The following is a 144179-nucleotide window of genomic DNA, read 5'->3' on the forward strand; positions in this document are numbered from 1 at the left end:
GGGGAAAACAATCCTGATCCTTGTTTAAAACAAAACCACAACACAAGCGTCCCAAGCCAGACACAGTAACTGCTGACTCACAGGCCCTGACAGTCAACTCATGCCCAAGAAGCCTGAAGGTTGGCAGAGACACAAGTATGAGCGAGAAACTCCCGAGAGCTGGCTGGCCCCGTGACTCGCTGACCTCTGGCTCCAGACTATTGCTCAGTTACATGCACACCCGGCTGCGGCGTGGGCAGCCGTGCTGCCTCCAGCAGTTGCCTGGCACAGCAGCCTCTGTCTTTGGCACACACACTCTCCCTGTACTTTTTTTATTCATAGCCATGTCCTGAGGTTGGCTTCCCAAAATCATTTGCAATTTAGGCAGCATCAGGGGAAAAGCAAAGGAAGGGCTAGCCTCAGGAAAAAGGCAGACAGCATACTAGGTGGCTGCAGGTCATATTTACTGCTAAAAGTCTCAACCCTCTTTTAACTCTTTTTAACATAAGGTAGGGCCAGCCCTGTTGTGCCCCAGTGGCACTGATAAGCATTAGTTTGTGACCTGCCTTTCATCCCTATCCTGCGCCCCCCCCCCCCCCTTCCAGTCCCCCTCTCTTTCCAGGCCCAGGGACACAATTTTGCCCTGGGCAGGCCTGGGTGTATGCACAATTTTGCTTGCAGCCCTGACCAGGCTCCCTGGGCATCACCTCAGGGCCACTGAAAGACCGCACCACTCCTTCTGGCTCAGTGCCCCCTGCCACCCTGGGGCAGCCTTGCTTCTGCTGCACCCTCAGGAGAGGTCACTGCTGCTTTCTGTGCCTTCTGCCAGGCCACCGCACCAGCAGCAGACCACCAGTGGAAGGGGAGACAGCTACTGTTAGACTTACTACTTTGGGAAGCCCATCTCACTGTCTGGAGCATCACACCATAACAGAGATATCTTATTCATCTGGCTGAAATGGGCAACCTACCTATGCTAACGTACTTCTTACTCCACTGTCACGTGAGCCACAATCGATTTTATTCTCAGCACATGGCTTTGTTCTGCTTCCAAAATGTTCCCAACCGCCTGTCATTTCACTCTTCTGCCTTCATCTTCCTCATCCTCCCTATTATTTCTTTTGCATCTGATGCCTTGTCTTCTTTCTCTGTGAAGTACAGCCCAATTACATAAGCCTATTGCATAAATCCCAACTGCAAACACCCCAAGATGTCTGTCATGATGTCTCATTTCTGGTATTCCTTGTCTTCACCACCCCCTCAGCCACTGCCAGCCCCCAAAATTCTCTAGATTTCCAAGTCTTCAGACAAGAGCTATCTTACTATCATTTTTGCTGTGATGGAATGCCAAAGGACAACTACCTTGCTGGGTTATTAATGACAATTATTACAATAACAAATTCAAGAAGAATTACTTTGGAACTAAATTAAACATCTAAAGTAAGAACAAGTAAGAGCAAGAGTAAGTGATGAATGCCTGAGAGCTGTCAAATCTCTGCAATTAGTACCCTATTCAGAGCTAAATGAAAATCCTCTGAAGCAGCACTGAATTCTAGATATTTTTTATTATTATTATTACTATTTTTCATTGTGGAATTGCAGAGAGGAAATATTACACAAGAATGACTGATTCCAAGGCTTCTGTGTGCATTCATTACCCAAAATCTGAAACTTAAGAAAACCCACAACACCCTACTTGCAGATTTACTGACTACATTAAAAAACAACAGCCAGTTTTCATTTCCATTTTGGTCAATTTGTGGAAAGAATCAAAGCAATAACCCCACACAACTCTGCTGCAATCACACCTACTTTATTTTTCCCATCTTCTGTTTCTTTCACCATGTTTAAAGCAAGAACAAAAGGCTTTCAGCCAAGGCTTCAGCAGGCATGCCCAACCACAAACAACAAACCCCTTCTTTTATCAGCAATGTATTGATGAGTAGACAAAACTAGTGTTTTATTTCCCCTGATTAGGTGAACTTAAAACAACATATTCATCAGAACTGCATACAGCCTCCAAACTGGCCGGGAAGTGGGATCAAAACAAGAAGCAAACATGACTCCCCTTCTTATGACATTTCTTCAAATGTGCTTTTCTCCCCTCTCCTCCATACAGGACTTTGTAACGATGTGTTTCAGAGGCTGCACCTTCAGCAAAGACTAACAAGACATGTAAACTGAGGAACCAGAAAACTCCACAGGCAAAGTCATTCCTGCTCAGCAACCTTTACTCTCCTGTTCCACAGCCAAGGCTGTGAGGCTGCACCAGATGGGATGGAAATTTCCCCCCTGGGATTAGAGACATTTGTTCACCAAATGTTTATGCCAGCACAGAGGAAGCTGTGCCAAGGGAAGACACCATGAGCATTTGATTCTAGCTGCAGTGTTTGTCTCAAGTACAGGCTGCATTTCTTTACCCTCCTGTAAGTGCTGTTTCAGCAGCACTGTAAGGGCTTGCAAATTAGGCAGATACTTGCTGTTAAAGGAATTAATTTTCACCTCCATCTTTCTGAGCTGGAATCCTAAGCAGTGGAAAAGCATTTAAGCAGCAGAGCTGGGGGCCCCGCTTTTAAGCCTCGTCCTTGTTAGTGACCTTTCCATATAGAAAATCAAATCATGGAATATCCCGAGTTGGAAGGGATCCGTAAGGATCACCACGTACAGCTACATTTGATATCTCCATTTGATAGACTCAAATCCATTAGCTGATACATGTGTTGGTGTACAAAGAGTTAAGCACATAGTAAAATAGACTATCTAAATGATTTTCAGTCTGCAGGGAACTCCTCTGGCTAGCCAGTGTGGGCTGGAGTCGGGAAATCCACTTGCCAGGAAGAAACTAAACAAGAGTATTTAATTAAAAGCGATCCTGAAAGCATAGCTTTTATAATTAAGGTATTATAAAGGAAACCCACATCCTTCAGAGATATCAGAAATACTGAAAACTCCAGTGCTGTTTGTCTGCCAGTCAAGTCTCAACAGAGAGAATTTTCCTGTTGGCCAGCTTTAAAGGCTCAGGCTCCAGACAAAATGATTGCTCTCAAAAAGAATATCAGTTACATCAGAACTTTTTGCTGTGTGCTGAGCTTTGACAAGCCGGAGAACGATGTCCCCTGCGGAGCCAAACCACGTGTAAGCACAAAGCCCATACGGCTCAGTCGCATTGTTCTCTCCCTCTCATGCTACAAGCAAAGCCTCCTTTTCTCTCATGTCTCTCAACGGATAATTTCTGAGCTCAAATTTGCTAAGATATTCGAGCTATAATCCATCACTAAGCAGAAAGAAACCCTGTAAAACATGCCACCTCCAGCCTTAGTGCAAGTTCCTTCTACTCATAAACAGCAAATTGATACCTGGACTCAAAAGACATCTTTCAGGTCACATCTTTCTAAGGAAAACGTGGCCTTCTGCAAAAATTATTACCTCCATTTCACACTTTTCATCTGGTTATTATTCAGGCTGTAGGCTTGTTAGCATGAGGGCTTCCTACAGGCTTTTATTGTCTGCTAAAACTCCCAGTATTCGTCACAGCCTTCACATATTAGAGCTGCATAATACTATTACTAACAGAACATGGAAGGGTAATTTACTGACAAATGACTGTAATTGAACACAATCTACTAACAATGTTCTAACAGAAAAATACATTATATATAACACAGAAATATCATATCAAATTTTAAGAAGGGACTGAAGGCAGCAAGGCAGAGTTAACACCACCTATCAATTATAGCTGTTCCAGACAGCCTCCTTCCTGGCTTGTTTTCTTAACTTTCATTAATGTAGACTCCACAGCTGTACCACTGCATGCCACTTTAGTTGATGTTTTCTTGTCTTTAGCAAGCTTCGCTGAAGTCCATCCTGAATCTCCTGTGTCGCAGTAAATGCTCCCACTTATCCACCAAGGACATGAAGAAAAAAAAAAATATATATCTCTTTATATGGCAACGTCCTTTTACGTATTTGAAGACTACCATTACACTCCCTGGCAGTCTACTCTTTGAGGCGCCTGTGGGTGACCCAGAGTTTTCCAGACCTTGTCCTCTCCTTTTGCTTCTCGAAGCTCCCTCTGATTGAGCCTTCTCTTCCTGAAAGAGTGATGCGCAAATCTGGATAGACTTTTTGTTGCAGATCTTGTGGCAGAGTAAACAGAGAGGTGAGCTAACATTAAAAAAAATAAATATCTTTATAGATAAATACTTCTGCTTACACTATTGAGTATTGCACCTTTGTTGCAACTAGCGCAAGTGAAGACACAACAGTCCGGCACAACCCGAAATCAGATCTCACACTCTATAGAGTTAGATCAAAAAGGTCTTATTTCATGTTTTAAAAGGACTTTCAGTTTTTTAGCAAGCTGATTCATTAATGCTATCTCTTAGTGTTGGAGAAAGGTGACTTCCAATGGTAAAGACTTCCCACATTTTGTTCCCACTGGTTGTCACGCTATTGGGATGGAGCTTTAAGATGTACATACAATTTTTTAATACTGTGTTCAGCAGCTATTTTGAAAGGAAATCTGTGTGTTCAAGCATATCTCCGATATAACACGTCCCCTGAGGTCTCCAAGAATCATGACTATTGCTTATTTGGCATCTTTATCTTCAGAAAATGAGGTGGGAAAGAGGAGCAGCCACAGAGCTGCTAAGCAAAGCGGATTCTTTTACACCACCACAACAGTATTAGCAGGAGGCACAGCAACTGAACTGTGGATAACCAAACCACCCGTGTGTCACAGACAAAAGGAACAAATCAAAAAAAATGGACAAAAAGCAAAACAGCTACCTCACATGTGGTATCATACGTCCCATGATCCAGCTTCTCAGCAGAAGGCCAGGAGGTTTAAACGTATCAAAGCCACTTTTATAAAGAATGAAGGCAGCATTTCTGTTAACCTATTCCCACCCACCCTTTAATTAGAGCTTCCTCTGGCTTCTTCCCAAATCTGCTGCTGAGCTCCAACAGATGACACAGCTTCACAGTGATTGCACTGGCACAGTGTGCCAGTTTCCCTCTGTCCCCTCACCAATGTGCCCAGTAACTGTCATCTGCTGGAATTGGAAGCCAAGGGTCATCCACATACTGGAATGCACTTCATTTCATGTCTTTCAAAACATCATTATAACATCATCACCCATCATATCCAAATAAATCAACAATGGCTCCGAGGCTGACGACTTAATGCTATACTTTATGCCTAACCACCTCCCTCTAAAACACTCTCTCCAAGAACCTCTCTGCAGAAGGAATATATACCTGTGTCAGACCAGCCTCCAAGTAGTACTGAGTTCATTTATTCCTGCTAAATTTTCCTTCATATTTTTCATAAGTCATTCTCCCCTTACTTGAATTCACTAGACAGATTATTACAACTCAAAGTTTTAAGGTGTAAACCCCAAAATCATTATGAGACTCTGTACTGACTTACTGCTTTGGAGTACAGGCGTGTTTTTTGTTTCTCGGTTTTTACGTTTGTTTCAACCATTCATCTCATCTGGGTACAGAAGAATCATTCAGTGTCTACCTATACATTCTAAAAAATCTGTGAATAATTCATGCAGTGGAGGAGATCAAATTACCACCTACCTGCACCTGTGGACGCCAAGGGATTAATAATCATTTGTAACCTCCCTTTTCTCTTAAACTGCATTCCTGTAGCACCAAACAGCACACTCGATCAGCATAGCTGTCAACTTTGGGAAGCTAAACAGATGCATCACTGGAAGGCAGAAGTTCTTTTCTAGATTAAAGAAAATCCATGAGGAGGCCACTCTGCAGATCAGCTCACCCCAGAGTTTGAGGTTGGCACCTCATTTTGTAGGAGAAGAGCAGCACACACTTACCTCACAGCTTCAACCTGAGAGCCCATCTCTGCCATAAGGGACCCCCCCCCCCCCCCAACCCCACCCAAACAAACTAAAAATACAGCCCCCCATGTCATGGAGCTCGGTGCAAGGTAAAAGGAAATCAGTATTTTCTTTTTTTGCTACCTGCTGGTGAGGCAGGTCTGTCTGACCCCGTTCCGCACACACCATACAAAGATTTTTGCTGTGCAGCACAAGGAAGTACCAGCTCCTGCTGCTAGATCAGATCAATTCCTTCGCGCCTCAGCTAACTGCCTGCTTTGTAGGAAAAGAGGAAAATTTTGTATCCTAGCAGCCCTCCTGCCCTGGGAGCGGAGCCTGAAGCATGTGCCTGCGGTGCCCCGGTCAGTCCGGCATGCCGGGCGCGGAGCTGTATCACAGCACAGGGGCCTTCATCAGGGTTTGGTGCTAAACGCCGTTATTCCCATATGCCCCAGCAATGCAAATGCTGTATTTGATCCGGAGTTGCTCCCTTTGGCAGTCTCAGCATTCCAAAGCACACTGGGATGCCGCCACCCTGCCGTGGGGACACTGGCACCCCCATCCTGGGGTCTCCCTGCCCTGCCCCAAGCTCGGGGCTGCCACTGCAGCCAGAAGGGGGGCTCAGCCCTGCTCCCACCAGCTCCCCAGTGAGACAGGCCCAGCTCAGTGCCTGGAGCTGCTGGTGCACCAGTGCCTCCTCCCCACATCTCCTCCTTCCTCCATGCTAAAGGCTCCTGGCTCAAGACTGTGCCATGGGAAAGCCCTGGGACACATCCTGCATCACCTCCCACACATCCTGAGAACAAGGCGCTGCTCTCTGGGCTGCTCCCAGCTGCCCATGGTGCTTGTCCAAGGGTACTCGGCCATACCCTGCCAGATGCCCTGCTCAAGGAGCGAGGGCTGCCATCCCGAGCACGAGCCTGCCAGGCTGGCACCACGGTAAGGTCTGAAGCAATGCTCATGGAGAATGCGATCCCCACCCGCTCCCTCCACACCGGCATGCTGTGGAAAAGCCATGGGAGTTTTCTGTGCTGTTTCCAACCTGGTTTCTCCTCTCGCTTGGCAGCTGGGTCCCAGCGTGCTGCTGTGCCTCTGGCACTGCTAGCCTGTAGGGAAAGCTGGGAGCTGGGACTGGCGCTGCACTGCTGTGTGCCTGCTCCATGCTGGCAACGTGGGCAGCACTGTCCTGGGGGCCAACACAGAAAACGCAGGTTTGAACAGATCGAATCATTTAACACTCTTCCCCCCGAAAAAATTGTTTCAAAAGAAACTGAACTTATTACACACACACACACACAAGCTTTCTTCCTCCATATCTCCTTAAGGAAGGAAGGAAGAAAGAAAGAAAGAAGGAAAAGAATTTTAGTTTAACTTTTTTTAGAGACAATATGAAATACAGTTAACTACGAACAGCAAGGATGTGTCCAAGTGTTTATGCAAGTTTCAGTCCCGAAATTACCTTTTCCACTTACCAGCAAATACATTCTCATTAGTCTTCAAAAGTCTTACTTTCGCCCTCTTGGGTTTTTGTTTGTTTGGGGTTTTTGGTTGGGTGGTTTTGGGTGGTTGTTTTTTTTTTTTTTTTTTTTTTTTTTTTTTTTGTGTGTGTTAGTTTGTGTTGTTTATTTTCATAAAGTTTAAACCCTATGGATAAAACACTCCCCAAGCTCAAGATCAGATATTGAGAATATAAGGAATAATTAGTTTCCACATATTTGCAAGGCAAACAAGCAACCTTTCACCCCCTTATGGCCTTAATTGACAATCTCCAGTTTCCATTAAGTGTCTCCGTGAAAGCCAGTAAAGTTTTAAAGCGTAAAACCAGCATCTCCGAGAAGCCTCAGGCATCACATCACATCCAAGTAACACAACAGGCTTTGATCGCTGCTTAGGAATCATCACAACACGTAGCTGTAAGTTGTTTGACTTTGTTCAGTAGTTTCAGGTGCCAGTGCCCGGTAAAGACAGATGTGTATGACCTAAATCATCCGAAAACACCACAGCTGCCAGGAGCTGCGCACAATAGTATTTTCATGATAAAGATGTACAGTCTGGGGTTGGAATACTTCTCCAGGAGATCAGAATCATCCTGGACTGAGTCTCCTTCACATCTCCTCACTGTCTTATTACAGTGTTGTACCTCATCTGTCAGTTGGCGTCGATTAAATTTGTAGCTGGCTCTAGTCAATGCCAACTTCATGGCAATTTCCCAATTCCATCACAACGCTGAACTTGCCCAGCTGGAAAAAAAAAAACCCACAACTTACCAAGAATATACTGGGAACATTAAAGAAACAGACCTTTAGTGCTTCCCCTCCCTGCAAATGGTATGAAGCAAATCAACTGTGAACCAAACTAAGAGCAGAAATTGTCATGAATTATGCAAGCTATCTCATCTGAACATGCCCCCCCCCCCCCCCATCATATCCCAATCCCAACTTTACCTAAGCACAAAAATTCTTTCAGACAGCTGTTATTTTTTTTTGGCTTCTTTCATACATCACCGGGAACACCTCCCACTGGGTTTCTCAGGAGATTGCTAAAATAACATAAGTAATACAGTGCAAGTGTTCTATCATTAGTCATCGGGATGAAGACCATTCTGGCTTTGTCTGCTTCTCCCCATGATTTCTTGCAGTGCACCAGCACAGTCCTTTGTTTATTCTCTATGAACACAGTCATCATTCTTCAATCCTGGTAATACTTACATGACAAGTTATTACACTCAAAGCCTTATTACGGGCAAAAGGGGAAACGCTTCATTTAGGAAGCGAAGAATTTATTGTTAGACTAATTAAAATCTTAACAGCCTAACTAAAATACAATAAACTATTATAGTGCAGTTACAATGATACCAACCTTCAGAGTCCCAATTTTCTAAACAATACAACGCGCAGCTGAGTAATAGAGTAAAAAATTGCTATACAAAAGCTTTCTCTGGTGTTATGATCCCACTCACCCTGCCCCTCCGGCTCTCAAGTGTGACAGTAAGTCAGCCTCGAGAATCAGCTGGGGGCCCGGGGCTGTACCATGCTGTCAGCATCCCCAGTCCTTTGCTAGAAGGAGCATCATGCTCGTGATAGTTTCCTCCACTCCTTTGCTGAGGAGCATGCTGTCAATGTTTTCTTCCTTCTCCCTCCAGGGCCCACATTTGAGTATTTTTATACACTTTCAAGAACAATTTTACACTTCAATCTTTCTTCACTGATGTGCAACTTGAGATTACATCCAGATTTGCTACAGGTAGGAAACTTTCTGTCTCTGTAAGTCAGGTACCTGCTACTTTTCTCCTTGTTACAACTCTAAGTGGTTTTGTCCAGATCTGCAGTTCTTTAACTGAGCATGGCTGTGTTGTCAATAGCCCCAAGTTCTCCAGTAATGTCCTCTGCCCCTTCCATCATCACCCTGTGCCTCTACTCTACACTGCACCCTATGACTTTGTTGGTGGCCTCTACTGCCCTATCTTGCCTGCATTACCCCACATTACGTTATGCTATGGCCATAAATGTTTCATTCTAATCACTACTTGTTACAATTGCCTATATAAAATTATGGTGATTCCATATGCTTATACAAGATGAAGCAAGAGCAAAACAAATTAGGCAATAGCATGCTTGTCATAAAAAACAAAAATAAATAAATGTTGCAGCTAAACAAACAAAACTAAAGCTCTAGGCTGGTTAAGACAAGATCAGGCAAAGCCTAGAGAGTCCTGAGGCTTTAGGAAGTGATTAAGCTTACAAGGTAAGCAGGTTACAGGGCTATAATGACCCAGAGACCCCACTCCTTCCCCAAGTATCAAAACACAAGTGTCCTCAAGCTTTGTGTGCAGTTGCAGCCATTGAAAAGCAGAGTGCACTTCTCTGTGTTGCTTCCAACCCCTTCAAGCTAATTATGTCCCTTCATAGGCAAAACAAATGCTTGGGAGGTAATTAAAAGATGATTTAAGAAAAAAACCACCACAACCAACCACCCACCCCAGATCCAGCTATAAATGGATGCGAATGCACCAGGTTCTTTAAGTAGCAACCTTTGCTCCACAAAATCACTGGATTACTTTTTTTTTCTACAAACGTAGATCAGATTGAAAGTGATGGAGATCATGAGTTTAGCAGCTGGAAACTGCGAAATTGTGTGATTCCCAAAAGTAGGTGTTCTGGAAAAACCAAGTACAAGTCAGTCAGACGTCTGCTGCTCCTGGCTGCGCACTTACTGCACTTGTTAGTCAGCCAAATAAGTGTGTGTGTACATATATGTATTTTGCTGATGGCTGGATTCTGGCACTTGAAAGTTTATCAGTGCAGTTACCATTTGTGCTCATTATGACCAGGTTTCATAGACATGACTTCTATCACCTTGTTGCAGCCTCACTTCACACGTTTGATGCCAAATTTCAGTAAATTTTTTCAATGAGTCTGCTGAAATATACCATGAAAAACTGAGCGGTAGCTTTAGCAGAGCACAAAACAAGCCTATGCCACTTTTTAAGCATCCCCTCCATGTCCATCTCTGAGCACGAGTAGGAGGGGAAGCTGCTGGTCCTCTTTCCTCTCCTGAATGCAATGCTTCATGGGCAGTATCTGAAGTCTGGAAAGTACTTGCAGGGTTTTCTCTTTTGCCTAGACTAACTGGCCTTCACAGAGACTAAATATAGTGGATCTTAATCTACTAGGGCTGTGAAAAAGTCAGTCAAGTCCTGACAGCATAAACCAAATGAAATAGGCTTTTTTTTTCAAGTATAATGTACTTTAGAAAAGCAGATGTTACCACCTTCTGGCAGAGAAAAAAAGCCACATTTTCATGCAAAACAACCCCTTAATACATACTGAAGAGCTTGCAGAGCAATACATTTGGTGTGATCCAGAAAAGTCCAATTTGTGAAAGCAAGTAATTGCCTACAGCTATCTTTTGAGGCCTCCCAGGAAAGCAGAAAGCCACTGAAGAACCCACCCTTCTATGGCCAGCAGGGTCTGCGGTGCTACATCCTCATTACACCAAGCACCACGCAGAGTGCAGCTTGTAGAAGACTGAATATTTTAAGGGCATCCTCTACAGTTACATATATTCACAAAACCAGGACAGCTGGTCTGTTTTGAGCTAAACCTGTTCACTTGAATCCAAATTCTACTTGAATGAAGTTGTCCTCACATTCCATCTTCCATGTCAGACACAACTCATCTCTGTTTTAAAAATTGTTCAGGTGGGAAGGAAACTCTAGAGATCGCCTCGTTCAGGCCCTGTTCAGGCAGGGTCAGTTGGAGCAGGTTGCAAAGGACTGTGTCCAGGCAGGCAGGCTTTAAATATCTGCAAGAATGGTGACTCCACAACCTCTCTGGGGCACTCACGCCGGTGCTCAGTCACCCACATAATAAAAAAAAAAAGTGTTTTCTTATGGAATTAGATGGAATTTTCTTTGTTTCAGTTTGTGCCCACTACGCCTGTTGTCCTTCCACTTAGTACCACTGAAGAATTTGGCACGGTCTTCCTTCGTCCCCGCATCAGATATTTAGAATTGATGAGATTCTCCTAAGCTTTCTTTTCTCCTGGTTGGCAAGTCAGAGCTCTCTTATAGCCTTTCCTCACATGAAGAATCCTCTGGTCCCTTAGCCATGAGTCTCCATGGCCCTTAGATTATCCAGCATGTCCATGTCTCTCTTCCACTGGAAACCCAGCTCCAGACACACTGTTCCAGATGCAGCCTTGCCAGCAGTGTGCAGAGGGGAAGGATCACCTCCCCCAGCCTGCTGGCAACATTCCCCCTAGCACAGCCCAGGATGTCGTTGGCTGCCTTTGCTGTGAGGGTGCATTGCTGGCTCATGGTCATCTTGCTGTCCACCAGGACCCCCAGGTCCTTGTCCGCAAAACTGTTTTCCAGCACTATGTGCTATCTGAGCCTATGGATGCACATCAGGGCAGGAACATGAGTCCTCATTGCTTGCGGTGATCATCTACAGCCAGAAGATGTGCAAGCATCACATCGGGCCAAACACCACAAGACAGCTGGATCGGCAAGTAACTGTACTGCAACCGACATTCACTGGCTGTCCTCGAGGTATTTTGTATACTCTATTTTCCTCCGAAGAATGGCAGGGAGCAGTTGGAAAGCTTCTCAACTAACTGGCTAAGCCACCCTTACACCTGACATACTATTCCCATAGTCTTCTGTATAACTACTGTTTCCAGTGAGTCTGAGAACACCTGGCTGGCTGCATGCTTGGTTTACGTATGACAATGTAACCTCTTGATCCAGCAGCCAAGAACATGTCTTGGAATTTCCAACAGCAATTTACACCACCTTGAACCTCCCTGGGAACCCTCAAGGGGCTGCACAGCCCCAGACTGCCCTGGCTGCTGTGCTCTAATGCCTACACTGGGCTTGTTTTCTGTGCTTCAGACTCAGATGCAACAGCAGGCTGACAGCATCCCTTGCTGCCGAAGGACAACAAACAGGATTAGTCAATTTGAACATCCACTTCCAACCATTCTTCAACCTTGAGAGCCTTTGAGTACTTGCCAAGTTAACTCTCTTAACTTTTATACAAGTCTTTGCTGATTCACAGAGGCAGAAGAAAGTAATGATGGAAACACATGTAATACTAAAGAAGAGATCTTTGTATAAACAGCCCAGCTGGATAAAACAAACGACAGAAACCTTATGAAACAGTTTTATCCTCAGCTTCCACTCAAGCTGTGTGGCTTCTCCCACACACAGCCAACTCTCACCCCTCCAGGACTGCTTGCGACCAAGCTGCAACCCACCGCATGCCATGAGGTCCCGAGTGCAGCCTGCATGACGCACGTGCACAAAACTCAACAGCAGCCCTTTATTCAGCTTACTGGAGAGAAAAATCTGCGCTTCCTCTGCTTACCAGTTGTGCTGAGCCAGAGATGAGCAAGGCGGAGCATTTCAGAGTGGATTCCTGCTAACGAGCTAACATTTCCAAAGCGGCTCAGGCAGATGCAGCTGTAAAAGTACTGCAATTCCAAATCATCGGCCCCTAGTGGAAATGAAGCAATGAATAAGACAGCTGGCTTAACGGTGATCTAAGAAAGAAAATTATGACTAACATTTGTGTTATTGCTCTAACACCTCCCTTTTTGCTTTATACAAAGGCAAAGTGTGCTGAACATAACATTCAAAGAAAATATTTTAGCACAAATTTGTCTTCCTTCTTACTACAAAGCTAAACATCATCTACCCCAAACAAATACATTTTTGATGTACTGAGGCACGTGGCTATCCAACGAGCATGTCTTCTCTCCCTTCAGTGGAGCTCTGGTGTCGAAATTATGACACTTCCCACCCACAAGTCTTTTGAACATTTGACTTCATATGACATCCAAAGTCATTCCTTCATGGTCTAAACCAGTTTGGTAAAAGTTGTCATCATTCCTCATCTGCCACATATAACGTAGTCATTTGAACAACATGCCATGAAATAGCTACAACAGATCATTGACCCACTTGGCATGTAACCAGTGGGCTGAGCAAGGAACCCTCCCACAGCTTTGGTGCCTAGGGACCTGCTTCACCTGCTGTTCACAGCGAAACACATCAGTAGTCTTCCAACGCATCAGTCATCATCTATGTTGGGACCACAAGTCCTTCAGAGAACCTGCTCTGCCGTTGAGGAGCAGCAACCTCCGAGCACCAGCCAAATCATGCTCCGTGACACCCCTCGAGCACCCACATCCATGTAACCGCACCAAGCTCCTGCGCAGCAGCCTGTGCGCGGAGACACGCTCCTGCCACAGCTGGGCTCACTTCAGACTTCTTATTCATCTGGGATCCTGCCAAGTGCTTCGGCTGCTGCAGCTGAGGGCAGGAAGGCATGCAAATACCCCTCCCCGGCAGTAAAAACGGAGGCTCAGATTCAGGCATGTCCCACTCTCTAAATAAAGCTTACAGGGACGCAACTCTTATAGAGCTAAAAGAACCACTGCTCTGTCAAACGCTTATTTTGGCAGGTTTTCTTAAAGCAGAGGGGCTTCTTCGAGCCCCCTCTGAGACAGGCTGCACAAACCCTGGGCCGATGCTAGAGAACCTGCACTGACACATGCTCACAGCAAAGTTTTTCCACAGCCACATATTTCTCCTGCAACCGTCTAAGCAGAAGCGTGAAGCTACTGTTTGGCAACACTTGTACTTGCCAAGACAGTTTCAGCTATAGACTCTTAAAAGGAACATTAACATATTTTGCAAAGTTTTCAGTATTTGCTCTCCTGTACACTTCTCATGTACTTTTAAAAGCTCTAAATTAATGTGGAAACTAACCTTCTGCATTACTTCACTGTTTTTACAAAGCTGTTAGATACAGGCACCCTCTTCAAGAACTTGAAATACAAGTATTTCTTTTCCAGCCTAAATGATTGTACGATTTACAAGGCTGTGTGCCTTGCAAAATTCACCACAGGTGCAGGGCACTCAGGGTACACCTGACTCTTCCCCCCTTCCCGTTATAACTTACACAACTACCAGGAGAGTAGCTTGCACAAGGAATAAAGGAGGGAACTTGACAGCTGAAGGCATGACTCCAGAACAGAGTGGTAAACCATTTGACATCTTTTGTAGACGAGGATCAAAAGGGGACTCCTAATGCATCAAAACAACAAGATGGAATTACTTGTAGAAAGTGCAGACTCAGGTGAATCAATAAAGAATACCTTATAATCTGAGCAGCTGTGATTTTGTAATTATTATTGCAAGAAGCAGGGTACAACAAGCCCAAAAAAATGCTCATGTTGAAGGCTGGTAGGTCACCAAACAAACCGGAAGCAGATCTTCTCTTGAAAAGAAATAATAATCCCTGAAAATGAGAATTCTTTTCATCATTCATATGCCACCTAGAACATTGTTTCTATTGCAGTGATGCTGAGGGTTCACAGACAATAACAACATCCAAACGAACTGTGCAATTAACTTCAAGGGCCACATATTCACTCTGATTTTCAAAAAGGTTTCCATGTGAAGCCCTTAGCTTTTCTGTAAAAGAAATAAAAGAACTGGCACCAAAAAGCATCATCTGGGTCCACACAACCGCCTCACTTAAATTATCGGTAGATAAAGCAAAGTGGAGACAGCACTTTGGCATGTACTGATTCCCCTGATGTGTGGTCAGGCCAGCAAACAGTAGTTCTGTTAGAGGAAGCTGTGCACATCTGTGTGCCAGCCTCTGGCACCCCCAAGCACACCACTGACACCAGTTATCCTCCTTCCAGGGCACCCACCACCCCCTGCTATACTTACCAGCTGGCCCAGCAGCTCAGCTGCTCCTCCTCTTAACCAGCTCACCTCTGGATGCTGCGTCTTGCAGGCTGCTTGCTTGATTTCTTTCTTCCTCTATAGCTAGAGGCTATCAGGTGGTGTGTGACAGATCCATCAGCAGCCTCTGTCATCCAGCTGTGACCTGCAACAGCCAAGATGTCTGTACAGCTGGGCCTTGTCCCTCTGCCACCCTAGGGAGCTGCTGCCCAGATGCAGCACCCCTTCTGAACATCCAAACCACACCAAAGTCAGCAAGCTCCCCCCCGAATGGCTTGTGGCTCTATGCCAGACACCGTGGTACATGCTCTGAGGTTGGGAAGTCCCAGGAAGGTGGCTTCATGGCCCCTTCGGCTAATGGAAAAGTAAAATAGAAGAGGGGAAGAGAACAACGAATTTTTAAGAATCCAAATCTGACCTTCTGCAGCCAAAATAAAACTTCATGTGCAATAAGCACGCTGGCACTAGTGCGCATTGCATAGGTAAAAGTGTGCTCAAATAAATTTCTCGGTTACCTGTCAGATCAGTCACTGTGAGAGGCAACAGCAGGGTTTTACTGACATTTTCATACTGCAAACAATTTTTATTCTATTCTGCCATGTATTCCAACAGCTGTGCTAGCAATGCCCTTGGTAATAGACGTCAGATTCTCCTGTTTCTTTCTATATGCTATATTTAGATTTGTTGTTCAAACCTCTTTATCTGACTATTGGCAAGACTCATCAATTGTCGGCAGCGTATTATTATAACTAATCAGCATCTTACAATTACATACAACGGCTTCTGAATAATATCAGCTGACTGGAATCCTATTTGAGCCAGTCAGCAGTAGCCACTAGAGAAAAAGCTTTACCATTTCTAATTTTGTGTTATTGATCCAAAAATGCTAGAGATAAAACACTGCTGGAAAACTTCCTGGAGGTTATGTCAATACATGCTGAGTATTAATACAATAGTTTTTAAGAAGCCAGACACAATGATTCATCCCTTTTAGCACGTGCCTGAACTTTGGAATTACCCGTTATGATTTCTGCATCATCATTTAACTGAAAAGCACATCTTTTGCCCAAAAAATGAATTTTAAGGTTTAATGGGAAAATTCATCCCAGCCTGAGCAACAGTTCTCTGAGTAGTTTCTTTAAGTGGCCAGATCTGTGCAAGCACCCAGGCAGCTACACACATGAGCTATGAATTAATACATTTTTGTCACGGTCCCCTACGCTGCAGTTCATTCTCGACGCATCACAACAGAGCTCAGCCAAAGCCATCTCTGGGCTTCGTTGCCTCTGGCCGCCCAGCACAGCCTGTGAGAAGACACGAGTGACACCGGTGGGAGCTGTGGCATCTGGGGAGAGGCAGCAGCCTCCAGCTTCAGGCACACTCCGAACTCTGCTTTGCCAGGAGCCCTGCCTCCTCTTAGAGGTACAACACACTGCTTGTCAGCTCCTGATGGCATTTGCCTCCCAGGGGCAACCTTCCAGCTTCCCCTGTTGTTTACGAGCACGCTTCACCTATAATTTTTTAGCAAGGCACATCATGATCTGGCATACCAAAAAGGTTGCCAAGTCCAGGGAGAAGCTATTTAAAAATGCTTTCATGCCAATATTATTCTTCCTCATTCCTGTTTCTACCAGGGAATAATTTTTAGCACAATGAAAAGAAAAAATATATCACTCTCCTGTCTTTTCAGACTAAGGCTATTCAAATGGGAATTAAAACAGTATCTTTACAAAGAAATCTTTGTTTGCAAGCCCGGCATACCAAGCAGTACCTTTGGAGTGCCAGTGAAGTTTAATCAATGGCATCACCTTTCCCAACAAGGCACGAAACCTTCAAAAAAAGCCATAGGAAATCTGAAACATCTCATCTTTCAACAGTTTGCATTTGACAGTGTTTATTGTTAGCGCCCTCCTTTTAACTCCTACTCACGTAGCAGAATTCACTGGTTGCCGGCTCATACGGCATTAACTGCATCTACAGGCACCCCTGGCGCCCTGCGACACCACGACACGCCAGGGCTGTCAGCCTGCGGATCAACCTCCCCAGACTGCGTCCTGAGCCCACGTGAGTTTTAAATGCCCACAGCGATCAGTCACGCTTAAATAACAGCACAGCAGCAATAAGAACACTGAGCCTGTTGCTTTTTTCCCTTTCTTTTCTCCTCCCACCTCCAAACTACGTCATTTAAGCTCTTTTTTTCACTCAAGCCTCTGACAGTACTATAGAACTCGGTAGCAGGGTGATGAAAAAAAGGTACAGCTCAATCCCAGACTTGCCTTGCTGCAAGGCATGGGAGCAGGGAGCACACCTCACTGCTCATGGATCATCAGGACACCTCCCTGAGGGTCTCACCCTGCCACGTCACTCTGCTGGGAGGCTGAACATCTTCCTATTTTGGGAGACTCTGGGACCTACCTATATGGAAAAGCTGTCCCTCCTTCCCACGTGCTGATTTTGGGGAACAAAACTGAGTGGACATGGTTGATGTGCAGGAGAAATACATCATCTTACTCTTCGCAAAGGGCAGATTCTGGAACAGGCACCTGGTCTGGGAAGACAGTGTTTAAAAGAAGAATGAAAAAAGCAGCCAGAATGGCGGTAAATGGGTTTACAGCTAGTCATAAAGAGGCAGAGAACTAGAAAGTGGGTTCAGGCTTTTATCCAAAAATTGTTGAGACGGCCTCACAGTAAATACAGCCCTAGACAGCAGGATTCACAGCAGCAGCATCCATTTTATCCTGAAAGGTCCTTGCTACCCATGTCCCACCAGTGTCAGTCCGGTCCCAAGCCACGATTTCATGTGGCGCCAGGGTGAGTTCTCACGCATCAGGTTTGATCTTGTACAGATCTTTCCTCCTTGGCATTTCCATGTAACATCATAACCGATTTATGAGAACACTGACACAGGTGGATTTACTGGCGCCTCAGCCCTACACAGGGTCCAACCCTTGTACCGTCACCGAGCCCAAGTCCATCACTTTTCCCACACCATATTTTCTTTTTGCTTTACTCATCCGTTCCAAATCTAAGAGGCCAAAAGAAGTGGAAGGGAGGAAGATCACCTCTTCCAAACAATCCTCTTTCCCAGGAAGAGTAAGCTGCTTTGATATGGACAGTCTGAGCAGTTGCTCAGACTAAACAAAGACAGCTCCCGTGATGAATACATGACAGCGCAGGATTTCAAATGAGCAAGTAAGTGCTGGAAGTGAATAAATAATTCAGTAGGAGAGATGGCAAGCGTGCCATTCAGCTAAGATTTATTATCAAAGAAAAAGACTCACTGGAGATGATGAGAAAACTTTTTGGAGGACAGATTTTCTAGCAGCCGATGATTTGCACAAGGACTACATTGGTTGACTTGTATTTATTTCAGAGGCGTTGACAAGAAGCGGCCGTACGCTCACATCCCTAAACCGCTGCATTGTTGCCATGAGCATTACCCACAGAGTCCGCCACGTCCTGCACCGCAGCAACCACGTACTGGGCTCCCTTGAGTTCAGAGATCATCCTGCTAAGCTCTGGAAGAGTGATAATAACTGTTGCAGATTCAAGCCGAAACAAATCAAGTTAATAGATTTGTTTCCTTGCTAGGGAAGGAGATTTTATATCAGGCATATGCATCTGTGCAGCAGAACACATAACCTTGTGGCACTACTGTCCTCTGAAGAGCTTTTCTGTGGTTCCAGTGAGCTTTTAACATCTTCATGGGGAACAGATCTCAGCCACCACCACACGCTTAGCTCTTCTGCCACTGCCCCCCGTGAGGAAATGAACCAGAACTTCTAAAAGGGTTTGGAGCTGCCCACGGGAACTCCCTTCTTCTGCCCAGTTCATGGTCTTGCTCCCCCAGTCTGTGCCTTGTGTAGTCAGTTCTGATTGCACCTAGCAGAAGGCACTGGATTTCCCAGCCAGATTCTCATCTTGGATGCAGCAGCACAAATCCAAACAAACTATATCAATAAGCTTATTTACTTTGAGAAAGCAGCCTCACTTTTAGCACTCTAAATAATTGCCAAATTATGGAGTATTTTCACATTCTAGCAGAGGCAGAGACTAATTCCTGAAAGCTTAACTAGATTAACTAACTAGATTAACTCTGCAGACATTTATTGCTCAAGCTCACACTCTTTCCTTCAGTAATTACTGGTCTCTCTAGAAGAAAGACTTTGAGGGCCAGTCATTCCAATGAGGGTTAATTAGTCTGTGCCTGGTCTTTGTCAAGAAGCAGCAACGAAGTCTCTAAATTTATCCTATTGAAATCATTTTACTGCTCATATATTGTAATTTTCAGATGAACACAGGCATTAAGTTTCAATGGATAGAGCCTTCAGACTGAACGTGCCCAATGCAGCCAAACAGGATGCTACTGCCCAAGGGCTGGGCTGGCTCCCCCAGGGACACCAACCCCCCAACCACCACCCCCATTCTGTCCTGAATGCTCACACCACCTCCCATCGACGGGGTTGGCTGCAGTGCAAACCTTTGATCCAGCCAAAGAATATCAACCCCCTCAAAATAACCACAAACAGATCGGAGTCAACTCATCTGTCATTTTCCTGACAGCCAGACAAGACGAACTGTTGGACGCAGTGGGAGCAAGCAGCTGAGACACTGGTACGGCCTCCTGCAAATATCAGCTGCTATACAGTTGAATTAAAACTATGGTTTCATACTGGGCTAAGTTATCAAATGGAGAAGAAAAAGAAGCTGTTTCCACCTTGTTGTGGCAACGGATTGAGGCATGGCAGTAGGATCGGTAAAACTATAATCTGATGAAGGAGTTTGCTTGGTTTTTGGCTGGGATAGGGAAGGTGGTAGGGAGGAGGTAGAGCAGGAGGATGAAAGATTCTCTAACAGACTGGTTACCTACAGGGAGAGATGAACACCCTAGCTTTAATTTTAGCCTAAGCCATTTACATGAAGTAAAAACTTTGGAAGATATACCCAAGTCCTGAGTATTCCCATGGCATTGATCACAATAGCACTTGACGTGAGAAATTGGGAAAAGCAGCATTTTTTTAAAACACAAAAAGATCAACCTCTGTAGCCCACTGCCCAATGAGAGGAGGGTATGTTGTCAGAAATATGCAGAATTTAGAAACAGGACAGATGCATTAATGGGTGAGCATCAGAACTCCGAACCCCCCACTGCACCATGGAAACAGACCTCAGTGCTCCAGGGTCCAGCTTAATGACACACCACCCGAGTGTCTCGCTCCTTTACTTGAAGCACCTTTTTTGCTTTTCATGAAAAAGGATGAGAAGTCAATTACACTTGAATTAAAGATGCTACTTGACTATGAAAACTACACCAAGAACCAAAATAAATCATCTCTTTACAGGAGGAGAAAAACCCATCCGCACCTTACCACCTTTGAGCCCTCCTGTACGTGTGAAGAATGGATTTCTGCTAATGGAGCCTGGCCCAAAGCTCTCCTCGGGCGGTCCTGCCTGCTGGTACCAACCCATCACTGCAGAGAACCGCCTCTGCAGAACACACCCGAGGCAGAGCCAGCTCTGGAGCACACTGGAGGGTTTTCAGTTCCCGTGGAAGATTTTTGTGAGCTTGCTAGCTGCCTGGACTGCCCTGAGACATGGTATGCCACAGAGGGGAGGTCTCCAGGAGATCCCTCTGGTGTGCGGAGAGACAGCGATGGACTTGTTGGAGCCTCTGAAAGTCACAGTGGTGCAAACCTCTCAGTCTTACCAGGCAAGACAACAGCAGCGCCTGCTGCCTCCCTTTGTCACTGTATTACCATGTGGCACTGGGTGACCTTTGCGTGCAGCATCTCCATTGCTGGTCTCTGTAAGGAGCTCACCCGGGGCAGCTAATTCCTAGCTTTGAATCCAGCGGAGCTATCCTGGCAGCACAAAGGCTGGGTTAGCCTCTGGGTACGTGCTCCAATGCCATCTTAGTTGGAACTCTGATTTATTTATTTCCCAGTCAGTAAAAACACTCAACCCTACCAATTCAGTTTAGCACAGGTGCAACTTTAGTTTTCTCATTTCCCTGTACCTATTCATTTTCATTTCTATGCTAATTTGACTTTTCACCATTCTTTAACCTCATGCAGCAGCCTCTTGCAGATTTCTTGTTATTTACTCATCTGCACTCAAGTGTTGTCTGTGACCAAAATACCCCCTGAAGAGTTCAATGACTCACTAGCTTTTCCCCTCCTTCCCCAGCATCGTCCTTCTCAGTGCTGTACCAGGAACAGGGGCTCCAATATCAGAGCTCATTGCTACAGAACAGATGCAACAGGATCCCTGAGTAAATGAGCTCCCATCGGCAGCGTTCCCTCCAGCACTGCTGCAACGACCGGGGGAAAAAAAGCAGACAACTAAGAGGCTTCTGCTTCATTTTTTTTTTTTTTTTTTTTTTTAAATTTTCAACATCAAAGCAATTAGAAGTGAGATGACCTACAGATCGGAAGGTCTGCTGCTCTGCAAATGCCAGCTCTCCTCAAGCGTCCCCTTAGCTCTGCTTCACTACAAACCCAGTAGCTTTCCAAGCACTGGTATGGTAAACAGCCTTGAGAAAGCAGCATTTCCCTCACCAGTTCAAACCACTGGCAAATCCAACCCAGTAACTTCCCTGCAACAACAGCCAAGCTGTCCCACTGCAGGTGCCTGCAGAAGCACAAGAGGTTTTGCCCCCTGAAGTCACACCAACCTGCGTGCACTCAGCCCCAGGCTCAGCACCACAGCCTGGCAGCACCCACCCATCGCAGGCTTGCCCTCCCTGCTGGATATTCTTCCCCAAAGCAAGGCACCTGCTAGAGATGTTGAGTCAGGAGAACATTCCCCTCCCTACGATCCAAGGTCTGCCCACAGCACCCTTCTCCATAAAGCTGATAGAAAAATGCCACCCCACAGCACCCAGCTCCCCTTCTGGCACCCCTCCTTGCCTGGCCAGGCAGCCCCCCGCGTGCAGACGGGGGGAGCAGGGATCACAGCCGAGCCCCTCATTAGCACCCAGCTTTCCTTACACCGCCAGGGAGCCGAGACAGGTCAGTGCTGTTGCAAAGCACACAGCTGCAGCTGGGCACGTCTCACCAGGCACTTACAAACGCACCTTTAAATTGCAAATGAAGCTGCAAACCCCACAGCAGCTGCACAAGCCCATCTTTGGCAGGTCTGGGTAAACTCTCGGTTTACCCAGGACTTGGAAGAGCCTTACAAGCGTCTTGCTTAGTACACCATGGCACTGCAAAGGATTTCTTCCAGGCCCTCCAACTAGTTAAAATTTTCTTTATTATTCAGTAATGGATCTAGATGTTTGTGTTCCAGATTCTTCCACACTACCAATCCAGGCTCCGCTGTAACTACAGATGGACCTTTCTTACCAAGGTGCAGGAGCAGAGATGCAGGGGATAGAACCAGGACAAGCACAATACGTGTCACTTCAGATTTATGCCCAGGAAGGACACATCCCTGCATCCTTCTAGAAAAAACCCAGGTCTTCACTTCAAAGGCACTTCTGAGCGTTAAGGAAAGAAATGCTCCCTACCCTTTTCTGCACCGACGGATGAGCTGGCACGTTCCAAGCTGCAGGGAGGACACCGATGTACCAGCCCATAGGCTGCGTGTGGCATCTCCCCTCAGCCACCGCAAGGAAGGCAGGCTGCCCCCCATGCTTAACTGCTTTCCTCAACAGCTAAAAACTTCCTTTTCAAAATGCTGGCAACTTGATCTTGTACCTCTTTCTCCATCCTTTTGAGATTTTTGATGTGCCCTTGGTATGAGACTGATCGGTGCCTTCATGCTAGCAAGATTTAAAGTCCTTAGAATTCACACCGGATATCCAGTTTCCCAAACTAACTTCTTGATGCATTTTGTGGAATATCTATTTTTCAGCACTTCCAGTAATGCTTCTATTTAAATGCTACATGCTGCTCCTTAACAATGCTCTTCAGCAAGCAGCTCAGGACAGGAAGGCAGGGCTGTGGATTTTCCTAGACAAAACCAGGTAGGATAAAGAAGAAAAAAAGGGAGAATAATTACATAGAAACCCCCTGGCAATCAGCAAGTTCCTTTCAGAGTATCATGTTTAGACCAATAATAAAATGGTAAACCACAAAAAAAAAAGTTTTTACATATTATAAATGTTTGTGAAACTAAGCATATGTGTGTTTCTGGGCATAAAAGAACCTTTTCTCCACTTTCCTGTGCCCACGTCTGTACAAAGGCAGAAATTGGATGTGTCTATTCATTTATAAGAAGTTGAGCATCCACATCCTTGGCTACACATCCACCACTGCCTAAACTTGCATGTGTCATAGCTGATCAGCCAGCACTACACTATATCCGAGGAAATACTGCTCCCCTGAAAACGGTGATTTGAATTTTACACTAACTGGTTTATACCCCAGGGGTATTATCAGCATTGCAGTCAGATTTCTACAATTAATTAGTTCATCGTCTGCCCTTGATGATTACGTGGCACTTCTCCATGGCAACACTGATTGGCAGAGTTCACTTTCAGAAGGAGAAGAAACCCACAAACCCTGAGATTTCAGCTCTGCTGGTGACACCGGCAGCGGGAGCGCTCGGGCTGCAAGCCCGACCAGGTGGGAGCTGCTGGGCTGACTTGTGCCGTGCTTCGGCGACCGGCGGGTTTAGCCATGCCCAGGCTCAGCTAGCCCTCTGCCATGGGGCTGGCGGCTCGTTAGTCACGTGTTGACTCATTATTTCAGACATGCTAGAAAACCAGGCAAAAGGAAAGGCACGGGCTTTGTAACACCTCAGGTACCATCCTCACCTCAACGGAGCCGGGATGCTGGGGAGGTGCCCTTTATTCCTTGCCATGTTACAGCAGGAATTGGTTCAAGCTTTCCCTGTTGCCTGGCTCGATCATGCCTCTGACACCTCCTACTTCGTAATACTAGTAGCACCTAGGCTTCAGACTGTTCTCTACGCTGGAAGATCCTGACAGTTTGTATATTTGGTGAAGCACACCCAAGACATCCAACAACTTGCCCAGCAGTGAAATATCGACCCCTCTGAGTTGCAGTGATACCTGCTTAGCAGAAGACACGAAAGCTGCCACAAAGCAGTGAATTACCATAGCAAAATCAGACAGAATTAACCATGACTATACCTGGGCTGGAAAGAGTTAGCAGAAAAGCTCTGAGTTGGCAGTATTTCCTCATTCTTCGATGAATCAGGGACCTACTGCTATTTTGTAAGAAGAAACGAAACCCCAGAATTAACCAGTAAAATGAGGATACTTACCATGGAGCCAGAAAAAAACCAACTCCAAAACCTCCTCTCCAAGCAACTTTTGCCTCCGTTGTACGGGGATGCTTCGATGTGGGAGCTGATGGCTACTCCCATCTTTTCCAGCCCGGCTCCCAGCATCCCCTGCTGAAACTTCTCTGTTTTGAAAAATTAACCAGAGCAGGGACAGAAACATCACTGTCTGCCCACCAGATAGCTTCATAAAGGTATTGGATTTTCTCTCCTCTCTAGCAAACATCTCATTGTTCATATAAAAAAACCAAAGCACACCTCCATCGGGAGAAACCTTCCCATTTCAGAGCAGTCCTTGCCCTCATGCCTCCTGTCCTGCCTCTTCCAGGGTGGCCACAAACCGTGCGGACCCTTCACAGCACAGGTTCACCCCGGCTCTTCGCCCGCTGTACCTCTATTGTGCAAAATGCTGGGTGGGTGGGGGGAGCTCATTTGGTGCTCACGTATCTCATAAAAGTGGAGCTGTCTAATTGAGTTACAGTAAAAAATCCTAGGGTTTCAGTTTCTGCTGCATGCTGTTGAAGCCTCACTCAAAGGCATCACTGCTGTTGCAACCCCCAGCTTCCCATCCCTGGTGTCAGTGAACACCAAGTATCTATTTTGGATGCAAAAAAGCAGCAGGCTTTAAAAGTGGCACAAGTCATTAACGAACCCCCAGGCAGCAGGTTCCTTGCGCAGGCTGCAAGGGGGACGCCGGGTGGGAGCAAAGAGGCAATTACAGCTCCAGCAATGCCTGACTGATTTCAGATGCTCTGTTCCCACTCGCAGCTCACCAGCCAGCAACTTCAGCAGTGCCCCAAGAGCTCAACAGTACTAATTGGTAGGATTTCAACTACACTACAAGTCTACAGCGCTTCCTGGCCGCTCTGATGGAATTAATTTCATCCCAATGCCTCCATGTTCATATTATGCATCCTCCTCCTACAAAAATAGCATTTCTAATAATTAAAGCCGGGTTAATTCTCTGGCAGCCGCTGCGAATGTTTACAATGCCACCACATGTGGCAAAGGAACCACATGCCCCATGCTGTTTCCCATGGATGGGAAAAACCCACCCTTCTTGTACATTTTAATGAATAATGCTACTAAAACACGTATGTTACATATGAGATTGGATGGGGTTATTTGGTAGGAGATTTGAAAGCCTAAATAACAACTGTTCTCGACAAAGGGGGGCAGAGGAGGGCTCAGGAGCTGTCAGTCCCTTGGGTGGTTACATCCCTCAGTCTGGCATTGCCCATGGAGAGCTCTACTTTTTAAATCCAGCCCAGCAAAGGGCAAAGGAGAAAGGCAGCTGCTGCGTACAGATGCACCAGGAGGTAACAACCGCACCACCAAAAAGGAAGAATTCAAACTGAAAACAATACATCTTAAAAGTAAATAGCACGGATTGGCCAAATATACCTGCACACTGGAGATCAGGAGGGCCCCAGCCAGCAGAGCTATCAGGTGTTTGAACAGTCTTTCACAGAACAGCAGCTTTCCAGGGGAAGCAATGCCAGCCTGTGAAAGCAAACAGAAGAGCAACCAGCTGTGGCGGTGGAGAAGCTCACTTTCACAGCCCGAGATATCCCCCATGTCTTATGTTCCAGTTCTGAAGTGCTCCGTATGTCTCAGCAGGGGACATGCCCACCTCCCCCAGGCACCAACCTGAGTCTCAGAGCTCAAGTGTCTGTAAAAACAGGGAAACTGTTCGCCTTCCAGGCTTTTGATCAACTCACCATCCAAACTGGGAAGATGAAAGCATTTCTGTTCCCTGGGAAACATGGACACTACTTGCTTTGGTTTTTCTACAGATAAAATATCCAGGACTACACGAAAAAAATTTCTAAGTTGCAGTAAGGACTTTGTAAGACTCAAGAGGTACATGGTATGAGATCTGTTACACCCAAAGCAACAAGTAGCCTGCGATCTCTCTAATTTCATTTGCAGCTTGGGTAAGGCAGAGCCACACTTTAATCTGCTGCTGTCAGTTCAGACAGCATTTTTCTCCAGGTTCATAAATGTTACCCAAGTGAGTTTCCAACAGAAATCTGCTTGGACATTAAGATGCTTAACTAGCAATACACAACTAATCCTCGTCCCTCTTTCGCTGCTCATCACATCACTGACAAGCCTGTTTGTGCTGTCAGCTTGAGGCAGCCCCAGTGAAGCCCGGGCACAGCCACCTCCCACCGCTGCATCACGGAGGGGACCGAAGGGGCTGCTTCAGACCGAGCCGCGAACCCCCGGCAGCTAACAGCACTTTCAAACCTTCGTGTCCTTTGCTGGTCAAGACTAATTTTCTATTTTCAAGAACTGCAGAGTAGATCAACAACAAAGAATGACAAGCACAGTTTAAAATTAGAGTTCTGAAGCGGACCGTGCCTACCCCTTGACTTCATTTCTGATGCCAAATAATTCACTATTTGTTACCAACCCCTACCATGCTGCTTGTGGGATTGTTTTCAGGGACCGGATATATGTGTGTGTGTGTGTATATATAGCACATTATTTTTTAATTCGACTTGGCACACCCACAGAGGTCCATCAGTCTTTATCCTGACAAAGAGCAAGCCATGTTCCTTCCCACTCATAACCCTTGACCCTCAACATGATTCCATTTCCATAAACACTGAATCTGGGTGCTCCAGTGACTCCGAGAGCAAACCCCACCTTTGCCTTCACCTAAACCAGATCACATTCACGTGCTGCCGATAGGGAAGGATGCCTGCAGGACAGCAGACAGGTCACTGTGCCAGGCTGCTTTGCCTTCCCCCTTTGAGATCCGAACACAACAACAAAGCAGATTCAAGGACAGCAGCGTGAAAAACCGCGTTCTTGCACAACGAGTCTAATACGCCTACTAAGTTAGAGACAGCTTCCTGAAAACTGGGAAAAGTTCTATGAAAAGTCTTAGTTAAAAATTAATTACCCAAAACCTGTGATAAGGGTAAAAGACCGGTTAGGTTCATACGTTGACACAGTTACTAGAAATTATCCTGTTATGAAGTTACACATGACAATAAGCCATGCTGTGTGATCACCTGCTGAAGTGATTCTGTCCATACAACAGGATTTATGAAGAAACAGGGCCATAAAGTGTCACTGCATCATTGATCCCTCCTCTACCCACAAATAATCAGTTTTTTTTTTTTCCTTAATAAACTATTTTAGCTGGAGCAGGTCTCTGGAGATTATGAAGCAGCATTAAAGGCACCATTAAGAGGCTGAGCTCGTCGTGAGCTGCACCTACCGTAGCTGTGCAGTTTGCAAATAACCTTTGGTTCATTACCATGGCAGTGGAGTGAACCATGACCCTGCAGCGTGACAAGTAGACCACAAGCCCACAGCGCAACCAAACACACAAAGCAAACTCTCACTTTATCGGGGAGTCACCATTTTTATCAAGGTCAAATTTCAGTGACCACTACCCACCATCACCTGACGTGCAGTACACAGCTGCACTAAACCAAGCAGCTAGCAGGACGCAGTTCCTCTGTTCCAGAAGCTTTACTTGAGCTGTATGTTCAAAACCAGAGGACCAAAAAGCAGGCAGCAAGTGTTGGGTTCTGCAGAGGAGTACCCGGGGACCCTGGTGTCAGCAGCACCCGGGGTCAGGTCAGCAGCATGCCCTTGCAGCAGCGAGGGCCAGCTGCCTACCGGGCTGTACTGGTAGGAGTGTAGTCAATAGGTCAAGAGAAACTGTTCCTTCCTTCTCTCCACGTTTGTGAAGCCCCACATGGAGTGCTCCATCTAGTCTTGGCCCTCCCAATGCAAGCCAGCATTTGCCATGTCTCTTGTAGTGACCAGGGGGGACAAAAAAAAATAATTCCAGACTTCCAAAACGAAGCAAACAGAGCTGAAGCTGAAGTACAGCACGTTTCCGAAAATCTTCTCCCCATCTGTAAGTTCAGTCCACCCGTGCAGTCTCCAGAGGTTGTTCTGGCACCACATGCAGTTCTGAGAGAGGCATCCTATCAGTCTACCCTGTGTTCACCAAGATGATCTGTGTTCTTTTTTTTAAGCAATTCCTGAAGTACTTGGGGCATTTTTAGTCACTCAGGACCGCAAGCAACGGCAAAAAGCAGTCCTTTAATTACATTCGCACCCCATATGGTTAGCTTCGAAGGCACGGGAGCAGACTGAGGACTGACAGCCCGTCTCCATTTAGCGGGGGTTTATGTGACGAGCGACACGCGTTCAGCATGGCACACACCCTAACCAAACCCCACGCCTGCTACACCGTCACCTTCATCCAGAGACACTGAGTGGCTGTCACAGCTACCGTACCTGTGACGGCCACAGCACACAGACGAGCCTGTTTCAGCGCCCGGCGCCTGCTGCAACACCATTTCCAGCTGCCGAAAGTCTCCCACCGCGATGCAAAAGGCTCGTTTTCTTTGCTCAGTTCACCCTGCTTCCTAAGCTGCACTCACATAAATGAGTGGAGAGAAGCGGCGCTACCAACAAACCAGAGAGATCTGTTCTTTGGCTAGACTTACTTTCATTTATCAGTAAAAAAGCCACTGAAACAAATTCAGAAAAACTTCTGACTTACTACAAAGTATCACAGCTGAATGCCTTTCTGAGATACAGGCATCGAAGGCAAAAAACCCGTGAGGGAGGGAGGACACCGCTGAACACAAATTGAGCGGTATTGAAATAAAAACAAAACTTACTGCCTTCCAGGAGACTTTTTTCCTTGCAATCCGACATGAAGAATTTGCACAACATCCCGAGATGCAACTAGGCTTCAAGTTAACAATAAAACCACGCAGACTGCCCCCCCCCCCCCCAAAAAAAAAAAAAAACCCAAACAAAAAACCAACCCACCTTTATGACTCCATGTGGTTTCATAAGGAAGCTCTTCTAATGCACACCAGGACTGTTTCAGATGGTGCTTGTTGAAGAATGCTGGAGCAGGTCCAAAGCAGCTCCAAACCCATTCAGGGCATCCACTAGCTTGCTAGGACATAAGCACACTCTGGTCTACCGTAGTTTCTTTAAATCAGCATCTCAGGAGCGCACCGACATCAGTTCCTTTTGGACATTAGCATTTAAAAAATATTCCCCAAAACACTGCTAAAAACATCAACAGGGGGCACGGGGGAAGAAACTAGCAAGGGGAGAGGCACAAAAAAGTCCAGAGTTTGGTACCAACTACAATTGCTGATGGCAAGAGAACCTGAACCGCAGCAGAAGCCCTTCTGCTGACGCCACCAGGCAGCCTGGCAGGAGAGGGGCAGCTCGGTAAGAGCTGGAAGCGGAAGGCGCAGTGAGCACCTACAGCATTCAGACATCTTCACCCCCACGGCTTGGTCTTCGGACACAAAAGGCCGATGAATTTTTCAAAGTTCTGCAAAGTTTCAAAGCATCTTCAGGTAGGATCACTTGTATTTTCGCAAAAGGAAGACTTACCTGAGGCTTCCGTCACAAGAAGAACTGATGTCACAACTTGCTGTGGTTATTCGGTTGCACTTTAAGCTGTTTACTTTAAGCTGCCACGTTGTGTTCTGCGATTTTGACAGCAGCATTGCCTCCCCCAGTCTTCTTAAAGAAAACTGATTTTTCTTCATTAATACAAAATTACCGAGTTATTTCCCAAAACAGTAACTGAACTACTTACCGTATAATTACTGCTTTTAGATACAAGCATCCACCAGGCATTGCATTTCACGCGGATATCCACCGAGTCCATTACACTCACTGTACAAATCGTTCACTCGTGCCTGATGAGTGACACCAGAAATTCTATTATCTTTGGCTTTCTAGACAGATCTTTTGATGGACTAGGGAACAGCTACGCAGCTATTTAATCTGTACACAGATTCAATCTTAAAACAGACGGTAAAATTTGGATGTGATTTCACAGTAACACATTTGAAAGTGACAATTCTTAATCTCTCACTTTGTCTCAAAAAAATGTGGCTTTTGCATACCCTGCCGTAACCCACACCAACCAGCTAAGCAGCACCAGCATCCAAACCAACTACATCCCTCCTGCTACTAGGACACATCCGAAACTGAGTGGCTTTCTGGACAGTTTGTTTCTTTAAAATGGTTTCAGAATATTGGTCAGTCACTGCTTGGACAGAGAATAGTATTTTTTTCTTGATTGGTAGCACTATATTATCCTAGAGACAGTCAGCTCATTTCTGCCATCAGATCAAGATATGAACTCCCACTACTGAACATGCTCCTCGCTAGCTGTCCTGCCTCAGGAAGGCAACAGGCAAGCAGCCCAAAGCACAGGGCTGTTTCCTCCGAACTACTGCACTCCATTCCATGCTTACCTTTTTTCTTGCTTACTTTACGTCAGGCATCCCCTGGAAGTAAGGTGATTAACCATTTGCAATGCTGCACCTTCTTCATTTTTTCCAGCTACAAGGAACATAGTTCACGTTGACAAGTTTCCCATTTTCCACTTTGAAAATCTCTCCCAGTTAAACACATACACCCCTTCCACATCCCTTCACAGATGCCATTACAGAGCATAAGAAAAAAAAAAAAAAAAAGAAAAAAGCAACATAATCTCAACCATTTCCATACAGTGAATGTCTACTTTCCATAGAGTCAGAAATTAGTTAACACTCCCAAGAAGGCAGAGCAGAAAGAGAAATAAGGTACAACATAAAACCTGTACTTCATCCTAGAAATGCATTATTTTCTCCTTAATAAAGCCTTAGCTAGGCATATTGGTGGGAAATATTTAGCCAAGAATATAAAGAGAAAAAAAAATCCTCAGGGAGAGACTGCTGCCTATGGATGTAGAAGGAGCAAAGGTGTAAGGAAGGGATAGGAAACAGACAAGCTGCAGAATTAACAGAAACAAAATAGGGTTTAAGGTGTCTGACAGCTTCTTCAATCTGAATTATTTTAATTAATAACCCTGAATAGAACTGAATGAAACAATGTGAATCCGTGGAGCTCCCTTTTAAAGGTGGGAAATGCAGCAGACCCACGTTGCAGGTTCTGGTTTATGCAACCAGTGCACAGCATCGAAGCCCCTGGTGTCCTCCGGCTGAGCAAATGAACACTGGGAGATGCTGGAAAGTCACCTTTCTGTCCAGAGACAAGCCTTGATAGCAGCCATGCCAGCTGTGGAAAATTAAGAGACTGCTCAACTTTGGTGCACGGAGACACACCTGTGCCATACAGCTTAAGGTACCAAGTCCAGCCAGGAAGAATTCCTGATCTCCAGGGCAGGGGGAAGGGTGGGACTTTTAAGATCCAATTTTTTGTTAGCCAAGTTTGAAAGAGCTTGAAGAACAAACACAAACTACATCCCGACGTGTAAGCGCCTTACCCAGTATTTGTTACTAATCCAGGGCTTCTACCAATATTCCTGGCCCCAGGAAAGGCTCCAGCTGACGGTAAGTGACATAGTAAGTCAAGTTCCAAGCATTAGTAACAAACCCCTGCACCCCAAAACCGTGCACATCCTCCTCCAGCAACCTTAAGCCTTTTCCCCATTTGCTTAGCCTACCTGGATGAACCCTTCGACAAGTGACACTATCCAGTCCATCTGGACTTTAAAACCACCTGGATCAATTCAATACAAAAGCATTTTATTTGCCCCTAGCAATTTTCCTTTTTCCTCTCAATTCATGTGAAAGGACGAAAGAACTTTGTTAGTTGCGGGATTAAACTCAGGCAGCTTCAGTTTTTACACTTAATAGCAGCAGTCGCATCAGTAGCTGAAGTCTTCAAATAGCCAATTTAGTCAAACAAAACAGAAAACCAAATGCTCTACGTTTTCATTACCATACTTGACAAGGAATTCAGCTTTTGTCACAGGCAGTACCTAAAAATAATTATTCCACAACCACTACTGCATTTTGGAGAGGTTATGTAGATTTGTGGACTTTCTGATGCGTACCACACAGTGCAGTGACAGGAGGGAGCACACCTCATCTTTTTTAGCAGACGCCCCCCCCCCCCAGCCGAGCAGGGCTCACACACCTTTGCTGGTGCATTGCTGCCCTGCGCCTGACCCAACGCTGCCCATGTCCATAAACCAGCAAGAAAAATTTTACTTTCTGAATTTTTCAGGAGCTGAATGGTGTAAACAAACAAATACCGGCCCAAAATATTTTGTGGTCAACAAAGGAGCTGTTCAAGCACAGAGTATCAAGTCATACAGAGAACTATAAGAAACTTAATAGGACACACAAAATGAAGCATCAGGAAGATTGAAACCGCAGGCACACCATCCCTAAGGATCTAACGCAGCAAGGCCCCTGGGAGCAAGATTTCAGAGATCTAGGAGTAATAAACAAATACAACTGAACACCAAGAAAAGGGCAAGTGGAAAAAAGACAGTTGAAAACTTTACACATCACCTCTTAACCACTTTGCTTACAATCCTTAAATGACGCAGCCAGATTATTATTTTCATATAGATGCAAACCTGAACTTCCCAGCATTCCAACTGAAGTCACACAGCACTGGACTGGAACCAGGGGCAAAAGTAGCAGAGAAGGATTTAGTCAAAGGCACCTAAATTATCGAGTCACATTATGAGCAGTAAGAGTATCTGATATACTGCTACAGGCATCATAAAAACACGGCACCCGCTAGAGTAAGGTTCTGCTGGAACTGGAGCAAATTCAGGTGTGCTGCAACAGCAAATACTTAAAATCTTCCTCTGGTAATCGGCATTATTTCCTGTAAATCTGTGTTCAATTATAATTCTAATTTATCCCAGTGGATGAGCACATTTCAAGTTGGAATATACTAAATCTGGCTGAACTTAGTCAAATTAAAATTACATTTTAAGATATTTACCATACTGTATGCAGTCAGTGTATAACCCTGCATAGTAAATTCAAATTCATCTAAGCTGGTGGCAAGCTGGAGTCCACTTTTCTCCAACTTGGAATGTAGCTTACTATTTTGAAACCAATTGTACAGTCTTGATTACTAGTCACGCAAAGGGTAGAAGAAGCACAGCTTGACTCGTAGGCTCTGAAGTAGAATTTATTTTCTACTGGCAATTCAAGGATCTAGATTTAGATACAGCATAAAAATCAACTCACATGAGATGACAAAAAAGACTAGGAGAAGCTGCCCTGAAGGATTGCCAGTGCACATTAAAATGCCTAACACATCTCTGGTTGGGTTTCACATTGTCTGAATAATTATTACTAAGACTCAGAATCTATTTTTTGTGCATTTTCCTTCTGTTTCATTCAGCTAGAAGTACGAAGCTAATTACCATGCACAATGCCATACTTTTCAATAAATACAAAAACATCAAATCTTTGCTTTCTGTCAGGAACTCTGAGGTTTGCTAGAAGTTTGGGCCAGAACTTTGACAGGTAGGTCCCTTTACAAGCCCAGTTTTTGGGTAAGGATCAAATCATACGCCTGCACGTTTCCAAGCAGCTGGTGATACCAGAAGCAGCGTAATCTAAAAGTTGCCTGAGCTTCTGAAGCCAAAGTCTTTATGGAAAGCACAATGAGGTCCCTTCCCAGGCTGGTTTCTTAGCAAAGTCACGCCTGCCTAGCAGTTTCTCACTGCTTACAAATAGTTTCAGAACAGGTCATCTCAGTTACACAGCAAGACAGAAAACAAAACAAAAAAAGAATGAGGGTTGGTAGGTTTTAATGCCACTGAATTTTCTAAGCCATCTACATCCACAGGGCAAAAACCCAAAACTTTTATTATGTGTTATTCTGCCGAGATTCAACCACTCTTCTGCTTTTGCTTTTTACTGGTTTTCACCACATTTACAGTTTACCATAACTTTTACGTATCTTTTGAGCATTTCATTAGAACAGAACTATCTTGAATCAGCTTCACAAAAACTGGTCAGGTCATTCACATCTTTCCACACCAAGCAGGTTGTTCTCAGTTTCCCAGTAGTCCAGAGCTCTACACCCCCACATACTTAAGATCAGGTAACACAGCTTTGAACCACCACTAAAAATGCAGGCTAGCCTGATTAATCTCAAACTTAACGTCTTGATGACATTGGCAGGATGTCATACATGTAAGCAGCAATGAAGCATTACCTTTGCTACTGGAAAGAAACATGTTTTCAAAAGCCAAACCCAGTCTTCCAATACTGGACACATACCACAAGTGGACAAAAAAACCCCAGGACACCTCCCACTAGGTGTCCACTGTTCTTAACTGAGCAGTTAAGAACAAACAAGGCCATTTTTTTATATTTTTTTGCCTGGAGCTTTAGCTCTCCAAGTCGGTAATCTCTGAAGCGAAATTGTTTTGACAACTTAAGCCACCTGCTCTGTTACTACAGCACTCACACGCAGAGCCTCCAAACACAGCGGTTCACATGAGTAGCTTCAGGTCCGTGGCATCAGAGAAGTTACTATACTATATTTTAAGGACTTACCTATACAAGACAGCATTCTGCACTCAGTTTTGTATCTGAGAAGATACAGAAAAGAATCTCAGAAGACAACAGCAGGAGCACTGCCAGAAAGCAGCTAAAGCCAAGAACTGGAAGGTGAAAACCTTCCCTCCACTCTTCATGAATTATCAACACCTTTACCGGGCTTTCCTCAAGCTGGATACCCAATATGTTACATCATTTTGTGACCTAACAGCAGTGGTCCCTTAATGATCTCTTGTCAAGCATTTCCCCTTTTATAAATAGTACATTTTTTTTTAGTTTTCCTTTTTTTTTTTTTTTTTTTTTTACACATCCAAAACCATTTTGGATGCATACCAAACATGAAATCTTGCATTTCCTGTAATTAAACTAGCTTGTAGAATCTAAAAGATACTTGAGCAGAGGACAATCTACATTTGCCAAAACTAGAGACATACACAACTCCTCCTCTTCTCGGTTCCGATCTCCTTCAACAGTGATTTTGGTTGTGCCATTTACTTAAGTGCTGGCTTTACACAAAGTTCTGTATGCCCCCCGTTAAATAAAACAAACGTTGAAAGGATATCTTGTTTCAGCATCTGGTGCCACAGGTATTCAAAAGTGGTGCTGTTCAGAGAAAAACACATACCCCACACATACAACCAGAGAGAAGGAAACTTATCACCAAGAAAAGTGGATGCATTTTCCATACCTTAAGCAATCTTAAATCTAAACAACATATGCAAAGTTCCTATCTTCAATGCTTTTATTCAAATCAAAATACAAATACAAACATTTGAAAATGTACAAAAATAAAAGAGAATGTTTTCTACATCTTAAAGCAGATCAAACTTACTTCTACATGTGCAATCCTTTCTGTGGGAAATCCTAACAGGCAGACGTTTTTCTGTTTTCTTCAGAGCACTCTGCCAAATCCCCTCCCTCAAATCTCCAGCCACACTTAAGACTACAAGCAAGGGTTCAAAAAACTTAACACACGCAATGTCTCTGAACAGGTTACAAAGAAACCACTTCTCACAGGTAATAAACATAATATATCTCCCTAATGACTTTAGGGCAAACTACACGCTGACCGGTGGTCTGCAATTCCAGCTTCCCCTAGTTTGTCAATACATAACGTGGGCAGCGCAGCTGGACTACAGTTCTTCTACCTAGTTTTATAAATCCAAAAAAAGCAATAATAGCTTTGTTGATAGCATTCTTCCTTCCCCCCTCTTTCCCCCAAAGTTCCAACCCTTCAAACAAAAATGTATCTGCAAATAAGAGGCGGTAGAAGAGGTCTCAACCCAAAATAATTGTTTTTTTACATCATCCGCCAGCACAATAGAAACTGAAATGATCATCTGCTCAAAATCACATTGTACTAATGAATGCAGTGGAAGCATTATCACTATAACAGCTTTAAACAATCCTATAATATATATCCCAGTATTGTTTGTATCAAGGTTTTCTCAGTGATATTGATCAAATTATCTCAAGCAGTATAGTTATCTCGATGTTCTGTCATTCTCTTTGCTTTAACATTTGGCCAGGACAGTGTTTTCTTTTCACGATCTGGCAGTAAATGCTTTTTGCAGCTGCAGTAATGTAGGGATAGGTGAGGCAACACTGGTGGGAAGAGGTAGCTGCTGACACTGATGTTACTGGAAAATATATTTTTGGGGCACATAAGCCCTCGTTAAGGTCTCAAATACCACAGGAGGCTTTGAAATTGAAACCAGTTGCTCGATTTACGCAAATGTGCTCAGTGCCTAAGAGAAAAAGCAAGTTAACAGCATTTCAAAGAAAGCTCCCAAGAAATAGATTCTCTCCAACCTTTTCCTTTGCCATTCCTTCAGTTGTCAACCTCACCCACATCATGTAATCTCTTGCTTAGCAAGAGAACAGTTAATGTCCACTTGTACAGTGTCCAGAAAATAGGCACCTAAACCATAATCATCGAACTGCTACCTGCAACAGACCAGAAACACTAACCCAGCCCTCTGTGGGCAGGGACCTCGAACTTCTACTACGATGGAGATAAATGCAGGTTGAATACAGGCTGTATAATGGCATCCTGCCTGCAGCACACGACTAAACTACCTTGCAATTTTATTCCTTCTACAGCTACGACTCTTCCCTCTGAAAAATCCAATCATCTGCAGAAAAAACAGTAAATATTACAGAAACTATGTTTAATTCTGAAACAATAGCTAGCTCAGTATGACATAGCCATTCTCAATATTTTGCCTTCAGGTCATCTGACTGAAAATCATTATTCTGTACCTATGTGTATAGAATTCACTAGTTGTTTAAGTTTCTCTAGCAAATTTTAATCACTGTCTTATTTCCTGCTGTCTTAAAATACTTTAAGATTTTCCTGTGAGCTCATTTCAGCACTAACACATTATATACTTTTTTTTTTACTTAATATTTTTCAGTCCAAAGGAAAACTTGTTTTTCTAAAAAGATCCTGAGCACATTTTTTCAATCATTATCTTCCCCCCCCAAAAAAACCAAAATCAAACCCACCAACACCTGATGTGGGATACTGTTAGCACTGGTAACATCGGGACATTCTCCAGTTACTTCACACTACTGGTTAAGGTTAAAGGACAGTGCTGAAGACTACCTGAAGTCTGCTTGAGGCTTTCTTTTTCTTGCTAATACATAAGAACACATCACAGGCAGTTTTACTGCAAACTGAGAAGCAGCCAAAAAACGTGAGATGTATTTATTACCAAACAAGACAAACTCTGCAACACTTAACATAGGACCCATACCTGGAAAAAAGGCTAAATATCAATATGTAGGTAAGATGCAGCTACATGTAAGACAATTTTCAGAGAGTTAAGTCTAATAATCTACTTCTTGCAACCAAGTTTCACATAGACCTAGTGTGAAGCTACAACCAGCAAGTACACCAACTGACAGGGAAGACCAATATGAAACACGAAGTTTTTGATGTAAGAAAATTGCTTCGCTTTTAACAAGGTGGGAAGACACACAACATACATTATGAAACAGGCAAGTCAGTATTTGAGAGGTAGTCTAGTTGCTCATTTGACTGGGAGAGGTAGAGCTAGTTGACAAATCAATAGCCAGTCAAAATTATAATGATCCCAAAGTTTTCAAAGATGCAAAAAAATTACTTTCAGCCCAAGACTGCTTATGCCACCAGGGATTCGTTTGTCTTGCTCATATTTACTCACTTTTACACAGGTAAGGGTATTATAAAATATCCAGTCAGGGAGAGAATGCTCCCAGAAATAACCAGGGAAACAGCTTAACTACGTTTTGGCATGTGCCAACCAATTAATCTAATTTATACATCTTATGACTAGGAAGGTTAGTAAAGCTAAACGCTCTTCTCTTTTGGCAGGTTGATAGAACTACAAAACCAAATACATATCAAAAACTAGAAGCAAGTTAAGTCTCAAATTCTATAGGGTTTACCTACATAAAATTCTCCATGCGATTTCTTCCCACGGGAAAAAAGACCAGTTAGTTTAGAGAGCAAAGCCAATGAGACATATTGGTCAGACAGTCAACAGGTATTAAACCCCTCGCATCTTAAAAGTTAAGACATCTGGGTACGGATTCATACATAATGCTCCCTTGGATTGATGTAGACTCTTCCAGGTCCTGAGTTTGGCGGGTATCTGCTGCTCCAATTTTTGTAGTATGTTTGCTGATAAACAGGATACATATGCTGCAGACCTTCCTGCTCCTGTGGCTCTTCCACCTCGCAAGTAAGTTGCCCTCCATTCACAGCCTTCTAAACACAAACAAGAAGCATATCAGTTTCACAGTTCACGTATAGTACCTGCAATTCCTATTCTTGTTAAAGCTTTAAGCAAAACAGAAGGCGCATGATGTCCAAATCAGTCCTATGGATCAAGAAACAGGAACTGAAAAAAATTCCAATCAGTAACAGACACAAAGTAATAGTAACTACTCAGAGTTAACCTCAAAATGTTGTTTCAAAGCAAGTCAGACTTTAAGGCTGAAAAATGCTAACAAGCAAATCACAAACTATAAAAACATCTGTTAGCATTCCTGTGCTTTGTTATTTTATTCAACAAAAACTTCAAAGCTGTAGTGTCTATGTATTTAAACTCAGTCAGCAAAACTACCTAGGAAATACACGCTATGAAAATGATAGATACTTTCTGCTTCATGGACACCAAACCAACACATCCAAAGTCATCGACTGGGACGGACAAATACTTTGTTCTTCATGAACAACCTCCTTATAAGCTTATTCTAAGGAACATGATGAAATGAAAGCCTCAATCAGGAATTCAAGCCATCTTATTATTTACCATGTGCTGCAAGTTTCCAGTATCCTTCTCTCTGTACTGGCTTTGCAAAGCAAAATGTTCTTTCTGAAAGAAGAAAGTTACAGTGGAAACAAGTCAAAATTCAACCCTGCAGCACAGATTTGCTTTATACAAAAGTGCTAATAATCACAAAATACACTCTGCCTTGTGAAGTCTTAACTGAGCACCATTTAGAACGCTTCTTACAAGTTAATCTCTGGCAGCAAAAGATGCTATTGTCAATTTAAGAAGTGTTGTTTATACATTTAATTTTGACCTTTTTATTTAAGCATAGATCTTTTTAATCTTTCTCAAATGTGCTTAACATGACATTATTTTAGGTAAGCCACAGGCTAAAAAAAAAAATATCCAAAGGTTTTCACAAGGATCATACAGATTGATGCTCAGTGATATTGCACAAAAGTATTAACTGGAAAGGAATTTACTTGTACGCTACTGAGAGTAGAAGGGAGTACATTTGCTTTTTAACTTCATAAAATTAAATTAAGCACTTCCTACTGAAAAATTTAAAACTTCTAATGAGACTACTGAAAACAAATACAAGAAAATGCTTTTCATTACAACTCATTTTATTCTACCCTTCTTAATTAAAGCAGCATAGATATATTTACAACTCATCTACTCAAGTTTGTTTTGCTGACTGCTTTTCCAACTGACAGCCCACACTCCCTAGACGTTTTACCATTAGCTTTTTCTGTGAGGTCTAGAACCTGTTCCTCAAAGCATGTCTCTCCAAAATATGAGTTCAGAGGTCTAGGAAGGCTGGATAGCTAGATGTACATCAGGAACTAACTGGCATTCTATCCACAGGACAAGACAAGAGCTGACAGCAACCAAAATCCTCCTGAACACACATCACGTGAACACCCCACATCTCAACATCAACTGCGGATCTGCTCCTACTGTTCAGCATGGCTTGCTAATGCCACCGTAGCCATACACAGCAGTAGGTTCTGCAACTCAGGTAGGAGTCCATTGCTTGGGTCATGAAGCCCATTAGTCCTTTGGAAAATTGGCTATGCTAGAGTAGGAAAAAAAACCACAAACAACAACTTGCTGTCCAGCTGGGTCCTGCTACCCGATTCCCTCTCCTGCTTATGATAGTAGTCTTCAAAAGTCAAGTCTGTTCTGCAGTTCTTCGCCCTTTGTTGTCCCCTGGAGTCCCACCACCAAGATCAATACAGGTCTACAGGCTGCTTAACACTAAGTTTCAGAACTCAATAGCAGCACATAGCTATCACAGTAACAAAAAAAGTCATAAGGTGACAGTGATCTAGTGATCAAAGCATTTGAGAGGCGTCTCTATCGCTTAATGCTTCAGCCAGGTCCCACAGAAAGTCCATGGCAAAAGCAGAGGTTCTCAGCTGGCAGATGGCCCGCGGCGCTCTGCCCTCTGACATTTCGCACCAGAACGGTTCCCGGGGGTACCGGGGCCCTCAGCAGCTTTCTGAGCCACGGCAGCCACCAGCACTCCCAGTGGCACCACTCCACTTGGGCCTGACACGAGTGCTGGTGTTAGCCCTCAGCTCCAGAGAGCAAACACTGGTCGGTAAAATTACAGGTACACAGAAGATACGTAAATAATGCAGATGTTACCCCTGTCCATTAGAATACACACGGGTTAAAGAGTGAAGACACACAACTTCTAGATAGAAAATTGTATCCTACAAAGCTTGTCATGTCAACTATGTTACCCCTGGAACAGCTGGTCTTTGTTGGTACTCCTGATTTTTAAGAGGCCATAGTTGTGGCTTACTTGGTATACATTTTACTGATTCATGGCAACCAAAACAGTATTCAAGTACACAGATGCTTCATAACCAGCTAAGCTGAAACCATCTAAGAAACAGCACCAGATGGAAGTCTTGCTCACTGCATGCAACTGAAGAAAAATGAGCTACACGTAGCTTATCTATACTTCATGTACAGTTAACATGCAAAGACAGAAGTATTAGTGTTTATCAGTAGATGCTAGTGTTAGAAAAGCAGCTCTACTGGCACATAAATCAGCACACTTGCTGTGCTCTTGGAAGCAAGCTAGAAAAACCTGGCAGAAGGGAACTTCCGCCAGAGCTCACCCAGACATTTTGTTGAAGTAGAATCACCCATACCTATGTCTCGCCTGAACAGTGTTTGGAGATACTATTCAAAAGCAGGTCGGACTACAAATAATTTTCCCAGACAGCCTAGTATCCTCACTATTCTGCTACTAGCAAAATCTCATTTCCTCAAATATGTTTTTTTGGTGGGTTTATTTTTTTTTTTTTGTGTGTGTGTGTGGTTTCTCTTTAATTTTCTTGGTTTTTGTTTTGACATCCAAAGGAAAACAAGTAAATTTCTGTTCTTTGCAATGGTCCTTCACTTGGTAGGAAGAACATCGCATGTTCCAGTATTTCTTTCACAACGGCCAACTGCCTCCTTCAGCCAATCAGCCCTGTACAAACCGCGATAAACACTGTTCAAGTGCCCACGGGTCCTCCGATCGTCTCATGCTTAAAGTGGAAATTTGGTCTCATCTCAACAAGCAGACTACTGCTACACTTGGCAGCTGCTGGCAGACAAGAACAGATGTTTATCCGAGTGATTTACCACACTGATCCAATCATAGACACGAGGCATTTAGGTTTTGCTCAGGTCTCTACCTAGTGGGATCTTGGGACTTAGACTGCTTGAGTCACAATCCACTAGCAGCATTTCTCAACTAAGAAGATGTTTCCCCCACCAACTTCAAGCTTCCTTGGTAAAGCTCAGGACTCCCAACTCATTCTCCTCCCTCAGTCATCCTCCTAAACCTCAGCCCTCTAGCAACCTCTGGGATTTTTTTGGAAAAGGCAGCAAAACTCCTGGAAAACACGCAGTTCCTGTTGCGTAAAGAGGGTAAATAAAAGAAGTTCTCTTCATAGTAACATACAACTAAGTGTATCTGGGTCATGTATAAGGAGCCTTCAATGACTATCAGATTTATTCAGAAAACAGAGAACTCTGCAGCTTAAACCCGCATGTTTTAGCTCCAGTCTGCCACTAACCAATATCACAACTTCACCAGTTGTCTGCCATCAGCAGCCTCAAGGTGACCAAGTTGGAAAAAAAGCTGAAATAACATTACAGCAGCTGAAAATAACAGGCTCAGGTATAGCCAAAGGAAACAAACATATACCTTGAGGTTACACTGCCACTGGTCTAAGAGATATCACAGTTACGACTCGAAAGGTAAAACTTTACAGACGAGCAGGACACAGCCTGAACAGCTGTAAGATTATGGAAGACAGAGTGGACCAATATATGGTGCCTGTGATTTTCTGCCAAAGGAGAGGGCAACTGCACTGCGGTAAGAGTAACCGCATGAAAGAAACCCATCAATCAAAGCTAGTAAAGAGCCATCGTATCACGAAGAGCTCATTTCTTTAACAGGGTTCATATCAGAACAGAATACAAACAGGCTGCATTCTCTGCGGTTCACAATAAACCTATTCAGGCTAAGTTGGATAGTTGGATATAATTTTTTCTTCACTGCAAACGGGTCATTATTTCCAACACCTGCCTGCATACATGAAGTTGCTGAATACTTCCATGCAATTAGTAGTTACAGCACTGATTAGCTTATATATACACATCTTGAACATGTAAATTAAGTTAGATTTTGGGCTAATAAGAGCCCAGTTCTGGAACTGCCTCCCTGATTTTCCCCTAAACAGTCAAAGCACAACACAAGAGCAGAGCACTGTCTCCTCGAGGACAGACAACGTAAGACCTTCCAAACTCTGACCCAAGAGCTAAACAGACGCTCAATTATTTACAAAACCATTAAAATAAACACAACTTGTCACTTTGTGCATGTTTATATACTCACCTCTAATTTGATTTTATCTGGCAGACAAAGTTCTACTCATTTCAGGAAGAAATGCTTCCTTGCCCTTTTTCTGGGCTCTATTGAATAAATACACTGCACACGTTACACAGCACACTTGAAGGCGTATTTTCAAATCCCAAGCAACTCGGATCCTTCTTGGGTATTTACGGCTTTAAAGTCTATCAGAAGGGGTAGAGAGTATCTAAATGTTACACTTCAATTTTCTTCTTAAACTTAGTTTAATAAAAACCTATACTGCAACTATACATTTGCAGCTCTGTGAATAATGGTATTTTTCCCAGGGAAGAACTAGCACAACCAAACACTTCCTCAGGCAGGAGCAGAAAACCTTCCTGCAATTCAGTCAGCTCACTGAGGGGCCACTTTTGATCACGAATTTTAGATTAGACAAGCTATAGAATATATTAATGATAACGTCATTTACTTGACACAGAAGATTCGACACCTTCTTTTGTAAAAAACTTTTCTTTTTTTTGGTCACCATTATGGTGGAGTAACTTTTAGTGAAACAGGTTATTTCCAGACTGACAGTTAATCACCAGCTGCCTGAGTGGAAGAATGGCCAATTTTAATCACACCAAGCAATGCTACCTAAGAATTATAGTTTAGGATATAGTTTACACCATGGTATCACTAATTAACTTCTTCCCTGTGTGCCTCACTGCTAATCGTACAGGGACACAACAGGCTAAAGCAACAGCTTTTACACAATTGGCAATTTGTTCCTGGTTGGTAACTCCTGCTTTCCCCAAGAGCCTCACAGTGGTAGCAACAACATGAAGTAGCAAAGTTGCAGGTCTCACGGCAGAGCCCCCCCAGACACCCAACAAAAATTCAAACAGGGAGCTAACGTTTGCACTGGTCATACACCCACGTTCTCACCCTCAAAAATATTTTGGCAAAGAACCCAATCTCAGTAACACTTCATTCTTTTCTCCTCCCTTGCCCTTAACGTTTTACTTTTCCACATTCATTATTTAGTTCAAGTTTTTAAGCAATTTTGAGTTAACTTGTAACGTGACCTGCAAATGCATTGTGTAACAAGTTCAAAAAAATAATCTTCTAATGTTTTCTACCTACTCCACACTTCCAGTAGTTCTTTGCTACCATCTTCACAGGCCTGTGACTGCAACTTTAGTTTGCCATGTTTTCTGTCTTCTAATTAAATGGAAGGGTTTTTTACCCCTGCCCTTAAGGCCACACTGCGTTTGCTTGTTGGGTCCTAGAATGCAATCTGCAGACCAGTTCTGAGAATATGTGATTTACCACTTATCAGAAGAAGACACTGCTCTTTCATACCTGTGCTAAGAGCATGAAGTCACCACATCAAGCAGCAAAAAGAAGAGAAGTCTTAAAGGCACAGCAGCAGGCTGTCCCCACGTGCCAAAAGACGAGCCAGTGGGGCAGACCACCGGCCTGGCTAAACAGAGAGCTTTGGCTGGAACTTGGGGAGCGGGGGAAAGGAGAGCTTACCCCTTGGAGAGGACTACAAGGATGTTGTGAGGTTACACAGAGCAAAGGTTAGAGAGATAACAGCCCAGCTAGAGCTCAGGCTGGCCACTGCTGTAAAACGTAACAAAAGAATGTTTTGACAAACACATTAGAAACGCGAGGAGGACGAAGGATAATCTGCATATTTTACTGGCTGCGGGGGAGAACGTTGCCACAAAGGATGAGGAAAAAAAAGCTGAGGTACTTCATGCTCTCCTTGCCTCAGTCTCTAATAGCAACACCAGCTACCCTCAGGGTAACTTCCAGCCCTGAGCTGGAAGACGGGGATGATGAGCAGAATGAAATCCCAACAGTCCAGGAAGAAACCGTTAGTGGTCTGCTGCTCCACTTAGACATACACGAGTCTATGGCGCCAGATGGGATCCACCCAAGGGTGCTGAGGGACCTGGCAGTGGAGCTCACCAAGCCGCTCTCCATCATTTATCAAGTCCCGGCTAACCGGGGAGGTCCCATCAGACTGGAGATTAGGCAAAGTGACAACGATATACAAGAAGAGCAGGAAGCAGGATCCAGGGAACTCCAGGCCTGTCGGCCTGAACCTGGTGTGGGGCAGGTTATGGAGCAGGTCATCCTGAGCACCATCACACAGAACACGCAGGACAACTGGGGGAATTGGGCCCAGCCAGCGTGGGGTTATGAAAGGCAGGTCCTGCTTGATGAACCTGATCTCCTTCTACAACAGGATGACCTGCTTAGTGGATGAGGGAAAGATCATGGGTGGTGTCTACCTGGACCTTAGCAAAACCTCTGACCATCTCCCAGACCATCTCCCATCTCCCTGGAGAAACTGGCTGCTCGCGGCTCGAACAGGTATACTCTGTGCGGGGTTAAAAGCTGGATGGACAGCTGAGCCCAAAGAGTGGTGCTGAACGGAGTTACACCCAGTTGGAAGCCAGTTCCACATGGTGTGCCCCAGGGCTCAGTAGTGGGGCCAGTCCTGTTTAATACCCTTATCGATCTGCATAAGGGGACCGAGCGCACCCTCAGCAGGTCTGCAGCTGGCACCAGGCTGGGGGGAGTGCTGACGTGCTGGGGGCAGGAGGCTCTGCGGGGGGTCTGGGCAGGCTGGGCGGATGGACCAAGGCCAGTTGTGTGAGGTTCAACATGGCCAAGTGCCGGGTCCTGCCCGTGGGTCACAGCAGCCCCACAGCGCTGCGGGCTGGGGGCAGAGTGGCTCAAAGCTGCCCCATGGAAAGGGCCCGGGGGTGCTGGCCAGCAGCCGGCTGGACATGAGCCCCCAGTGTGCCCAGGTGGCCCAGGAGGCCAACAGCACCCTGGCTCGGATCCGAAACGGTGTGGCCAGCAGGGCCAGGGCAGTGCCCGTGCCCCTGTGCTCGGCGCTGGCGGGGCCGCACCTCGAGCCCTGGGTTCAGTTTCGGGCCCCTCAGGCCCAGAGGGACGTAGGGGGGCTGGAGCGTGTCCAGAGCCGGGCAGGGGGCTGGGGAAGGGGCTGGGGCACACGGCTGGGGGTGCTCAGCATGGGGAGGAGGGGGCTCGGGGGGGACCTGATCGCTCCCTACAGCCGCCTGACAGCGGGTGGTAGCGAGGGGGTGTAGGAGGTGTAGACATCTCCCAGGTAAGTAGTGGCAGGACAAGAGGAACCAGCCTCAAGTCCTGCCAGCAGAGGTTTACTTTGGCTATCAGGAACAATTTGTTCATGGGAAGGGTGGTCAGGCACTGGCACAGGCTGCCCAGGAAGGTGGTGGCATCACCATCCCTGGAGGTGTTTAACACACACGCAGACGTTGTGCTTAGGGACATGATTCAGTGATGGACTTGGCAGTGTTGGGTTAATGGTTGGACTTGATGGTCTTAAAGTTCTTTTCCAAACTAAATGACTACGAAACACACGAGGAACAAGAACCCCTGCACCACCACCGAAGGCTAATGTTCTGTGAGCAAAAAACTGCCTGCTCAAGAATTTCTACCAACAGTGGATTTAGACATGATTTAGACAAGCACTGGAAACCAGAACTGGAAATTCCAGTGGGTTCATTTATGCAATTAATTTTAGAGGCAAAGAAAATCTCACGTGGTATGCAAACACAACATCTTTGCTACAGAACAAAGCTGTACCTTTTACTGCCATGCAGCAAGTGATTGAACGAAAATCGTCAGGTTCACTGTAGCTGGTGTTGAGCTACAGTGTTTCTATGCAGAAAAACACAGTGTACCTGGGGTTTTGTGCTTGGATACTTACCTTTACATCTTCCAGAGTTTCATAAAAGCATTGAGTTTCATTTTAAACATGCTCCTTCTCCAAGTCCTTTAAAAGCCTAAAGCAATTATCCCATCATCATCATCTTACATTTTCTCATCCTTTCCAATTTAGAAATCCCATTACAAAAGCCTCCACCAGTAAAAAGCTTGTGCCTCATCTAGTCTCTATCTGGTTAATTGTTTTTTCCATTGTAAGATCCTTTTATCAATACAGATGAGTTTATCTATGCACATTTTGTGCTTCCTTCCTTCCTTGTTAGCCTAAACAGCTCTTCAATCTAAGGCAAATTATAACAATAATGCTTCCTTCTTCATCAAGGAAGAGACATTCCCACCTGTATTAAGACCATTAGGAAAAAAACCCCACAACTAGAAAAGTGCAAGAGTGCCACAATCTATAAATGAATCAATATTATGCTAGGTTTCAGAGTACTGTGGATGATCTTTTCAAATTTGATCCAGTAATGCCTTCGTTCAGTAAATAGCGTTATATGCTTTTAACTGTGCTAATAAAATTCCATCATCTTCTTCCCCGTGTCAAACAGAAATACAAATATTACCATTAAGGAGCTTTAGCATTTGACAGGGTTGCCTGGCTAAATACGTGACATATTCTTTCAGGCTGGCAGTCTCAAGTCAGCCTTCTCATGGCTAGAATTACCTACTGGGCTGCTTCTCCCTTCTCCACTTCTATTTCTGTCACTACAAAAAAGCTCTATTATTTTTTAATATTTCAAGAACTCTGAACATTCATGCACTCCATTGTACAAAACTACATTTCCCCCCTGCTTTCCTTCAAAAGCAAACCAGACATGAATTCAGTTTTCACAGTGTCAAAGACTGTGCATCTCAGTCATGTTTCTAGGCAAGTAAAGTTTGCTTCTGAGCAATATATTCTTTGTAATATAGTGAAAGCAACTGTAATGATTCAAAGGATGCCTGAATTAGTGCTTCCTCTCCCACTCCTTTTATAAATATTATGCAACAGAGGAATTCTTTTTTAAGCCACTGGAATTCTTCCATTGCTCAACTTCCTCTCAATTCACCACAAAACTCATGTGCAGGCAGAGACCCCCCTCTCACCAAAGACGTAACCTTCAGGCTGCTCACTGCTCTTTCACATTATGTGCCAAAAATAGTTCTGAGTATCAAAATAGTATTTCCATGACAATGACTGTTAAAAAACCACCCGGACAAAAGCGATAGCTTTGTCACTAAAAAAAGTTGATAAAGATGAACTACAGTCTTCACAGTAAATTAAATTATACTGCCTTATTTTTTCCTTTGTTCCACTTAATACTCCTGTGTTTTGTACTTTGCCTCACTTTGAGGGCCATAAGTGAAGCAGTCTTTCTCAATTTTTAAATTATTCACATGTATACGTAAACTGTTATCTGCAAATATCAGTACTGAGAAATTATTATGAGTACTCCATTACACAGTAATTTTACATATACATGTAGCTTATTATTTAACATTAGCACGTAAACACTAATATATTCTTAAAGTATACTTAAGCTTCCAAGTCTGAAGGATGAACCATGAAAGACACTGACTATCTAGTACTATCTAACATCTGCAACAGCCCACTTCATTTTAACACCGATACCTACCTACTCAGGCATGGGTAAAGTTTAGTAAAATACAACAGCTAGGACACAAACAGGAGAACTGCAGCTTCTTCAGTTGCACCTGGAATACTTGATCCAAAATACTTTTGGAATACAAGATCCAAAAAAGCCTCTGTGCATGGTTTGAACAATAACCATACAAAAGACTGAAAAATTTGCACATTACGTTTAACAACTTGCCAGAGTCAGCTTAAATTGAATCAATCCACTTTCAATCCTGTTATTGTCAGCATACAGAAGACACCATTTAAGTTCATTCTCCTTTAACTTTGCTTTGCACCTTTGTGAAGCTTAACATTTCTGCTCAGATTGAATTAGACCATCTATTGCTGTTGACAATGCAGTGATGCGTCACTTGCAGTTTTCAGTGTAACCAGAAGCTTTCACCTGAGCCGCCTGGAGAGGCTTCACCAGCATGCTTCTCACTTACGACTGCGCAGTTCAAGCAGCACCTGGAACCCAGAATACACGGCTAGTACCGACTTCTAGACCAACAGGATGAGACGTAGCGACAGGCTGCTAACTTGCTCCTACCTCTTTACAGCTGTTCAAGCGTTGGCTTACTACACCAAAACAATGCAACCAATCACTTTTTGGCTAAAGCTAGTATTTTGACATGTATTTCTATTGAATAGAGTAGAAGTTCTTGCCTAAAGCATAACAGAGAGTACATGCTGATTCTAGGTAGTATCATCTAGGAAGACTCAACCTCCAGCTCTTTTCAGTTTTGGAGTTCCACAAAAGAGAAAAAGAACAGGTACACTAACAATGTTATGCCAACATCCATTATTTTTAACTAAAGCACAGTTAACATTTAAGCCTGAAGGAGAGCTAGATCACTCTCCTCCCTTCCCCAAAACAACTTTAAACTGTATTTATCCAGCTTGAGGGCAATGAGTATACAATTCAGTCTGTTTAAGGTCTTTTCTCTATTTACAAAATATATTTAGATAAAACATTTTATTGTGTGTTCAACAAAGACTGCAGACAGCTTCACCTTTTCTTAGTTCTTAAGTGTTCACTAACAAAAGCCAGAGTAAGCAAAACCAAGAAAGAATTCAAAGACAGCAGAGTTTCAAAGAGGAAAACAGTACGGTATACACTTTATGAGTAGCCCTGTAAAGGACAAATAACTGCATTTCCTTTTGTCATCATTTTGTCATCTAGCAGCACTACAGATGCACAAATACCACAACAGTCTGTATCTCCCGATTCTGTAAGCAAGAGATTATTTTACCATAATACTTAAGGCATAGGAATGTATTAGCAGAAGCGTGACTCACCATCGCATTCATTGAGTGTTGTAGTGACAGAAGAGTTACTACATAGTTAGCACAAGACGCCCAGCCTGAGCACAGTAAAGCATTTTTTCTTTTGTGCCATCCTAGGTGTTACACCACCTTCAAGATCAGAAGGCAAAAACCTATTAGGCTTTTGGCCAACTAAATATTTTATACCTTCAAAAAGTTAGAATAATCAGGCTGCTACTAGAAGTAGCAAGGGATCTGAGAGAAGTTTCTTTCTTCATTTAGCAACAGTATGAAGAAGTACTACTCAATGTGGTATCTGTAATAAGCTATGTTCTTTTCATGCGTTACTTTCATGTAGAAGGGGAAAGCTTCTATTGGCAACTCTTATTTGGTGAGCTTTAGTAACCAGCAATCACATTAAGAAAATCCTCAAGTGTATTTTCAGCATTACTAAGATATCCATAAAAATCCATCTTGAAAGTAGTGAAGATTTTTTTCCTAGAGCATGCCTCTATCAGAAAAAAGGCTTTTATTGGTCCCTAAAACTGCAAAGGTACAGTGGAGTACTGGAAAAACGCTATTTGTTATAAATAATTGACTGCCTGAATTACCTCAGTCTTATAATTCAGCACATCAGTGGTTAGAATCATAGTATTTACACAAAGCACTGGTGATGGAACAAAAATTCCATTAAGAATAATTACGAACCAGTTCTCACTAATACTGTTAGGTGATTAAGTTTTCTTCAGTTAATTAGAAACCTAAAAATCAGACTGACTGATTTTTAATATATACCAGACAAAAAAGCAAAAAGAAAAACCAATCACACTTTGAGGGCTATAGTCAGGATCTATAGCGTTCACGAACAGACTATTACACTTCATATAATGAACTACTCCATGCTGTCTCCCACAAACAGGGCCCTTCTGTGTTTCCTAGTGCAAACAGTGGTTTCACAAGTTTCACAAGCAGCCCAACCCAGTACAAAGCCATGCTGTAGCTAAGGGCAGTCCTACCCTTCCTTGCTCCCCACTTACTCTATCTGCCTCATCTGCTAGAATTAGCTTCCCCTAGTATCACCTCCTGTTGGATCAAACTACACCCCCACAAACACTAACGCTGATAAGGAACTTTAATACCTGTAGCCATCTTGTTTGCACAGCATTACTTTAAATCACATGAAGCTACCCTTGAAAGCATACTAAAATTTCATGTACTTGCAACACAACTAGTACAGTCTTTTCTTGCTGGTAAATTCAAGAAAAAAAAAAAGATAAAAATACAAGTTACATAATTACAGACATTTCAAAGTGATTTAGTAATTTTCACTGGCAACCAAAACCATACTTTGGTAAATAAGACACACAACAGCCCAAATTCTAATATATCCCCACTATTCAGCCCTTAACAGCTTAGAAGAATGGCAAGGAAGGCTATGATGCTCAAGTCAGTTCTTAAGATTACTAAATATATTTGTTCCCCCCAAAACAAAGGTAAGTTTTTTAAAACTATGTATATTCTCTTGATGGCCAGAAAACTCCAACTATAGCTTTTTTCTACTTCAAGAGGAGCAGAGGCTGTTAAATGCTACTGGAGACACAAAAAGGACCTATCAACCAGTTTCCTGACCTTTAAGGATGACTTTAACACCAAGGACCTAAGACTCGGGTATCACCCAAGTACAAGGAAACCTCTTGGTTGTGAGCCAACAATCAGAAGACTATACATTACCAGGAAAGCCAATCAGACTAACAGAACAAAGTTAACGCTTTTCTTACCTCAGTTTAAGACGTATATAACCACATACCCACCTGAAGCATAGCTTCCTTCTGTGGTACAGGGAATGCTCTCTCCTCGCATGTGGATGGTTTGTGAGTGGGTGGAAGATCAATCCTGTAGCGAAAAAAGAATGAAATACGACATGCCGTATTTGTGAAGCCCAACTGAATCGTCAGATAGTTACTTTAGCTGCCAAATCCTCCAACACTCAACATTCAGGGACACACACCTCTCAGTCAGCAATGACACACACGAAATACTGTCACGCTGAACACATCCACCACTAGTAATAATTCAGGCACATGCTTTTTGTAGAAAAGCACTGCCTATAACTTGTTATTTATCATATAAGGTGTAAAGTAGACCTCCACAAACTCCAAACTAAGTAGGACTAGGGATTAGTAGTATCTATCATCATTTCTAGGTTATGAGATACAGCTTGAGCAACGCTTACTAATACAGCTTTTCTTTGAAAAGTCTTTGAGAAAGCCTTACAATCAATACACTACATGCAAGACTTCTCTATTGTAACTTTCTCAGTGAAAGCAAATGGTTTTAAAAGAAATAAAACATTTAAGACTAGACATATAAATGTGCTTTAGCTACAGAATTCAAGAGAAATAAACAAGAAAGTGACATTTCAAACCATGTTAGAAATTACTGTTGTAGGAAAACACTTGACTCATCTTGCTCAAGAGATTCAAATTCTGAAACTTATTTTGTGCTAAACGCTGCAAGTTATTTTATTCTATTCCTCATTAGATATATACAGACATGACAGACATTTTCATTTCTCATTCAGTTTAAGTGTTAACTGTATACAGCATGTGTGAAAAGGCTTGCATTTACAGATATTCAAAACATCATCACTTCTTACACGTGTTCCAAACAGGGTCTAGACATCATACACTTTTAACTGACAAAAATCTTTTCAGACTTTTTTAGTTTGCTTGGTTTTGTTTGACTATATTGGATGCTTAAAAGAAGTAACTGCCTGTCTGCGCCAGAGACTTGAAGAAATAACCAACATTCCAGAAAGCGCGCCGAGTCACACATCTGTGGGCGCTTGCTTCATTTTACACACACCCCAGGATAAATCTTAGCAAACCTTCACTGCAGCAAAGCATGGTCAATCTTCTCTCATGTTAGACCTATGGTTATGATAAACTAGCAGTCTGTACCATCAATCAAGACAGATCTCTCCCCTGTCCTCCAGCTCAACTGATGAGTTTCCTTTAAAAAAAACCAACAACTTCTGAAGAGTTAAATAAGATTACCTCTAAAGTCATTCTTAGCTGCCTCATTTCTTTTTCAGAAATTCAAGTGATTTTACATTTTTCTACTCTGAAAACACAGCCCTGAAATTATGACAGCTGAACAGCTGTTAAGTAAACTCAGACATTCAAAATCCTATATAGAACAAACACTTTCTGCATATTGCTTTGTTTCAAAAAAAAAAAAAAAAAAAAAAAGCAACACATACTCACACTTTGTCAAGATAGGATGGCCTTTTTTTCCTTGGGGTCAAGAGCACTGTCACAAAGATGGTGATGATAAAAAGAGCAAGGACTGCTCCAATCACAGCCCCTGCTACAGCAACAGAAGATGTCTGCTTAAATGGCACATCTGCAATGTGATAGCATAGATTACACCTTTGAGAAGTTCACACACTTTCAATACTCAGATAAGCTTTTTCAGCGTTGCCCTGAGAAATGTTTCTTCCTTCCATGACCGAAGAGAAAGCTTTGGCCTGCACTAGCACTCTTGCAGTATCAGGTCAAGTCACCCCATCAAAAAAACTGGTTGAATTAAGAGAACTCATGAATCATATATATGATTTCAGAGATTTCATCGACTACTTTCAATAAATACTAGCTGCATGCTTTTATTTTCAAGTTCAAGGCAAGATTTTTACACTTACATGAGCAAATGAGGTGTTAATTCAAAAAGCTAGACAACTATGGCTTTATTGGCAATCTTTCTTTAAAGTCACTGAAGTCTGCAGAAAGGAAAAAGGGAAACTTAAAAGCAGAGGGAAAAAGAAATATACTACTAGGAGCAATGAACACGTGAACTCACTAATAATCCGCTTACACTTACCAATAAGTAAACCCTAACACCATCATCTCTACGACTTCCTACTTCAAGCTACAAGAAACAGCCACTTTGTAAATAAATTTTAACAGGGATAGAAAAACTTTTTTTTTTTTTTAAAAGCACTTTTAACCTCAGCGTTGTCAAATCCAATGTTTAACAACTCTCATACGGAATTAACACCCTTGTCAGTCTTTAAAGGTCACCCATTTCACTATGCTAGAAATTCAGTAAGTTTTAGATCTCAGGACTGTGAAAACTGCTTGCATACTTTATTTCAGTATCATCAATCTCAGTGTTTCAAGCTGGCATCAACAGGCTTATCAAAATGTTGCACAGTTGGAATAATTCACTTTAGCTTCAACTAAAAATTTTACCTGTAAAATACAGGTAGCATATAGAAATAATGCTCTGATCTATACTGGTTACTGGGTCAGAAAGGTAAACAGAAAAAAGAGTTTAAAATTAACACAGCTCTATACTTGTAATGTATTTCTAATAGTTTACTTCAGCTATTTTCCTTTGGAAATAATCCTGTGCTGTTTCTTGAAACTACACAACCATCCTCTGTTTATTACCAGAGGAAATTTTAAGAGCTTCTTCAACTATATATTCTATTCACACGTCAAAAAAACAAAGCTACGCAGTCTCTTTTACCAATTACTCATCATTCTAATGCTGTTCTGCCTGTATGCTGGACAAAGCCATCTTTTTCTCATCCCTCATTTGGAAAAAAAACCCCAAATAACCCCAAACCAAACCACCTTCCTTCCAATTCAATAAAGGCATCCCTGTCCTCTCACTGCATATGAAGACACACAACATTAGATACATACAGAAATACTCCCCTGGGATCACTTATGCAGGCATGTTTAAGTAGCTTGGGAAAAAAAAAAAAAAAAAAAAAAGAAGAAATCAGCGTTTTGTGTGACTATCTTAAAGTTAAGGCATAAAGACAGATTAACAAGTTGCAGGAAGCTATTTCACTCCAGAAGATTAATGTAACATACCACCCTCAGTGATCTTTGTTCTATTTTACAAAACAGTTTTCTTGGCATAAGCTCCATTTACGTCTGATACCAGCCTACATATCCGTAAGAACAATAATTCCCACTGTCTCCAGCAGAATGGGCACACAGAGCAGTGGAAGGCTCACCTAACCACCGCATTTTAATTGGCTTCAGTTTAGTTTCCACTGGGTGCTCGTAAGTAGGAAAGTTGCAGGGAACCAATATACACTGTTAGGTCCAGAGTACACAAAGATGCTTTGGTCTTCTCATTACACCAGGAGAGTTTGACTTTTCCCTACTGCACTAATTTCCCAGAGTCTTTTTTTCTGGTGAACTCTCCTATAATATTGAAACATCAAAGTATTTTATCTTCATTGAAAGTTCAGCCACTAAATCCCATTTTGGGTGAGATGACAATAGCCTCCCACTTAGTACTGAACACCAAGAAAAATAGCAACATCCCAGAAAGTGCAGTGACATACAGGAACTGAAGTGCAATTACCAGAGAGCTCACTTTCTTTGCTTTTTTTGAATCACGTTGGCAAAAAAGGAGGCACAAAACTTCTATCAGTCTCACCGGAGAAACGATCAGACACCCAGACTACCCCGCCAAGCTGAACAAGCCAGAGAGCACCCGAGGGGCGTGGTGCCAGCTACACAGCATCTTAACCACCAGGTGGTCAGAAAAGATGGGAATCTATTCACTCCAAGAAATATGGTTAAAATAGAGCTACAGTAACTGAAAACAAAACCTGAAAAAATAGTACTTTTTTTAAAAAAAAAAAAAGAATGTGAAGCCTAGACAGTGTATGAGCTGTGCTTAAAGTGAAAGTGTTTGGACAGCACCTATCCCCATTTATCATTCCCAAGGTTCATACTTTTAAAAATAGTTTCTGAAGACACTTATTTTGTAAGCTTTGAGTCTCCACGAAGGCATGCTAAAAAGCCCATCTCGGCCAGCTTACCAACCACTGGTAATGTTATGCTTTTTCATCTCCAATTTTGAGAACGTACCTGTCAAACATTTTTGAACACTACCTATGTTCCAGAATGTAACAAAAAGTTTATTCACACAACAGCCATTTATACTTACAATCAATTCTTTTTACAGCAGACATAATGTACAAAACATTGCAACACGCGTAAGCCCTATCGCTATTATCAACTTCAAAACATTTCAACTTCTTAACCCATAGGAATTAAATATATATATATTTAAAAAACAAAACAATCCACAGAGACAAAAGCAAGATATCCCATGTGGAGAACAGGCTTATGGTTACGTTTATTTCCAAATAACACCATCTTTTAAAGATGATATATCAAGTATTTTTCATTTGAAGAGAGGTATGGTATCTCTATTCCAGAAATAATTTGGATCAGAACCTTCTGCTAGAAAATCTAACTCCTTTCCTTGTGTTTGCACCCAAACTACAGCTACACACAATATAATTTGTTCTTGAGACTTTGGTCAATCATGTTATCAGTACTCTGTTAATCCAAACATGAACTTAAGTTCTTCAGGGATGCTTTTCCATTTGAATTTCAAATAAAGCTGTTGTCTTACTCTTCTTTAAAAGACATGCAGTCATATGCAATCACAGTGTATTGTCTACAACGTTCAATACAACTATTTTTGTGAAGCTCTAAATGCTGTAAAGCTACCAAAGATCTTGAGAATAGAAAAGAACTTCCAGCATGAATGCTCACGCAGCAGCCATAATTACGCAGCCTATTTCAAAGGCAGCAAGGATTTTTCCCTTTCCAGGTTTCAAATACTAATAGCCTTACCAGCTTCATTTTCCTCGAGCTAAACACTTAAAAATGGCACTTCAAAGTATCTACTATTCTAATTATGAATTTATAATTGTTCTGTAATTCCTCTAAAGTTATTTCATTCCTCCCTACATCATCATCAGAACTAGTTTGGTGAACCTGCCCAAGACAAAAAGTAGAACTACTTCAGAAGTCAAATGAGATGCCCTACATACAATGCTGTTTTCAAGAACAAGTTGTTAAATCAGTATTGATCATTTGCAGGGAAAACAAATCCACTGCAGTACAGAAACTGCACAGTTTATTCTAAACTGCTGTTTCACAGATGCTGTAACAGATTCTGTAGTTGCACCATCAGAGAATGTGTTTTCACTATGTGAAGTAGCAATGCAAGTGTGCACTTCCCTAATAATCTGAGATGTTATTTAACCTCTTCAAAGCAAGCGCTATAACTTACTCAGAAGCAGCGTAAAACCGCTGATTTAACTTCTGGTCATAAAAAAATCTAGCAAATGCTTTGACACCTCTTAGCATGCTTAATGTTTATTGGCACCCAGGAAAACAACCAAATTTGCATTAGCCTCCAGCTTCAAAATCTGTTAAGAGTTTTCTCCTTAGTTGTGTCCACTTCTCCAGCTTTCAAATTCAATGCAGGATTCCCACAAAGCCTCAGAAACAGGTCTCTGAAATTGCAGCCTGTGTACTTGCAAGAAAAGTCTGGTATTTGTTAATGAGTTTTGACATCCTGCCAATTACAGGCCTATCTTACTGTATGTACATATACAGACACTAGCATAAGCTTCAGAAATCAATGACTATAAAAAATATTTTTCATCTTATTCAGAGACAAGCCTTTGACCTGTTTACACAGTTACTCCTCAAAATTTTGTTCATAAGTTAACTTCAGTGCAATGACTTTAAGTACATAGTTACAAGAAGGCTCATTAAAATGCTAAGAGGTATTCATTTTTGTGCAGAAAAATCCGAAAATAAAGCTTTGATTCTGCTGTAACTCTTTTTAATTTGTGAAGTATTTGCTATACAGAAGCATTAAGTTTACCATGGATGGTATCTAGATTGGAGTAATTCACTTAATCTGTGAAGTAAAAGCCCCCAAGGATTTTAGTTGATCATTGCCTTAGGTAAACTTCTTTCTAAATCAGAGAGCCAAGACAGCCACTTTTTATTCTTAAACGATTTTCAATGGCAACTTTAATTTAGCCTTTTTTACCTCTGACATAGACCAATATAAGCACTCTGCATTAAAACTCAAATCTTAAACAGTAGTACAGCATTGGGAAAAAAAGCAGCTCAAATACATTTTCCCCAGATTCAATATTTCCATTGTGTCGAGTCACAATATAAAAATGCCCCCCCCCCCCAAAGAAAAAACATCAGTTTCAAAAAGTTTATTCCTCCTCTTGTGTAAGTATAAACAATCTGAAAGTGATCAGCCAACGAAATGAACCGTAGGTACATGTTTAGTTTTCAGTGGTCACTACACATACCACTCCCTCCGAGATATTACCGAGCCATCTATGTGAGAAACAAAGTCTTCTTCATTGTCATCATAACATTCACCACCCATATACTTCATTCCCAATGTTCCACCTTCATAGTAATCCATTGGTCTTTCATAACGTTCCTGGTACCTGTTAATATTGTCTATATTGTTCCACTCAGGTTTTTCAGGGTCTTCTAAATAATCTTTAGATATTAAGCTGTTCATTGGATGCTTTATCTCTTTTTTTATACTGTCAGGGTAAGAATCCACATCATCTGACTGAAGAACATCTATTTGAGACTCTTTCTGCATATCTGATGGTGGAATGTAGTTCTTAGCAAAGTAGTCACCACGGAACGTCCGTCTTCTCCTATAGCAGATAATTCCAACCAGAACACTGACAAGTATGAGGAAGAGCGCCCCACCCACCGCACTACCGATGACGGTACCCCAAGTGTCTTCCTGCATGGCTGGCAAGGTTGATGATGGGAAATCTATTATTCTAGGCTCTGTTGCTAAACCTGTGATGCCATCAGTCGAAGGGTGCCAGGGAACCGTGGGCAGTCGAGTGGTAGTAGTAGGAGGATCTAATGGAAAGAGCAAAGAAGTAGACAAGACACAGAAAAGGCACAGAATGTCAATGCAAGCTAAATCAGTTAAGGGTTTATAAGAAAGCAAAGTTGATGGGTATGTTCTACAAGAATAGTTTTTCATTCTCAAGTTCATGGCACTACAAAAAAAAAAAAATCATACACTTCCCACAGGCTTTGAACAAGCTTTATACATGTGGTTTTGAGCTATACTGCAGCAGGATAGGAAGTATGGGGAGGAAATAAAGTATTTTTTAAAGTAGACATCTTGCCCTCCTCAAAGCAAGGTGATGCAGCTTTTCTGCTCAGATGTCGACTATTCATAGTTCATTTACTTCCCCCATGGAAGAATGCCACCTATTAGGAAAAATCCAAGCAGTCCTTCTATCTTTCCAGGCAGCAGTTAGAAATACTCGATCAAATTAATTGATTATGCCACAGAGTAAATTATTCCACATCAAATTCCCACTTCAAAAATAGTTCAGGGCAGCAAATGCAAGAATGAAAAACTATGAGTTGTGTGCTCAGTCAGCAGCACATGAACTACTGATTTTTAAGCTATTAAGCTATTCTCTCCAAAAACATTTGTTGCATTAATACAATTTACTCCGCTACACCTTGGGATTAGTTAAAGAAGCACAGTTAAAAATGGCATGTATTAATCTCAAAATAACACTTATGTTGAGTAAGGAGCTTTCAGGATTTTAAAATTAAAGGGAACATTTGAAGTAAAAATGATGTCTAGGCATTGTCCTACAAGCAATTTGATCCCTCATGCAGAAAGAAATTTCCGTATCAATTTCTTAATAGAAAATATAAACTGATTCACATCACGTTATGCAAGTAAACAACAGATTGCCAGATACCAAGCTTCTCCAGCACTCAGCTTTTTCCTTTGTTCTTTAGATCTACTGGAGATCACATCTGTATTGAAGACGGGGTTGCAAGTGATGGGCTGATGACACTGAGAAAGCCTCCTGAGATTATCCCAGTCAATCGCAACGTGACATGCAACTTCAGTTTCTATTTCTGTGCCACACTGAAACTGAATAAAACCGGCTTTTTGCCTCACCCAATGCAAGGTAATTTTCAAGTCAGTAAAGCAACAAACACTCAACATGTTACTATAGCTTGAATATTTTAGAGAGAATATTATATGGACGGCCAAGTAGCTCATTATGTCATTTAGTTAAAAGCCCATAAGCAAGATTCATGGAACTACTGCTACTGTATTGCAGAGGCACCCTAAATTTACCACCACAAAAAGCAAAATAGATAGAATTGGAGATTTGTCATGCTTCCAGTTAGTTGACAAGTCATAACTTGAAAGATTCATAAATATATTTAATTTTACTAGTCAGACTGCCATACAATTCTCATACTACACAGAATTGCCACATTTGTCATGATCACTACAAATCATACTTCAGACTGCACCTCACTGCTGAACAGAACATTAAGCTTGACAGAAGTAAGGTTTTACACAGATTTTCAAAGCACAGAGTTATATTACTTGACTATGTAGAAGTGGTGATTTGTTAGGGAGCTATACATAAATGAAATTAATTTGACAGGAGACAGGAAACTGAACAAGGAAGATTCACTACCAAAATGAACAAGAGGAATTCAGATGATTTTAGTAACAAACAATTTAAAGCAAGTTTAATAATTTAACAAAGAAACAGAGATTATGGAATCCTAGTTTACCAGGGTTCCCACATCCCACAAAACCACAGGTCAAGAAGTTAAACTCAAAACCCTCTTCCTTGAAAATATATTTGCTTTAGACACAAGATTTGTTAGATTAAAATACAGTTTCAGGCAGTACCAGCAATATCTTCTTCCAGGCTGTATGTACTTTGGTTTTTTAGACTGGCTTTGTAATTGTTGATCTATTTCCCTCTGATAAAGAGGTCTTAAATCCCATCTTCCACATACACAATACAAAATATGCATTCCCAAGTACGTAGTATTTGCATCCTGGCAAGTTCAACCATCAAACATGTGAAATAAACACAGTGGCAATTACAGTCTATTATTAACATATTAAAATACAAGTGATTTGCAAAACACTTCCTTCAAAACTTCCATTTCATCCACCAGTTGTCAGGTAGTCCCAGTGCATTATCTAAAAGCACTAATTAACATATTAATCTCAAATTCATTGCAAATATAGCATCATTTCAGTGTTCATTTTGAAATAAATTCCTCGAATATATAACCATGAATGCTTCTACTGTCTATTTGTGTCAGGACCTTTTATTGCTGAAGAATAATGAAATCAAAATAGTCCCTCCTTGTTTATACGGCCAGTTACAACTAAGAACATGTAAAGTTAACTTCTGATGTCACCCAGAGCTTTCTGAAAGTAAAGCTAATTTTTTTTTTCCTCTTCCCTGCACCCAAATAGAAAACAACATTAAAACCAGGAAAGCCAGAGTTTCTTACCTCCACTCCACATAATTTTGCATGTAAATCACACCTTAAATACTATCTCCAAATTAAGGAAATTCCACTCTTGTCTGTTGGTGTGAAAGACTATTCTTTCATACCAACAAGCTCTTTAATTATAAGATTTCACATTGTCACTGATATGTGGTTTTGACTTCTCAATGCTTTCCACAGAACATTAAGCACACCACTTTAAGTCAATTGTTTTAAATGACACTTTATTCAAAAAACATTGATTTCCTACTGATTGTTTTTTCCTAGTTTCTTTCAAGGCCTTTGACAATCTTCTACCAAGAAAAGCAAGATTTACTCTCTACTTCAAATAAAACTAATACCTTCTCAAAGCACCATGGTCACTGTACACTGCTTAGTCTTCCCTCTATTACTTATTTCTCAGATGTTTCCCATGGAAGTCAGTACCAACTTTCAAAAGCTTCTGGTATTTTTACTTTTCCCTCAAAGGACTGTTCTTGATAGTTTTCCCAGCTCTTACAATCCAAATAAATGTAGAAACTCTGCTCAAGATAAGTTAAGACATCCAACTACAAGATACGTCTCACATCACCAAACACTACATCTTCACTCCTCAATCCCCCTGCAGTAAAGCCTTGTTCAAATATCCAGGACCCATCTTTGTTCCTATGGGAATTCCAAGCCAACATGAAGCCTAGTATCAGGGATGAATGGACAAAGAGATGGACAAATCATCCTTAGAACCACACCATTAGCTTCAAAATCTTAGGTTAAGTCCTGTCTTGGTGTGCTTACAAGCACACCATTGTAAAAATCAGCTAGAGAATCTATTTTTAAACTACAACCCACTTGGGATTCAGCCCACTTCAAAATATTTCACAGGTAAAGGGACCACCTCTATAGTAATGAAGAAGAAAACTCAATAGCGGCACACACATCCTTTGGCTAAAACGTGTCATTTAAGCATTACAGAAACAAAGTTTTGGAAGGGAAGGTACCTTGGCTAGTAGTTGTGTATTAATACAAAGTAGTTCCAAAAGCCATGACAATGCCTAGTTCTCCCTATTTAAGGCAGGACACAAAGTCTACACTATTCAAGCCCCACACTTCGACTCCCACAATCCTGTCTTTGCCTTCTGCAAGAGAAAGGCCTGCTATCAATGACTTGGAAAGCAGCAGTGAGTTGGCTTCACACAAATTACAAGATACTTCTCTGCAGTTCTCATTTTACCAAGTGAAAAGTGTCTGCCTGTACGTGAACTATGTTTGCACAAAGACATATTTACCTCTGCTTCTTAACTTGCTGCTACTGCTGTATTTCCTTTAGATGCTAAATACCTAAAAATTCAAGTACTTCATAACTATGTAGCCAGGCATTATAAAAACAGCCCTTTCTTCCAACTGCTGAACAGCTTATGGTGCAACAACCTTGTAACAGCAAGGAAGGTAGCCTTTCCATGGAAGAAGGCTTTCTTAATATCTGAGGTTTAATGATTTTGAGATTTATCACAGCTTCTCCAATCATTCCTACTCTAGAGGAGTTGAGTAGCCGTTACCAACACTGCATAACCTTCTCCCCACAGTGTCTTGTATACATGGGTTCTGCATTAGAGTTAAACATTTTGCCTAGGAGTACCTTCAGTCTGTTCCCCTCCATTTTGGCAGCATGATTGAAGAGTGGTTCAAGCCTGAAGGCAACTGACCATTTCTTTCATCAATCATCCTTTTTCCAAGTCCAGTGTACTTTTGCACTTTCCAGTTGGAATTTCCACACACCAGATAGAGTATTTTGGCATTTTTTTTTGACATGAGAAAATATGTTATCATAACCTCAAGCTTGCAAGCAATATTCAGGAATGATGTTGAAAGTTCGAAGCCTGCTATACCAGGCAGCACACAAGTCTGCAGTCAGGGCACTCCCTTTTCCATACAGCAGAAAAAGTGGGTTTTATCACTATCCCTAATACAGCTGCGTATTCACAGTGCTCTCAGAAAAGAGGTCTATATATGAAGAAACAGAAACAGAAGTGATGATCAGCCTGTGCTCTGCTAATGCTGACAATATCCACTCTGCAAGAAGGTGACTGTTCTTAGAAGTCACATCTTCCTAGAATTGCTGCAACTGCTGGCTAAAACCAGCTTTACTTTTAACAAAAAGTCTCCTCCAAAGGCAGGCATTTAAAAAGATGACAGAGAAGCAAGTCTATTTTTATCTTAGTACGAGTCTCACAGGTCACCTCTCTCTCACAAATAAAGAAAGGGGAAGCCTCAGTAAACAACATGAAGGTGAGGGAACACAGAGCCAAGAAAATAAAATTCAGTTCCTTGTTTAAAAAAACCAACCCCTGAGTAAATGTACATAGATGAAGTGCTTTACATATAGAGCTGACAACTTGTTTTGGAAAACCTGTTGCTGTAGGACCAAGTCAGGAATTTCAGCACTTGATCACCTCTGAACTCCCTAAGGAGCACGACTTGCTTTTGCTGGACAAATATACATGCCAAGTTTAACTTTACATCACTGAACAAGTGAAGTGTAGACACCTGTGCCTTTAAAACCAGCATTAAAAAAGGCTCTCGCTTCAAACACCCTATATTTAATATTCCCCTACCTGTATAAAGCTGGATCATCTCCTGTAATGGGAAGCTGGTAAATCTACTATTTAGTCCCCTGTCAACTACTTATCTTATATTTCCTTATTCCACTTCAGGAGTCTTAACATAAAGGTTAGGATCACAGAATTTATTAAAAATACAGCTTTATTTTTCAATAAAGCATGTTAGGACCAAAACCATTTTTTTGTTCATCTTACATTCCAATCCTACAACACATTCCAACTTACTAGCTTTTTTTCCCCTAGCAGTTAAAAATCTTTACAACTACCAGCATCATGACTGTTCAGAAACATCAACTTCATAAATCCTCTTTGACAGCTTCATAATTAACATTTGAAAGATGGTGTGATCATACAGCTTTGACTGCTATCTTCAAAGTTTCAGTTCACATTTTTGCCATGTTTTATACAGTGTAAAATAGGCAAAATAGAAACATAAATTAACTGAGCTATTCTTTTACAGTACAGCAGTGCCATGTTCACCATCACTAGTATCTAAGTATCTAGATAGTATCTGCTCAGTGAAGTCAAACATGAAGGTGGTAAGCAGTTTGACTTAAAAGTTTACTACTGCAGTCTCATTTTCAATACTTCTGACACCAGTCTCCCACGTTCCCCTCTGCAGGGTAACCTGAATGACAATTAAGATGGACATATTTGTTATTTCAGTCACTGATCCATCCTGCATAATTTTAAGGTCATTTCACCTACTTAAAAGAGCCAGTCACACTGAAAAGTTATTCTTACAGTTACAATAAAATGTGCTTACTATTAATTTCTGAAAGTAATACAGGTACTATACTTCGATTGCCTCACCTATCTCATTTTAATCTTATCTCCTAAACACATAAAGTCTATACCAAACTGATTAAAAGCACCATCTATTATCTTCTCCAGGCTATCTAAAAGCCGAGTGCTGGATGCTTGTTTCAGCATTAAACTGATGTCTACGACTTGCCTGAGCATTAGTTGTAGTGATACAGCACCAGATAAGTTGCCTAAAAATCATGTTTATTTTCTCAGATGTTGATCATGCTACATGTCAAAGTTAAGTTCTTTAAAATTGAAATTAATGTCAGCTAAAGTATTTGTATGGCTGCACAAGCATGTATGTCTATTCTGCTTTTTCAAAAATTTGATTCATTTTAGGAAATATATGCGATTTTATAGTTAACCCAGTTTAGTCTGCTATTCTCAAACAAACTGAATGATAGCCTTTTATTTTCATGTATGACAGCCAGGGTAAAAAGCATGAGTTGTAATTACAACACATCATATTCACAGAACTGACAACTTGAGAAGTGGTGGACTTTAACAAACTTCACCCCTCCTTACAGTTACATTGAGGCTCACAACAGAGCTATAAAAACATGTATCATTATTTTCTGGAGGAAACGTATTTGAATATTACACTCCAAGAGAATATTTCATCCTATTTAATGATGATATTTTTGTTGGACTTGATACAATGCAACAGTCTTTGTAATTTTTTTGAGACTGTCACACAGGCAGTTATTCTTCTCCATAAAGGAGGTATTAGAACCAAGCATCCAAAAGTAACTTCTCACAGAAATTACGCTCATATTGATTTGCAGCACTTGTCAGTTTTCAAAGCCAGAACTGTTCACAAATAATTCCAATGTCTCAAACTATTTAGAAGCTCCCAGTTAACAAGGTCATCGACTAATCAGTTAAATAGAGCTTACTGGTTGTCCACAATACCCTGCAGTGCAGTTATGTCAGTCTGACAAACCCAATCCTTTTTTGCGAAGATGCAGATAACCGTCAAATACGAGTTCTAAAAGATGTGGTTTCAAACATTCTGTACCTTCAGTTTTATAATCTTAAGTTTTCATTCTCATCTCCACCCTTACGTCTTCATATGTAGTTTTAAATTCTTGCAAAGAAGTCGTCTATGTTTTTATCCTTTAACTGGACAACATGCACTCTGACAGTTCACATTGTGGAATAACTCATGTCAAGAACTTGCTAAAGAGCATCACCACCACCCAACATAATGAAGTTTTAATTTTCAAGTCTATTATCTTCCTTACAAAATGATAACACATTAGCACTTACTGATCAAGCTAGCTATTAGCTAATTTAGCTGATCTGTTATGGAAATCTGGAGTGCTTTTTCATTTGTATAGCACTATTCACACATACCCTACGTCGTGCTGTTCTTTCACAAAGATGTCATAGTGAAACATTAATTATGTTGTGTTAATAGATATAAGGATGTTTTCCAGCAGCGGTGGTGCTAAAGAGACACACAAATTTACCACACTAAGATCAACAAGAGTTCTGCATAAGATACTTTATAGTTACTGGATATATGCATCCTGAGAAAAGGAGACAATGAGTAGCTGGAATACAACGCACACATACAGATCATAATCCTAACTTCTTTAAAGCAGAGCATCTTTGACATAACTAAACATAATTGTTCCCCTTCCACTAATACGTCTTTTCCAATTTATTACAGGCAAGGCACAGGTTAATGTTATGCAGGTTAACATTGGAAAAAAACCCCAAACTTCATCTACCAAGAGAATATAATCATCTCAGAAGCACTATGTGAACTACCTCAACCTCAAGAACTTCCACTGTACATTGCTGTTACTGAAGCCAGGTCAATCCCAAGTTTTATTGTAGCTCTCAAATCCATACTTTCAAAAGCTCTTCACACAACTGAAAGCCCTTAATATTTTATGCATCAACTGGCTCTTCAGTTTGCTATTTCAATCACTGACCAAAAAAAAATTCCAACTTTTTAGCAAAGACTTACCTAATATGTAGATTGTCTTCTGATCACTTCTCTGACCAAGTGAATTAGTCACCTTACAGATGTAAGTCCCAGTGTAGTTGTAAGTCAATGGGCTGCTGAACTGCAGAGTATTGTTGACAGACAGCAAACCATCAGGCCATTGCCCATCCAACCTAAAACAGAACAGTTATATTCCAACTGTCAATCTTTAGATTACAGTCTAACAGGTTTAAAATGCTATTTGCAATAGTTTAGAGAGTGAGCTTATCCGTGCTCTGACATTGTCAATGGGCTTTCATTGGATATTCTCAGCATTCACTCAACATTCTCAGCATTCACTCAACATTCAGTGCTTAATTTCTGTTCCAAATCCTTTAAATGACAAATCTGCTGGCACTAGCAAACTGTCTACAGATAACACTGCTACAGCTAAGAAAGCATTATCACAAAAGAAATTGGGGGAACAATCCATCTGCAGCTCTAAAACCCAACAGTCAAACCAAGAAGCATTTAGACTGCTGTCAAGATTATCTGTCTGTTCTTTTGCATCCAGTCACAATAAATATTTGTCAGTACATGCTTCATCTATAGGATGTTTCAACTGGGACTTCCGAGCAAGAGTTTAAGCTGTTTCTTCCCTCTCAACATGCCTTTTCTCATTCCCCATCACTTTTCCACCTAAATCACAGCACTGAAACCAAATTCGGTGCTTGGTGATATATTTGGGGAAACAACTGGTTAAAATTTTTTTCCCCATCAACTGGTTTTTCCAAATCTTATTTCCCTCTAGCGTTCTGCATGCGATTGCAGGAACCACCTTGTAAGCTCAACAGGGAAAGGGCCAGGGGCAAAGGCACTGCAACTATCTTAACAGAACTGCCAACTACCATGAAACACCTGTGTAACTTCATACCATTGCATCCCATTTTTACTTTTATCCAAGTATCTATTAACAGCTAAGCAGGACTAAGTCTACACTCAAATGTGATCAGCAGGTGTCCGTATCTTGGAAGCATTTAGCAAGTATCATTTTTTAAGGTAGTATGGAACAGAAAAGCCACCCCGACACTTAAGAATAGGTTCTCAAATAGAAAAAAACCCCCGTGGTTAACAGTAAACGTGATCTCCAGGAAATGTAGGTTCAAGACAACATTCCCTTTGCTTTGCTGACCAAGACTATTGCCCAGAATTGCTTCAGCCACATAAAGTTGATAAAAGTGATTAAGCATGTACTTCATAACTCATAGTAACAGCAGTATCTATTTCAAAAAACATTATACAATTGCCAAATGGTCTGAAAGCTCTATTCTAATGCAATTCACATATATGCAACTTTTTAAAATGAGAACATTAGAACATTACTACCCTAGCAAATACAATGTCAACTTTGCTTTTAGGGAAGATTTTTTGGTGTGGTTGTTCTAGAAGCACCTAGAATTTGAAACCAGTGAAATAGCACACAATTTCAAAGCAGCTAGTTTCTGTTTCCTTAACCACTCAAGTGATCCTTCTTTTGCACAGAACTGAATTCTGCCCCCACACCCCCCGCCTTGCATTTCCTCATTTACCAGTATTTTACAGCTTCTTGGATGGGTTTTGTTGTTGCTCAAATAAGGCAGCACAGTGGTTTTATTCCAGAAAATTAAGCTTATTCTTGTAAAAGTTGGTTCAATTTTAACCTTAGGAAGTTTATAAGTGACCTCTGAAGCTTGAAATGCCTTCAATGTGTGTATTTCTTCTGGAATTGGAAGTAGAGGTCTTATTGATTATTAAACATATGAATTTTTGGCTGTTGCTATCTCACTGATTTTAAGCTAAGCATGGGATAGGAGTGGCAGCCTACTGCAGCATGTATTTTAGTAAACCTACTTTAGAGCTGCCACGCCGTTCGGATCAGAGGTAGCTGCAATACTGACTTAAGATTTCAATGGCTGCTTTTAGGATTGAGTCTGTTACAGTAATGTTTTGTTTTCCTGTGAAACTGCCATCAAGCCATCGCAAACTTATCAATACAACATTCTCAAGTCACATTATGCCTACTGTTCCTACATACCGAATTATATCTACCATCAAGAAGGCAGGGAAATAGATTACAGCTTCACATCAGTAAACATTCCTGTGATTTTACTGACATAAACACTGTAACATAGCTACATATAAATTTACACTGTCCTTCAGAAAGTTATTTCCTTCCAACAAATCAATTTTAAATAGTTAGGTTTCTTTTTTTTCTTCACAGGACAGATTTTGATCTACAGTTGCTTTTATCATCTTCTTCTGTCTCTTACCCAAAATGCCTCCATCACTGTAAAAGCAAAACAGTAAGTTTCAGGGTAGGACCCACCCAAACCATATTCTTACTTAACAGCTGCATTTCATGAATTGTTTTTTTTTTGTTTTTTTATTTTTTTCCAACTGGGGACATATGTTTGAGACAGTTTCCATCATTATGCAAAACATTGCATTTATCTTGTCTTGGCAGCTACTTGAGCGCTATTGAAAAACATGACAAATTCTGTAATTCAGTAAGCAGTATTTGCCATCTCAACTGTAATTTCCAGATTTTAAAATGCAGATATAGAAAAGCCTGCTCAAGTGTTTACAATCTACTTAAGTAATAATGAAACAGAACTAATGAAATAATAGTTGGATCCCTACTAGATTCATTGGGCTTTGCTTTATATACTGCATCATAACAGTTTATTAGGTTAACTACAGTAGGCTTTATCTTGAGTAATGACAAACTGTTCAGGCTTGTAAGTGTACAAGATATGTACTCACCCGTACTCATATATACACACAGCTTGTATCCTCCTTCTAAAGGCTAGATAATACCAATACAATACAAGTCATACACTCCTTTTGTTTTCATAACAGGTGCTTACTGTAAACTAAGAGATTATACCACTGTAAATGATGTGGCAAGCCCCTTTTTACAAATATTTACCTGGTCCACATAAATTCCATAGGTAATGGATTTGCATCAGCATTACATCTGAGCTGAACGTTCTCTCTTCCAATGAACCAGTTTCCATCATAGCCAGTTACTGAAACTTCTGGGGCATCTGACAAAAAAAGATTTAACCTATCAACAGTCACAATACTTGCTTTAAATATGAACTGCATGTAATGGTCAGCTCAGTGGAGCAGAAGGTGGTTTCTGGGTTGTTTGGGGGGTTTTTTTGGTGGTGTGGGCTTTTTTGTTGTTGTTTTGGGGTTCAAAATAAAAACCAACAACAAAATACACTGAGAACACCAATACAGTTCCAAGCCACAGTGTAATATGCAGCAGTGGATTAGATCAGGAAAAGTTGTTTTAATCAGTGCAAGTGTCCCACTGTGTGTTTTCAGCAAACATACCCCACTCTGGGGAAGCAAAAGGACTTCAGAAGAAAAGAATCAGTTTAACATTTGGTTGTGGGTTGTTTGTTTGACTTTTTTTTTTTTAAAGTGAGAAATGGTAATTTAGAGCTACTTCTCACTAAGAAAATGCAGCAAAGGACCAGCAACAGTGTTTTGAGAAGCCAAGTAATTAGGAAAGAATCAACAAGTTCACAGATGCCAGTTAAAAAGTTTAACAGTTATCCCCTGGCATCATAATGTAGAATTATGTTATGGCTCTAAAATGCAAGACCACTTCAGATAAGCCAGAGGGACCTAAATGAAATATTCGTAAACCAGGAAACATAAGAAGCGGTATGATTTGCTATCCATCTGTGCTCCTACAGCAGAGATGGACCAGTAGTTGCAAAAGCTGCAAGTGTAAGAGAAGACTGAAGGAAGCCTAAAGAACAAGACAAAACCTCTGCTGCTCACTTGCTGCTCTGTTGCTACTATACAATTTCATTAAGAGTTCTGAAATATGCCTTAGCACAGATTTCAGACAATAACCAGTTCAAGACCAGCTTGCCCCCTCATTTCACTTCAAATACGAAACTTCATTCTCTTATTCACTCTTTCAGACAGTCACAGGAACAAATAACATTTATTTCCATTTCTGTACCAATGACATTTCTATCTAGAACTTCATTGCAACACTGACAAAATAAACCAGTACTAATGACTACTTCATGCTCAAATAAGTGATTCTTTACTAAACAGAACAAAACCAAAGCCACAAGATATTCTAGTCAAACCAAAAGAGCAACGTTAACTTTTTCCAGCCACCACATTTCTTCTAATTGAGTTAACAGACCTCTGATTTAAGAACTTTAAAGCAGCACACAGCTGGCACAGGATACCAAAGGAAGAACTTGAAAATGGCTAGTTTTGGTCACATATGCATTGTCTAACAAAAAACTGATCACATGCCTAAGGCTTATTTCTCTTAACTGGTTTTAGCTAAGCAGCACTGTAAGCCATCTCACTTTGGGCTCGTGTTTTAAAGCCTCAAATTTAAGCCTGGTACAGGTTTAACTTACATGAGCAATCTGAATAACAAATGTTAGCAGTCTATCTATTACATTCTTGTTTCCTTCTGCAAATTAGACTGGAAAAAGCTTAGCAAGTAATTTGAAAATAACTTACTGACCCCCTAAGACCTACTTTCGACTTGTCATCTCAAACATGAATTTTCATTAGAACTCTTTTTAATACTGCTGAAATTGCAAGGCACTATAAACAGTTTACAGATCAGCTAAGTTTCATTTTGTCTGTAATCTTTTCAATGTTAAATACAAACATGAATAATAATATCTACCCATGAGCCAATACGCAAAACAAACAATAGAAACATAATGGTATTCTAAGCTTTGTTACTAATTTATTTATAATACAGAGACCCTAGGTTTCTACTCCTGTACAGCCTACCTCTTACCGCATGTTTTTCTATCCAGTTCAATTTCCCTTTTTCTCCTCAAGCAATAAGTGCTCAATTACTTCCTGGGGAAGGTATACACCAATCAAGAGGGTGGTTATAAGAAAGATACCAAGCAAAAACTACCTTACAGAATACTTACACTGTATGTCCAACACATGAGGGTATCTTATCTCCTTTTCCAAAGCAGGGTGCCTCACGATACAAGTTATCCGTCTTCCTCTTGCAAATCGTGTAGGGACAATCATATACTGACTTACGACTGTCACAGTTTCATTTGGAAACAAAATAGAGCTGGATTCCATTTCACCAAGACCTCCTTCCCAGTCAATCTCTGCAGCAGGTTTTCCAGTAGCTGCTGTACAAGTGGCTGCTATTGTCCTGTTTGCACCATCTATTAGAGGGTTTGGTCCTTTTGTTAAACTCACAACTGGTTCAACTATGGAGGGGGAGGAAAAAAAAACATTTAAAACAAGAAAGACTCCACATCTTTGAAACTGTTGCTGCGCAAAGGAATTAGACAAGATCTAATCCATTTACAGAAAGCTCATGCTAATCAGATATTCCAGAAGTAAGATCATGTCATAGCAGAGATGACAGCATAGAGCTTTGGCCTGCTGATACTTTTCACCTTTGTCCACTCATTGAAGTTTAATGTTGGTCATTCCCTACATTTAATGCATTGTCAGGGAATTCCAACATGGTCAGATTCAAAACTCCAACTAGTACTCTGGCTGCAGTGCCTGACAATGGACAGCTTAAGATATTAGGTTGAAACTATACCATGATTTTTTATAAAAGCTTAGATTCTGCTGTACTTTCAAGCATTACACTTAAAGTATTAATCTATACTGCCAATTTGTGTCATTTCAAAGCTAATTCATTGATTGTTTTAATACCCTTGAGTTAACAGTACAGCAGTAGAAATTCATTTCATTCCATGCTGAAAAGGACAGTTAACCTCTAAAAATGTATTTATGTACAAACATATATTTTATACGCAATCTAACAGGTACACACAAATATACAACATTGTTTTTACATAAAATTCATATAGGTTTGATATAAACAATTTATTTGTATATGTAAAAAATTCTGCCTATATATGTTCCTGTGAACAAATACCCATAGAAGTAAATAAATAAATAAATAAATAATGAACTCTGTGCTACGCCCAAAACTCAAATATCCAAGTGGAAGGATCTGTAAACCCATTGCTCATGCCAAAATTTTTGAGGCTTAGAGAACCCACCTCCTTCTAAAAGAAGCTGAGTTCCTAATGGATAAGTCTACTGTCAAGAGCCATAGACTGAAAAGCTTTTATTTTTTTTTTATTATTATTTAAGAAACCTCTTTCAGACCTGTTGAACTCCAGTTGCAGCTTAAGTCAGAAATACCGTCTGAAGCTTCAGATACAAACCCAGGGCTTGCTTTCTAGGATGGGCCATTTTTACCCTCAATACTAGAAGATACAGATTTCCAAGTAGCATCCCAGCCTACTACATAGTCCTTGTCTTTTCATCTAATGAGGTTATCAGAGTCCCCTGAAGTGAAGCCATCTCTACACAGCATAACACTTCAGAACCCAGCTCAGTGGACCAGCCCTCACTAATCACAGAGCACCGACAACTCTTGCAACTTCCACAGCTTTCGATACTCTAAGAAAGGGAAGTTTAGTTCACAGACTCTTTCCTAGAAGTTGAAGCTGACCCACATATCTTGAAATGGAGTTCACAACTACCTATACTTTCAAGAGAACTGGGTAACAGTAGCTTCAGCTTGAGTGACTTCAGTGCCAGAATCAGTTTTTGTTTTCTGCTCAGTCTAACACTGCTCATGTCTGAAGGTAGTTTATTATCTGTGTGATCACAGTAAAAGGAAAGGCAACTACTAAATGGATAACCTTATAAAAATACGTTTTCTGTTCTATGCTTGTAAGTGCTTAAAGAATATACCTCATTAACAAACTGAAGGTTGTTTGGGCAGATACTGAGAGCAGACTAGTTTCTACTTGGCTTCTCTGAATGCCTACCCTCTGCTTCGTTAGCGACCCTACTGTACATAAAGCAACAGCGGCATTTTTCCCACTAAGTCCCACATTCACTCTTCTAGATTTGAAGTATCTCCAGAGCTGCTTTCAAAATCTTACTCCCTGCTCTCCAACACTAGCAACAACTAAAACTTTCTGCAATAAGCTTGGATATGTGAATGGATGCACATACCAAGCATCCCATCATCTGAAAAAAAAAAAGTGCCTTTCAAAGCTACTATGGTGAACGTGACATTACATAGCTTGGATATTTGACCCATGTTTTTCCAGGTTTTCTACTTGGAAAAAAAATTACCCATTGTGGTGTTTGGAAAGGTTTTTTGTGGATTCTTGGCTGACTTGGTTTTTATGGAAGTGTAACTTCCATACACAGACTCTTGGAGCAGTCCTCTTTTGTCCCAGGACCATTCAGTGTGCCACACGAATCGTACTGCAGCATGCCCTACACTTTCACTGCTCACTGTAGTGGTGGTGGGGGAACACATGAAGGGGACCAGGAGAACACTGGAGAAGCTGCTTCACCCATTCACTAGAAATATTATGCTCTATTCGGGTCAAATAAAAGATGGTGGAGACAATGTTTAGCTTGGGAAAGGAAGCCACCAATCCCAGAAAGATCCAAAAGCAGAAGCGACCTGCTTCCACAATGCAATAGCTCAAGGGCAGCGGCAGTTTCCCCTATCCCCTTTAAATAATGGGCAAAGGAGAAACTGACTGAATGGACAAATGTTATCACTGCACATGGATCATCTCATTCATAGATCTTAGAAGAATAGCCATGCAAATCCAAAAGAGTATTACAGCATTAATTATATTTGAATTATAAGAAATGGTGGCTCAAGTATGGAAGCCAGATGTGCAGTTGTTTAGGAATTCTCAACTAATTTGCACATCTGTGCTAGCCCTTTTACTGATTTATGACCCCTCTCCAATTTAACCCTACTTACTCTAGTTCTCACACAAGCAAAGAGAACTCTGATTGTCCAAGTCCTTGCACTTTTAGAAAAACAACATAAAGCATCCAGAAAATAAAGCGCCTCAAATACTGTTGCATTGTTTCCAGGCCTCTAAGTTTCTTCTTGATTTTAAGTACTTCATAAGCCTTTTTCAATTGCTTCTGTTAATTTTAACCAATTTTTTTAACCATTGTGCACAGGAGATCTGGATGAAGTCAGCATGATCATAATATCAACAGCATTTACCAACTACCATTATATTCACTAATTCCTTGACAACAGCATGACACGGAATTGCCAGCCCCTTCATCAAGTGACACTTTGATTAACTTCTTTCCAAAATACTACTTCTGCTTTTTATTTTCTCTCCAGTCAAAACCAGCAGCCTTATATTTCCGTGTAACTTACCCTGCCCACTGATTAATCCTTTATTATTGACTTTAGGGTTTTTGATTTGTTTTGTCGTTGTGATTTGGGTTGTTTTCTAAGACCAGTCAGTTAACTCATGTGTTATCTACTTGATACTTATTCTTAGCCCAGTACATCTCACTAACTAGCACTTTTCTAACACCATTACTTTATCAGACCTGACTGAGAGGATCCATTTTCTATACTAACATGCATCTTTAATGCCTTATTGTAAGAATTTGAACATTAGTGTTTGAGATTTACTCCTGGTGACCGATCTACACCTTTGACACCCTTGTATGTGCAGCCTGTCTTTCACTCACAGCACTGGCAAGAAGCCTGCAGAACATCTGATTTATGAATACCCATGCTTAGTAAGGCAACAGACTCAAACCAACTATTTAAAATAATTATGTACAGTGCTGAAGCTAGTAACACGAAAATTACATTAGCTCTGCAAGCTATGCTGCCACACATCATCTCTTCTGCCTTCAAACACCATTTTGGCCACTTTACTCAGCATCTTAAGAAACAGCTTGACACAAAATTCCTTGCCATTTTTTGCCCTAGTTTGACAAGGTAAGTTTGAAAAAACAACACTTTAGACAAGATCCATGCAACTGTTTGACCTAAAAAGCATCTTCATATTTTCACAGTCTTAATCTTCTTTTACAGTGCATTTTAAGACAACATGAAGCACTAGGCAAAGCAAAGTGGGAGTAAGCAAAGTCACCAAAGGTGCTAAGTCTGTTAAGCTTAAGTAGCCTAAGACAGAGGTTCTAAATATTCTTTCTTAGGTAATCAAGAGTACTGTTGCAAAAAAAAAAAAAAGGACACTGTGTCCTGTACTTATTTTTTCCTCCATTTCTCTTTGGTGTCACTGCCTTACAATGTACAAGGATCTACCACATGATTAAGTTCAGTATGTTCACTCATTAGAAAGAAATTATTTATTTGCTAATTAGGAATAGACAGGGACTAGGGAAAAAGGCAATGCTGCTTTGACTGGAAACAGTTTCAGTCTTGGGACATGAACTTCTCACTTAAGTGCAAGGTTTTTTAGAACAGTGGGAAAATACAGTCAGAATAAAGCTAATTTTAAGTTACATCAAATTTTAAATTTTGATTGGAGCTGTTCAATGCCTTAAGATTCTGCTGAGGTTGGAATGGCTGAGCTCAGGCCAGTAAAGCTCAGAAGCTACTCAGTCACATGCATAGTCTGAAAACCATCACTTCCACAGTATTTTTACCTTTTGAGTCTAGATGTCAGTGTACCAAAAAAAATTTTCAAGGACAGAAAATGTGCTGCTGAGGCCACAGAACATAGTTAAGTCCAGCAGAGAGTTGGCTACCCAGCTGCACACACAAGCCAAGCAGCTGCCAACTAGGATGGAAAGGCATCTTCGCAAGCAGATGCATTTTGCAGTTCAGAGGTTAATACCAAGTCAGAGAGGCTTACGACTATCAGCAACCATTTACACCAAATATAACCCCTCCCTATGATCAGGACCATTGTACACTTGAAAAAAGCTTCCTTTACCTATTCCAACTGCAATGTTTGATAATATATATCTCATCAAGAAAGTTGCAGTCCTACATCTTCAAACCCAGAATAGTAAGCACACAGACCATAGATCTGCTTTCCAAGTTCCTCCTCAGGTTCTCCATAAACCTAAAATGTGCAGGGCAACATGGAAACAACTACTAATGTGATCTGAAAAAAATGAAAGAAATAGAAATAGGAACTGACTAGAAGAGATGAGGGAAATCAGTAAGAACCTCCCACTGTATGTTGATAAAGCACAATGGCTGAAGCCTGAAGTACAAAACCTATTACAACAGCTACAGCCACAGCCACTCGTAGTACAGAGAGAAGACAGATGGACAAGAGAGCCATGAGGATGCATGCTTTCTATATCACATAGAACTTCTTTGGTCAAGTTACTTGTTTCAAATTGGATTAAGCCACTTGCTTTGATGCGTTTATTTTGCCCCACCTTGTGGTGAAAACCAGTCCACATACTGTGCTACAACCATCTCATTAATCTCATACAGTATTCTACTACGGTGACAAGCAGAGATCAAAGACCAAGATGATCCTAAAAAGCACAATTTTTCACAGAAATAGTCATTGAGGACTAACCCCAGCTGTAGGGAAGACCACTTGACTACTTGCAGTGGATACAGAAGTAACTTACTGTATTACAAGAAGGTATAAGGCTGTAAGGAGAGGACTTCAGGCTTTCAAGTTTCAGGATAATCATTCTACCTCATACTGCAATAGTGCCCAAGTCTACCTGTGCTTCAATACTGGTCCTTTAGTGACAGCAACGCTGAACCCTCAATGAGATAGACAAAATTAGTTTATGTGAAAAACTGAATTTATATAAGCTCCACATTATGACTATCCAAAAGTAGTCAGGGATTAAATTGCCTTTTCCTTCCCACAACTCCCAATACTGGTCTAGGCAGTTTTCTTTGCATGGTATAAATGTAAAGCAACAGTTTACATCACCAACCCCAAGCGGATAAATTAACTTACCACATTAGCAACACATTAAGGAGGGAATTTAGTCAAGGTGGTAGCTAAAGCTGCGTTTGGCAGCTTCTCAGCATGCATGCACATACAGAGGTCCCCCATATGAATATTGCAAGATCTAAGTTTAAAGCACTGTACAAACGTTTGCATTAGCACAATGCCTACATAGGAAACGTTTTTAGTACCCAGACAATCAAAAAGCAAGTTCTAAAGAAGCAAGACCCCAAAAAAGTTGCCTCCTCAATGATGACAGTAAAACTATCAAGGCACCTGTTATGAAGACTAGCGAATATTTTTTTTTGTATTGTCATCAGGTTAAAGGTAGAATACAACACATTAATAATTGCAGAATTGCACTAACAAGTTTGTGCTATTAATTTCACCTCCCTTAACAGAGCTGACTTACCTAGTACTGTTACAGTTGTTGACGACTGTGTATTTCCAAGTGGGAATGTAACTGCCTTGCAAATGTATTCTCCTGCATCAGAAAAGCTTACATTTCTTAAGATGATTGTGGCATCAGTAAGCGAGTAGTTTTTAAATGACACTCTTCCTTGGTATTCTCCTTGAACAGATATTCCATATTCAGGATGATGAACAGCAATAGTCTGTGAACTTTTACCATGTATCTTCTCCCAAGAAACTTGTGTTATTGTTTCATTTACATCAATTATGCATTTCAGTGCAACCTTCTTCCCCCAGACTGCTGTCACATGTGGATCAACAATTGGTCCAGCTAAGGCACCTAAAAACAAAGCAATTGTTAGTTGGTACACAAGAAGGTTATACCTCTAAGTCTTCACGTTAAGCCTTCTTCATAATTAGCTTGCATTTTTCAAAGATAGTTCCTACTTTCTTCTGAACAACCACATTCTACCTGGTTCACAGCAGCGTGGAATCATTACAAGAGCATGCTTTAAGTAAAACCGTGAAAGCTAGGTATAGATCAACTATCCTTCAGAGAACACTATCACTAATACAAAGTCATTTTTATAGAGTTGTGTAATTGTCTAACTGGCATTATCAATCTCTTGGAATTTTAACAAGATATAAGCATAGCATGTCTTCAGATATACTAAAAAACCCCAGACAAGGTACTTTAGCAGTCTGATTACTGATGCAGAGCATCAGGTAAAAATTCATGTTAAATTACTGCACTTATTTCTACTATAAGATAAGACTCCTAATAAAGACAATTTAAGGAAAGATACATAAGTGAAACTTCTACCACTTACCAAAACAACTACTTAAACCAGAACAACAATTGGAAGAGTAAAACAAGAAAAACCAAACCCCACAAAATACTCCATTTTAAGTGACAGTCAATCTAAGAATTCAATTTTAGCTTTATGATCCTAGTTTCCAGTGAAGATATGTACCATCATACACATGCAATCTTTCTGCTACACTGTAGTGTGGTGCCTTCACTCTAGATCTTCACCGTGCATTAACACAGCAAATAAGCTAACACTTGACTGTACCTACTTTTGCTTAAGATTCAATATATTTCTATTTAATACCTAAAACACTTCCCACAGTAGCAAGTACATTCTGAGCTCAGCATTTTACACCACCTCCTTTCAAGAAAGGAAATCCACCAGGACCAGGCAATTCATTAAACTATAGGTCCATAATTTCTTCTGCAAAACAGTGCTCCAGTAACTTACATCATTTGTTCTCTTGGAGTAAACCAACAAGATGAAAAAGAATCAAACCCTTAATCCACATTGTATTTCTTTTTACTGTGCTCTAAGTCTTAACAGAGAGCTAATTCAACTGCTCTGATTTCCAGTTCAGTTATTATATCAAGCTGTAACTAGTGAAGTTCACCCTTGAACCAACAAGGTTCACATCTAAATTTTACTAGCCCCAGTGTCACAGCCATGAACAGGTCACTCCACTTGACACATTAACTGCCTTTTCAGTCAACAAGTTCCCACAAAAGAGAAACCACGTGGTCAGGAAAAAATTCTCTATATGCCTTTATGTATGATGCCATCGTTAAAAGCTTTCTATTTCCCATCAATTATTTTTTTCAGTGTTCAAACCGTAACTAAGTCAATGAAGTCACCTAAACAAGTGATTGAAAGATTCAGCTATGGATTTCTTCAGTATAAAACTACTGACTAATGCCAATAGTATGAAAACACTAAGTTGCACAAATAAACCAAACTAAGCCAGAACTTCATACCAAGATTCTCGATATGCCAGTCACTAAGAAGGGGTGGTGAAGAAAAAAATAGCCAGAAAACAACAACAACAAAAACCTGGAGTAAGTTTCACAGAGAATATCTACCATGACTAACCCATGAGTAATGAAAGAACATTTCGTCTAGTGTCCTCATGCCTCTTCAGCTAACACACATTGTTGGGACAGACATTCGAAAGAGGGCAAACAATTCAAATACCAACTGAAACGTGCAGAATTTTGCCCAAACTTAGTCTCCACTTGCCATTGCTAATTTAAGCATGAGGTGGAGTGTTCCTTTAAAAGCATTTACCCATTGCTTTCCACCTTATATTTATATAAATGTACAGAATATACATCATTCAAGGAAAACCACACTTTTGTTCAGAAACCAGCAACTTGCAATATTTATATCTACTGAATCTTAAGCTGTACTGAACCTTAACATAAAGATCAGCTCTATATAACTAACAAACTTAATACACAAAAGCCCTACAACTAAATTTACACAAAAGCTGCTCAGACTTCTAGGAAGGTAACTAACTGAATTGGAAAGTCATCCTAGTTAGTGGAAAGCACAAGCCATTTTGTTTCCTTTTAATTTTATTTTTTTTTTTTGACAATGCTACTCCTACTCCTAATGATTACAGGCTTTAGCTACACAAAGATGACCACAGTACACTTAATCTGTACTCAACTAATAGTTATACCTTTTATGAAGATGCAAAAATAAAACTTTTCCACCAGGGAATATTCTAAGAGATCATTTGTGCCATAAGAACATTGTGTTCTCACATTAATTGCACAAATTTTCAGAAATCAAACTTTGTTATTTCTGCTACTTTCAAGATTTACAGATTGAATGAAGCTGGCCTCATACAGAATACACATACACACACTTGCAGCTGTAGAACAGTAGTTACATCTTGTTAATCCACCTTCTCCAGTAAAGTAGAGCAACAGATCATTACAACAAATTTTACACATTTATCTCATCTTCTGACACATGCTCAGACTCTAAAGACAAAAAACCCACCATAATGAATTCATCTATGCTAATCCTTTAACTTGAACTTACATATAGCTTATATAACAACATATATACTCTGAAGTGTTGTATTTTAAAATCAGTTTAAAACTCAAGTGAGAACAACCACATCTTTCATTTGCTATAGCATCTCTGCTTTTAAGCTTCAGTTACCATTTAACTAACTACTTTGCGTGCTGAACAATCAAGCTAGCAGTTCAAACTAGCAAATTAATTAATATTCAGGGCTTTCCAAGACTCAGGACTCTAAGACAGGTATTTCCCTTGATACAGCGACTTCCACTCGAAAGTCAATTATTTTGATTAAACATTTTACATGAATAATGAGTAACAGCTACATGTCCACTCCAAAATAAAGCTTTAGAGGCTTATGATGCAGAAGAATCTGAACAAGATGACACTGCAATGCCACATTATTCATCTCCTTAACTGATCCAAGGTACTAATGTATAGGACACATTTACTGTTTTAATAAATGTCCAGCTCTCGTCTTGAAATCTAATACTGAAATCTGACTTTCTCTACTTGCACTTTCATAATATCGAAGTCCTTGCTTATCATCATACCTACATCCCTTCAGGAAACAATCTGCATTCAATTAGTAATCATGCAGCCTCCTTGCATTTTTCTTTAGGTTTGACAGTGTCTTTGTGGACCGCCCCCCCCCCCCCCTTTTCTTTTTGCTCACTTCAAAGACAGATAAAATATCATCTTCCCTCTCATTACCTTAGTCATGTGTGCTCTGACAGCTCATACGTTCTAGCATGTCTTTGAGACATGGAATGAGGTTCCTGTATAACCCCACTTAATTGAACACACTATCAGATGACTTATTGGTGGGTTAATTACTTGAGTATCATGTTGTGAGATGGCACTCAGTCCCATTCACTTCAAAGCTTTGCACCTAAGTGTATCGCTCAGCCTGTCCAAATGCCTTAGAACTCCTTGTCTCTACTAATCAGCCAGGCTTCCTCCTTTAATGAAACTGTTCATGCTGTTGTTCAGACTGCACAGCCAACAGGCAAAGGGATTTCCCTTGTTTTGATCAGCAACAGATTGTCCAGTACTGTTTCATATGCCGTCTGGCATGATTGCCATCTCCAGGACCTTCAGATGTTTCAATTTTAGCTAAGTCCCTACGCACTAACTGATTTCTTAATCGCACAGTCATCCAACACATGCTGGTCATACTTCAAGTCTATCACAAAAGTACCTTGTGTCTAAAGCTAACAAGTTAAGCTGGTGGATACTCCTCCTAGTTGGTCTACTTGACACATCTATTTGCTAAACTATTTGCAAACATTCTAATAAAACTCAAACTATTTCACAGCTAACACTATTAGTTGCATGCAAACACCGACAGTCCATATCTCAGCTTCTCAAACTGCAGCAGTTGCTCTTTTTTGTAACTTTAATAACTGACAGGACTTTGCAAAAAGCAGTCACATCTACTATTCATGGCCTCACACTTACTTATTAATACCATGAGACTGCCCTACCTCAACTTCAAAGTCTTAAGATAAAACAATTTAACAACTGAACAATGGATTACCTCATTTGAGAGTGCAGGGAAGGACAGCATAAGCTTCTTGCTCTAGTATTTTTATTAACACACCTCCCAGAGGAACATGTTCTTGGTCCTTTGGTTTCCCACCACCCCTGCTCCTGGCCCAAGACAAGTGGCACTATCTTCATTTTCCCACCCACTCTTCACATCACCAAACAGACCAGATTTCGAGGCCCAGCACTGCAAATCTCAGTCCAAATTGTACAAGCTATTTTTTTATTTCAAGCAGACACTAGATTTCATCACTTTTTTTTCAAACAATTTTTTTTATTAGGTTTACATTGTGTTCACTAGCTCTCCAGACCATCATAATAATCTTATTCAAAACAGCAAGGTACTGACCATTCTCACTTCACTTGTCAAAAAGCAGTTTGAAGAGTAACCAAAAGAAAAAAACCAACCGTAAAGCTCACTTCCACCTTTAAAAGCCACGGAACTAGGAGCTATCAAATATTGATCATGATAACAGAAGCTGTTCACTAGTAATTCTTCATCAAGCTTATCTAACTGAAAAGAGATAGTGAGCAAGTAAGGTCTTGAAGATATAATGACCTTCTTCATACAAGAAAAGTACTCGTGCTACAAAAGAGCATAAAAGAGAACTTCCCACACTTCCAGGCTTGTTATTTGTTGTAATGAACAGCAGGTTTAGAGATTTTTCTATACAGAACAGCCATGCACAAGTCTAATTACAAAAGCAATCCATTTTGTTACTTGCTGTAGAACCACGGTCTGCTTAACAGCACACCACTGGCAAGACAGAGACCACGCTTTCACTACCTGTCAACCATTTCCACAAGACAATGAAGCCAAACTGCAGAAGAGCAGAAAACCCCAAGTTTTCCCCTACATCAGCAAGCTACTCGGCTCATGGGTTTATCTGGCTTTAGGATACACTAATGCAAGGAACTAAGAAGAGTTCCAATCAACAGCAGAGCAGAAAAATAAGAACATCCCATTTTGGTGACAGCAAGTTGCTACGTCAGCAGAACTTCCCATGAAACACACTTAAGGTCAGGCTAAGCATTATTTTTAGGTCAGTTTAATTTTAGCTGACATCAGAAAGCTCAGACTCGTTCTTCCAGCCCCCCCTTTTCCTGCATCAGCACTCATCAGGCACCTACGAGAGCCCAGCTTACAAGAACTCAATTGTTTTCTTCCTGATTTAGCTCATTCCCTGCTCAGTCAATCACGAGTGGCAATACCACAGAGGCAGCAAGGGCAGCCACTCATTCTGGTGGCATTTTCAGATTTGTTTAGCTGGAGAATCAAATCACTTAAGGACACTGCAGAAAACAAGCCTGAAACCTCAACTTGAGGCTTTATAAAAATATATGCTTAAATTACTGGGAAGAAATCGGCATGTGTCTTTCGAGTACCAGAGCATGAACAAATTACTGTGTCAAAAAAAAGATCAGAACCAAGGAATGGAAGAGATTCAAGATTAAGTAGCACAAAAAACTTCAACGCTAGCTTCCAATTAGAATTATTAAGCAAGGACTCAGGAAAAACCCCTGCACTTACATGAAAGAGATGGCATTACAACCTAGCGCTCTTGCCTAAGGACCTGCTTTATCACAAGCCTTGCTTGAAACGGAGGGTAGCTTGTCACTGCAGGTTTTGGGTGGGAAGCAGGCTGGGAACAGAAACAGGGCAGGAGGTTGGCTTCTGTAAGCATTACATTTGCTGGACTCTCAGCTCAAGTTCCCTTTTTGTACAGCACTCGCTCTTCTTTTTAAAAAAAGCAAACTAGAGGCATATTACTTCCAACTTTGAAGAGCAATTCTTAAAACCTTGTTCAGTGTTTATCACAGCATTGTAACAGGCATGCCTAAGCTTACCAAAAAGCAAAAAATGTTGGTGAAATGAGGCATAGCAACTGGACAGTCTGAAGCCGAGACTACTGAAATCCTCTTAGCCTTTTTCTGCATTTCCCAGCTATCTAATGCTACTTTTTCATTTTATTTACATTCAAGGGACTCAGTCTTTTTAATCTGGAGCTCAACTTTACCCAATACCAAAAAGCAACTAGGAACATTGTAACAGTTGTTTAAAAAACTGTTTCCTAGATTTCTCCCATTGCACTGGTAAACCATTTGCTGATGCATCTATGAACTTCTGAGTGTTGTTAACCTTTTATACCTACAAATGGACCAAAATTATCTACCAGTCTTAAGTTTAAGATGTGAGCAGCTCTCCTCTAGGTTACTGTAGCCTACACGCTTACAAAGGCCGTACTAAGGGGAACATCTATTTTAGTTGAAAATTCTAAGAGTTGCACAAAGGTAAAATTTTTCATGCAACCAAGAAGCTATAGAAACTGGCCACAAGAACTGGCAGATTTTCAGAAAGCATGAAAGAGTCAGTCTCTTCAGTACTGTGCCCATGTTAACTGCTGCTGAAGCACAGATTTTACTAATAACACCAAGCTCAAGACAAACAAAATCTTAGTTCAAGTGCTATCATAGGATGTTCTGCAGAATTTTTAAATACTTTGAACCTACACCTGCTGCTCCTAAGGGTAGAACTGACAACATATCATACCATTCTACCAAAAGGCTCTTGTTATTCAATTCCCTCATTCCTCACAGCTGATGGAAAAGTCAATTATCTTCCTCCAGCTGCTGAATCAACTCTCTCTCTCTCCACATATATATAGATATCAAGGAATACTGATATTTGTGGGGATGGCTACAGCTACCATTCACAAGATAATGCCCACAGAGAAGATTCATACCACCTGTTAAAAGGCCAGAGAAAGCAATACTGGATAAAATACTCCCATCCTAATACAAATGGGTCAAGATGGTAAGATATGCAAACCTCTACAGCACCAAAATAAACACCTATTATCAGCAAGACTGACATCTTCATCACAGAAAGGAAACTGATTAGAAAGAGGTATTTTACTCCAGTGCAATATGAAGTAGAAGAAAGAAAGTAGTTAAACTCAGAGTTCAACATTAACATAGCTTGAACCCACCTCATGAAGTCATGAGTTGGAGCTTCAGAGAAGCTCTACAAGGCACGGCTGTGACCCACTATGCTTATTTCACAGTGTTGTTTTCACACGCTAACTGGTGGTTCTGTTCTAATGTCACTACCCCCACATCAGGCCAAGGCCGTGTGCCTGTATAATCTGCTTCCTACCACGCTGCACAGACCTGTTGTTTCAAGCAGCAGGAAACTAGATACAACCCAAGACATCAGAAGAAAGTTTAAAAAAGGTTAAGCTCATGATTCAAATTGAGTTGTGAAGGACACCCTTAGAAAACCAGTTTTATAAGGTTAAAGCTTTAAACCCAGCTGCTCACCAGGAATATTTACTAAGTCCCATGAACTTTAAAACTTCATCTGGAATTTCAACTTAAACCATTAGCATCAGTCTGTCTTACACACTCTTACACTAATATTCTTCTATGTATGTTAACACATAGCAAATTAAGACATTCATATTTATCCTGATACTAAGAATTCAGATGTTTACAAGACATGTTGAACTAATAAGCGAGGCAAGCTATGAGGCAGCTGGAAGCTCTTCCGCAATGAACATTCCAACCTCTCTCTAACGAGACAAACTTCCCAATCCCATCCCCTTTCAAAAGCAAACAAGTGAGACACTCCTTTTCCAAAAAAAAAAAAAAAAAAAAAAAAAAGAAAAGGATTAGGCTCAAAAGCAGGACAGAAGAACATCATCTCATCCTCAGTCCCACTCCCGCATCCTCAGTCCCACTCCCTCAAAAAACTAGCAGGAAGAGTAAACAAGTAGTTCAGAAGTCAGGCATAGAAATACATACCACCTCCTCTGCCTAAACACCACAAAAAGCTTCACATTTCCATTAAATAAGTTTAAATCCCCAGGTACCAAAGCAACAGATATAAATACACTAAAAGAAAAGCAAGAGATAGTAAAAAAAGCAGCTACTCATATAACTCAAACCATTGGTTGGAAAGTTTGTTAGAGCGCTCCAAGTGATCTTCAAAATATTTTGAAACACACGAGTCAACAGTTCTGACAAACCAACCTGGAGAAAAAGGCTGAAGTACTCCTATGAGGCATCCAGTTTAAGTACACATAACCAAAACATCCAACAGATACAGTGGGAGGTCAAAATGAGCATGAGCTTCTGTTCTGTGTCTTGGTTGAAGTTATGTACATAATTAATCTTTACCAGGCAGTCTGAAAAAAGCTTCACGTTCTAGTGGGTCCAAATTAGAATAGTTGTCAGCAGGAACAAGTATGAGCAACAGATACAGGGTGTTAAGCAACTAGTTAGAGAGCAAAGACTGTTCTGAAAGTTACAGCAAGTATACAGTGACTGTATCTCGAGAATTCAAAGCCCTGGTTTAGAACACGCCACTGAAAAAGTAACCTCCCTGCTCCAGCCAACACCAGTGAGGCTCCATCTGGAGCTGTTCAGCTTGAACATCATACTTCAGGTATTAGCAGCCTGGAGAGTCTGAAAGCAAAGTGCGCTCACAGGCCTGGACAACATGACCTACAAGGAAAGACTGGAAGAACTGTTGGTTGTTCTCAAGGGCGGCAACCCAACAAAAGGTCCTGAAGCACTTACACTGCAAAAAATTCCAGCACCGCTGAGTGTACCTGTGGAGGTCATGAAGGAGAGAAACAGAAGAAACAAAAACCCACCACAAAAACAAGCAACAACAAACCCCACTGAAATTAGGAAATCCTTTCATGCTACAGAAAGTGATTTCCTCAAATGAATACCCTGGCCAAAACTGTAAACCTCCACAACCTTTAGAAAGGTTTGATGTTTAGTCATTAAAAACCCAAATATCCAAACTAATCTAAGCTGAATCCTGCACTGGGGTACAGACATGATCTGTTGTTGAAGATTTTTGCTGGCCTAACTACTGTAAGATTATTAACAGACATTATTAGTAAATTAACAATCTAGTCTTCCTTCAGATTCTTCTTAGCTGGTATGACATGCTGCTAGCCCCAGTCACAAGCTCTCCTTTCAGGAGCTTATTTGCAACAATCCATTCAATACACTTAAACCACTTGACCTCTCATTTAGTTCACTCAGACCTCACTACTCTGAGAAAATCTCAGACTATGTTGCTTTTAGAAATCTCACTCCCAGGTCTCTTACTAGCTACCTGCTGATTCACGTTTTTTTCCACCTGTGTTTCAGGACCATCACCACTTGCTTTGCAAATCAAGGCACGAAACAGTTATACATAAAGGAATTATCAAAAACTTAAAATATTAACTCAGAAGACGTCTAGGATGGCAAATTATTTCATTTTTAACATTCAGTTAGTAGCACTTCAAAAAAAAAGAAACCAGAAGTTCTGTGTTCAAGAGCACATACATATACATATTACATCAGCACACTTTCAGCTCCTTTTTTCATCCTCAGGTCTACTGCATTTGGGGTTTAACTTGAATGTTACATCCAAGCTATTCAGCTGTTTTCTGAAATATTTTCCACTGTTTGCTGCTTCTATTTGTATCCTTTCCAGTTACTCTTTTCAGTAAGTGTTTTCTTCATCAGAGGGACAGCCAATTCACAGCAGGTGGTCAGTCTTCTCTATTAGTTTCTTGTATTCATATCTATAAGCAGATATTCAGCTTTTGTCATGTATTTTTTTAAAAGCTTGTAACTCCTCAAAGCTGTATATATGAATCCACATGATATCTCTATTAGCACCAGTTTGTCCTCAACTGAGTCGTTCCTGAAGAGATTAGTTTTCTCATTCTGAGCCACAAATAAGACTTGGAGAAAAAACAGACAGCCTTCAGCTTTGAGAAAAGTAACTCATTCTGAGTATGTTCATTTTTATGTTATAACATGGTATTTCAACTTAAGTTTAGTGTTGCTTGCTTCAAGTTGATTTTAAAAGCTTAATTTTCTTGTTTATCTGCAGGGCTTTAAATTCAAGGTGATGACAAATTCTGCTCAGGAGGTATAGAGCAACACCTCACCACTTTTAGTCAGCTAGTGCTTCAGCTTCTCTGCTTTCTATAAATCAAGTACACAGAACTTCATTTGCCTTGAAGTCAGCCCCATCACCTACTGCCATCTGTCCTTCATGATTCAAAGAGACAATTATGTACATTACACAAAAATCACCACTTTCTGGACATCAATTCATTCTTAAAAGGTTTCAATTCTAAGTCCAGAAGTTCCAAAACTGGCACTACTACACCTTAAGTTCAAAGCAGATGCCAATGTAGTTCCATGACAGAGGACACCCTTCAGGACGGTACACCACCTCGTTCATACTTCGTATGTGCAGCTGCCTTCATGCAAGACCTCTGGCAAAGACGGGCCTGACTTTCCTCTCCAGAATGTAAAGCTGGGAAGACAACACAGCTTCCAGTTCACAGTCCGAACTTCAGCACCAGATATTCAAACTGCCATAAATCACCATAATTCTACCATTCAGAACTGTATGAGATGTCCAGCTGTGCCAGTGAAGGGCAATCCAGTGGAGGCAAGGCTTACTGTAGGATTTTTCTTCAGGTGAGTACAGCACTTAAGTCAAAAACGCTCTTGACTTGAGCAGGACTGACTGTACAATTGACTGCATAGATGAAAAGAAGGCAATGAAAGATTGTCACATGACTACAAAATAAATATGACCTGAACATTTTATACAAGTTATTGTAAATTGGGGTGGGGGGTGTTTATCACCGATAGCATCTGTGTAACCTCACCTTTCAATACCTCACATAAACTGCTTCCAAAAGGGAAGATGCTCTGATCAAGACAACAGTTCTACACCGAGATTCCTTCTCCGCACTCTACATATCCTTCCCCATCACCCAGAAACCTAACAGCATAGAGGATTTGTGCTCTCACCAAGGGAAAAAAATCACCAAGAGTAGTCACATGTAAAAATACAGGCAACTACGTGCAGGGGCAGTGGTTTGTCAGGACAAACATTTACTCCTAATACTTTCTGCTGTCCCCAGCCTTATCTGACCTGTCAGCTTAACCCTCAGTTGATTTTCAAGTACTGATCCATCTCCTGTTCGGTTCACAAGTTTTCTGCATCCACAGCTTCCTCTGGTGAGGAGCGCTAGCAATCTTGCCACCAATTCCAAAAACACCTTCTTTGCTTGCAGCTTGCCTTGTTTTAGCTTCATGTGATGAGCACCTACTTTTTGCACTGTAAGAGTTAATCTGCATACGCTGTTGACATCACTCACGATTTCAAAGATCCCACCATATCCCTCACTTTCCTCCCCTCCTGCCAAGAAATCGCCTCTTTTCTCAGCTAAGTCTTAGCCAACTTCACTAAGACGACCACTTTCATATCTTTGACCCTTGCTGCCCACCTCTGAACCTACTTCAACCCTAAGATCTGTGTTGTTCTTCAGTTTGCTTTTAAGATCAAGAATCAAAACTGAAGTATTTGAAGAACAGGCAAACAACCTATTTATACACATTAGCACAGCGTGTTCTGTTCTCTTACTCCCAAACACTTGATTTGACACCCCCACCACCCCCACCTTTTAAAGATAGCTAACAGAAAATACTCAGTTCACAGAACTCACCATTGCATGCTCAGGGCCTTGTTTCCAAGTACACCAATACATAATACTTATAATGTATAATATATATGGAGTTAACTTCTCCCCTCAACAAAGGAGGCCTTGGGGGTATCAGTGAACATTTATCTATACTTCAGCTTGTTTCACTATTCAATCAGTCCATTCTGTAAGGTCCTCCATAACTCTGTGTAATAAATCTTTATTCCAACTTACTACCAGCAAAAAGTAGTTATACATAATTAGGGCACCTCATGCTCCAGGAAATTCAATAGGCAAGATCCTACTATCCTCCAGCACCACCCAGAGCTATAGCTTCCCCCACATGAATTCTCTTCAGGAAAAGGTCATAGCAAGACCACAGCGATTGCCAACTGAAGGTCTGGCCTAATAAATACCCTCCCCATGCTTCCTTCCAGACTCCAAACTGCTCCACTCCTTATTCAGAAAAGCAATTTAATACTGTCACAATATCTGCCCTTTTTTTTATTATTTTATTTGAGACTAAGAGGAAAACTGGTACTGGGGCATCAGGCACTAAATATCACAGAAGTCGAAGAGTTACTGTCCCATCAGTCCTGCTCCATTTAAAAATCTGGCACTTATCAATGGCATAGCAGTACAGCGTCTTCATCTTCCACCTAGCCACAAACTCGCAATGCACAGGAGATGCACACAGAGTCCAACAATTTCCTTTCCAAGTTACATGGTCCTTGTTTCAGCACCACCACTAACAAACTTGCCATTACATAAACAGAAATACAAGACAACTCCAATCAGAATCCAAAACCACAATACCAAGTGATCAGTACAGGATTTTTGCCATCGCTGCTTGCCGTCTTTTACTAGAAGGCAGAATGCTGTATTCTGCTACGTAGCAATAGATGCATACCCTTATGATTAGTATGGCAGCATAAATGCAATATGTATCGTGCTAGATTACATGAGCTAGACAGCCCATGTCTATCAGAGTATAAATTACTGCGGCAAGACATTCTTCACTTCATAATTCTGACTTCTTCTGTTAGACCCAAGCATTCAGAATGCTCAAGTCCCAGGAATCACTATTTATCAGTACAAGGTTGCACAGCAAAGGTATTCATAGAAAGCCTGCAAAGTCTCCAAACTATTCAACAGGTCATCTCCGACACAGGTATAAACTGTATTAATCGTTTCCAGTCAGGATACCTACCAAGTACCACAAACACAAGTGAACTCCAAGGTATAGGTTTCTTCACTATCCATTTATCATTGACAAAGGCAAACAAGCTCTAATATTGATTTAGAGAATAATGACTTCCCATAGGTACGAGGCAAGGGACCTCCAGAGGCCACTTACTCCTGCTCAGAGTAAGCCCAGTTAAGACTGCTTGGAGACTCATCCAGTCAAGCTTTGACTATCTACATAGAGAGAGACTGACGACTCGGCCACTTTGGGCACCTGCTTCAATATCTGTTCTCTCTCACAAAGAAGTATTTTTTCCTTACATTGGCTCCAAATTTCCCACACTGCACCTTGTGCAGCATGTGAGGGAATAGGAACCTCTGAAGAAAGCCTTGATCCACCTTCCTGACATGCTCCCATCAGGCAGCAATGGCAGATCCTTCCCCCTTTCCCAGGCTGATCAGGCCCAGCTCCTGCAGCCTCTCCTCACACACCCTGGGCTCCAGCCCCCAGCCAACACAGAGGCCCACCACTGGGCTTGCTCCAGTACCTCGGTGCCCCTCTGGTACTGGGGAGCCCCGAACTGGACACAGCTTCCTGTTCCAAGATCCCTTCCCTCAACCTGCTGTCATGCTGAATGGAGCCTGGGATGAGGTCATTTTTGCTGCGAGGGCAAACTGCTCAATTTGTTGTTCACCATGTCCCTACATCTGTCCGCCAAGTTGCCTTCCAGCCCACTGGACCACAGCCCATGCTGTTGCAGGGGTTATTTCAGTCCAGATGCGTGACTTCACACTTGCTACTGCTGATCTCCATGACATTCCAGTCAGTCCATTTTTCTCCAGCATGTTGAAGTCGCTCAACGTCACAGTCCTGCCTCCTGGTGTATCAATTGTATCCCTGTTTGGTACCATCCATCCACAAACTTAAAAGCACACTATATCCTGCCTTCAAGGACATGGAACAGTATTTGTCCCAGTATCAATGGACAATTGGCCACCAGCTGGACTCCACACACCCTTCAAGCTGTGCCAAACAACCTTTTTTTGCCCTTCATGAACCTGGAGAAGGCCTAGAGGAGGATTTTCTCCATAACCATTCCAGGGACTGAGGCAAGGCTGACCAGGTTGTAGTTTCCTGGATCCACCTTTCTTGCATGGGTATGTCATCTACCTTCTTCCACTCACCAGGAACCTCCCTCAGTCACTATGACTTTTCAAAGGTGACAGAACATGACATCAGCCAACGCACTCAGCACCCTAAGAAGCATTTTTTTGTCCACGGTCCTGAATATGTGCAATGGCTTAAGTACTCTCAAACTATATCCTCCTCTACTGTGAGTTATGCTACATCCTCCAGATGGTGCTAGTAGATTCAACTAACTGGGAAGCCAGAGGACAGATCCCACCAGTGAAAAAAAAAAAATAAAATCAAAGCTGAGACAGGATATTGTACACCTCAGCTTCTTCCATGTAATTCCTCACTAGGTCCCCTGCCCCACTAAGCAGTAGGCACATTTTCTTTAGTTTTTCTTTTGCTGACAGTATAGTTGCAGCACCCTTTCCTGCCACCTTTAACATCCCTTACTTTCCAGCTGCTGCCGAGCTAGAGCTTTCCCAGCTCTATATCTATGCTCTCAGACACTGTCTCCATGTTTGTCCTGCTTCAATCTGCTGTGGATCCCTTTTGTGCATCTGAGGTTCAGTGAGGAATTCCCTGTTCTTCCATGCTGTTGGAATGACCTGCTGGACCTCCTGCACATTGCAGGAAACATTTATTGTAGTCTGAAGAGGTTTCTCTTGAAGATCAAACAGCGGTCTTCAGCTCCTTTGCCCACCAGAACAGTCTCCCCCATGAGAACATCACAAGCAGATCCCCAAACAAGGCAAAATTTTTCTTTGGCCAGGGTTATGATTCTACCATCAGTCCTCACCACTCTCCTTAGTATTTCAAATCCCAGTCTCAAAGCTGCTTCAGCCAACAGTACCATTGACTGTTACTTCTTCAACCAGTTCTTTGTTTGTGTGTAACAGGCTAAGTAGACAATCTTCCCTAGCCAGCCCATGATCACCTGCATCAACAAATTGTCTTCAATATACCCCAGACATCTCCTGGATGGTTTACACCCAGCCCCATTGCTCTTTCAGCAGATACCGGCGTGGCTGAAGTCTCCCATGAATGCCATAGCCTGCAATCATGAGGCTTCTTCCAGGTGCCTAAAGAGGGCTTCATCTACTTTTTGATCAAGTCAGCAACAGCAGACACTTAATAGTTTTGATCTGTCCTCTTAACATTATCCATGAGCTCTTAACTAGCTTGTCACCTGCTTAAGGGCAACACTCCATGCATTCTAGCTACTCTTCTGTAGACCACTATCCCTGCCTCACCTTCTCAGCCTGCCTTTCCCAAAAGACATGAATCCAGGCTAATCGCACTACTCCAGTCATTCAAACTATCCCACCACATAGCTGGAACCCCAGTGAGATCATGTCTGCAGTTGTGCTCACTTGTGCTGCCTTCATGATGGGAGAGAAAACAAACTCTCCCATCATCTCCTCCTTGGACACTTCTTTATTGCTCCTCACGTCTTCCCTCCAGATTAAAGAAAAAAAATCTGAGGATGTCCCAACATACCTAGTTTATTTAAAGCCCTCCTCACCAGTTCTGCTATTAGATAATAAACTCCCACCCTACTTCATCAGATGGACCCTGTCTCTAGCTCAGCAGTCTGTTTCTCAAGAAGAGCTCAGTGATCAGGAGTCAAAGTCCTACTTCCAACACCAGCCAGATGCATTCACTCCTACCAGAGTCTTTCTCTCTCACTGGGATAGGCACCCAGGCTGTGGGCTCTGCACTCACGTCTTACACTTTTGCCCTGAGAGTTCTTTAGTCACTCTTGATAATGCTCAGGGTGACCCTTGGCAGAATCATCAGTGAACACATTGGTATCTGCAAAACACAACACTCAAAAGACCAGACTTGGTCTCTCCAAAACATCCTGGATCCAATGGCCCAGAAAGGGGGAAAGAACTCAAGACATCCAGTCCACAGATAGGGTGTCTCCAAACCCCACAAGAAACTCTCTCTGATAACCATCACCCTTTTCTTTCCAACACTAGGTCCTTCACACAAAACAGGAGACTTAAGATGCACAAAACTAGGTGCACAGATATGATGAAACCACTAAGCAGTATTAGCTTCCTCCATCTGGTAATTAAAAGTGCTGAGACTACTACTCCCCAGCAGTACAAATCCCAGCTAGCCATCAGTAAGCTTTCTTAAACAGGAAGAAAAAAAAAAAGCTGTGTCACATCTCAGCTGGTACTTGTTTGAAAGGCAATCTAAGTATCACTGTGCTGATAGGCCTAGCAGATACTGCTGAATGCATGACCTGTGGAATTCACAAATCAGAATTTTATCCTGCATGTTACCAAAAGCAATAGCTGACTAAGGCATCTTCGCAAGCAAGTCCTTCGCCATTAGTTCGAGTATTACATAAAGATCCAGAAGTTAGCCCTAACTGCTGAACTCTAGTGATTGTGAATTCATACCTGATCCTTCAGGCATTTCACAGCCTTTACAGCAGCCAGCACACAAAAGCTCCAATGGTCAGCCAGAACCTACATATTAACTACAGAACTGAATGGCACACGTGTTGGAATGATGGCCAACTCAGCTGGCTATATGAAGCAATGAAGATATAAATTGAGAATTAACATATGTCCATGCCTATATTTATAGGCTTGTGCAGTACCACAGCAGTACTTAATTATTTTGTTATACAGTAACTTAGTTTTCCACAGCTATGTACTTTCTGTTCTTCCCACCCTACTGCACCTCTCAGACCCAACTTCTCCACTCATTGTTAACAATGTCTTGTTTGCCTTGATCTATGGACTCTGAGAAACAATTAATGTCAATTTCTGAATTTCACAATTACTCTTTATGTTCAAATATAAGGTCTAATAAAAAGCGATCGCATTTAAGTTACAATTCCTAGAACTAAGCCATATTTTACCTACTCAGAAGCATGGGTGAAGGCGAGAAGGATTTCTGAACTGTTTGGTCAATAATGGCCAATAAAGTCAGAGTGAAAAGTACAGAGATTGCTTTTCTTTGTCACAGGCAACTAAGTTCATTCAGTGTAAACACAAGACAGTTTAAGAAATCAACAAAAACAATTTTGTAACATAATACTACCAGAAATGCTAGCTGGTATTGACAGGATGAAACGATGGCCATTTAAAGGCGTGCCATTCCAAAAGCAGGGTCCATGAAATTCCTATTAAACTTCAGCAAGACTGGAATTTTTAGCACAAGTAACATCCCCTTACTCAGGATAACTTAGACTATAAGGCATTTCAGCCATTTTTGAGGGAACAAAACTAACAGAAAAATACTGCTGCATTAATATCTTTAATAGGATACTGCTTTTACATAGGAAGATTAAAGAAAAAATTGCAAGTCAAGCAGAAATGGACATTGCTCCAACTTTAAATGGAAAAAGGAACATGGCATGCTCAAAAAAACCTGCCCACTGTATTTGGTGGTATGAGCATACAGTCTTTAGAGAAAGCTCAATGATAAACTGACAAAAAATTCTGTGCAAGCAAAAATTCTATATTGCTTAAAATAAACACCTGGTATCAGGATTTGGGGGTGGTGGGGGTGGGTTTTGTTTTTTTGTGAAATTTGTAAGGAAGGATCTGACATTCTGCTAAGCATACAGCAGCAGTTGTAAGCATTTAGCATTCCTTGCCCCCAGAACATACCTTCTACACTGGAATTAGAAAACCATCAAAAACTGGTCAGGAACACTGACTTATGTGACGTCTTTCTAGCTGAAGGGAGAAGACTGCCAATCCCTAGGAAAACCTCAATTCCCCTAAGCAGACCACTCCTTTGCTTTTTATATGCTGTCTTCCCACATACCACCTACTCCAGGAAAAGCTGAGGTCTGGTGGAAGAGACGGGCTGTACTTTGCACTACGTGAACTAGCAAGGCCTCGAGTAAGTTCAGAAAGACAGCTAAACATTAACTTCACATTTTCAGTGACTTGTAAAGTTCCAGTGTCATCTGCCAATATTTAACAACTGCAGCCGTACAATGGAATAGAAAGCCAATGTATTTTGTCAGGAACAGCAAACCAGAGAACACAGTGCCTAAATCCCAGCTGTCCCTGACAGGACCTGATGAGTTACCAGTTACACTGGGAAGTTATGTGATGCCTGCTGCCCTCTGCACTGCTGACACTGCTGGCTTTTTTTTTTTTTTAGCTCTTAAGGCCATCCTCCACTGCAATCTATTCCAGGAAGTTAACCCTTCTTGTCCAGGAACTGCCTCAAGACAGCAGGCCTAGATAACCAACAGCCAAGCATATGAATGCTGTATAATAGCTGCTGGATTTACAGCCAAACTTCATTTTCCCCATCTGTCACACTGCCACTCAGCTCCGTGCTGTAAGGGACTGGTCTTAGGAACTCAGTGAGCTAACAGAAGGAATGCAGGCAAATCTTTAAGAAATTCTCTAAAATGTATTATTTTTATTAGGAGATAACAATGAGATCCAATTTTAAAGTAAGCTTTTAGCAGTCAAATGCCTTTACAGGAAAAACTTATTGCAGACTGTACTTGGACATTTTAATCTTAATAGAGAGAGACTTCCAACTACTTCTACTTTTCTTCCAGGGCTAGTGCCTACAGTATACTAGCTCCTGCCTACCCATGCACAACAAGTGAGGCTCAGTTAGACTGAAAGGGACTGCTGGAGGTTATCCAACCCTATCCCCGAAAAGCAGAGCCAACTTTGAAGTCGGATAAAGTTGCTCAGGGTCATACCATAGTCGGATTCTGAACAGTTTGAAGGACAGAGATTCCACAACCTGTTTCAGTGCTTCATTCTCCATGTGGGAAAACATATTGCTAACAGGTTATGAGAACTCTCTCGCAGCTTGCGTCTGCTGCCACTTATCCTCTCCCTGTGCATAGCTAAGGAGAGTGTGTCTTTGTTTTCTCTTTCACCTCTATTAAGCAAACATAGCCTGCGATTAGGATCCTGTGCTTCAGCTTTGAGAAAAGTAAAGTCTAGACAAACTTGCCTCTCATTCCCCTTCCATACATTATGTACTACTGACCTCCTATCTTAGTGGCCTTCCACAGACTTGCCCTATGTACTTGCAGCAATCAACTCGGGACCCCTTTTCTGAGCAGTCTCAAACTGAGGTGACACCATAACCCCTTTTCCTCACTTCAGTTTTTACCTCATCTGCAGCCACATCAATCTATCACACCTAAGCCATGCCTCTTGAGTCTTGGAAAACACAGCTGTAAAGTAGCTCTCAAAACACACGAAAAGACCTTCCCCAAAAGTTCCAGTGTCCCATAGCCCTCACCTTTTTCTGTCAAGCTGAACACTCTCAGCAGAATCTTTTGAAAAAGTTTTACATTAAGCTTACATTAAGACCATTTCTTGATAACAGATTATGTTCTGATTTGACAGAATGTTTAACAGAAATTTAAGTTAAGAAATGCTCATGTGCATCAACTGTGAGAATCTGGTTTTGTCAAAAGCCTTACTATTTTATAGCCATTGAACTCAGCACTTGTTATACACAGAATCATAGAATGATTTGAGTCAAAAGGGACCTTAAAGCCAGTCTAGTTCCAATCCCCTGCCGCAGAAGTTATGTGCAGAAGCTTAAACTACCCCTGATACCACAAGCTGCTGAAACACAACCATGCAGAACTTGGTATACTTCCTATACAGGATATCCTGGATAAATGGGTATATTACACTTGCCATTTACCGGAGGTAGACTATTTTATGCTACCTCAGCTACATATTAACACATTGAAACTTTCAAGAGGAAGCATCTACATCTCCTAGGAAGTGATTAACAGTATGGTCACAGCCATCAAATGCTCATGCTTGATTTCTCTAGACCTATAGTGCCTCTTTAAATGTTAAGAGTACCTTAATGAAGTCATAACAACATTTCTTCTGTTTCAAGAAAGTTTACCTTTTGAAGTCAAAAGTGCATGGAAGAGTTTAAAGCACAGAAATAGTGTGAAGGTTAAGGGCTAAGCAGTAGGTTTTTGTAAATATTGGTAGTATTTGCATTATAAACATGTTCAAAAACAGAATGAAGCTTAACAGCTTTTGATCTTTGCTTCTCCAACCTTTGGTAATAATCTTTAACACAGTTTACTGTGGAAAGGGCCAATGGGTGATGTAGGAGAAATTAAGAATGAATTTTGGGGGAAAAATTACTCCAAGTTAATACAAATCAAAAGGCTTTCCCCCCTCCCCCCCAGTTACTCTGAAGAAGTTCCTTGCATTTGATGTAATTGAATTTACACTTAAGTAAACTTACTGTTGTTCTATCACATTATGTACAATGAAAAGAAATTAAGTAAAACTAGTTACCCAACTTAAACGTAACCTCAACCTTTTCACATTTTATGTCCAGCACGCCTTCATCCAACAGGCTGTTCTGAAGTGTGCTTGTCCCAGCAGTAATTAGTGTTCAGCTTAACCATAAGCAGCATGGGTGGTATCGGAAGTAAAAAAGCAGCAACAGAACTGGGCAAAGAATGCCTACGCAAAAGAGGCTTAACAAAAATTTAAATCAAACACTAATTTGTAATCTTACAGCTCAAGGGCTAGTGAAAATAACAGATCCAAAACGAACTAATTAAATCATCAAGCTAGCACAGTGTGTTTCTTCCGCTCATCTGTACACACATCAGCTGGGGAGACCTGTTTGACTAGCCTAAAAAACATACTTGCTGAATGTAAAGGCTAGAGATTGCCATTTCAGTGCCTTCAAACTCTGCGTGTGCCACTGCATTACAGTGACAGCAGTAGCACCTTCTAAGTATTTAAAATAACAGTCACTTAAGGAAAACATCCTGTTCAAACTAATTCCAGGAAGACACCAAGGACAAATTTAAAAGCTATCATGTTATACCAGCCTTGACTAATAGAAAAAGAGAAAACAATGATCCCCTGTACAGATACAAAGGTATCTTAAATGCCAGATAATGAAAACCTGATACAGGGGCACGGAGCAAAATCAGCAAGAGCCATGTACTGCTGCAGGTAATCCTAGTACACCAGTCAACTCAAAGTACAAGCTACACTTAACTAGCTTTCATGCTGAGAACACAAAACCATGCTATTTTAAGTATCACAAAATTAAAATTGCTTTTACTTCTGTACACTACTTGAAAAAACTGGAAAAAAGCACAGCTATTGAACAGATGAATGCAGTATCAATAAAAGGATAGTCTGCAAGTTTGTTATTTTTCACTACCTGAATAGTGACTTTCTTGATAACATGCTGATGTTAAACTTAACCTACGCAGTTCCCCACACTTGGGAAAACACAAGTATAGATGACAGATTTCAAGACTTTCGAAGTTTTTCATTCTTGCTGCTCATTTTATTCTATTGATTACCCAGAGACAGACCAAATTTTGAATTCACATGTAAAACAGTTCCAAGTCTAAAAGTTAATTACCTGAAAAGCGTAAGGGGAAAAATAACTCTTGAAGCATTCATCTATTGAGTTTGTTTGGTGCTTTTACTTTGACTTGGACGTTGTCATGCTATGCCTTGTAGCTCCACACCACGAGCCTGTGTACTGAATTGTGCGGCAATCATCCGCTGGCCCAGCTTTTTCAGAACCAAGGTAAATACTAGCCATGAGCCCCCTCAAGTCTTACTCATACATATCTACACCTCTTTTTAACCCACTATTTTACACTCTCACCATCTTTTCACACACAGGGGAGTACGACAAGCTTTTATGTAACAGCTTGTTCATCTACTACATTTTTCGTCTACTCTGTAGACGGAAACACAGTAATCACTTGCCCTGACATTGCCTTTACTGCACATTCTGCTGTTTAATTGCTTCTCATCTATTTCCTTGCATTTTATCCACATTCAGCTATTTCCATCTTTTCTTTCTTAGCCATTCTTGGCATGTCTTCCCAGACTTACATGATACTCTCTTCTAGGCAATCCATTTGCTTTCTAATCAGGAATAGTGAACAGTGTTAATGACCCCTCTACCTCTAACAAGAAAGCTTGATCAACCCATCTCATGCCTAATCCAATAATTCATCATCCTCTTGATCCTCTGAATAAAAATACATTACTGCATTTCAAATAGCTCTGATCTGAGGCAGTGAATACAACTGTCCTTCAAACTCATACTTTTCAAAAATCTTGTTTTAGATAGGCTAACCCTACCAAAAAACCCATACAAAACCCCACATGGAATCATAGAATGGTTTGGGTTAGAAGGTAAAGATGATATATACCTCCTCCTCTTCAAACAACACAAAACCTAACAACACACGGCATGAAAAAACAGTAATAATCAAGTAATCACAACTACAGACAATTTTCACTAATTAACAAAAACTGGCCATTCAGTACCTAATTATCAAGTCCCTAAGAAAATTCCTTACAGGAACTTCTGCATTAGTATCCATGTACCAGTCAGTATAACAGTCATCAGGATTAAAAAAAAAAAAGTTCAAATAATCCTGATTCAATACAAGGCACTCATTCAAAGCTGGAAACAAAAGGTCCAAGTATAAACATAAACAGTGCCAGAGCAAAGTAACCTGCCATCACACAGCTCGGTTTTAAGAGGCAATGCATCAGGACTGCAGAGCAAGCAGACAACACACAAAACCTCAGCACTCTCACTTCTTTGCAGCCTGACCTAGCCAGCCTGTAGCCACACATTCCGATAAAGCACTCTGGACAAAGTCACGTTCAACTACAGGACTGCAGGTCAAGCTACCTCCACAGCAACAATCTGGTGTGACATGGAATGGAAAGTAATACTCTTCAACAGATAACAGAATCAACACTAAAAAAGGACAACGTTTACTGACAGCCCTGCAAGTAGCTGGCACTTAGCAGGACTACCTTCTACCAGTTTGGACACCAGGTTGTGTACTTCTCTTGCCCTACTTCTATTCACTACTGATTTTGACTCTAAAAATTGAGATTCAGACTTTCTAAAGCTTCTCAAGTTTTTCTCTGAGCTCCACAAGTGCTACTCATTAGCCCCACACACTGCTTCCTGAAGCAACACACCCTCAATTCCTTTCCCTTTTCACAGCAGATGCATTTACTTTGGTGATTTTTGCATACCTGAAAAGCTCTACCACCAGTACCTGAAAGGTCATCAGCTGGTACAGATGCCCTGTAAAGGCAACATATTTCTGCTTTTCCTGCTACAGAAAAGTTCTGTGTTTCCCAGTATCATCCTGGGATGAATACTACATAAAGGGGATAGGAAAGAGAACAACCTAGATTTGGCCATATTTCTAAACAGGACACTTGACTAAGAAATAAATCCTGCTAGAGCCTTCTTTTGTTCAGTATCAAAGAATCTTCATATTCCGTGACATTAAGTTATTTAAGGAGGCAAGAATTCAAGAGACTCTTCAATCTTTATGTAGCTCAAGTGGCTAAACAACCATCATAACTCTTTTACAATATTCAATGCATTCACATCCTAACAACTCAAGTAACATTACATTTCACTTCCATATATACAGGATGGGAGTTCTTGCACACCAGAAGCCCAAGTATTGGCATCCTCACTTTTCATTCATCCTAAAATTTATGATTACTGTAAACCTGCTTTCACCCTGTCCATGCAAGTTTTATAACCACTTCTCTCAGAGCAACTTCAACTTGCACTATTTCCATGCAGTGCTACAGATAAATATTAGACAAGACAAATCTCAATTTAAAAAGCTGTCAAGAATTATAAGCCTATACAATAGATTTTATTTAAATGTTAGCATCTGTATTTTGTTGGTTTGTAGTTATTTTACATAAGCACCACAGTTTCACAGCGATCTTGAACAGGACAGAGCTACCACAACACAACAGAGCTAATAACTGTTCCAAAACAGCACACCTCGTATTACACTACATTATCCTGAAGAACAGCCTTAAACTTCTGGCTTTTTTTTTTTTTTTTTTTTTGCTTTGCTAATTATGAAACAGCCTAAAACAGCCTAGGTTTAACTCTCCATTTGAAGTTACACTGTTTTTTCTACCAGTGCAGTTGCTTTGTTTCACACGCTGCCCTGCCTAGTACATAGTTCACCAACATTCCATTCCCTCTAACTTTTCAAATACCTTCTATAGTTTTCCTACTCCTTCTCTTACTGTTGTTGTATTGACTCACCTAACAGCTTTTTAAAAATGCATTTCTCGCCATACCACTTTCAAAAACATAAATGCACATTCAGAGGGGAATTTCTAAACTATCATTTCCTTATACATACAAGGAGGAAAAAGTGGTGGTGTCTTTTTGACCACTCTGCCACGCTTTCCCAGTTCCTTGTTCTCTTGACCTCATACTTTTGTCATGACTTAACCTGGAAATCATAAAAAGAAGTTTCCAGTCCAATAGACTGTTCTGGTCAATAATTACTTGGGAATTTCCCTTTTTTTAATTTGCAACTCCTTTTCTGTATGTAGTGCACTGTATACTTGTATTATCCACATCTTTATAATTCAACCTTCCCAGCTCCGCTACAGGCTGAAATTCTTGTACTCCAGGCTGATTTAAGAAACAGAAAAATTCAGTGGAAATTTAAAAACATATTCTACAAACACCTCTTTTACTAGCCTTACTGAGAAGCTTAACATAAGCAACGAAAAGTGGAAAAAAAATCCTCAATGAAGTCTCAAAAAAATGCATCTTCCACGTTTTTCTTTTCTATTCACCTCACTTCAAAATTTTGCTTAGTTTTTACTTCATACTTACACTCCAAAAAACTTCGCAAAAAACTTACCACTGTGTGCAAACTAACAAGGCACTAACTGCAAGGAATTCATCATCTAGTAGCATAGGTGAAAAATATTTACCATGATGTATACCAAGTTATTTTATAGATTCAAGGGTACAATGATGCTTCTTATGAATGCCATGTATCTCCCCTAGTTCAAAGCTATGCTGAATTTGAGCGTATAAATTTACTACATACTTCATGGCATCACACACTATTCAACCACAAAGTAGAAAAATTACTTGTACATGCAAGATGAATCCAATAGTCTCGACTTCCTAAAAAGAGCGGGATTTATTAAAAGCAGGTCTACTTTTATGCAAAAATCCAAAAGTTGCTGTTATTTCAGAGTCCACATATGTTTTGTCTCTTCCTTCTCCCTTCAGTTTTTTCGTTTGAAAAGTGTTGGGCCGTTTATGCAATATTTCTCTGAGAGTTACAGATTGAGTAAGTAATCATTTCCAGCAGTCAGTCAAAATGATTGCATAAAAATTCATTTGATTTTATAGGGAAATTACTCTACCGGTTTGATGGTTTTGGGGATTTTTTTGTGGTGCTGTTTTCAGTTCTTCCTGTTGCCAGCACTATCAGAACTGACACCCAGTAGGAAGAACGGTCTGCAGTTTTGGGTTCATCATACTCAAAATGTATTCACAAGCATTCTTAAAAGGCAGTCTTTATATTACTTTCCCTTCACACACACCTGTGACAATTACAGAGATAATTAAAGCAATTGTGGCAAGTTTTGCGGGTGGAAAAAGTAAAAACAAAGATACTGATGAAAAATCATCTTCCCCTGCTCCACACCTTACAGTCCTAAAGTCGCTGCTATTTTAAGTTTCCCCTTTTATCCATAAATAATACTTCAAAATTCTGCACTTGAAAGAGAACATTACTTCAACACAACTTTCCCACTTTTGGCAGATGTTCTGAAGAGTTGGAAGTCAAGTTCGCATGTGTCAAAAGGAATCTGGGAAGACAGACATCTGAATTACGCTCATCAAGACTAAAATAGTAAGCTACTCGCATGACACTGCTCTGAACTTCATTGTTACTATTATCTTCACATTTACATGTAAAAATAGCTTGGCAAGGTTAAGTCAAGTCTGCAATTTCACCTTTTTAAATCACAAAAGAGCAGCAATCACCCTCAAAAAAGGGAAGAGGAAAAAATCCCACTAGCGCAAGAAGTTTGCCCACCCTATGGAAATTAAGCATTCAAGCCTTAAGGTTTTGAGATGTGGCGCCTTCTTAATATTGAAAAATTAGCAATAATCATCTTTACTGAAAGTTACATCATTGCCAGAGGGGGGAGACTATTACATGCAAGAGCACAATCTTAGAGCAGCAGTGCCTGAACTCCCTCCCTGAAAAAGCATTTGATACTACACAACTGTTTTATAGTGGCACGCCTTGCAAGTTCCTCGGTATTTTATTTTTTTTTTCCACATGAACCTCCGGGGACTACCTCCTCTAACTTGTTCCTCCCTCCTTCAAGAGGGAAAGGACACAGCGCGTCCTATAATACAACATCCCTGCCAACTACTCATTGCTGCATTGGGAATACAACAGCAGGATGATGGGGTTTGATGTGCTCTTGCCCAAGTCCACTACCCCCCCCCCCATGTTCCACTGCTGTAAAAATGACACTAGATTGCACGCAAGAAGAAAAAAAAGAAAGATAAAATCCTGCTGGGATTTAGTTCCCAACTGCTATGCCGCTTGCTTGCTTTCCACAGGAAAAAGCGGGGTGGGGGTGGTATTTTCCGACGAGTGGTCACGGGAGCCCATCACCGCAGTGTCCCCGGAGTAGCTGCTCAGGGTGTAGAGCACGCAGATCCCTTCTCACAGGAGGAGCGCTGCGACCTAAACCCGTGAGCCTACGGCTAACCGGCACCGGTCTCAGCCCACTTAAGGGGGGAACAACGATGCAAGGCAACGGAGACAAAAAAATCCCCCCGCCCCAAGCGCGGCCGGGGCGCACGGAGACCCACCCTCCCCTCGGGCTACAGCGGGGAGCAGCGCCGAGCTCCCGCAGACCGGCGGAAGCCGCCGCTCGGGACGGGAATTCCGGCCGCTGACCTGCCGCCCGCCCGGCGGGAAGCCCCGGCCCGGATAAACTTCCCCCGCCGCCCTGCGGCCGCCTCAGGCGGGCGGCACCGAGCCCACGGCCGGAGGAACTCGGAGGCTGCCGGCGGCGGCTCCCGCCCCAGGCAAGGGACCCCAACGGCCGGCACAGCGGCCCTCCCCGCCGCGGCCTCCCGGGACGCCCGGCGCTCGCTCCTAGCGGCGCCGGGCTCAAGGCGCGACAGGGGGGGAGCTTCTCGGGGAGAGGGCGGGGGAAGGCGCCCGGGGGTCTCCAGGCGCCGGTCCCCCCCCAAAACCCCCTCCTGCCCCGGGGGAAGCTTCCGCGATTGCCAGCCGCCTCCCCCCGCCGCGGGGCGGCCAGCAGGTCAACCGCCACCCCGCCGGGCGCGCACGCAAAGTTTCCCTCAACTCGGCCGAGTCCCCCGGAGCTGCCCAGGCTCGGGTTTCTCTCCTCCTCCACCCGCCCCCTCGCCCTGCCCCGGCCGCCAACGGGAAAAAGTTTCACTTACTACAGCAGAAGCGAGAAAAAACCAGCCCCAGCAGCCCCAGCCCCGGCGGTACCGCCGAGCGAAGCCGCCGCCGCTGCTGCCGCCTTCGCCGCTGCCACCGCCACCACCACCACCACCGCGGGGAGGCACCGCCACCGGCCGCTGGAAAAAGTTCCCGGCGGGCTGGAGGAGCTGGCGAAAGGGGGAAACCAGCGGCAGCCTCCGCAGCGGCTTCGGCCCCTGCCATGCTCCGGGCTCGGCTCCCAGTCGCCGCCGCTACGACGCCCTCCCGCTCCCCGATCAGCCGCCGCCTCCCCGCACCGGGTGCGTGTGTCACTGAGCAGGGAGGCGCTGCGCGCCGCTCCCCGCCCTCCTCAGAGCGGGCCACACCACCCCGCCGCGGGGAGGGGGGGAGGGAGGCGTGTGCCGTGCGTGCCTACCTCGACCCTCGCCCCGCCAGCTCTCTACCCCCTCACCCCCCCGCCCCGCCGCAAGTCGCCTCGCCCCCCGCCTCTCCCGGCCCGCTCTGTGGACTCACAGACGCGCCCGAGGAACGGGGAGGGAGGGGTTCCCCTTGGCAACGCGGGCGGCTGGTGGGAGGGGGTGCCACATCGTCCTCCCCCGGGGGGGCTGTTGGTACGGCCCGGCCCGCCCCGCCCCGCCCGCCACCGCCCCGAGCGTGGTCGGGGGCGCCGCGCTCCCCGGCGGGCCGGCCTGACTCACCGCCCGGCCCCCGCGCCCGCCCTCGCCCCTCGCCTCGCCCGCCCCTCCCGTCCCGCTTCGCCCCTGCGGGGAGAGGGAGGCTCCGCCACGCGTCCACCCACAGCCGCTGTCCGGCGCATGCCGGCCGCGGGCCCCGCCGAGGCAGCGGGAAGCCGGCGGGTGAGGGGCGCCGTGCGGCAGAGCGGGCGGGCGGCAGCCCCGCGGCCCGGGGGCCGCTCAGCAGCGCGTGTCCTGGCCGGGGTCCCCGGGGGGGGCCGGCCGCAGCCCCCTCAGCCACGCGGCGGGCGCGGCGGCGGCCGGTCCCCTTGGCCCGGGGAGCGGGGGCCGGGCAGGGCCGCGCCCCCCGCGGCGGGACGGGCCGTTTCCTCCTCTCCCGGCCGCTGCGGGGCCCCGGGGCAGCGGGCCGGGCGTGGGCGCCGGCCCGTGGTGTTAGCGGCGGGGCGCATTCCCGCCCGCGCCTCCTCATGGTGGTGGGCGAGCCTCCCTCCCGAGGGGTTAACGGCCGCCGCCGAGGTCGGGCAGGGGCACCCGTGCCCGCAGCACCTGCCAGCGTGGCTTGCGTAGGGCCTGGCAGCCCAGGGGGAGCAGCGTGCCGGGCAGGGCCGTGAGAAGCTGCGGACCCCATCCCTAAGCCCGCAGGAGATGACTCCACGCAAAGGCAGGCTGAGGATCTGAAACCCATCTGGGAGCAGCGAGCCCTGTGCAGAAGTCACCGAGGAATACCAAATACGGCCCTGTGCAGCCCGCGCAGAGGGGCCTCGGGGGTCCGCGGGCAGCAGCGAGGGTCTCCGTCACGCCAACGCCTGCAGGGATTCTTGGCGATGGCACAGCCTGGAGCTTTGCTCTGGGTAAGGCTGTCACCGACGAGGGCAGAGCCGCTCTAGAGAGAGCGATGATGCCTCAGCTGCAGGCGGAAACCAGCGCTGTTAAGTACGGTGGCAGGGCAAGTTGGCCACTCTCAAGGTGAAGAGGGGATTCCTGCTTTTGTCCAAGGTCCCAGGAGTCCAGCTAAGGGCTGTCTCGGAATTAGAGCAGGCTGTAACCAGGTCACAAAATCACAAGGTGACTTTTCTAGGAAATAATGGAGTCTTTGCTGTGTCTTGGCACTGATCTGAACGTCAGTGTTGTGGGCACAATGTTAATGGATGAATCCCCAAATCAGATTTTTGATAGCAAAATAGAGACACTCTATTGGGTTGAGAGCCTTGCTTTGTTACAGTCTAGGCGTGCTTTTTCATTTCAGATGCACTATCCTTGCAAAACTTCAGGGAAAATACTGACAAGCTGTCTGTACCATACCTGCTGCTGAGACATTTACTGAGAGCAGGTTCCGTACAAGCCCCACATTTTCTGCAGTACAGTGTAATATTTAATAATTTCCATAGATGCTGGGCATGAACAGCAGTTTCTCTCAAAGCTACGCATGGCCGAGTTTATCAGATGCTCACAATAGTATGTTCATCCGGTCTTCAGCTATGCTGAAAGTTTGCCAATTAACTGGCCTCATTAATTTGTAACTGTGAAACAAAACAGAATTCAGGCGAAGCGTTACTAGAGGCAAACTGCTAGCCGTGATGGACATTTGACGTTCATCAATGTTTTGCTATGCAAACCAACGTAACTAAGAGGACTCTTGAAGTTTTGTGAAATCAGTGTAATTCTCTAAGTCTAAATCCTCAGCTAGTACAAGGCTGTTCTCATGCCAGTTTGCTCTGGGACTGGGACTCGGGATTGCTCAGGTGGTACACAGGATTTTGTCCAAAAGTGCGTAAATAGGTCTCTGTGGCAGTTTGTATAAAGGGGAAAGAGAGGGTTTTCCCACTCTGCTGATACTTTTGAAGCCTGGCCCTTCGCTCTGTTGCTAGACTCTTTGCTGTTTTGATTCCGTGGAAACCAATATATTCCACTATGCCAATAAACCTGGATAAATATAATATTGAATTACTCATTAGAGCCCAATTTTTATTTATGCTAAGAGCCTTTTTACATGGGAAAATTGCTGAGCATAATTGTAGCAGAATAATTTATACTGGTATGGCTCTGCTGATGTAATGTTTGAGGTAGATGTTTTAACTGGGTGTAATTATTCCATTTCCCTGTATAGATGAGTCCTGTATAGATAAATCCCCTTTTATAGTTAACAGTCGAAGCAAATTACATCTCATAGTTACATTTACACCAAGTTTAAGGCACTCTTAGGATGGGCAGCAAATATAATGGGGCCATAGCGTAATTGAGAGCACAACCCTTAAAATCCTATTTGTGACAACTGTAATCAAATTGTCGTCCGCTATAATATTTTCCCTTTTTCTCATGCCAAAACAACAAAAGGCATTAAGTCTGTTTAAAATAAAATGTTTTGAAGGTCTAGCACCAGAATATGTACATTGATTCATGCAAGCGAAGGAAGCAAATGCAGTTTGTCATGTTTAAACAGAACTGTGCCCAGTCTGTAGGTAATATCTTCCAGTGCCAGATTCAGCACTGTCGTAATCAGGCATCCTGGGGACTTTGTGATACAAAAGGAAATTTGACTTCATGATATCAAGGCTAAATTTGGCTCCCCAATGCTTAGAACACTCCTGAAGGCATGATGCTCCAAACAATTAATCTTGCATAATATTGAATAAATGCGTATAGGACACACTGGCTCAGTTCTTGTAAATCCGTTGTTACTGGCATATTTTTTCCATAAAAAGACGGTTTCCCACAGTTGGCAGCAGTCCTGTTCAAAGGCATCTCTGAGCTGTAGAAATACAAAAGACTGTACTTTATTTCCAGTCCATATTTCCCTCTCTTTCTGGCCATTGTCCACCCACCTGCCCTTTCTACCACCCCACCCCCCTGCTCTGAAAAAAAACCCCCTTACCCTTAATTTAGACCAGGGTGTTTGGCAAGCCTTTACTTCTCCATTCTTAACCCTTTTGGTCATTTGAAAACAAAGTCCTGAAGCAGTGTGAAATTAACTTATATGCATAACATTTGAAGTGACGGCACAAATTCCCGCTGGAATGAAGGGCTATTCACTTCAGTGGGAATCGGCAAATAGATTTGTAGCAGAACAATGTGCTTTTCTGAAAACTCTCGCTTCCATTCGAATGCATGGGACGGGGCCTCCCTGGCGATGCTTGCACACCACCACCCGTTATGACCCTTTAAAATAAAACTACACCAAACCAACTCCAAACAAAACCCGCTCTTTTTCCACGTGCTTCCAGCTGGATGAGATATTTAGCCCGTCATTGCAGGGTTTCTGCAATTTGCTGAGAAGTGGTTGTGTTTCGGCACCGTTCCTCCGGCCCAAGTCAGAATACTTGTGTCTCTGGGTGTGCCTCAGCAAAACTGCAGCCCAGAGTTGCTGTTTTCTGTGCTGTGTGGAGAAAGGTGCATGTCCAATTCCTCGTCTAGAATGCCATGGAAAAGCATCTCTGTAGGCTGTGCAGCAGGCATGATTGACAGCAGTTCCAACAAGACCAAAGAACGTGGGCTGCATATTTATAAGCACGCGTCTCCCAACCCCGTGGTGGATTCGATGCTCTGATCGTCCACAAATGTATTTGGGAAGGGCTCAGGCAGCACCCCACAATGCAGAGAGGTTGGCTTATCGCTGGTAAATTATGTTTTTAACAGTGTTGGATACATTTAGGAATTCTGGGGTGGAAGGATGCTCTGTAATCATGACTTACAAATAAATGACTAAGATTAAGAATATATTGTAGGCTTGGATTATTCTCATATTTCCCAGCTCTTTGCATACCGTATAATGCAAAATGATCTGGGTTGTCATCTCATAGAAAAATCTATCATAATATTTTGATTCAAATTATAAGCAAGCTTAGCCAAGAATAACATACGTACAGTCTCATGGTATAGGATATTTTTAAAACCTATTTGCCCAGTACTTTGCTTATTAAAGATGACATACTTATATCTTCTTTCAATCAAAGACTGTCCCTTTAAGGAGAAATCTGAGTGACTGACTCCTTCTTCATTGCAAAGTACAGTTAGAAAACTGGTTCTCTTTGCACACAGAGTGGCCTTGCTCTCACACATTTGTGCAAGAATTTTTATGTCTCAAGAAAGTCCCAAAGCTCTCTCGCCTTTTTCACAAAAGAGTAATGCAGTTACTCCCTCCAACATTGTATTTCGTACCCACGGTCAGGCATACATGTCAGCCACTCTACAACGCAACTGAGATTCCCGTTGTCTCAGCCAAGAGGTTTAAGACTCCCAGCCAACTAAGTAAATTCCTCATTCATTTCTGACAGACAAAAAGTAATAGGTAAGGAAATGGTATGGTTCCCAGTGAGATCTCTGGTTGCCACTTACCTCGTGGAGAAAGAGGACAGAAAACTTATGGATTCCTCTCAGAAGGGTATTTGCAAGACAATGCTTCCTCTGTTTGCTTTCTGCTCTGCTCCCCTTTGCTGTAGTCTCTTGCTCTCCTCTATGCTTGTTTTCTTGCCTGTCTTTCTCCCTCTTTAAGTATTTATGCACATTTATATCAAGTTATGATATTTTATGCTAATAGGTGTGAAACACCCCTTAATTTGTGTGTGCCTGTATGGACAAACACACAGTTTGCTTATTTTGTTCTAAACCTACCACATTTCTTTCTAAGCACCAGCTTTAGATACTTCAAATGAGCAGAAAGAGAGCAGAGGAGAGAAAAGGGAAGGGAAGGGGTCGGGGAGAAGTGAGGAAAAAGAGAATGAGTGAGGGAGGGCTGTTACCATGACGTTTCAGAAGCAGGAGTGTAGTGGTATAGTTAGAGAGGAGTAAACCCAAAGGATCGTACCCTGAGCAGCAGGGAGTAGCTGGTGTAGCAGCAGGAGGGTGATAAATCTCGCCGCACAAGGGAGAGCCACTGACCTGCTGCTTCCTCCAGCCCTGCCTAGGGTCATGGTGACGGAGGGATAATTGCCCAAGATAGTCCTGGTTCAGCTCTGTAAGAGCATCCTTGCTCTCCCAGTAGATATTTCTCTTATGACACAAAACCAAAATGAATCTGCTTTTCTACAGGGTCAAAAAGAAGAAAGATGACTTGACTTCTGGAAAAAAAAACAACAAACCAACAACCCCCACACACACACCACACAACAACTTATATCTCAATGAGGTCACAATTTTGTAGTGCATAACTACATCTCACAATGATATTTTCATTGTGCCAATTCACTGACATGATCCCAGCCCCAGCAGGAGGTTAGTTCTTGATTCAAGGAAAAGGGCGTTTTAACATTCATTTTAATGGGAACCTTTATTCATTTTTAGTATCAGCACTGTTACACCAGCTTCACTTAATTATGGGAGAAGAAGCAGGTTTAGAATTCCCCAGAGGAACTGGCTGTTTTTTCTTCTCAGACTTGCTCTCTTCATCTTCTCAACTGCTCCTCCCTTAGTCTTTTCATTTTCCTTGAGAGTGCTTATTCTTATCCTTAGAAATGAGCACATCTTGGCGAAATTTTAACTGCTATAAATGGTGTAATCTTGTTACTTTGCTTTTCTTCTTTTGCACTGTCTTTTTCCTCTGTGGATTGGTTGTTATATGCAATGGGTTTTCCATGAGTGGGGTACACCAGCCCAAAGGCTGTGCCTGCCTGTGCCTCAGGGATACAGCTCGGGTAATGTATGAAAGATGCATCAAGGTAAAGTCACAGGGTAACATGCTCAAATCCTGCTCTTACATCCACCATTTGTACTTGAAACCATGTTAACTTCTGCAAATTCAAACCCCAACACTAAGATTGAAATATGCCATGGTTCACTAAGAAAAGGTCACCTTATTATACCCGTAAATTTCTGCTGTATGACGCCTGTGTACGTCGCAGGTTTTATTATGCCATTTTTTCATATCTATAAAAATTGGTGTCGGCCCAAAAATCAATGAAGCTTTTGGTCTCTGAATGATTTTGGAGCACATTTTGAGTCACTTCCAGATGAAGTTTTTTAAAACTTTGAGTGGCAAAGAGGAATGCATATTAATGTTAGCTATTTTTACAATTTTACATGTATAATTGAATTCAGAATTTACCCTTCTACTTTCAACCTGAAAAGAGTAGCCTAGAATGCACCTACACACTTTGATCCTTTGAAAAAAAAAAAAAAAAAAAAAAAGAAATTGTAAACTGAGGGAACCTTATTAAACTTTAAAAACCAGTCTCTGTGCAGAGTGCTTCATTTCTATACAGCTTTTTAATAGATGCTGTTAGAAGCATACGGATCATCTCTAAAGCTCTGCTTGGACCATTGGTTTGTCTCACAGTTTGAGAGGAGTATACTGGTGCCCATGGAAAACCTTCCTGAGACTGAAGTCTTCTTCTCTATAATCATCTTGCACCACTTCAACTATTCCCATGTACAAGAGAAAGCTGCATTTAGAAAGAAATGAATAGCCTTATTCTTGTAAAGGAGGGGGGAAAAGCGCCTTTATTGATAATAACTACACCTAAATTGCAGTTTTGTAACTTACCTAGAAACCACATCATGATCCAAACTGCTATGTAACAACGACAAAATCTGTGTAGATAAAGGGCGCATGAAGAGTGGATCTTTTTTTCTTTGGCTGTCCAGCCAAAATATGAAAAAATGTAATTTCAGTTGTGCCACAAAAAAAACCCCAACATTGCTCATTTTTGGGGGTTTTATGAACATTTCTGACCCTTTTGAATTAGGCCAGTTTCTAAATCAAAGCATCATTTAAATGTGAAATATTGATGCTGCATTTGGGGAATATTTACTGTTTCAGTCTTGCGGTCCTCCAGAATAAGACATTCTGCCGTTTCCTGGAAACTGTCCCAAATTCACAAATCTTCTCAGGCTCTGCAAAAATGAGGTTGGGAGTAATATTATTTTTGTGGAGGGGGAGGGTGGAAGAGGGGGAGCAAGGGTACACCTACACTTTATTTAAGATTTCACAAGGCCTAAGAATTTTTTTCCTTTAATTTATAGTAATCCCCTCAGAAAGGATTAAGGAATCCAAACAGGCCACCCTGCCACAGAAATGCAAAAGTCCTCTTTTCAGCTTACATGAAAAAATCAGTTTAAAGGAATACTTTATGCGGGCTGTACAATTATGAAACACCTGACCTTCTTCTAATGTCATCCTTTAGCAGACACAGCCAAGGAAGGATACAGGCTTAACTGGTGAAACACACGTGTGTGCAACTTTAAGCATGAGAAGAACCCAAATCAAAGAAATAAAACTTACCCTAAGTTACATGTACACTTAATTAACTTGAGAAACTGAAGGCTGTAAAACGTATTTCTCCTGCCCGCAAACTCACACCTGCTATCGCGTTGTAAAATTAGTTGCATCCTCAGTACTATCCTTCAACAGCGAGTTCTGGGGCATAATTATATATTTAATTATCTCTTTTTTGTCAGCTCATTTACATCCAAGTACATTCAACAGCATGTCATCTGGGATCAATTCTTCAACAGTGATTTTATTCTAGTTTCTATATGATGTTACTTTGGTACATCCACCCTGTTCCCACCCCTGAGCATATGGTGTCTCTTTTTTTAATACATCTGAATTAGAGAAAAGTACTAACATTAAATATGACTCTCTTGGCTTTTGACAGTTGCCAGTCCCAGAGTTGTTTGCAAATGTTTTTGATACCAATTTCGCTTCTGTACCACAAGTGCTTTGTTAACATCTGCTCTGCAGCAGACGATCATTTTTATTTACTGATTTATTCATGTATCTATATTTTGGTGTGAAAACATACTCTTGGGCTTTACTCCGCAGAAGGAGTAGAGCAGAGTGAAACGCAGTCAGTCACGCTTTGCACTTGAAAGGAACAACGCCACGATTTCTTTGTTTTCTGGGTAATCCTAGTTATAATAGGTAGAATGGCAAAAATAAATCACACTCTTTGTTGCCGCTCTCCCTCCCTCAGCCAAAGCGCCATGCTTTCTCTCACGTACATCGTCTATCAAATATTGTTTAAGGATCTTTTTTGCACCAGCTGCTATCCTGTTTCACTTTTTGCTTCAGCTAAGCTCGCTAAACAATTTGATGAGCATGAAGAATGATGCCAACCTGACAAATCCTGTTTTTCGGATTTTTCTTCCCAAGTTACCCAGTCATGAAGCACCACGAGGGTGGCTGCATTCACTTTTGGGGCAGCGAGAGCCAGCAGCCCCCTTATCTCATGGTTCTGCAGGGCTAGAAGCAATATGGTGGAACTGTGTGGCTTTTCTGTTAGTCTCTTCATTTGTTACATGTTTATAGTTATGTGAACAGGAAAATCTCTTAATATTTACAATCTGGTTGTGTAAATGACTTTGTGTGGTTCAGGAAGGGCAGCATCCAGTTCGTGAGCTGCATTTTCAGGGAAGACTCCGCGTTCCCACTCTCGACTTCTGCCATTAGCCTTGAGCAGGCTGGATATATAACCTAATCATTTGAAGCTGAAATGGCCATTTGATGTTGGTTTTAGAGCTGCTTTAATTTTATCAGTCATGTTCTTCCTCTGCTTGCAGTCAATTGAATGAAACTCGCAATAAATAAAATAGGAAATACAGAGAAGTAACAGATAGTCCTGAGCACCTTAACCCCTGCCACCCCAAGACTGACTTGAACATTTCAGAAACTGATGGTTTTCCCTGAGCTGATTTCCCATGAGCTAATTTGCCATTATTCCATGAGCTGAATAATGTTGCCATGCTTTAGAAAGGTTTTACTAGCATGGGGTTTAAATAAACTGCATAAATAGTTGTGATTATTTGGGTAGCATAGTGATTCTAACTCTACGACATAAAAATTAACCCCCCAAATCATGTAAAATTCCAATGAGAAAGCAAGCACTTTTTCACCAGGACAGAAAATACTCCCACTTGGATAACTCAAAATGTATAACCAATTGTAATCAAACTTTCCATGGACCTTGGGCTGAGACTGGTCTAAAATACTCAATCCAAACCCTGCCAGCCATTTTCAGCTGCATCGTTTGTTCGTTGCATCACTTCAGTTTCCCCTGAGAAGCCTTCATCAAGGTCGTAAGCTCTCAGGAAGACAGATGAATAAAAAAGCCTCTCCAAAATCAGAGTGACTTGTATTCTTATTGATGATGTTCCTATTAATAATACTAGAAATGAGAAAGGAAACTGACTTATTTGAGACAAAAATAAACAATTTCACTTGTAGGGTTATGAACCCTGCGTAAGAACCAGGGGATTGGCATTCTGTCAGGTTGTAAAAGAAGAAAAGGTAATTTTGGTGCTGTCTCTGCCTGTTTGGAAGACATTGCACACTCTCTCATATATGTGGAAAATAGTATAAATTATGTACGATGCAACTCCTTTCCAGGAGGAGAAGTGCTGTAGTCCTTAATTTCAGTGTATTATGAACAGAGATTTGTGCCATTAAATATTTATCTGTCCCTGACCACTAATACATAAGTATGTCTTTTAAGAGTTAAGGGCACAGAGGTAGAAGACAAAAAGTAATTTGGGGTTTTCGAGTTATGTGTTACTAGAGGAACTAAGCAAAACAGAATTATGGTTGCAACCCAGTCGTGATTCTATTATGTAGCATTTACCTAGCTATGTATGGATATATGTCTCTAAATAGGTATATTAGATGCAATTTGTCTTATGCATTACCCTATCCTGAAAAGACTTATGCATACATTTTATTTTATATGTCTGGTGTGACCAAAACAATGTCACCGACACATGTAGAGTTGTCTGTGCGTGAAGCTTAACAATATAGAAGCCCTGATCTCACTTGATTACAGTGATTTGGGAAAATTCACCAAAACTATTTTATTAATCAGAAAAGGTAGGTGAATTTAAATCAGGCTTTCTCATAAGAGAGCATATACCATTCCCAAAAACGGCTGGGATTTCTGGTGTGGGTGAGAGTCTCCAAGACTAAAAGTTAGCCGAAAGATGTAAAACCCTATTTACAGAATTACATTGACGGCATTAGCCCTCTTCAGCAGGCAGGGAACGACGCGGGTGAAGAAAGAAGTCACTGAAGCACTGATGCGGGGACACGCTCCTGGAGACCCAGATGGAGCATCTAACCCAGGCAAGGGAGGAACCTCAGCCTGGGAGGTGGAGGAATGTTTTGCACAAGGCTTGCTTTTCGATACGGCTGTAGACTGCTCACGACTGTTGTAGACAGCTTGGAAAATGCCTACTGGCTTACTTTCCTGAAACAGAAATACTGTTTCTTTTTCAGCTGTTATGACTGTGTCTATTGTTCCTGCTCCATTTTACAGTGAATATTTTTACATCCTTTATTGTTATAACAGCAGGGATAGATAATTTTTTTTTTTCGATTACTTGAAAAGTCGCTGAAAGTACGGTTCTAAAGTGACCAAAATTGTTCACACCAATGAGTGTAATTTGGCAAATAATTACAAAGGAAAAAATACGGAAGCAGTATCAAAAGTCCTGAAAGATTTCATTTCAGAAACACCAACTGCTTATTTTGACATTTTTTTTAATGAATCATTTTGGCTTTTCCTTTCAAACATTTTTCATTGGTGAGTGGTCTATATTTTTAAAAGACAAAATAATTAGAGGCACGTAATCTGAGAACAAAATGCAACATTTCAAAGAAAAATACACAGGAAAAGTCCATTTTTATTTCAATATAGCAGAAGATTTTTTCCCCCTCTTGTTTTTAATTTGGATTATTTAACTAAAAAGAATCGTAATTTGCTCTGCTGTATTAGTAATGACTGTGGGTGTCAGTAACACAATGTATGCATATCAGTTTAGATCCAGTTACATTTTGGAAGGAAAAAACACGCACTGTAACTGTGGGACAAGGCAGTTAATATGGGTTTTCAATGTTCACAGACAACACAATGAAGTAAAGGTGGCTACACCCTGTGTGAATGTCTGGCCAGCCTAACTAGGTCCTGAGCACTGAAGTGTATTAAAACAAGAAATGAGACCAGGGCTCTGAAGATGCCTGGCTCAATTCACTCCATCCTTTGAAAGATGTGGAGGGTATGATGAGGCGGCTCTGCAGAAAAAGGCTGTCATGGTAAGGACCTCGTCAAGAACCCACGAGTTCACTGAAAGACTGGCTTAAGGCCATCCTGTATAGATAGATATAAGGGAAGGCATGGGCTTGCTTTATCTCCTCAGGTCCTGAAGACTTGCTGAAGAAGCAGAATGGGACAGCTACAGGAGCAGAAAGCTTGCTGCACTCAGGAGTGGTTATCTGGAAGATGTGTTTGACACACACCAGAGTCCCCTTTCAGAGCTTTGGCATGGAAGTGTGACACGCAACTCTCATAAGTTGGGCAAAGAATGGTTAATGTGCATGGCAGCACCCCAGTGTGTACAAGTGTTAACTGTTAAGGAAGCTGTGCTGATGCAAAAGTTTAAAAAAAAAAAAAGGATTTGGACCATGTTCTTTCACTTATTATTTTTTCTGAAATGATGTAAAGCGGATCCAGTGAGACCCCACCAAGCATCTGTTGGCTCCTGGTTGTAGCACAGAAATCCTCAGTACAAAATTCTCCCCATGAAATGACGGGGATCAGGCTTTCCTACACAAGAGCTCTGTTCTGCCAGTCAGTTAAGAGCCACCATGCTGCAAAGTTTAAACCTTTTCTCTTCTATTACAGCAAAAATACAATTATTTTGTAACTGCTTATGCAAGCACCTCTGTAAGTTGAAATAGCTCTATATCCCCTTAGGTTATCACTAGTGAATTAAAGTTTGCATATGTCAACTTTTTCACATTTGTGTGAAAGGAAAACAGAGGGGATTAGTCTTAATACCTTAGAGCTAAATAAATATTTACTAAGTTTGATTCTGCCATCATTTCATGGCCAATGCTAAGTACAAGGTGACTGCAGGACTGCTGAAAATATACAAACAACATTAATCTGCTCGTTTTTTCCCCGTTTTGAAATGTATCATAGAACCCAATTTCATGGCACGCTTTGATTTTATATGTATCCCTTCCCAGGTTAAATAGCCATTTTTTGTCACTTCTGACACTTTCATTTCTCATATGTGTTTCTCAAATATAATGCTCCGTTTCCCCATTTAGATATGCCTTTATGCAAAACTATGGCAAAGATTTACTGCTGCAGCAGCTACTTTTTGACTCTATCAGACAGCCAGCTATTTTGTACAAAATCCTTCCTGTTACAGGATTCCAGACTACCCGTAGATCACTCCAAACAAGAACGTGAACATTCAAAACCAGCTCTCCTGCTAGCAAAAATAACGCCTTCGTTGCTCTCCATATAAAATTCATCTGGTAGTTTATCACATGCATTCGGTGTAGATAACTAATGATATTAAAACACCCATGTAGGTGTAAATGTGTAAGTTTCTGGTATCTGATATCAGTAATATCTGCTGGATTAATTAAAAAAAACCAACATACAGAACGATGATTTTTGCACTGTTCACCTGCATGTAGGGTTGCTATAATTCACAGAATTTGCAGCTGTAGTGAGGATGACAAATTTGTGTGTGGTCAAGTGTAGCACCTTCTACTGACTAGCTTCAGACTGTGCAAATGAAAGAGGTTCATGCCTCTTCCCTTCTTTTGGCTCCAGACCATTTCCAAAGTCAGCTGCAGGCCTTGGACATGATTCTCGGGGTAACTGATGGATGGAGCCCCAGCAACATAACAGATTTCAGCCCTCCTGGGGCAAAGCAGAGCACAAAGCTAGAGAAGCTGCACTTGCCCACTGGTGGACTGCATCCCTGTGGCATATCCAGCATGTAGGAAACCATGCACAGGTGCTTGGCCATGCAGACACAACTTATGGCTAGCCTCCTTTCGGCAGGTTATGGCAGCCTCCCTTGCAAAAATATTATGTGGCTTCACAGAAGACACATAACACGTGATAACATATTAAAAAAAATTGGTAATTAAACAAGGAATTCCCCCCCAACATAGCCCTCCAGGAAAAAAAAATTCACAACAGGATAAGAAAAAACCCAACTAAAGCCACTAAGTTGCCACATGGATTGTACATGAAGACTCCAAGGCTCAGGCTGACACCATGGGCACCTAGGGGAAGTGTCTCGTGCAAGGTGTTCTTGCTGTTAAAAAGCATTGGGGGATTAATCTGATGAAAATTAAATTTATTGTTGCCAGTCTGGATTCCTTCATAGACAGCAGAGAGGAAGAGGCATTTCTGCGTTGCAGTTCATCTCATCCTAAAGCGGACAACTAAAATGGGGTTGATGAATATACCCTTAAAAGTGTCTGCTTCTCACACTGAACAATTAGGAAGCCTGAGCTAACTAGCTCATGTGCAGCCATTTGCGTTACAGGCATATAAATCAGGGAAAGGGAAGTCCAGTCCTTATGAGTGTATTTTGTGCTATGGGCTCATCATAATTTCTGCAAGTCAAGCGTTGCAGCTTGCTTTAGGAGCTTGCTTTAACTGAAAGCCGGAGCAATAGCTTGCAAGGCAAAGGGAAGAGGTACTGCAGGCTCTGGCTCACTGTTACAGCCCTCGGTGGTCCCTGCTGGGTACGCGCGGTGCTGACTGTGCCATAACCCCCTCGCAGGCACCATGTGTGTAACCGACCCAAACTCGGAACAGCTGCGGGAAGGAAAGTGTGGGATTTCATCCCATCTGGTTCCCAAGGCTGAATCTTTGAGCAACTCCGCTACTTGCCAGAAGTGACTCCTGTTTTCTCAAGTGCACGAGCCGCGCAGCAGCCCTTCCTTCTGGAAGCTCTGAATTTTCTTACTTATTTCCACATACCTGAAGTCAGATTCCTGTCGGGCTTTTTTCTTATTTTTGCTGACCCACTAGACCATAAACAGCATTAGCATCCAGGCACGCTATTGAGACCAACGGTTTCATGGACTACACAGGGAGTGACTAACAGCCTGGTATTGAAACCTTGGAGGTTTTCATAACCATCAGTCCTCTTTCCGTACGAAGGTTTTCTCTGACAGGAGAATATATATATATACAGCTTATGTGCCTTTTACAAGGATGCACCTTCAGGGGTGTCAGGCTCTAAAGGGCACACAGGCTTGTTTGAATGGTGGTGTAACCGTGTGTGCTGTTGCTGTTCCCTCCATGTGTATGCGGATGTAAGCACACACATGAATTCACATCTAAAATCACTCTTTCCTGAGATTTGCCCTTAACTAATTATAAAAACAGTGCTACAAACCCATTTGCCACTCCAAGACTTCTCCCTTCAGAGGCATCCATCTCAAATGCAAAATCTGGATGGTGTTTTCTCTGTTTTCTGGCACCCCACCAGGAAAGTAATTTACAAAACATACCCCTACGTTTTTAATCCACATGAAAAACCCTTTAGTTCCACTGGAGGATGAAGTTTATGAGAGTTTAACATTTTGGAGACCTATGCACATCGACGTACAATCACAGTAATTTTTTATTGACCTCCTACTGATTTCTTTTCCAGCTTAGTGCCATACACAAAAACTCCTGGCATGGCACTGAGCTGTAGTTCCTGAACCTGAGCCGTGTAACACTTGTCAAGTTATCATGAAAATTGTGTACCCATATCAAACAGTAGTGATTCAGTATCAACAGTCAAAACTGACTGTTTTAACATTGTTTCTGGATTTGCCAAAAGGGAACATTTTCCCTTTTTTACCACAATTCAGATTTATATGGAGATGTTTTGATGTTATGATAAAGACATTTTCTGTTGAAGAAGAAAAACTACCAAAAATGAAAGAGCAGAAAGCAAAATAATAATTAAAAACCATAACAAACTACGGTCAAACACGGTGAGGTTTCAAAGGCGTCTGGGTTCTCAGCAGTCTTCTAATTATGAGATCAGCTTAGCAGAGTTAAGGCTAGGGTGCTTGGAAGGGTTGGCATGGTTGACAGATTTTAAAAGAAGTAGTGAAAAATAAAAATCCAATGGAAAAATTGAGAGGGCTTAATGGAAACATATTTTTCTAAATTAGCGTTTGACCAGAATATTGAAATTTATGCATGTAATTGATTCAGTTTAGGTACTTTTATGATCGTTGGTGACCAGCTTGTCTGGAAAGCATGGCAACTTAAGCAGAAAAGATCGCCCATTGCCATGATAAAGAATTAAATAAATATGGGCTCAGAAAGATGCCTCGGTTGGATATTTTATAGGTACTTTAGTATGCTCTGAAATCTTTTACCCCATTACTATTATGGTCACTGCTCACTCAGGAACTAAAAGGTAGGCCTAGAAAAAAAAAAACAACAACCAACCAGAGAATACTGATGTTTAAAGAGATGCTTTATTCTCCCCAGAATTCATGCTAAATCAGTATTTTGACAAGGTACGTTAAAGGCATTCTGTTACGAGCACCACCCTGCATGCTTACTTTCGTTATTGCAATTTGGATCATTATTTCTCATACATGGCAGCTAAAATCTTTATTACTTAAGTTATATCCATTTTTTAAAAAAACATTTTTTTAAATGCTTTCTTACTGTTTAAAGTACTGATGGTACAGAATTGCAAACTTCCGCACAGCGGAGGTGAGTGAAATTAAAGAAGTGTTTTAATCATAAATATGGTGGTGGATACCTGTGTAAAGACTCCGAGTCCAATTTATGCTCCTCATGATGAAGTAATGTGTGGCCAAATTACAGAATTATCAGTTTGAAAATGAAATTTTCTAGGACCACTTAGTGCCCATATGTATGAGAGAAAGTAGTGCAGTTCAAGAATTCCGGTTATATTCCTTTTGCAATCCTTGTGCTAAAAAGCCAGACCTAAAAATCTGTTGCAGGCATTAGAGTTCCAGTGTTGGAATTACTCTTGATATTTATCATACCTCTGAGACCATACTGATATAATTTTGAAGCCACATCAGTAACAAACATAATCTCTATCTTGGATATTTTAAGTTCTATCCAGACTGTAATTTACATTGCCATCACCATCAATTATATCACAGTGGTGTCCAGGACTTCAGGGTAAGTGCAGGAAATATAGGTGCATGCTCAAGCACTCTATAGAAAAACACTTTATTATCTGGCCGTCCGCTGGTACCCAGGGGATGTACAAAGCAGCTTACTCAGTGTGCAGCAGCGATAGTATTTGCGATATTTCTGGGAGTGTGGGTGCTGGTGGCAGGTCATCTCACCCAGCAGTGCTGGCAGGGAGGAGGGGGTGCCCGGCGCCCAAGGGCCAGAACAGAGCAAAGCGTGAAGCTCCATCCTTTCAGACTCTCCTAGGAGCCACACATTGGGGAGCCAAGCAAAGCCAAGAGATCTAGGACCCCAGCCCTATAACAGACCATATTTTTGAAGCACTCCTACAACGTAGTATAGTCATAGGAAAGGTGGTGGTGCCCCACCCCCCCACACCCCCCCCAGCACCCCTACAGATTATAATGTAACTGATTTTTGTTGCAGAACTGGTGCCTATGGAAAGTAAACCTGGATAAAATCTTTGCTAGATGCAAAGCACTTGTGTTCACCGTTCAGTTTAATGTGTCTACTTTTTCCTGGTGGAACCTCCTTTTCTGCCTTTCTGTGGGAATGGAGGAGGGGAGCACAAAGTGACTTAGCATAAGGAAAAATATAAGTAGAAAAAAAAAAAAAGAAATTATATTTAAGCTTTTCTGTTCTGGAAGTCAGGGGGAGGGAGGCTGCAGATGATGCACATATGCACATATTCACATTTATTTGTGCAGATAATGCTGACGTAACTTGCGATTTCTCTTTCATCTCATAACATTTGTATATAATTCTCACATTTTCAGTATCCATGTCATTGTAATACCATGCTAATTTGTACTCGGTTTCTGTATTATGAGTCACTTCATTACATCTTACTGAAAAACAAGACTGACCCATGTTTGCATTCCCATGACTGGAACAGCTTTGGAATCTGCATGCAGGCTTCTCATTGTCTTTGCTTGCTTTTGTCTTCTCAAACCCCTAGAAAAGGAGATTTTTATAAACGGCTCATTGTTTCCTCTGTGCCTGTAAAACATTGCATCAATATTACTCAAGAATTACAGGCAACTTTAGTGAATGCACATGTACAGACCACTAGGAATTCCTGATCTTTGTCTTCTGTTGCAATATGAGCCCGTACAAGTTTGTCTGACATGTGAACTGTACAAAATCTTTCCTGAGCTTTTTTTTAAGCTCTGGTTTTGTTCATGGGAATGCATGGCATTTTATTACTTCAAATGTGAAGATGTTTGTTATAATAAGGACGGAAAAGCTGAAACCAAAAGCTGTGTGAAAGAATTTTAGTTAAGACAACTTGCTAGCTAGGACACTCATCTCCTTCACTTATACCAGCTGTGAGTATAATATATATACTAGGAAAACCGATTTATTTATAGAATGCAAACAGGAAAATAATGAAAGCATCTTTTCAGACAGACATTAAGATCTGCTTTGTTTATCATGTTTGTTCCTTCCAGCAAATTTCACCTGGTTACCTGAAGTGATGTAATAAATCGCTGAATATAATGTTTTCATAGCTGGACAAACACCAATGTGTCTTGGAAACGAGGTATATAGCTTTAATTGATTTCTTCTTGTGTAGCTGTGTTGCCAATGATTAAGCTGAGATAAGAATCACTTCCAATAGAATTGTACTTTAAACGTATGCATGGATCCCATCGCAAAGTGTTGGCAATAAATAAACCCAAGAAGCTGATGTCATGTTCTGTGAAATGACGTGTAGCCTTGTACACAGGCTGGGGTACTGTTCAGAAGGCGATTGCTGGAGGGAGAAGGAATGCAGTGGAGTTATTCCCCAAGAACTGTATCAGGAATCTTTTCATCCGGTCAAATGACATGCCTGTCACTGAAGTATATTCCCCTAGGCAATTATTCTTGCTTTTATTTTGCATGCAGCAATTTATTTTAATACTTTATTAGCTAACCACAGAGTAAAATATCACTGACCTTCCAGGAACGTTATTGGATGTTCTGATGAACATTCATGTGGAAAGACAAAGCTGTCCAAACACCTATAGTTAAGGCTTGTAAGTAAACATTTTATGTTGTTTTGATACAAATCAATCTTATGAATTGGAAACAGGGGATGCTATTTGGCTACATGTGCGTGACTTCAGGCATTTTAACATCAAAACAAAGTATCTGATTCTGTAAGCTGCAGACCATTTCCACCAGGGAACCAAATATTGTACATTCCTGTGTTGATCAGTCAATATTGAGGGTGTTGAAGGGTTTGCAGAATCTGGATGCAAGGGAAGAGGTTCATATTATTTTCCCACTCACTACATCTTTCCTCTTGAGTCAGAAGGTGACTGTCCCAAAGCACATTTACTGGAATACCTACAGATGACTTATATCGTTGCTGATAGCTTTTGGTAACGCTGCTGCTGTGCAGTAGAAATCCTGTAAAGGTAGAATGAAAGCCTTGAAGATAAGAAAGATTACTATGGGAATGTCATTATTTGGAGAGGAAGAAGTAAATGCCCTTCCCTTCCCTTCCCTTCCCTTCCCTTCCCTTCCCTTCCCTTCCCTTCCCTTCCCTTCCCTTCCCTTCCCTTCCCTTCCCTTCCCTTCCCTTCCCTTCCCTTCCCTCTCCCTCTCCCTCTCCCTCTCCCTCTCCTCTCCATCTCATCCCCACTCTGCTCCTCTTCTCAGACTATTTTCTGGATGGCTCTTTTATGAGTTAGGAGTATCAAGAGTAATAGAATTTATAGGATCCTGCAATTCTCAAATATGAAGAAGCTAACTTCATACTAATAAATCTTATCTGCGGTAGAAAAATTATCAGATTGAATTTGAGTTTTCTTTCAGCCTTGGTGAGAACTGAAAGATTCAATATGTTTTTAATTAAAGCGGCCTAATGGAAGTCCAGGTCATGCTCTCAAGTCTTTCTTTTGGCAAAGCAGAGGAAACAGCAGGTGTGCTAGAACTGCTATCTTCCCTGCAAAATACAGAAGTCAGAAAACATATTCCAACTCGCAGCTCAGTGTTTGGCTCCCCACCACTCTCTAGGAGGATGGCAGACAGATATCTGAGTGATCCCCCTCAGCTCTGGCTGAAAAGATTCTTTGCAAAAGAGATATTCTAATTCAGAAAAGGATTTATCACCAGGAGCAGGAAAACCATTCCACATCTTCCCCATCCCATATCCAAGACAACGAGGTGTGGCAAGAGCTATGAGACCTGTGCTGTAGGTTATAAATAGGAAAATCAGGCATGTTCTTTAGTTCTAATTGTTGTGTAGCTGGGTAGCAGGGCTATGCCTCTGTGCACACTGAGTACTCTCAAATCATTAATTCCTTGGGTGGTTCAGGAATATCCCAACTGTCTCACCATGGATGAGATTATGGACTGGCTTGAGACAATGGACCAACCTGACACTGTGATTGACTGGACCTTTGTAATACAGTAGCTGACTGATTGTTCCGGGAACCCACCTGGTGGGGATTCTGGACAGTTCTAGAAATTGTCCCCTCTAGGCTAGACTCCTGCTAGAGTCTAGTCTAATGTCTATGCCTAAATGTGTTTATTAACGCCCTGGATGGAGTGTCCCAAGGTGTCCCTGCTGCAGAAATGGTGGGATTGTATGTAGATAAAACATTTGTAAATTTACAATAAGAAGCATTCCTCCAGAGACGGCTATGTGAGACAGTCTTACATCTGTAGCTAGGATATTTAAGAGATTTTTTTTATGTAGTTAAGGTGTACAAGTAGCAATGACTTATGCATGTGCTGTGCTGGTTAAGTAGGATTATGGCCTGCTGGATTATAAGAACTGGGCAAAGCAGTGGTTTGAGGGGTCTCGCCTGATCCAGCTGAAGATGTTGCTGCAAGGACCCTTGCAACAGACACCCCCATCACCACTGGCCCAGTCCTGTTTGGAAGATTTCATTCCCTGTGCAAGCCCAACCCTATGCCAACATCCCAGTAATAATATTTCCTTCTGACAAGCACACCGTCTAACGCTCTGCCTGTGCATTAGTCAGACCCTGACTAAAGAAGAAAAGAGCTGGTTTCCTAAAGTCTTTTGGCTAGTGAGGACTAACGAACCTGAAATAAGCATGGCTTCCAGCTGCACGGAAAGCAAAAGGAGTGACCTGAGGTCAGAGCTCCTCTACTTCTTCCCTGCTAGCTCAGCTGGTTCCCTTCTCCCTCCCCTCCCACTGCTGCTGCTGTTCCCAGAGGTGGTGGAGTTTCAGTGAATGCGTCCTGTGGATGTGACTTTGGAACCAACTGTGAGAGACCTGATTTGATGATGCAGGATCCGGTGGCTTGTAAATCTAGGACTTTGACCACTAAACAACTTCCCCAACTTAACATTTTCGTAGACACTTTGTACCCTTGGGATCCCTTAAGGAGTTAAGTTATCCAGGAATAATGTGTCTATTTGTAACGAAACCTGTTTTCAGTCTTCAGACTGGAAAGCAAACACGGTATTTAGTGCAACACAGGGCAGAATTGTTTTTCATTTAAAGAAAAAAAGGGAGAAGGAGAGAAGCAGGGGCGGTGAATACAAAGCCGTCGGAGGGCACAGGCTCTGTTAAATGGCTTTCACCTTCTGGCAGGCAGGAACGCCGGCGCCGGTGGCCGGTGGTGCCTCTCTCTGGACCCTGCCCACCACGACCACAGGCACTCGCCAGGCAATGCCACCGGGATTTCCCACAGCTGAGGGCAAAGCAGCCCCCCTGGGGGTGGTGATGACAGGTTACCATACCTGCGTTTGTCAGGTACCCGAGGCCATGCAGTGCTTTATACTTGTATTTCAGATTCCTACTTTCCTTTCAGAGCAATCTCTAAACTACAAAAATAAAATAAAATAATACAAAACAAAACAAAACAAAATAAAATAAAATAAAATAAAATAAAATAAAATATCCAACTTCTATTGTTCTTTCCGGAAAATGCATCTTCACAGTGGTTGGCTCAGGTTAGCTTCTTTTTCTTGTGTGGATTGTAATACAGGGGTATATTACAATGCTGCAGAGTTTACTGAAATGGAGAAGATGAACATGGTAGCAACTAGGCTGAAACCTGTGAAATACCAACCATCTAAACGTCTCAGTTACTCCCTTTAGAACAGCAAATATCTATAACCCATGTGGGTGTCCCAGATTTCAGCATGTGGGGTCACCATTGCAGAGATGAGTCAAAAGAAAGTTGGAAGGTTTGCTGGAAACTGCCCATGCTAGTGCTGAAGACACGGGAGTTTTGGCACTTATTTTAGGAGGAAGTAGAGTGATCATGAACTCTGTACCTAAGTCACAGGAGGGATTCAAGGGGGATGCCAGAAAGGTGTGAAGTCAAAGCAGTAGTGCTTCTTCTCCACCAGCTTTAGACACCAACACCATCTGTACTGGGGGCATAAGAAAGCAATTGCCATGGATCCTCCAGAAATTATTTAAATTAAAGGAATCAAGGGATAAAATAGAAACAGGGTGAAAAAACAAATCAGCTGGGGAAAAAAAATCACAGAAGGCTTGATTTCTCATCATGTGTGTATTCCGCTCCTTAACAGCATTAAAAGATCCTCGGAGCAGAGCGGGGTTCAGTGCGAGCGGTGCATACATCACAGCTCACGTATGTTTTCTGAGAGCTGGCCTGACGGTCTTCTTGGCCAATGTAATGAACAGTGAAGTGCAGAATGCTTGGCATAGAAAGTAACGCCATCTGTTCTCAAAGCATGGATCCTTGTCTCAGGGAAGGGAGCTGCTGTTGCTGTTGGTGAGGAGGTAGGTAGTTGCCTCACTGGAGGTGAGGCTGACCTGGAGTTCTCAGAGTATCGAGTACAGCAACAGTTTTATCATCCTCCACACCATTCCTTGCCTGATAAGCCCCAGAAGTTATTTACACTTCAAATCACTCCAAGGTTGCTGGCTATTACAGTAAGGGAAGACATTGTGAGGCAACGCAGACTGCACGGTGTAGCAGCAAGTTACTACAAGTGTATAGAAATTTCTGCCATTGCTGTCCTGTGTGGGCCAAATTCATTAGAGCGATGGCTGGACCAAAGTGCCTGTGGGGCCAGGGGTCATGAGCTGAAGTCAGTGGTGGTATAAATAAAATAGTCGGCTTTCTTGGAGGATGTCTGCATTTATTCCATCTGAAAAAAAAAAAAAAAATCCTTTCCTGCCACTGCTCAAGTACTTACCCTTCCGTGGTTACCGGTTTAATCATGCTATGTATAAGCAGTCCTTGACTGCATGCGCTTCCAACCGGTTCCTCATTTGCCTGTTTAGTCTCCATTAATTTTTCCTCTGCAAAGGCAGAGAGCAGCTTTGCCTCACACAGACCACCTGAGCCTCGGGGACCTGCACGCTCCCCCTGCGCCACATGGGTGGGCACAAGCCCCTCTGCACAGCCCACTGCAGGATTCCTCCGCTCCCCACAGCCGCACCACGTCTGACTCCAGTAGTTCCTATTCCTCACCTCACCAGGGTCATGGTCCTGGAACATACTTCATCTGCACCACCGTATAAAATAGGCCTCTTAATTTTTTATTTCCTATGGGAAGAGGATAATTCAGTCCCATGGCATTTCCCCCTCCATTGAGTAGATTTGAACTAGTCAGCCAATTCCAATAATCTGTGATAGAGAGATGTGGGCTTAAAAGATAGTTCAATTCCTACAAATGTAAAGAAAATAACAGGTTGCAGAGATGAACAAGACCCTTTTTGTGCCTTTTTATGGTAAATGCTACCATTTAAGGTAATACTTTAATTAAATAAATACCATATTTACCTTAAACATAGGGTACCACCTATTTTATTATAAAGATGAGAATGCACACATCAGAGGGTGTGATAAATATCCATCCACAGCAGAAATTTCACCTTGAGCTCAGAATGAAAAAGGCAAAGACAGTCAGCCATGAGACAGCACTTCACAGAAAATGAAGCTTCATCAGTCTGGTGCTTGTGGAACCTCCCATGTGATAGATTTCTCACTGGGGGCCCTCTTCTACCACTGTGAATTTAATGTGATTTACTCATCCCATGGGTAAATAACCACGAATAAATTGAAAGATTGTGAGACAGACAGCCATATGTAAATGCTGATAATGACAGAATAATAACTAATGCTAAAATTTATCAGTTCTCAAGTGTTTTTTTTAGACTGGTAGCCAAGTTAACAAGCCTCGGTGCTTCAGTCAGTATCTCCACAGCATAAGCGAGTGGGACTTGCGTTGTTACCTAGAGCATAGAGGGACTGCGTGTAGCATAGTTTAAAGTGCTCAGAAATGTACCAATTACTATGGTGTCAATGGCACTAGAAGATTATCAAGAGCCTTCTATCCTAAGGTTTTAGGAAATTAATTAAAAGATCTGAACCCTCATGAGTCCAAAAATTCTTTATTGTTTAATACCATAATCTTCTTGCTATAAATAAGAGGTCTAGTCATACAAAATAATCCAAAGCATTTTGCAATGCATAATCCAGCGAAAAGACTCTGGTTTTGGTTCAAAGTTGGCTCAGCTATTTGTAGCAGGTGAGGACAATAGCGTGATTTTGAAGCGGTCAGCTATTTGAAAGGTCCTCTGAGGGACGTTTGTGAAGGGGAGCGGTCGTTTACTGTCTAGGGAGAACTTTGTGAAAAGGAAGTTCTCCACATTTCTGCATTTAACAAGAAGCACCTCTGGAATGAGGCTTTTACAGGCTGCGTGTCAGGAACCGCAAGGCAACACCGTGTCCAATTTGCATCTCCATTTATGTAAGTTTAAACACAAATAAAATCCCAAATCATCATAACAGCAGCAGCTGAGGATGAAAAACAGGTAAATCAAGGAAGGGTTGACAACTGTCATTAATATTCATTTATCCGTGTTGCCAAACCACCACTTTTAAAATAAGGGTGGAAAGTCAAACGGAGGTGTTTAATTGGGCAAATAACTTCACTGCTTCCTTATGCTTCTGAAAGGATATTCAAAGGCTTTCCAGACATTAATCTTTTAATTAATCCAAAGGAAATCCTTGGATGATGAGAAATAGTTACAAAGTGGACCTGAGGGATTGCCTCGTGTAAACTGCAGGACTAATCCAGGCATTCAAACATGGATATCACATCCTGGCTAACCCTCTATTCAACTGGTACTTAAATTCGCCCTGCAGCTCGTTGCACTGAGGGATATTCAGCATGGCTTTTAATGCACTTGTGTGGACAATACCTGTGACAAAAGCCTCTATCAGCTGTTTACAGGACAATCACATCTGCTCTTCGCATGACTTTGTCCTCTTTTTCTGGCGCTCTTCCCTTTCTCCAGCCCCTTTCATGAAGAGATGTTCAAATGCTGATAGGTAAAAGCAATATGTTAATCCGGACCTTAAAAGGATGGTAGAGGAGGAGCCCAGATGCAGCAACACCAGCATAAGCTGTAGTATGAAGCATGCCAGCTCTTCATTGATCAAATACATCGTGCTCAACAAGGCTCTGCAGCTGGCTTCATAACTCCCATGAGGTCCTTTATAGTGTCGCTGGGAACCTGGAAGTGAGGTACCATCTCGTAAGTTGCCAAGAGTAACAGCGTGTGCAATGCTCCTTGTCTACCAAGGACCAACTTCTTTTTGCTTTGGTCCCTCAACATACCTACTGTTGACTTGAACTGGCTGAATGCCCTTTGATGATTTTTAGATTGGCTAATATTAAAAAGAGTTGAACTGGACACCACTTCCAGATAAACCTATAGAAAAATGCTTAATCTTTTTTTTTTTTTTTTTTTTTTTTTTCTGCTGCGGGTTTGTGCCAATGCTGTGAAAGTCATGCGTCAGCAAGGAGTGATAATCTATTTTTTCTGACAGATAGATGCATCCCAAAGTTTAATGGGGCAGAATAAATTAATGACAGTTGTCTGAGAAGAGCTAAATGATACTTCCTCTTTTCTGTTAGGGCTTTTCTTTTTTTTTTGTATTTTCACTTAATTTCTCAATGATTCAGTATTGTAAAAGATATTTGCCTTCTGGTTAGAAGGGAAGCCTACAGGAACTTTTGTTCTCCAGAGAGAAGTGCAAATAAAATGAAATTCAGGAAACAAAACAACCATTTAATTTACTCCCTGAGCTGTTTGCACCTCACCTATGTATAGACAAATAAAGGAATATTTATAGGAATATATTAAAAAGAAGCAATTTAGCAATCCTAGGATTTCTCACACGTTGTGTTCACAGGGGCACAAACTTCAAAAAGGTGGAAACTGTACAGATCTCTTTGCTTCACCCCTCTCCCTTCTGCACCCCCCACCCTCTGCCTAAGTGAGCGGCACAGAACAGGGCACTGAGTAAGTCAGTCATTTTGACTGAAAGTGCATTGCATTTTATGGGTGAGTTCAACTCTTTCCTACCAACACATCTCGTCAGGCTTTGCCTGAGGAGGGGAAAATGAGAGCTGTGTGAGAAGCAGGCTGGGCTGGGGATGGAGCCCTGGGCTGGGCAGCACTGGTCCAAGGCTTGCCTTCCCCTGCTGGTATTGCCCAGTGACCCGCATTGCCCCCACTGCCCCGAGACAGCTGGACGGCGGGGTGGTAGTGACTACTTCTCACAAATAGATGCATCCTAGGTTGTTAACACCACGAAGTTTCAAGGTGACTTAGCAGGGGGTGAGGGACAACCCAGCTGTTCAGAGGGACTGCGAACAAGCAGCGTTTTGCTGCACACCCACGTACAGATGCAAGTGGTGGTGTAATGCACATAAAATAACTGCCTAAATCAACCCAGCTCGTTCAACCATAAACAAAAAGTTGTTGTATCATGGTTTTCTCCAAAGCTTTGCTCCAAACTCTGAAGGCCCCCACCAAGATTCCAACAGTAGGTTTTGTGGCCAGACCTTTTGTACTTGGCTGACTACAGCTGGGCTCCTAAATCCGTATTTTGGAAACTAACTGGGGACTGACAGAGCACCGAGAAATCTCACTGAAGCTATTGCCTTTGAAAACCAGGCCTCCTTCACTTCTGCACTGAAAACTGCCATAAAAGCCTTCATTTATGCACCTAAGATTGAAAATACCAACTAAAAGTTTTACATTAACCGTAGATTAAACACAACTGTCAGCCAACAACGAAATAAATGAAAGTCATTCCCTGCCCTGACCAACGTTGCTTTTTCTCACTTAAAAAAGATCTGATTGAGCGTCTGGCATGTGCCCCCGGAGCAGTTCCCGTGTTTTCAGAGCCCAGGCTTGGTGTCCTCCTGCACCTTTCGCAGCCGCGTTGAAGCTGTGCCCTCAAGGGATCAGCCAGGGCTTATGCACTCGGTGGCAAAGACCAGCAAGTAGAATACAGCAATTATTTTTTTTTAATCCCCCTGCCTTGTCATCAGTGTAGCAGCTTTTTCAGCTCCTCAATTGTCTGCATTCCTGTGGAAGGCATGCCACAATCACAAACCACTTTCTTTCTTTCTTTACCTCAGTCCAAACAAACTCAGCCTAGCCGTTCATTTTCTCTCTCTGCAGCCAATATTAACTTCAGTGTGCACTGCTGCCTCCTCAAATCTTTGTTTCGCTTCCCATTTCCTTTGTGTTAAACCCCAGAAATGTGAACTTCTAATCAACATCTTGCTTTAATTCTATTACACTTACTTCTTAACACATGTGATCCTAATTCAGCCCTTATTTTTGGAACTTTCTAACTTTCCCGTGCAACTTGTTTAGATGTCATTCATCATTTTCTGACTCATTTCCCTCTTTCTATCCTCCTTTCCCCATTAAGAGGAAAACACAAGCAAGGAAAAAAAAAGAAAGAAAAAAAGAAAAGAAAAAGAACAATTTCTATCAAAAACACCCAGTCATTTATTTTCTAGTAGGTCTTCATGTGAGGTGGTCAACAGAAAAATGTCTGTTGTAAGTGATGGAAGCATAATACAGCATTCATGCAAGTCAAGGGGCACGTTTGCCTTGCAGTTTTTAACCTCTTCTTCTGTCTGGGAGAGCAAACAAAAAGCTGTGTGTGAAAATGAGCATAAAAATCACCTTTTCCTTTAAAGTCTTGTACTGGGATGAATGTTAAGTGCCAGTTCCCATCTCCCGAAAGCAAGCTTCTAGCAGGCAGCCAGCCATCTCAGAGAGCAGCACACTTTGTAGCAGCAGCAGCAAAACTAGGAAAGTTCCCTGCAGCTCCAAACAAAATAACCAAACCTCTCTCTGTACAGATTTATGTTAAAGTGATGTTGTTGAGAACAGCCTGCACCACCTCTAGCTTGCAGGGTAACGTGCCTTTTCCACTCACCGCAGAAAACAATAGAAAGAATGAAGCGGCAATACCAGCCTGTGAACAAAAAGAGCTGGGAAAGCGTGGGGAAGTGACTGCCTGAAATTTTCAGAAGTGCCCAAGGAGTTTTTCAGCAGAGAAACACACATTGAGCATGGTGACACATGAAAGAACTGAGTAAAGATGAAGCCGCTGCCTGTCTTCTCCATTTTCCCTTGGGACCCACGAGGAGCAAACATCATTCCTGTGGCAGAAATACTCTCTAAAGGGCGGCAGTAAATTAGACCTCCAGCGCAGCGACTGCTGCAGGACAGCCCCAAGGCAAAGGGTTGCTGCAAAGCAGTCCCTCCACCGATGTTGCCCTTACTGCTAATGAGTAATTACCCCTGAGAGCCCCAGCCCGCTGCCCCAGCCCAGCATCGCACCCCGCAGGAGGCTGCTCCGGCAGCAGGGGAGACGGGGCAAGCAGCCGCTTGGAAACAGCAGCCTGGGAAATGATCTCCAAAGAGAGCAGCACGATGAAACAGAACCATGCTTCCCCTTTCTCATTCATTTTTTTCCAGTTCTGCAGATTCATCAGCTTCATGTTGGAAAGCCTCTTGGTACTCACCGGAGGTGGTACTGTGCTGATGTGCCTCCATGCCAAATATGCTGAGAGGAATCCTACTGTGAAAAAAATGAGCTAAGGAGAGGACAAAGGAGCACACATATGTATTCCTCATAAAAATATAAACCCCACAGGTCTATGGGCTGATACGTTTGAATCATATTGATTTGACAAGATCCTGCTGGCAGTAGGAATGAAAGAGAAGTCAGGGAAGTGGCACGTGCATGTGCTTGCCAACCATTTTTTAACCACATCACGTGGCCTCAGGCTTCTTTTCTAAAGATGACTATTTTTTTCAGCCCCAAATGTGTCTAAAAGGTTTGGCAGAGGGGGATCAACTTAACAGCTTCACAACCCGCAGCTGTGCTTAACAACTGTCAACGTATTCAGCAATTCCAGTCGGGGCCGGGAGATCCTCAGACTCCTTGCTTGGTGGGTCACTGGTCCCGTGAAGACTCGCACCTCCTGCCCTGGGATGGGGCTGTTTCTAGGGCTCATTTAGGTGTTTTCACTCATACCTGTTTTGCCCTGCTGAACCGAAACTTCTTAACTCAATTTCTTAACAAAACTTACAGCCTTGATCCAAAGCTCAGCTGTTTAGATCATTACCAACCCATTTGCCTGACTCATGCAATACAATTATTCCATTTTACAGCTACTGAAGATTAAATTTTGAAAAATGCTGTAGCTTCATGATCAGTTTAAACTGCCATAAATGAGCGCCGTGGCTGTCGGAAGCAATCCCACTTGGCTCCCAAGCCTGGTGACATTTCTGGCATACGGAGTCAGCATTTCCCTCTCTGCTGTGTGGGGTGAGGAGTCCTAGCCCAAAGCCTGTCCAGGACACAGCTTTGGGTTCAATGATGCTGAGAGCTACTTCTTGACTTCACAAAATTTCAGACACTAAAGCAGATGTGAGGGAGGACAAGATGAAACCTGTATTTGCCCTTGGATTCAGGTCAGAATCCACTTGAAGTGACAACAGGTACAGAACTTCATTTATAACTCCAGCCTTGGATCTCCATCCAGCTAAGGTGCACAGCAATATTCCTTTCTATATTTATCTCCATTTACCCCTTTGAAAGATTTGTTTACGTTCATCATTGATGTAATTCATGTTCAGAATTCATGTTCCTTTGTGGTGACATAGATCATCATTGACACGGACAAACATAATTTCCCATACTTGGGTTCAAAGCTCAAATATAAATCCTCTCGCCAACCTCAGAAGCAAGACATACAGTCACGCAAAATTTAGAAAATCCTGTCAAGGGTGGCTTTGTTAATTCTTATCGAAGCATCTCAAGGAAGCCATTAGCTGTAAGCCTATAAATACTTCATAGACCTACGGAAGGAAAAGGGAGGAGTGCCATCTTCCTGATGTCTTTGCAAAAGCCTCACCGGTGGATGCAGAGGAGGCTACACCAATGCCACTGGTTTAACAGACGCTGAACATTTGGCCTTTGCTGGGTTGGATTTTAGATCTCTCTTGAGCTTGGTACGAAAGAACTAGCAAGCTCATCAAGTTGCACAGCAAGCATGAAGCAGCTAAATGTTGTTTGCTCCAAAAAACAAGCTCTCTGTAGGGAAGTCTGGTAATGTATACACTTGTTGAAGTCATGGAAGAAGATGAGCTTTTGGATGCTAAGAGCAAGTCACTGGAAATGACAAGTAGGCATTAATTACCCTTGTTAACATACTGAACACGTCTACTACCTTCTATGACAAAAGCAACAGAAAAAGGAGAAATTAAGTAACACTAGATGAAACCTGACAATACATTACATTTTTATGACTTTTTTTTTTTTTCTGAGACACTTGCTGCATTGTAGGGCAGGTACAGATTGCTTTGCAACCTTCTGCTCATGCCTCCCCTGTGTGGCGTGTCTGTCCTCCCAGAGCATCTCCCTCCACTACTGCATTTCCAGGTGATCCAGAGCTACCACCCTGCATGTAGATTCTTGTTCTGTCACCAGCCCAGCAGACACATCTTAAAGTCAGCAGGATGTCACCAGTGAGGGCAGATTCACTCAGCTCAGCTGTGATGAGGCTATTCCAATGCACCAGGATCAGGATCAGCAGCTGGATGGGGCAAGTCACAAAGCAGATTCCAACCTACTTCGAGCAGGTTGAAACTCTGTTCCCCATCCTGCTATTCCATCTTTAGCACTTTGTAACTGGTGTGGCAGTTCTTTGCTCGGTTTTTCAACCTCTTGCCCCATTCTAATAAGCACAGCTCATTTCTACTGTTGGCAATATTACTATTCAACATGTTAGAGGATGCTAAATAGTAAATTAAATATGTATGTGTAGGCAATGTGCGGCTGCTTGGAATGCACAGTCCATAAACGTTTCTGGACTGGCCCTACAGATAATCCTACTTCAGACAGCTGGAAACAGCTGCCCTGAAAATGGAACCTTATCTGACAGTGGTTGCTAACTGGTGAGTCAGTTAGTGGATGGTGTTACATCAAAGTGGATTAGGGAGGAACAAATCTAAGGTTCGGTGATAGGAACGGAGATGAAAGGACACAGCAATAAAAATGGAATAGACCTGGAGAGAATGGTTATCAACCTCTGAAACACTGAGAAACAGGCCGGCCAGGCACACTGTGTGAGAATTAGCAGGCTGGCTAGTCTTACAGCCAGGAGTGTAGAAACCTGCTTTTTTTCTAGGGGGATTAAGATAAGATAAAGTAGTTCAGATAAGACCCTGTAATATTTGGTGTTTCTCTAAAAGAAAACAAGTACGTGAAGTTGCTTTGCAGCTCATAAGGGTTGTGAGTCCCACACGTGTCCCTGATAAAACACCAGAAAATGAAGCCCACCCTTGCAGCTGGGTTCCTGGCACACTGCTTCCTAATGCCAAATTAAGGTCTTAATTCAATACTGACTCAAGGAACCATGACACCTACCGAAGCAAAACCACTATACACTGTGCGTTCATAAAGATCTCCCATCCAAGCTTGAACCATGCCCCTGGCTGCCGGACTTTGAGATCTTAGTCCGTCTCACTATGGGCCACAGACAAAGCTACTGCAAAGCTTAATGCTGCTGCACACAGCGAATGAATCACACATTCTGGTCATTTGAGTGGGCTGAATAATGTTTGTTACATCAAGATATGGATCTCATTCTTCTGAACAAAGCAAAACATTTAATGAAAAACTGGCATTTTCTTAATATAAATGAGTAAGCACAGTAATTTGCACTTATATAACTCCTTTCATCTCCAGAGCTCAGAGCTTCTGCACAGTGAAAGGTGATTGTTTTTCTTTACTTACATTTTAAAGGAAAAATTGAAGCACTTGTGAATGACTTGCACAGAGTTGAATCAGAACTTGGGTCAGTCTCCTGCTGTCGTCGTTGTATGTTGCTGCATCCTCTTCACTACCAATCTAATAGTTTTTGTTTGGTTTTTGCTGTTTGTTGACAGAGGATAAGTTTATGGCAGTGGCAGAACGATTTGTTACTTCATTATATAGATTTATCCGGCAAAATTTGGAATGTAAAATCATTTCTGTACTATCCATTATAGTTAACTTATAAATACTTGGGGCCAGCATCATCAGAACCTGTTGAGGATGAACAAAGAACGTGGTAGCATGTGTTTTTCTTTTGGCATCAGCATGGGCTTATGTAGCTCTCACTTTTTTCTCTTGTATAATTTTTTCATGCCACTCCATCTCTAAATCTGGTTCGCTGCACAAACAATTGTTGATGCACAATGGAGAGAGTGGGATGTAGGGAGGGAGTGGCAATGGGCAATGAGAACTGCCCTGGCCAGCTTTGCTACTGAAAAAAAGTTATCCGTGATTATATCACTGAATTGGCTGTGTCCTCGACATACCGAATATAAAATGATTGTGTATTTTAAATGCCAAACCCAGATATCTCAAAGGTTCAATAAAAGCATATGAAGTCTTTATCTTTAGGTCAGTAGTTCAAATCAGAAGCACAAGATCTGATGTCGATTTCTGAGTGGAAGAGGGCTGACAGCACTGATTTTCACTCCTCTCCGGGCTCTTATTAAAGAGGCAACAGCAGAGGGAACACATTACCCGCCGTGCCCTAGAGGCAGGTCAAGGCTGAGCACATTGGCAGGTCTGTGTAGGATGCTGTTACTCGCTTTGTCCCTGTTGAATAACTAGGAAATTAATCCCTTGGGTAGTGAATGTGATACCTTCTGACACCACAAATTCACACGGGCAGATGGAGGGAAAGAATGTGAAGTGTCTATAGAACTGTGCTGCGTAAATCAAAAGCCACTCAGAAGTAATTTATGTTGGACAAGCGTAAAGCCGATGCAGCCGAGTCATGCTGGCTTCTAACTGATCGATAATAATATTCAGTAAAACCATTGCAAATGTCCAGCTTTTAATTGGCACATAAAGTTTTATGAAACCGGATCATCACATAAACAGCAACGGCATGTAAAAACTGTAACAAACACACCAACAACAGCTTAATAGTAATTCTGACAGAACATATTTCATAAGAACCTGTTTACCACTGATACCCTTCATGAACTAATATTGGAAATAAAGGCTATTAAATTTCAGTCAACCCATGAAATTACTACTACAAACATTCATTATTTTATGAATCAGCCTATTGACATTCCTTAGCCTGCATAAAGAATTATGAACCCTTGTTACACTAGTACACCGTAGCCTAGCTCCAGATTACAAATTCAGCACTGTGTTCACAAACTCTCACCAGTGTTTCATTGCTTATGTGTAAAATGTGTACACATTTACCAGCCTTGCTAGGAACACAGCTAGATAGAAATGGTTATGTTAAAATGCCAGGGCTTGGCATGCATTCATGCGCAAAAGCGAAGCTGTGGTTCTGCTGAAGATGAATTTCAGGGCTGCATAAAAGAAGGCATAATTTTTTTCGCCCTGCTAACAAATAAAGTGAAACTTTGCGCACAAATAACTGTACCATGTTGATGAGTCGATCTACAGTATTATGAGTTTTATTCATGGGTCAGCATTACCGCCTCTGAGCTGAGCTACCCCAAAGGGCCGACTACCCACGCCTTGTCTGCAGACCCTCACGGAGCTCTGCTGACAAAGCCTGTCATGCAGACCCGGGTCAGGCAGACAGGAGATCTTACTGTTGACCAAATTCCTCTGGCAGCTCCCAGAATTATATAAAGGTCTTTTTCCTTTGGACCAACTGCCCACAGTAATGGTTTTGCTGGCATCAGGACATCTGAGAGGAGATGTCTGGTTTCCTCTTTGACTTGAGGGTGTCAGCGGGACTTTCTGAACGTAGACCTGGCCTGACCTAAAGGACTGTAGGAGACAGGCATGTAGGGTATGAACCAAATCATAGAATGGGTTTAATTCACTCATCTTTGCTTTGAGTTGTTTTTAGGTTTTTCTAGTCAGCAGAGCTTCCATTCTTTCCCTTGGCTATTTCACAACTGAACTTGGCTCAAGGGCCAGGAAGTTGTTCCTGGTTTTTTCAGTTTATCTTTTATTTTCCATTATTTGAGGCTTTTCTCGGCACCCTTCGGCAGTTCTTGGGTCTCCTTGACGTTTCAGCCTGTGCATACACGAAGGGCTCTCAAGCCAGTGAATGTCAGGCTTTCTGAAGTTCTCACGGTTGTCAGTAAATGAAGTGGCTCTAAATATTCCTAAGTGGGAAGAGAGAAAAAGTCCAAAAGATCGTAAAAATTCACACTGACTTTGGGGATCACCTGGAGGAGATCTGAAGAAGGAAGCAAACAGCAAGGGAGTTGTTCTGCTGGTACAGACATTTTCTTTTAATGTTCCCTTGGGGGAAAAAAAAACACAGACAAACTGCACCCAAAGCTCTTCCTACATCTTGTGCATAATCCCATAAACAGTTCTTATCTTTATCCCCCTTAGAGAAAAGTATCGTGCTTTGTCATATGCCTCATCACCGAGTGGCAGGAGATGGTGCTGACCGCCGTGTCAGGCATTTTCCTGTCCTACAGGGTGGTTGGTTATGCTTTTCATTAAACAACATTTCGAATGAAGTCTGCTTAGAAGAGTTGGTTTTGTTGAGTAATCCCTTTGCTACACACTTGCTGCAAACAGATCATCGGTGATGTACAGGAGTAAAATGCTTTTCTCATCTTGAGTTTTGTCAGTTACCATATGTGCTCACGCAGACAATAAAAGACAACGCGTTCTTGCAAGAGTTCTGGAGACTTCTCTGATGTGAACTGAGAAATCAGTCCTGATAAGAGCAAACAGAGCTCCAGTCCAAACGGAGATATTCAATTACGTGATTTTCACTTGTCAATGCATTCTGACAGACCCATTTAATATGTCAATATCTTTCCAAATAGAATTGGACATTGCTGACAGCATAAATGACATTAAAACTTTTTTTCTGATTTGTGTTGCTTACTTGGTCTGTGTAAGTTTTGTTAAGTTGGAGAGCTCTGGTTCTGCTGATTTGGGACGAATATTTGTGCGACATTTGCTTTTCGTGTTGTTAACCCAGGACATTAAAACACGGTTGTTAATCTGCCTGGGAGATTCCTACATGGCATGCATTCAGACACGGAACATGATACGATCTGGGCAGAGATGAAAACTTGCAGCTGATTCGGGGTGAAATTGGATGATATTCCTCCTCGTTCAGACTAATTCCAGCAGAAATCTGAAAAGAGGTCGCTGTAAGCTTTCCTCACTCACACTTGACTCCTACATAGTGCAATAAAGTGAGCGTGAATCTCTCCAGCATGACAGGGGTAAACAGCCTGGCGGCAGCGCTTGCTGGAGTTAGCCATGCTGAAGCCTGTTGTTGCCAGAGATCCTCAAATCCAGCTCCAGCCTGCAGCAGGATGCCAAGCTGACCAAAGCTTTGATAGCGGTCTCCCTCATCCTTCCCTCCTAGCACCATGGAAGTGCCGGGGTGGCTTGTGAACTGAGGCAAGGGTATGAATGAGAAAGCTGGATTTCATTTAAAAAACAGAGAAAGTGAGTAGGCAAGACAGTATGGGGAGAGACAGACACCCTGTGCCCACCACATGACTGAGGAGTTTCTGCCCACCCAGGGTTGCTCTTCATCCAGCTACCTTTGGGTAGCATGCAGGGGTGTGGCACTGCGCCCTGGGCAAATCCCCCTCCCCCCCACCTGCTGCCCACCTGCCCTGGCTGTCCCCAAGCCACTGCCCAGCCCCGCACCCACCACCTGGCTCCCCCTGCCCCCTTCCTCAGCACCGGCACGTTCCCCAAGGAACGTTACCCCGCACAAACAGAATTTTGGACCACGCGGGTGAAAAACGGTGCAAACATAAAACTATCCATGCTTTGGCAAAGAAAACTTTTTAGAAGTGTTGAATAATTTCACTGTAAAGTCAAAGGTTCCCCACAGACGTAATACAGGGGATTTTGAAACACACGTTTGTCTCTACGTCTGCAAGTACTCGTGAGGTTTTCCGTGCAAAACTATATGTGCAGATTCAACCTTCTTCTGCTCAGAAGCTGGGCAGCCAGGCGTGAGCCCCCTGCTCGCCTCTGCGGGGGCTGAGCTCAGCCCTGCAGGAAGGCACCGCACGGCTGGGTTCTGCAGTGCAAGGCGGACTTGCTGCATCTCACCGCGTGCGAGAGCAAACTTGCCTGTGCTTTGCGTGAAGGCAGGGCGAGGTCCTTTCTGCCAGCAAAATGCAACGTTGCGATGTTCCTGGGTGTTAAAAGGGAAGCCAGAAGACTCTTCTTGCTTACGAATAACGTCCCACGTACAAGGTCAATTTTTAGCTACTAAGGTTTTGCCCACTATTCTAGATATTGTTTTAAGCTACCCCTTCCTCTCATTCTCCGAGAAAATCATTTTTGCCTGAATGAGGTATCCTTCTCCCATTCCGAATTATTTTGTGGTGGAATAGTCCTTTCAAAGTCTTATTTTTTGTCTTTTTTCCAGTCCTGTCAATGAACGCAGTCTGTGCACGAGCTGAAAGGATCTGCGTTTCTCCCCTATGGATGTACATATTGCCTGTTACATGTGCGCTCCAGTGACTTTCTTCTCTAGTTGCACATATTTAAGTCCAGCAAAGTTAAATGGACAGCACATCTAACAGGTGAAGCATTTTACTAGTGCATATTTGATATGCTAGCTTTGGAGAGGTAATGGTGTCTGACCCTGTCACCCACAGCTGAGGATCACTGGTGTAGTAGTAGCTTAGTATGTGAAACCCAGAATCCCATGTTGGTTTTGGTGTATTGTTTTCTCACTTGTAGCTGGGGATGAAGAAGCTTATGTTCTCCTGGGAATCGCTTCGAGCTATTTGCACAAAAAGTACATCATGAAAACGTTGGCTTATCAAAAAAAATTAAATAAGTGTCTATTTTCTTTATTAAAAAAATGCCTTTCTAGTGTATTTCAGCTTAAGTCACCATTTCACTTTTACCAGCAAAGAGAAAATTCAGGATGCCAGAAGTGCGAGGTATTTTCTTGTGTACCATCGAGACCCCTGGAGGCTGGGGCCGAGCTGGCTAGCTGCCGGGGTGGGCAGCAGTGACAAGCACACCATGCTGCCGCCGGGGTGGGCTGCCTTCCACCCCCACTGGCACCCCATACTGGGATGCTCCCTGAGGTGCTGCAGCATGGCACTCTGCACCGGATACCCAGCCAGGCTGAGCGCACGGGAATGAATGGCTGACACATGGAGAGGGCAGGCATGAAATCACTGCTTTCCCTGGAAAACCGCATCGGCTAAAACATAAATGACTGGCAGAGAATTCAGTGATGCTCTATTTACAGCATTATTTCTAACTGCTGCATTAATCAGGAATGCAACTCGGTTTTCTGACTTTACTTATTAGTTACACAGTCATATAATATAAACTGGAGGTGAATTAGTTGGCTCCATAGCTGGGCTTCCAAGACGTAAATATTTTGAAATTCTGTGGTGAGAACCTGTGTTCGCAGCCCGAGTTTGTTTGGAAGGTATGTGCTAGTTTGGGAAATATATCCTTCAAGCAGACAGTAATGTTACCAGAATCAGAAACATATGTAGATTTTTGCCCTGAGTTAAGCATGTGTTTGGGCGTGTGTGTATGTGTATTTCAAAGACTGTCACAAAGACATTTATAATTGATTTCCTTCTAATATGTTTAAAACATTTTCTTACGCTCTGTAAATTTTCCTGTAAGAACAACAAAGCTGCTGGTGAGATAGCTGTTTGCTCAAACGTAGAAGTTAACAAAACCAAAACAAAATAAAGCATTATTGTCCACTGGAATCAGAAAACAAAAACATATGTACGTACTTAATTCTGAAAATACTTTCTAATTCTTTCTAGATGTCAACGGACATTAGAGTAACGAAGTGGATCCCCGGAGGCGCTCCGGGCAGCTGTACCTGTATCACTGAAAGTCAGACGCAGAAAGAACACCTCTTTCAGTAAGGACAGCTGCAAAAAGCTTGTTTGGATGTAGCAAGGCAGAAGTACCCTGGTAACTTCTTGTTCTTTTCCTTAAAATTACTAAAAAGAACTTGTTTCTTTTTTCCCCTCATCTAGAAATCTCAGAGCCTCGGTGTGCAAACTAAAGCTATGGCAGAGAGGTTTGGGACAGGACTATTCTATTTCTAGCAGGGTTTGCATTTTTGTTTCTTTTTCTTTCTAGAGATTAAGATTTAAGACTGTTCATTTACTTTTCTTATCATTCTTCCTCCAGAAAAATGCATTAGGTTTGGCAACCTGGCTGCCAAAATCTTAATTTTTCACCCTTGTAAATTCTACAAAGCTATATCATGGTGGCAGGCCTCTCTAATGAAAAAGTGTGGATTTATTTTCCTCTCATGGCAAATGCTTCTTTCATTTTCTGTTTTTCTGGGGTAACATCGGCAAGCCAAAAATCCGTATTCATACACCAGCATCACAGTGCAAAGGATAACATGAAATTACTTCTGTTGGAAAAAGAAGAAATAGCTTATTTGTTAACTTTTATGGCTGCGGGTAAGCAAATGCTGATAAAATATAAAAGCATGCAGTTCTTCTTTTAGGGTGAGGGGTTAGGTGCTTGATGCCAGTCTGATGTGTAGATTTACCTAGTGCTCCTCAGAACTCTGCTGAGACAACAGGGACAACGTTGCAGCTCCAGCCACACCAGCTCCCTGAGGTCTTCACGCCGTTCCTTGTGGTTGAGCTTACAGCCCGAGTTCGTCTGGGCACTCACACGTGCTGACACTGGCTGTATAAATTCTTTGCTAGTAATACGGCTTCAGGTGGCCGAAGGGAAAATAGGACTCATTTTCACCATAAAATACAGTGTTGTATATTACACTTCAACAGCTGGCATGGAATCCCACCACCCCGTTAAAAGGCTGGAGAGGTATCCAGCCAGACCTACTGACTTAGCTGGGTATTTTGTGCAGAGGTGAGGGGTTAAGAAAAAAAAGTGGTTTTTTTCCAAGAGGAATGGGAAGAAAAAAAAGCAGGCAGGCATGTAATTTGTGTGTTTGCCTTTTCCTGGCTTTGACAGGGAATTAACTGTTGCAATTTAATTGGTAGTTGTTTTAGAAGTGCTAATATAACACCTCAAACTTCAATGCTTTATTACAAAATGAAGGGAAATAAATATTGCAATACTATTCTGGATAAAATTCTAGTTCTATCTGAAAGCTGACTACCTTACTCAGCGTAAAGGATGACATTTAGCTGATCACTCAAGATTTTTACTTGAAACTCCCTGCCTTTCTTAGGCTTCCTGCAAGTAAAATGCACTATAGATTTATGATAATATACCAATATTCAATAATACATATTGTTTCCTTGATTATCAATAAGAAGTGTGAACTATGAGAAAACTTTTGGAAATTTCCAGGTTGACAAATCCTAGAGAAAAAGAAGTTATTAGCAATAGCTTCCCTTCCATCCTTTTGGCAACAATAATTCCAGGTTCCACAGGGTCACATATTACACACAAGACTTCCACAAACCCACATATTTTTCCAGCCCTTGATTATCTTGGTAGCTCTGAAATGACAACGTTCCCTTCTTAAATGGTTTTGTCCAAAGCACGAGA

General features: G+C 42.1%; 1 protein-coding gene across 5 annotated transcripts; it reads right to left on the reverse strand.

Moving 5' to 3' along the window:
• Window positions 1-35412: 35412 nt before the first annotated feature.
• On the reverse strand, window positions 35413-105080 carry NECTIN3 (nectin cell adhesion molecule 3). 5 transcript variants are annotated; one of them, XM_055701992.1, is made up of 9 exons: window positions 104749-105080; window positions 77226-77564; window positions 71009-71305; window positions 68998-69115; window positions 66072-66223; window positions 52758-52896; window positions 51303-51384; window positions 38990-39052; window positions 35413-38439 (listed from the first exon to the last, which is right to left on the reverse strand). In XM_055701992.1, the coding sequence occupies exons 1-9, from the start codon at window positions 104972-104974 to the stop codon at window positions 38266-38268; spliced, it is 1590 nt and encodes a 529-aa protein (XP_055557967.1). In that variant the 5' UTR covers window positions 104975-105080; the 3' UTR covers window positions 35413-38265. The 5 variants fall into 5 exon arrangements, with proteins under 5 accessions (XP_055557967.1, XP_055557966.1, XP_055557969.1 ...); XM_055701991.1 differs by having other exon boundaries at window positions 35413-38442; window positions 104749-105078; XM_055701994.1 differs by lacking the exon at window positions 38990-39052 and having other exon boundaries at window positions 104749-105078.
• Window positions 105081-144179: the final 39099 nt, after the last annotated feature.

The sequence above is a fragment of the Falco cherrug genome, chromosome 2 (genome assembly GCF_023634085.1).
Source record: "Falco cherrug isolate bFalChe1 chromosome 2, bFalChe1.pri, whole genome shotgun sequence".
In the NCBI taxonomy this organism is placed as follows: Eukaryota; Metazoa; Chordata; class Aves; order Falconiformes; family Falconidae; genus Falco; species Falco cherrug.

Coding starts and splice junctions, on each gene's coding strand:
- NECTIN3 (XM_055701990.1), bottom strand. CDS start 104,974: ATGGCAGGGGCCGAAGCCGCTGCGGAGGCTGCCGCTGGTTTCCCCCTT. Junction 69,116..71,008: donor TCATGTGTTGGACATACAGT/GTAAGTATTCTG, acceptor TTTTTTTGTCAG/ATGCCCCAGAAGTTTCAGTA. Junction 58,242..66,071: donor GAAGACAATCTACATATTAG/GTAAGTCTTTGC, acceptor TCTTTCCATTAG/ATCCTCCTACTACTACCACT.